A 132,440-nucleotide genomic window follows, 5' to 3' on the forward strand; every position below is an offset into this window, starting at 1 on the left:
GCCTAACAGCCTGACCTTAAAAGTACGTACTCCCTGCTGAGCTCCATGGGGCTTCCTTCCAGGTAAACGTGTGCAGAACTGCAGCCTTAAGCTCCTAGTCCTCTGTGTCGCGACTCCTACCATGTTTCATTGCACTTTCTTTATGAATCCCCCCCACCAGCCCTTTCACCAGCAGCCAGTCGCTGAGCCTGACTGCCTTCCCCCAACCAACAACGTCTCTTCTAATACCTATGGGACCTTTCCCCCTCTCCTTTTCTCCCCACCTCCAAGCCAATAAATGCCTTTCCTCGGAAAGACGCGAGAGGGACCGCGGAGGAGGACCCGACGCGTCAATAGGCCGCCGGAACCTTGGTGCCCGGGGAGCCGCTTTCCGCACGGGCGGCTTTTAGAGACGGACCCGCGCGCATGCTCAGAGTTGACCTGTGGGGGAAAATGGACGGGGGAGCGCGAAGGGGCCTGAGTGATGTTTGGGGCTAGCTCAGTTCTCTCGTTCTCCGTTTCCCTCGAGTAAGCCCAGGCTGTGGGGAGTGGGGCAGTGGCAGGATGTACACTGCGGGGACGGAAAGCTTCCTGCGCCAGGCCAGGTAGGAGGAAGAGGATAAATACAAATATAAGATTTGCTTCCCATCTCCTTTTTGACAGGCGCTAAGCAGAGAGGCGGGTGGGAAGGAAGTGCCCTGGAGCCGATGCGTGCCAAGTAAAAAGGCCATGAGCTAGTTGCAGGCTAGCGTTTATTTTTAAAACTCGGGCTGCGATTCTGTATCCATTGATGGATTGATAACATTTCTATCCCACCCAATAGCCGATGGTCTCTGGGAGGTTCACAGCAATTAAAACTGCGAAATACAACACGATAACGTATAATGTAGGAGCTTAAAGCGACGGTATAAAATAAAAATAATATAAAACATAATATAAAACAAAATGCAACACGATAATATACAACAGAAAAGTTTAAACTACAGCATAACATAAAAATAATATGAAACGTAATAGAAAATATAAAGCTGCAAAATACAACTCGATAACGTATAATGTAGGAGCTTAAAGCGACGGTATAAAATAAAAATAATATAAAGCATAATATAAAACAAAATGCAACACGATAATATACAACAGAAAAGTTTAAACTACAGCATAACATAAAAATAATATGAAACGTAATAGAAAATATAAAACTGCAAAATACAACACGATAACGTATAATGTAGAAGTTTAAAGGGAAGGTATAAAATAAAAATATAAAACATAATATAAAACAAAATGCAACACGATAATATACAACAGAAAAGTTTAAACTACAGCATAACATAAAAATAATATGAAATGTAATAGAAAATATAAAACTGCAAAACACAACTCGATAACGTATACTGTAGAAGTTTAAAGCGAAGGTATAAAATAAAAATATAAAACATAATATAAAACAAAATGCAACACGATAATATACAACAGAAAAGTTTAAACTACAGCATAACAAAAATAATATGAAACGTAATAGAAAATATAAAACTGCAAAATACAACACGATAATGTATAATGTAGAAGTTTAAGGCGACGGTATAAAATAAAAATAATATAAAACATAATATAACAATTTAACACAAAAAGTACAACATGATAACATACAATAGAAAAGTTTAAAGCTGCAGAATAAAACAAAAATAATATAAAACATAATATAAAACATAAAATACAACAAGATAACTTAAGAGAGAAAAGTTTAAAGTTACAGTATAAAATAAAAATAATAACCAAGTAAAACCTAGCAATTGCAAAGATTTAAAATACAGTAATGGATTTAAAAGAATAGAAATTGACAGACAAAGGGCTGGGAAAATAAGAAAGTTTCCACCTGAAGCTGATAAGAGCACAGCGTAGGTGCCAAGAGCTCTAGGAAGCTCATTCCACAACTGGGGTCCCATAACAAGAAAGGTCCTCTCCGTAATAGCCGCCCACCTCACTTCCTTTGGCAGGGGCTCGCAGAGAAGGATTGCTCCTCCAGGAGTAAGCTCCAGTGAACTCAATGGGATTTACTTTTGAATAGGCGTCCATAGGATTGCACTGTTGATTTCCAAAGGGTTAACTTACTATGCAGTAATAATGTCAAAGCATTCAACGTGGTCACAACCCCACCTCGACCTCTGGCATTTCATAGCATTTTGGTCCCATTGTGTGTTTGTTTAGACCCCATCCTGTCCTCCAAGGAGACCAAGGCAATCTACATGGTTCTCTCCATACACACCCTCCTCATTTTATCCTTGTTAGGTCATTTAGGTTGAGAGATAGTGACTTGCCCAAGATCACTGATAAAGGTGACTACAGAGAGTCATCCCTGGTCACCCAAACAACTTCAGCTCCAAGTGGAGTTGTGACCCTGTTTTTTCCCAGTTCTGGTTTACAATCTTTGTGTTAGTGAAGATTGATGGAGACTCGATTCACACGTAATGGTGGCAATTTGTGGGTTAAATAAACCAAGTTTTGCCAGGGCTGTGCACTCCCACCATTTTGAATATGCAACCTCCAATTGGCCCAGTCAGAGGTTATTTCATGATGTGTGAACCCAGGCACTATGGGTTAATCATGGGTTAAATAACCCACAGTAAACATATGATCCAGTTCTTAATTAACTTACAATTTGCTGCTGTTATGTGCGAACAGGCTCAGTGTGCATATGTGTACATACGCGCACACAGAGCCAACTGAGGATAACAAAAGCTTAAACCACAATATCTATTACTAACCTTTAAAATGCCACAAGACACTCTTGTGTTTGCCAGGCTAACATGGCTATACCTCCGGAATCAGAGGTCTTATGTTTCACCTGATATTGGAAAAATCCTAGTTTTAAAATAATTTCCATTATTGTATTTTTGCTATTATATTTCTCAACATATGACTTCCAATATCTGTTCTTTCCCTCCTTTCTTTTCTTTTTTGTGCTGTGTTGCTGGAAACACTGATAATTTCAGGCAGCTAATTTTGTGTTGGGGTGTGTTGTGTATCAAATTTGCATTGAAGGACCTTTTAAAATAAGTTGGTGCTTTTCCCCCCCTACTACTAATCTTCTCACTGAGAAATTTGGAGACGTCCCCTTTACCCATGTACCTTCAAAAGTAGGATGTGATAGGCCATTCTTTATTGCCCCTCGCTCATGAGACCAGCTGTTTTGTCCTGAATCATACTATTGATCTGTCTAGCCCAGCGCTACCTGTTCTGATTGACAGTGTATCTTTGGAGCTGCTGTCACATTCTTTCCTAAACCTGCTCTTAAAATCCACTCAATGGAACTGCCAGGGATTGAACCTGGAGCCTTATATATGCAAACCATGTACTTTGCCATGGAGCCTATGACAAAAGAACTCAGTTGTGGTTGGCAAAGATCCGACTTGGAATTCTGCACAAATCTGGGATTTCTTAAGTATTCTTCTTTCCTTTTAGGGAGATCCAGGATGAAGAATTGAAAAAATTCACTTCTAGAATCACAGGCTTCCTCCAAAATCAAGATTTCGGGAACGAAACTATTGCTTGCTTGCAAAGGCTCTTCCTTATTGTCTCAGCCACCAAATATGGTCGGAAGTAAGTGAAAGCAACAATGCTGATCTTGTCAGGTCCAAGCCGATTCTGGTGGTATTTTTATAGCTCAGTTAACAAAATGGCATGGGTGACACTACAAGTATGCAACATGTAATGGGCTAGTTTCCTTTTAGGTTATAGATACTGGATTTCTTGCCTTTAGAAAGAAATCTTCCATCTTTTTTTAAGCAGAAGGCTCTTATGGCCAACTTATGTTAACGTGAATGCTTCTGCAGCTAGATGGGCAAAAAGCCCATCTAGCCAAAATGCAGAGCAGAAGGAGCGTGGAAGCGAAGATCACCTCTACCGCTCTTCCCAGTCTGCATTAGATGGCCGTAAACCTCCATGTTTGGGGGCTTCCAGCCATCCTAATAGGACTGCAATCCTCTCCACACTCACCTGGGAGTAAGTCCCACTGAGCAGAATGGAAGTTATTTTGTTAAAGCCAGGCATCCATCAATTTTAGGACACTGGGAAAAAAATTCTGGAAAGCCCACATCACTGATAGGATTACAGCCTTAGTTAGAGGAATCCTGTCCACACTTACCTGGGAGTAAGGCTCATTGGACTCAATGGAACTTTTGAATAGACATGCACAGGATTGTGCTGTTAGTTTTTTTTCATTTTATGTTTGCTGCTTAGCATGATGACTTCTTTGCAGGTTGGACGGCAAATTTGTGGAACTTCTCCAGACAGTGCTGCATCTACCAAAGTCCCCTGAGCAGGTCCAGATCCTTTGTGCTGCCATCCTGAGAGAGATGTCGCCTTCCAGCAATTTATCTCTGTCTTGGGATAGGATCCAGGACACCAAGCTCTTGAGTCTAGCATTTTCCATCGTGCTAGCCCAAGTAAGTGAGTTGTATTTTTGGAAAGCCTATAGTTCGGTTCTTTGTTTTTGGAGTTTCCTTTTTGTTATGGCCCATTACGCATCTGGAATTTGTACACAAAGTCACTGCTGAATGACTTTCCTTTTTGGCAGTTTTTTTTAAAGGCTTTCCCCATGAGGTGAGATCTGATATTTACCAGATTCTGGACATCCACTGAAAACTAAAGGGCCCTTCACACATTAACCTGGTTTGCATGTCATGACCAATTCCTGGGTTGTTCAACTCAGAAATTGGTGGGTCCATGTGTCCGCAAACAGATGTGTTGCCTCCTGCATGCTTATCACTTCTGCTTTCAATCAGCCATAATCAACAACCTACAAACGCCCCCATTCCTGGCTTGTTATCGTGATACCTGAACCTGGAAACTCTGGGCTGTCTGTGATTAAGTATCCCAGAGTTAACTCAACAATCGCCCATGGTTTCTCGTTGGGTTAACTCTGGGTTGTTTAACCCCTAAACAACTCAGAGTTCCAAGTTCGGATGTCATAATAACAAGCCAGGAATGGGGTGCTCCTGGGTTGTGGATAGAAAGTGGAAGGGATGAGCATGCAGGAGACAGCTTGCTTGATCCCACTTGACCACAGCAATTCCTGGGTTAAGCAACCCAGGAATTCCCATGATGTGTAAACCGGCTCATTAGGTATTTCTTAGGTGTACGCTCAGGCTGTAAAATACATTGCCAGAATGCAAATGCCTTTCTGGTAAGCTTAGTCTAGCTCTGATCTTGGGCGTTCACATGTTTGCTTTATCCCAAGGGCAATAAAAAGACGGACATAGAAACTGTGGGGCAGCGTGTGGTGAAAGTCCTTGAAGGCAGGCTTCCCGAAGGTCAGAATGCGCGGCACCTTCTCCCCCTCCTGTCAAAGGCCATCAGCTTTGCACCAGCGAGCCTCAATGAAGGTAACTGCAGGAAGCCTACAGGCCAGTAGAAAGCGGCGTGAGGGGATGCTTAAGAGGCCCTGAGGGCTCTCAACGTCTCAGACTGTGCCGTGGGAAACAGGAAATCTGCCAATATATAAAAGAGGAACAGGGAAGTCTGAGGGGGGCAGCAGATGATGTCAGCATCCCTGATAATAAAAAGTGCCAGTGTTGCACCCCTGCGAGCCCTGGCTCAACTACACCTCTGCTCACACACCTTCTCAAACGATCCACACACCACTCACGCTTGCCCCAGCCACAACATTGGTTCTGTGTCATAGCATCAAGGTGCTGAACCCTGCTCCAGCCACACTAACCTGATCACCAAATAGAGGGAAAACATGCTCTAGAAATGGACTCTATGGTTCCTATCATAGAAGCCTTGTTCCTGAGTCTGCTAGGAAGCAGGCAGGAACCTTCAAACACTGTTTCCTAGGATGCTTCAGGAACACTAAGAATGAGGATTCTATGGCAGGGACCATAGATCCTGTTCCTAGAGCATGCTTTCCTCCCCCGTTTTTGGTGGCAGCGAATACTGGGGGGCTGCCAGACAAGGCTGGGGGGGGCGTGTTTGGAAGCCATGGGCTCTCTTTGCGCCCCCAATAAACATGTGGCTGCTTTGCTTTGTTTATGTCTGTGAAGACCTGGCAGACAGTTTTGCCACACTGGTAACATTTGTTACGAAGATGAGCTTTTAGAGGCCCAGAGGTTATCTAGAAGAGCACAAGAAGGCCTATGGAGGTGCCATGCAAGAAAAGGCACAGGTGGTGAAGTGCACAGCAATTATACTCCAATCTTGGGTGAAGTCTGGGATCTCTTTTACCCAGCAAGACATTGGAGTAAGAGTTAAATGCTTCAGCCCAGCCTTAGGTAAGGCTTGGAACTCTGGGTTTCAGCTTTGCTTTGTTTGTTTTTACATTTATACCCTATCCTACAGAATTCATCATAACGTACAATGGGTTGATAAAAAAATAAAACAGAACTTGTTGTTGCATGTGCAGAGGGGTGGGCAGTGCGAGTGGGAGAAACATGTCCTCCACTCCTCAGTCCTCACAGAGTTTTAAAAGATTCTGCCAGAAATTTCGGAATGTATCTTCCCTTCCTCTTCTTCTGGAAATGATTCGTTCATGAGCTGCGAGCGCCAAGAGATCTTTTACCCATTGATTCACCTCAGGGGGCCTGGTGGCTTTCCACCTCTGCAGTACGATCTGTGTGGCAACGAGTGTGGCCCTAGAGAAGCAGGCTCTCTGTTCTTCTGACATGGAGCTGAGCACACGTTGATGACCCGAAGGGAAGGGTGGAGGGAAGGGAGGAACATGCAAAATGGAGGCTTAGGGCACAGTCGTAAGGCTTGTGTCCTCACTGCTTGAAAGTCCCCCAACTTGGAGGCTTCCAAGATTGCTATGCCTTGCCGGGCTGACACCAGCAGTGCAGGAGAAGCGGCCGAGGCAATCTTTGCCTCCCTGTCCTCGGGCCTTTGGATTTTCGCTGGATGGGCTTTTCAGCCCATCTAGTGAGGGCACTTCGGAGGGGGAGGGAAGGAGGCTGTAGGAGGCTCAGGATAACTCATACCCTGGCCTCTCTGGTCTAGGAGGGAAGGCTACAGCAGCTGGGATTGTTTAGCTTGGAAGAAAGGGGGAATAAGAGGAGACATGATGGAGGTGTAGAAAATGATGCCTGGTGTGGAGAAAGTGGATAGGGAGACATTTTTCTCCCTCTCTCATAATACTAGAACCCAATGGGGTCCTCCCATGAAGCTGATTGGTGGGAGATTCAGGACAAATCAAAGGAAGGAGTTCTTCGCACAGCACATAGTTAAACTACCACAAGATGTAGTGATGGCTACTAATTTGTATAACTTTAAAAGGGGGTTAGACAAATTCCTGCAGAAGAAGGCTGTCAAAGGCTACTAGTCCTGATGGCTCTATGCTGCCTCTGGTATCAGAGGCAGTCTGCCTATGTACACCAGTTGCTGGGGAACATGGGCAGAAGGTGCTGTTGCACTCATGCCCTGACTGTGTGTTTCCCGTGGGCAGCTGGTTGGCCACTGTGTGAACAGAATGCTGAACGAGATGGGCTTTGGGTCTGATCCAGCAAGGCTCTTCTTATGTTATTATGAACAGGGCCCAGGTCTTGCAGGACTCACAGTTGGATGTTCTCTTTGTTGTTTTTCTTATTGCTTTGGATCCATAGATCAGATCAATCTGCTCAGCAAGAGGATGGTAGACTGGCTGAGGTATGCCAGTGTCCAGCAAGGAGTTCCCCAGTCTTCAGGAGGTTTCTTCAACCCCAGAGCAAGACAGGTGCAGAATGGCAGTCGCTGGGGCTGAGTCCCTGGCTGGTTTTAAGAGGGGATATATCGAAAAGTCATTTAGTAGGTGTTGTATGTGGGGCATTTGGGGGGGGGGGGAGATAAAAATTTGGGTGGGTGTATGTGACTCTGACATACCCAGAGGGAAGGTTGGCTCGAGGTGACTGAGGAAGCAGGTCTTCCATCTCTTGGTGACCATGTGTCCATTTCTCTTTTCCCCTGGGAAAAGGCTGTTCACGTTTTGGCACTTCCTTTGCCAAAACAGTCCACATTCCAAGTGGGAAAATAAAGCGCCAGGATTGAATGATGCAGTCCTTTAAAAAAAATAATTATTTATTGTACATTTCAAGAGAACAAATCAAAACAAAGCCATAAAAGCTCACTGGGTGACTTTGGGCCAGTCACAGACTCTCAGCCCAACCTACCTCACAGGGTTGTTGTTGTGAGGATACAACGGTGAGGAGGAGGATAATGTAAGCCGCCTTGAGTTCCTTGCGAGAGGGAGAAAGGCGGGGTATAAATGCAATAAATAAATAAATAAAAGGAAAGGAAAAAAGTATGTCAACATGACTGAATGTATCAGTTTCAGTTAATACATGTGACGTACGTGTGTGTGTGTGTGTGTGTATATATATATATATATATATGAAAAAACAGCTTTCTGAAAAGTAAAAGAGATACATTAAATTCAACAAGGGCAGACCAAATATCCATGTATGTGTCCATTCACGAGTGGTGCCTATATACTACCCTTTCAAATGCTGAAAGCATTATTCAGCCCTCAATCCATTGCATCACAGGAGTTGGAGATTTATCTTTCCAGTGTTGTCATATCAGTCTTTTAGCTGTTAAAAGGGTGAGGAGAATCCATTTATACTGACTATGCATTAACTTCCAGGAAGCAGGTAGATAATTTAAAAAAAACATGTACGTCAGTAAATATGAAAAACTGCCCCCATCCAAAGTTTATCCGTATAATAACCTCCTCCTGAAATGATGCAGTCCATTTCCCCCCATCGATGGCTTGAATTCCCCAAAGAGAGGCATTCTTTCCCCTGCTTGTGGCCTTCTTACAGGCATCTGGTGGCCACTGTGTGAATTAGGCTGCTGGACTGGATGGCGCTTCAGTCTGATCCAGCGGGTCTCTCCTTACATTCTTGTGCCTGAAGCTGTCTGCTGACATCAAGCCATCGTGGGGATCCCATAGTAACAGACGCCCTGCACGACCAGGTGATGCTGCTTCTTGGCTTTCAGAGAAGCAAGCTGCGGCTTGTGTTGTTCTGCAGCTTAACCTGCCTTTCCCCCTCCCTGCAGCCCGGTCCCATCACAGAGGTGGACGGCACGGTCGCCACAGACTTCTTCACCGTGCTCTCCGTTGGCCAGTATTACACAGAGGACCAGTGGCTCAACATGCAGGCTTTCTCCATGCTGCAGAAATGGCTTCTGTGTTACGGGAGCGATGGGGCAACCAGTCCAAATTCAGGTGAGGGTTGGGGCGGGGGGACGACTCTTAAGTGGCAGAACTGTGACTTTTCAATCGCTTTGGCTGAGTGAGGATTTGAACCTCTGTGCGCTCTGTGGCAAGATGGGGAATTATTTATTTTTGTATCTGTTATTTATCACATTTATAAATAAATTGGTGACGGCATGCCTTGTGGGCCTCCTTTCAATATACAGCTGCAATTTGTGGGGCCCCAATAAAACACGTGATCCTCGCGCTCCATAATCTCCATAATTCTGGTAGTTTTCCAAACCGGGCACCAGAAGTGACCTGCAAGTGAAACAAGTGTGACTCCCGTGAGACAAAAGAGGCGGGTGACTGTTGCCTCTCTGCATGATTGACTGTTCTGGCCTTACCCTTTTCCATCAGCCTCTCCTGGGCGCAGCAAACGTCTGCCATATCCCTGTGTTCAGTGTGATTGGATCGATCAGTCGCTCTCAGGACAGGGAAGCAGTAGAGTTGCCTCCCAAGAACATACCAAGAACAGTGACTCATGCAGAAATATGGCTTGGGCAGGTGGTGGTGGTGGTGGTGGATCAGCTCCTCTGAAGCCGGATATTTTTAAATCATCTCATGGTCTTAAAAGTAAACTGGGGGGGGGGGGGGGCAAACTCTGCTTTCAATTTGAACTCGGAAAGAATGAGTCTCTCGTCCATCAGATGTTTGGGAAACGTGGCTCATTCTGCCTGCCCCATCTTGTCTCTCCCTCCTTGCAGATGACAAGTCGGAGGTGGACGGCTCTATTGTGTCCATGGTCTCCGTCACCTCCACCTCCAGCCGTCTTCTTCCTCCAAAGGAGCGCTTGAGGGAGAAGGCCTTCGAGTACTGCCAACGACTTATAGAGCAGAGTAACCGCCGTGAGTCTTCAGTAATTTATTTGGGGTCCGCAGGATTGGCGTGCCTTCTGGAGAGGATGGTAGGAATTTGGGTTTCTGCATACTCTTTTACTCCTTCTCTTTCCGATATTATATCCTTTCCCACATTGCAACTTGCATGGCCAAATGTCAGCATTCCTGACCATTGGCCATGCTTGCTAGGTCTGATGGGAGTTGAAGTCCAGAACATCTGGAGGACACCAGGTTGGGGAAGTCTGGCTTAAAGTGACATGTGAATGTAGCCATTTTTAGTAGTCGTTTGTGCTTGAGAAAATCTTGGTCAGCCTTCCCCAACCTGGTGCCATCCAGATGTGGATGGTGCCATCCTGGTGCTGGATGGCACCAGGATGGTGCCTGGTGCCATCCAGATGTGCCATCCATTGTTGTTGGACTACAACTCCCAGTTTCAGATGTGCAAACGGACAGCACAACAGTGCACGTCACTTGTTGAAAGTTACACTGGGATCATAGGGAGCTGAGTCAGACCATGGGTCCAACTAGCCCAGTATTGTCGACACTGACTGGTAGCATTGTCTCTCCAGGGCTTCAGGCAGGATTCTTTCCTAGCCCTATCTGGAGATGCCAAGGATCAAACCTGCATGCAAAGCAGGGGCTCTACCATTGAGCTATGGCTCCTCCCCTCATCGATTATCCTTGGGGGTAATCTAAGGGGGGTGCATGCTGGCAGACGATGGATCGGAGCCCAAAGTGGGCATCATTTGTAACATTGCAGTTTAGATCTCTCTCTGCCATCCCATCTCTGTGGGCTACATGAAACTAGGCAGAGGGCCAGATGTGGCCTTTAGGCCGAAGGTTCCCCACCCCAGTTGTAAAGAGTCTGAGTTCCATTTGTTTTGTCTTCCAGGGGCTCTGAAGAAAGCAGATGGGGAGCTGCAAAAAGCTGTAAGTATGCCAGAGGAGAGAGGGTCTCGGGATTTGGCAGGAGTATGGAACTGTTCTGGGAGTTCTTGACAGGGAGTTCTCTTCCTTTCCTATGCAGTGCCTCGTCGAAGCGATCACAGTCATGGATATCATTTGTAGGCAGGACTCCTCCTACGTCTACCGCTCGCTCTCCTGCCTGAAGAACTTGCACAGCCGGATCAGCGGGGATCTTTCTTATGCCAGGGTGCTGCTGCCCATTGCCCAGTTCTTCTTGAATCACAGTAAGTAGAGATGGTTGGCGTTCCACTTTCCCAGGACAGTGCCTTCTCCTCTTTCTAGCTCAGGCGTAGGGGATGTCTTTACGGGGTGTGTGGGGGGGGTATTGCCCCCTACTGGGCCCTCCTTAAGCCCCACTCCCTGTTGGGGAGGCTCTTCGGGCCAGATGGGGAACCTCCGCAGGCCAGATCAGGCCCGTGGGCCAGAGGTTCCCCATCTCTGATCACAGCCTTGATGAATGCTATGCGACCTGTCAGCTAATGGTCCAACTTCTTGCCCATGAGCTGATGGACCTGAAGCTGTGTGTGCCTTTTAATTTTTTTTGTTCCATTTATTTCGTGCTCTGTCCCGCCACCCAGGTGAGACAGCGGCTGTGGACTCCGAAGCGGTTTACAAGCACCTGTTCACCAAAGTTCCCGCTCAGCTTTTCCACAGCCCAATGCTGGCCTATGAGTTCATCCAGTTCTGTCGGCGTAACGTTCTGTTTTTCACCGAGAACCTCGGCATCTTCCGGCAGAACACCCCAAACCTGTTCAAGGTACTGTGCACCAGGGCTGTGCTGGGCCTGGCCACGAGTCTGTGTGAGTTCTGGGGGGAGCATCTGGCCCCAAAGGCTAACTGGGCGGCCGCTGATAGTAGGTGAGCCCCAGCGTTCTCTGCCCAGCGTTCTCTGCCTCTGTCCCAAATGCGCTTTGGTTCTCGAAAGGGCGCGTAAGAACAGCCAGGCTGGATCAAATCAAAGGTCCATCTAGTCCAGCATTCTGTTCTCACAGTGGCCAACCAGCTGCCTGTGGGAAGCCCACAAGGAGGACAGGAGCACAACAGCACCCTTCTGCCCGTGTCCCCTAGCAACTGGCATGCAGAGGCAGATTGCCTCTGATACTGGAGGTAGCATGTTGCCATTGTGACTAGTAGCCATTATCCGCCATGAAAATAATAGAGGAAACTGCCTGATACTGAGTCAGACCCTTGGATATCTAGCCCAGTATTGTATTGTCAACACTGACTGGCAGTGGCTCTCCAGGGTTTGAGGCAGGATTCTTTCCTCGCCCTACCTGGAGACGCCGGGGATCGAACCTGGGACCTCCTGCAGGCAAAGCAGATACAGTTTAGCATGGGCTTCCTACCTTTTTACCTTCAGGGAAACCTTTCCACATCAGTTTTAGTCCAGGCGCCCCTGCACACTGCACTCTGGCGGGCCTTTTCTATGGCACATGACTCGGGTGGGGAGTGTGTGTGTGGGGGTTAACGAAACCTGTTGGGCCTCACTCTGGCTCTGCTTGCAATGAAACTGCCCCCTAGAACAAACCGAGTGCTCCGCTGGGACTGTGTACAGCAGCGGAAGACCTGTACTGGTGGGCAAGTGGCCTTTTGGGGAATATTACCAGCCTTCCCCAACCTGACGCTCTCCAGATGTGGGAAAGACCTCTGCTTGCAGCCAGGGAAGGGTGAGGTGGTTGTTTAGGTTGGGCTCCTTTTTAAAAAATAAGAACTTACCAAATTTGCAAATTTCTTCATAAACTAGATGAAAAGAACTTGAGGTTGTGAAAAGGGTCAAAGGTGGTAGAAACCAAAACCAACAAATCCATCCATTTAAGCCAGGCCTTTTGAGTGCTCAGCTCTTGAGAGTCTGGGTCTTCATTCCTGCAGATTCAGCCATAGGTGTGGTGCTTCCCACCTCTTTTTTCCTGACAAGTTCCTTGTCTCGAATAGCTTCACAGCAGGCAGGTACTCTCCGTGCTGGGAACAGCTGGACCTGTTGCATTTGGCCAGTACAGATGGCTGAGAAGAATGGAGCAGTGGCTCATTCTGAATGAGAATTTGCAAATGTCTTCATACAGGGGACAGAATGAACCTGGGATTTAAAGAATTCGACTGCAGGAGGAAGTGAAACTGACACAAGGGCCTATCCCTGCTTGTGGCCTTGGAGAACGGCTGCTGTTTGGCCACCCTGGCTGGGGATAGTGGGAACTGTCCAACACATCTTGTAGTCTAGCCTATCTGGAGGTGTAGACAATACTGGTATAGACAGACCAATTGCCTGACTCAGTATAAGGTGGCGTCTTATGGGGAAGAGCTGAGCGCCTGGAGTTTCTCCCCGATGCCGCCCTTGGATCAGCTCTGCTTTCTGCCCACAGTGTGAGACTCTTCTTGGGACATGCAGGGAGGGCTGCCCCAGTCATTACAGTTCATCTTGCTTCCCCTTGCAGTTTCTGGCATGGAACAGCCCAGCCCTGATCGCGGAGTATATGGACCTTTTACCAGCCCTGCTTGGGAAAGACACCGCCATGGAAATCTTTCACTTGCTGCTTGACCTGCCTTGCTTAGCAGCTGCATTGGATGTCCACCTGAGGTAACAGCATCCTTCCCCACAACTTCTTCCTAGGTAGCGCAAAGCAGATTCTCTTCACCGCCCGGTGGGTGGCGCCACATGCTTTGGATGATACAACCTGCAGCTGCAGCACTGTGGATTGGGAGGCAGAGTCAGAAGTGTGAAGGGCCAAGGAAAAAACACCACGCGTTTCTTTTCTGGGCCTTCGGATCTCTAGGCAGGGTAGTCCATTAGTTGTCAAAATAATAACACTTTCTTTTGAGATCTAGACCAGGGATTAGCGCAGGGGTGTTGAACCTCTTCCAGCCCATTTTGGAGGAGCTGTCAGGGGCCGCACTGCAGGGGTGGGTGGGGCTGAAGGACAGCTGCCTCTCTTGGACTAAATTTAGTCACCATTTGCTATTACTAAGGGCAGATTCCCACACTGCACCTTTATATGTACCATCCCACCCTCGAGTGCCAGGAAACATATATTATGGGATGGGAGGACAACTGTGCCAATGTTTTTCTCCCCCCACCCAAATATTCCTGAACATCTCTTTTAGCCCAAGGGCTGCGTTCCATTTCAGCGAAGCTCTCAGGGGCCGCATTCCAGGGGTGGGTGTGGCCAAAGGCAAAAGGGGCAGAGCCAAGAATGCCAGCCTGTTTTAGCTTAAAGCTTCTACTTCCAGTAACTCAGCCGTAGGAGAGGCATTTCATCCTTTTAGAATGAGGGGGAAAATCCTGCACGAACACTGGCAAACCACCCAGGGTTGGGAGAAAGGGGCTGGGGCCAGGAGAAGGGGGTGTGGCCATCTGGGGAATCCCGATGAGCCAGATTTGGTCCCCAGGCCTGAGGGTCTGCAACTTTAGATCTGTGGATTTCATAGGGGCAAAGATTTACATTAGACGGGGCGAGCAAATGTGCGTTGGCAGGCTTTTAGTTTGGGAAGAAGGAGGCCGCCTGTGCCAAACCACTCTCCGCGTTGTTGTTTTTATGGGCAGTGCAGCTAAATGAGGCTTCTGTCTGTGTGTGTCTCCAATCTGTCACTAGGTCTGCCCAGACTCCCATGTCTGAGCGGACTGCCTTGGACCCTGCTCTGAAGCCGTCCACCTGCCTGGAAGCCTTCCGCCACCCAGAGTACAGGGCCCTCTTCCAGTACCTCCTCCGCGTCGAGTCTGCTCCTGGAGAACCTGGCAGGTAGGAGAGTATCGCCGAGATGAAGTCCTCTCTTCCCTTATTGGCTTGGTTTTTATTTGGAGGATTCATGCCCACCTGCTAATTGATGTTTTCGAAAATGTGTTGTTTTATTTATTGTTAACGTTTCTACGCCACCTTATTTGCTTAAAAGCCATTGAGGCAGTGCACAGGAATTTAAACAAGAAAGCCTTAAAACAATAAAAATAAGAACATCAAAACCAGTAAAGCATTATGACGTTAAGGGTGCAATCCTATGCATGTTTAGATGTTGTGCTAGCAGAAACTAGGTTCCGAATTATGCGCAAGAGGAGAATTCAACTACAGGTATGTTTGCACAAGTGCGGTTGCACATTCTGCTTGCCCATTGCTCTTGGACAACCTGTTGTGCAACCGGTCGAGCGTTACAGTTGCACGATCTGTCGCCTAGCGTAATGCACAACTGCTTGTGCAATGGAAACATTTGGCGGAGCTCCGCTAGCGCGATTGGTTTGCGGAATGACGCTGCTGGATACTGCCCAAAGTTCGCTGAACTGCAAAGAGGCTTCTCAAAATCTCAGTAATAACATGTCGTGGTTAAAGCCCTTCACTTTATCTTGGCAACCTTCACAACAACCCTGTAAGGCAGGCTGAAATTATTATTCCCATGCTATGGAGGAGAGGCTGAGAGTGGCTCAGCCACCCTGTGAGTTCAAAGCAGGGATGAGATTTGAACAGGGCAATTCCAGCTCTTGTAGCATTCATTCCAGCTCTGCTACCTGGAGCCATCCACCTTAATTTATCCAGCGAGTGAGTAGTATTTCCCAAAACCTTCCTGGACAGGAAGTTTTGGGAGTAGCAAGGGTGCCTCAAAAGCTTTTCTGGGTGTATTGCCAACAGGTTGACTCCCGTCCGTCAGCTCCTGGGATCCATGGCCAACTCCCCTCGTGTTCTGCAGTGTGCTGAGAGCGCCCCTGTCCTACTGCAGCTCTTCTTTGGGGTGGTATCCGAGGTAGGTCTACAGGAATCTGCTTCTTTGTGCTTCCACTGTGCTATTCGCTAGCGTTCCCCAACCTGGTGCCCTCCAGATATGTTGGACTGCTGGGAATGATGGGAGTTGCAGTCAAACACATCTGGAGGGCATCAGTCTGGAGAAAGTGGTCCTAGAATGTGCTTGTATCAGTGCATGCCTTAAACTAGGACGATAAGATTCCCAATTTATTAGGCAACAGCATCCAACATTTAAGGTGCCTGGGATTTTTCATACTCTGGATTAAGCTCCTGTTTTAGATTCTCAGGTGTAGGCTGAGGGAGGGATTTGCTTTGGGCAGCGTGGTGGAACTGAGTCTTCTACAAGGCTGTTAGTCAATTTTATCGCAATAACAACCTGAAGTAGTTCAGTTGAGAGAGAATGACCTAGGTGGCCATCCTACACACACCTACCTGTGAGTAAGCCCCTTGAACAACAGTGGGACTTAGTATATAGTATTGCTGTGTTACCCAATTTGCTTCATGGCTTCATCAGGATTTGAACTTGGTTCCCCCTGGGCTAAGTCCAACACTCCAACAACAAAACTATTTAAATATATATGTAGATGGTTTGTTCACTTCTGTATTCTGGACAGAATCTATAGCACCATTGGTGTTAATTAAACATTAATCCCTAATTAAATGTTATGTAGACATTACTCTTAACCATTACTTTAGCATTGGTGAAGGATTAGCTGCCAACTACGATATGACACTATATATGATTTAATACCAGATGGTATTCCTCCTAGAGTTCTCAGCTCAAATGTGAAATTACTGATCTTCTAGCAAAAATATGTAACATGTCCCTAAGGTCAGCCTCTCTGTACATGAGGACTGGAGAATGTCCAATGTAACACCAATTTTTGAAAAGGGATCCAGGGGGAATCTGGGAAATTACATGCCGGTTAGCATAACATCTGTTCTGGATAAATTGGTTGAAAGCATTTTTAAAAATAAAATTACGAAGCATATAGAAGGACAAGCCCTGCTGAAAAAGCATCAACATGGCTTCCTGAAAGGTAAGCCCTGTCTCACTAACCATTTAGAGTTCTTTGAGAGTAGCAGTAAACATGTGAACAGGGGTGATCCGGTAGACATTGTTTACTTGGACTTCCAACGGCTTTTAAAACAAGGCCTTGCCAAAGACTCCTGAGCAGATTTAGTAGTCATGGAATAAGAGGAGAGGTCCTGTTATGGATCAGTAACTGGTTAAAGAACAGAAAGCAAGGAATGGGAATAAAAGTGGTAAATTCTCCTAATGGAGGGATGTAAACAGTGCAGTCCCACATGGAACTGTGTTGGGACCAATGCTTTTCAACTTGTTCATAAATAATCTCGAATTAGGAGTGAGCAATGAGATGGCCAATTTGCAGATGACACCGAATTATTTAGGGTGCTTAAAACAAAAAGGGATTGTGAGAAGCTCCAAAAGGATCTCTCCGAACTGGGAGAATGGGTATCAACATGGCAAATGGGGTTCAGCATAAGCAAGTGAAAAGTGATGCACGTTGGGGCAAAAAATCCCAACTTCATATATAAATTGATGGGATCTGAGCTAGTGACCAAGAAAGAGATCTTGGTAGAGAGCTCAATAAAAATGTTGACGCTGTGTGTGGCTGTTGTGAAAAAGGCAAATTCCATGTTAGGCATAATTAGGAATGAAATGGAAAATAAAACTGCCAATATCCTACCACCATTATACAAATCTGTGGTGTGACTACTCTTGGAGTACTATGTACAGTTCTGGTCACCGCACCTAAAAACGGATATTCATCGAATCATAGAAGAGTAGGATTGGAAGGGGCCTATAAGACCATCGAGTCCAAGCCCCTCTCCATGCAGGAATCTAAGTCAGAGCATCCCTGGCAGATGGCTGTCCAGCTTCATCTTGAATGCCTCCAAGCATGGGAGACCCCACCACCTCCCTAGGGAATTGGTTCCATTGTCGCATTGCTCTAACAGTCAAGACATTTTTCCTGATGTTCAGCCGGAATCTGGTTTTCTGTCACTTGGGCCCATTGCAGGGCTCTACATTATTATAGAGTTGGAAAAGGTTGTCGGGGAATATGAGCAGGAGAGTGCTATTGCACTTATGTCCAGCTTGTAGGTTTCCCAGAGCCAGCTGGCTGGCCACTATGCGAACAGAATGCTGGACTGGGTGGACCTTGGTCTGATCTAGCATGGCTCTTCTTAAGTTTGCAAACCATGGTTTGTGGTATATGTGCCCAAAGGAAACTTTGGTTAAAGCAGTTTCTGTGCTTCTCCAGCTTTGCTGCTTGCAAGATAACAGACAGCTTTCGCAGGTACCGCCCTGTGACAAGCTTCCAGATACAACGGTTAACACCGCAAGCTAGGCCAACATTTCAGTGTACATTTGGGTTCTTAGATAAGGTTACAGCAGTAAACCAGGGTTAGCGCCAACCACATCTAAGTGCTTTGTGTGCCACTAAGCCAAAATGGTGGTAAAGCTGCCCTGTAGAACTTCGTTTTAGTAGTTAACAGGATGAATGCAGTGTTTGAGACTCCAGAAGAGCAAACTCTCCCTTCTCCTCCAGTTTGCAGATGGGACCCTTGCGAACAAGCTGGTCTTGGCAGTGCTGGAGAGGAGCGACCAACTTTATGAGCTCCCAGCTTTCAAGGCAGAGGTATATAGGTGAGTGTAGGCCCACCTGAGGTGGGGAAGGACAGAGAATGTGACAGCAGAAAACGTCACCTCCAGAGCGGGGAAAGCTATGGAGTCTTCAGCCCTGGTACTGACAGAAGCGCCTGGATGAAGCAGTTCCATAGTATCAGCTCTTGATCCCATTTACTTATTGATGTGTAAAGCTGTTGCTGAACGTAGCCTCTTTTGTACAACTATGGTTCCCCCTGCTGTAAGGATAGGTGCTCTGACCTATTTGTTGTTAACAACTCTACCCTAAGTGTGGCAGAATGTGATGCGGACACGGCTGCGACAGAACTACAGTTGCCATTCTAACTAATCAAGTGCCCGTTGCTGTGCCGCCCCCCCTCCACCACCACCCCTGAATCTCTTAGAACAAAACCAGAGCTGTTGAGAACCAATCCCTCTCCCATATACATCACCTCCTCCCTTCTCATCTGCATAGGCCTGCCCCCAATTCAGTTTCTTGGTTACGCCAGTGTGTGACTGAGAGAGAGAAGCCAGCCTTCTCTGCGGTGGCACCCCGGTTGTGGAATGCCCTCCCCTTGGAGGCCCAATTGGCACAGTCATTGGTCTCATTTTGGCGCCAAGTACAAACATGGCTTTTTACCAAAGCCTCTGAGCGCTAAATGCATCCCCTAGCATGTTGTTTTAACCATTTTATTGTTTTAGATTTTAACTGGTATTTGCTTGTTTAATGGTTCCATGTTTTTAGGTGTTTACATTATTTATTTTTATACTATTTAAATTGATTTTATCTGTATTTATTTATTAAATTTATTAATCGCTCATCTGGCTGGTCGCCCAGCCACTCTGGGTGGTGTACAATAATAGAACAGTTTAAAACAATAACATTCTACATTAAAAACATCATATTTCTAAAAATACCCTAACCCACCCCAAACGCCTGCCTGAACACCCATGTTTTTAATGCATGGTGGAAGCTCATTAAAGAGGGGGCATGGCGGAGTTCCCTAGGGAGGGAGTTCTGTACACCGCCCTGAGATCTTAATGACATATGGTGGGATAGAAATGTTTTAAATAATAAATAAATATAATTATGCAATATTCTATCTCCTCTAAAACTGCCAAAGTCCAGTCGAAAATGCATGTTCCTCCTCACTTCTATGAGGAGACACTATTCCTCTTTCTTTCCACCCAGGGCTGGAACCCTGAACAAAGACATTCTGTGGATTGGTCGTACTCGTTTGCTTTGACTCATATGCAGATGTATTTTATTAATCGTTCTGAAGCAAGAAGCATCCTTTCATCTGTTTTCAAATGCGGCGCACGTTTTGTGGCAAGCTCAGGCGAGGCAATTCCCTGCTGTGTACGCAAGAGAAGTCCGCTGCACTTTTCATTACCGTTTTTATTTTAAACAATTGTTTAAAATTCTGCTCTGCCCAGTCTGGTTGATCAATCTTTTCAGTTGATCGGAGGCATTTTCAAGCGATTGATACATTGATCAGTTAAGCACTGCAGCCCTAGTAAATGCCTCCGAACAGTGTAATCAAAACCGTGGTCGTCGTATTTCTAGTCATCTGGACGGTAGAAGTTAGAGTAGCACACAGGGAAGCAAAAGGATCTCCAAGGTTTAGAGCAAAAGCTCTGAGCGTTGACACGAGAGCCTTGCGTGGATCTTCTCGAGACCTCTTCTTCTGAGTGGGTATTCAAAAACAGAAGCCTGATCCTAGAGCTGTTTTAGAAGCTCTGTGCTGTGCCTTGCACGACACAACCATGTGTCCTCTTTGTCTGGCAGAGTGATGAGCGCCGAGCTGCCGGTTCTGTGCAAGCTGCACCCTTCGTTGGTTGTGGAGCTGTCCAAGCAGCTTTTGGAGTTTTCGGGAACCGTCACTAACATTCAGAGCAAAGAGGACATCTTCACCCATGTGGTAAGGAGAAACCCGCACGCCTCAGAGGGTGAGATGCTTCCCCTCCCCACAGTCCCATGGGGGATGCTGGGAATATTCCCTAAGGGTGCAATCCTGTGCATCTTTAGCTTCAGCTATTGGGCGCTATAGAAATTTAATTTATGTACGTACATACATATGTACGTACATTTAGACAGAAAAAAGTCCTACAATTCACAGCATGTCCCAGCCAGCCATGCTGGGAGTTGTAGTACTTTTTTTTTTGTCTAAACATGCATAGAGTTGCGCCCTAAATTATTTTTTTTTTCCTATTCTGCTTAGATGAAGTCTAGTGAGCTCACAAATACACACATACAAAAGTTTGTAAAAAAAATACATTTTTGAATTGTTTTAAAGTTTTAATCATAAGTCGCCTTACATCAGTTGCCTTTGGGCTGAAAGGTGACTCATTAAAAAATAAATCATAAACTTGCACTTGTGCATATATATATTCTCTCTCTCTCTCTCTCACTCTCACTCTCTCACACACACATACACACACACACACACACACACACAGAGTTTTAAATTATTTTTTTTAAGTATTTGAATTGTTTTAAAGTTTAATTTTTAAGTCGCCTTGGGGGGGCCCTGTTTAGGCTGAATGGCATTGCATAAATGTATTAAATTTAAAAAAACATAACCAGTCATGTGCACACACATGTACGTGAGGGCACGCACGCACGCACTCAAGAGTCTCTCTAATCTTGGGAGTTGACTCCTTGTATCCCCTATGGCACATTTGAAAGATCCCTGCTTGAGACCCCACAGACTTGCTGCCAGTCAGAGCGCATCCTCTCTTTCCCCACGGACTGCAGATTTTTCTAATGTCCAGGGGCACAGACATCGGTGCCAGCTTTAGCAGACGGACCTGAGATGACAGTTGAGTTGCTCAGAGTTTGCAGCCGCAGAGCAGAGAAAACCCGTTAACCGCTCCCTTATCCAGTTTCTAGCCGCCAGGGCTGTGAAGATTGGTGTGGAAATGCACGTTCCCCTCCCCGAATGTCCTCCTACAGGTGTGGGCCATTGGCGAATACGTGTCGGTGTTGCACGACAAAAGGTGCACAGTGGAGCAGATCAACAAGTTCTTCGAGGTCCTGGAAGCCATGCTCTTCGAGATCACCCAGCTGCGGCCCTCGGCCAGCGTCCCCAAGTACTCGCCCCGCGTCGTTGCTGTCCTCATGACCGCACTGACCAAACTAGCCTCGCGCAGCCAGGACTTGATCCCAAGGTTTGGAATGGGGAACTGGGAGAGAGGGCCGCGGTTGAATCATCAGTCTGGCTTGTGTGTGCATGACTTGACTTTTCATCCTTCGAGGTGGAGGTGCTGTAGCTTTGTGGCAGAGCGCGTGCTTTGCATGTAGAGCAGGAGCGGGCATGTAGAGCAGGAGTGGGACACACAAGGGACACATTTAGCTTGAAAACGAGCTGCGTTTTGCGCTTTTGACTCTCTGTAGCAGCTTGCCGCTGAATTTCAGCAACAAACCCAGTCGTTTTTCCTCTGCACCTCCGAATTTCGGCAGAGCAGGGGTGGCAGCGGGGGGTGGGGTAGAATCATAGTATCCTAGAAGAGCAGGGCTGGGAGGGGCCTACAAGGCCATCGAGTCCAAGCCCCTGCTCAGTGCGGGAGTCCAAGTCGGAGCATCCCCGACAGATGGCTGTCCGGAAGCATAAGAAAGAATGTAAGCACATAGACAGGCTCTTGTTTTTATTATAAAATATAATAGAGCTAGAATCATAGTATCCTAGAAGAGCAGGGCTGGAAGGGCCTACAAGGCCATCGAGTCCAAGCCCCTGCTCAGTGCAGGAGTCCAAGCCAGATAGCTGCACTCAAGGCCGCGGGGGGCCACATGTTGCCCACTCCTGTTGTAGAAGGTCCCAGCTTCACACCCCAGGATCTCGGGTAACAGGGCCTGGGAAAGCCCCGTGACATTTGCAGATCCACTGGCAGTCATGTCGCCCACACTACGCTAGCTCAGGGATGAGGCATGTGTGGCCCTCCTGTTGTTGTTGGATTCCAACTCCTATCACCTCTGACCATTGGCCACGCTGGGGATGACGGTAGTGGAACAACAACTCGGCTGTGCAACTTGGGACCTGGATATTTGAGAGCACGCTTTCCCCCTCTTCAACCACCCACTCCCAGCGCTCACCTGATGAGGCACTCCCGTGGTTCTGCGTGGGCCTGAAGAAGAGGCCACTCGGAGTGGAGTTTTCCATGCGTTTGCTCCCTCTCTGTTGAATTCCTTTCCAACTGGCGTTTGGTATGTGCCAACGTTGCTCTGTTTTCAGCGTCTGCTAAAGACATTCTTATTTAAACCAACTTTCCCTGATTGGAAGCCCAACCATCGTTTTTATGGGTATGACTGTAATATTTCAAATATTTTTTACCTTTTGTATTTTGATATTTTTTATTCACTGCTCAGGAATTTTTTAGATGCAGAGCTATTTATAAATACTGTAAATAAACAAACAAACAGCAATATCTGGTTCTCTGCCCCTAGGCTAGATGGACCAATGACCTGATTTAGTATGCGGAAGCTCCTTACTACGCCGGTTTGCTCAGATCCTTGCCCGGCCACCACCTGCTCATTCACTGCAACCCTTTTGTGCCTCTGCCTAGGGTCTTGCTGTTCCTGTCCAAGATGAGGACCTTCGCCCAAAGCCCAGCCGTTTCCTCCACCTACAGTGCCGAGGACACGGAAGCAATCCTGACGCGGGCCACCGAGCTAATGAACTTGCTGAAGATGCCCAGCGTGGCTCAGTTTGTGCTGACACCTTCGGCTGAGGTCTCCAGCCCCCGGTTTCACCGCGACACGCACTCTTCCCTACCACTTGCCATGAAGGCAACCAGACGACTATTGGAAGGAGACGCTGGGTCTGTTCCTGGCTGAGGTGAAGGTGCCTGAGACCTCTGGACAGAGCTGTGACGGGAAGTGTGGGTATGTCTTAGCGGCTTCCATTTTGGACGTGGGGATCAGGCAGGCTTGGGAAGGGGATCAGGCAGGTTACCCACCATGTGGGAGACGCCTTAGGAGGAGAACAAATGAAGCGTGGCTGATGCAGAGAAGTAAAATCAACCAAGCTTGACAACCCCCCTTTTCCAACCTGGATTGATTTGTGCCTTCTCTGTGGTTTTGGATGACTCCACCACCACCCGCCCCGACTTCCCAGGTTCTTCCCTGCCTTACAGACTTCTTCCCCCATCACCGTAGATTGCCTCCTAGCACAGTGAAGGCATGGGGTGTGTTGGATCCGAACTCTCCTATGAATAAAACCTTGCTTCGGCATGGTCAGGCAAAATAAACATTCCTCCTCGATCCATTGTCTCTGAAAGGAAACTGCCAAAGGTCGGAGGCTCCCAGCAGCATCTCTGGGACCGGAGGAGCTAAAATGCCTTGGAGGAGTCTGTCCCTGTGGTCCGTAGGAGGAAGGGGAGGAGTTTCTACACTCCAAATAACCACGCTGGTAGCATTGCACGGCTCCCCCTTCCCTCCTCCTCCTCCTTAGCGGGAGCTGGAATAAAAGGCAGGGGCCCCAATCCAGCTAAAGTTAATCATGACTAACTGAAACCAATGGGACAGATTAGTCCCAGCTAGCAATTCCAACTAGTTGGGATTAACATTTCCCATTGTTTTCAGTGGGACTGTCGGTAACTAAGCTTCCATTGTATTGGGGCCAGGGGTTTCTTCTCAATGAATTTGAGTTGATTTTTTAGGAATATAGGAAACTACCTTATAACGAGTCCATTTGTCCATCTAGCTCCATACAGCCGACACTGACTGGCTGTGACTCTCCAGGGTTTCAGGCAGGAATCTTTCTTAGCCATACCCGGAGACGCTGGGGATTGAACCTGGGTCCTTCCGCAAAGCATGTGCTCTACCACTGAGTCACAGCCTCTCCCCTTTTCTCCCCCCATAATTTTGGGGCTGTACAGACAGATTTTTCCCCCCAACTAGAAAAGGCGGGCAAGGCGGTAGAAATTGCTCTTCTCCCCCATGCCTCGCTGAAAGTAACCCCAGCCCAGCCCTCAATGAGAGATCAAATGCTTCACATGCAGAAGGCCCCAAGCCAGTCACCGGCACCCTGGGAGCAAGGCCCTGCCTGGAGGGCGGCTGCCAGTCAGAGTAGACCGTACTGAGCTAGGTGGACTGACGGTCCGACTCCGTATAAGGCAGCTGCGTATGGAACGCAATGGGGAACAAAAAACTTCCAACGGAGCAAGAAGTTCTCCCTGCCCCCCACCCCACCGCCCCAACACAGTTTCGGACTCTTCGCCTTGTACGGCCATCCCTCTGCAGCGATGGGACCCTAACACGCTGGCTGTATTTGCTGCGCCATTTATTCCAGCAGTTTTCAAGCCAGGCCAGGGGACCCAGGCCTTCCGCAGTGAGTATAAGACTGGCCATGATGACCCCCTGCAACATGTAGCCACAAGCTGTTCGGTGCGCCCGAGGCCGTCTTCTTGGTTTATGCAGAGCAGCAGTCGGGAGTCCCAGTTTACATATGGGAAGGTTACCAGCAGCACTTCAGGCTGCAGCGGCGGGGACGATGCTACCGTTCGAATGTTCCCACGTTGGAAACTTCCCCACGCATGTTGAAAACCACCTAGCACACTAGCACACGGCCATCTCCTTGCTGTGTTTTCTACTTGCGATGTACATTTTTGTGATATACAGCCTTCCCCAACTTGGTGCTGTCCAGATCTTTGGGAGTTGTGGTCCCAGACATCTGAGGGCACCAAGCTGGAGAAGGCTGATGTAGGGGAATGTTCAGAAATGCAGTTCCACAGCAGTAGCAGGAAAGTGTTACCTGTCTGTTATAAGTCCTCGGGCCTCTCCCGTCTCATTCTGCTGCAGTTGCAGAGCGGATCTGAACGTTGCCCCAGAACAGCTTTCGCCAGCCCCGTGCCCTCCGGAGGTTTTGCACTTCAACTCCCATCAGCCCCCGCCAGCATGGCCAGCGGTCAGGAATATTGGGAGTTGTCGTCTAAAACATCTGGGGGTCACCCGGTTGGGGAAGGCTGCTCCAGGTCCTGCCTTGCGTTGTGGTTCTGTGCAGGAGCTTCTTGGGAGAGGAGTCGTGGTGGAAACGGTTCCCGAAAGGGCGGAGGTTTGCAAACCGGTGGTTTGGTTGTGCCAGAAAAGTGAACAGGAAATATGCTGGGCTTGTAAGAAGGCTTAGAAAAGGGGTGAGCAACCTGTGGCCCTCCAGATGTTTTGGGCCACACCTCCCATCAGTCTTAGCTAGCCTAGCCAATGGTGAGGGCTGATGGGAGTTGGAGGCCAAAGCATCTGGAGACCCACAAGTTGCCCACCCCGGCTTAAAAAGTGCAGCCTTCACTGCGATCAAGAAAGGAGGCCGGCTGTTACAACGCCATTAACTCTTGGCTGCCACCCAAGGCCAGCATTGTACTGCCCTTCCCAACATTCCTCCACCCATCTTTTTTGCCTAAGTGGAACAAACATGTTGCTTAGAATGAGACGCAACGGTCACCTGTCATTTCAACAGCTGCTAAGTTTACTGCATCCAGTTTGTTCTTTTAACACCGAGGGCAGCAGCTTAAGTACACCTGCCCTGGCCGGATGGCCCTGTTATTTATACCATCATCTGCAATATTATAGCTATGTACATTTTTTTAGAAAACTGATGCACATTATTAACAAAACAAGTGGAAGGCCATTGCCTGCCTCGCCGCCGCCGCGCCCCCCCCCCCCCCCCCCAGCTGCTGAGAGCAAACAGGCACCCTTCGAGCTGACGATGCTCATTCTTTGGAGAAGGATTTGAAAATACTGGTCAGTGTTTCAGCTTTAGAGAAATGCCAGTCCAATACTGTTTTCCTAGAAAAAGGTAGCTTCTCCCATTCATGGGGAGGTTATTGGGGTGGGGTCTTTACAAATGAGTTGATAAACGGGTTCCCTGAATAGGATCGTGGAGGAGGAAGAAACGTTCTTATCACTGGTGTGTCCTGTCCTCTTCCTACTGCCTGGTAGACAGGGATTGGGGGCTGGAGGAGGGGGGCAAAGTGCTAACTATATACAGACTCGGGGGACTTAAGTTGAGCTGCCATAAGATGTGGATAGGAAGCAGCCTGAGTCAGACCCTGGGTCCATCTAGCCCAGTACTGTCGACACTGACCAGCAGAGGCTCTCCCTCCAGTTTCAGGATGGATTCTTTCCTAGCCCTACCTGCAGATGCCGGGGATCGAACCTGACACCTTCTGCATCCAAAGCAGGGGCTTTACCCCTAAGCCACGGCCCTATAGTGCTTTTGACAAAGGGGTTCAGCCAGCCCCAGCCAGCATGGCCAACGGTCAGGAGTGATGGGTGTCGTAGTCCAGCAACATCTGGAGGGACACAGGTTCCCCACCCCCGGATTAGACAAATTCAGGGAGGATCGGTCTGCCAATGGCTATTAGCCACAACTGCTAAACAGAACCTTCCTGTTCAGAGAGAGAAAAACAGCCGATGAGGGTAGTTGCCTTCGTGGCCTTTGGCTGGCCAGTGTTGGAGAACGGGCTGCTGGAGCTAGATGGAGCCTTGGTCTGATCCAGCAGGGCTCAGCACTCTCTACCTAGCAGAAAAGTAGGAATGGGCTGAAACAACCCAGCATGTTCGGTGGGGTTTTGACTGACTGGCTCCAGCTCCTGAAGTATCCAGTGTTGAGTTTTAGGTGGCTCATCAAAGATAGCCGTTCCAAGTGCACACAGCCAAATCGAAGAGGGTGGCTAGCAGCCGAAGTGTTTAGGGGTCTTTGAAACAGGCCTGTAAGCCCCTGTCTTCCCCTGCTGTGCCACGCACACATGTTCCCTCTCTCAGATCTTGTCAACGCAACTCCTTTCCCTTACTCCATGCCCTAGTCTTGGCCTGAACCGATAGTTCCCCCTGGGCCCACAGCGGGAGGATGCATGGGTGGGAGCTAATCATCTGAACCTCACGTCCCCCCCAGGCATTCATTTTGCAGCACTGCCACCACAAGGGAATATCGCCGTGAGGAAGTTGATTGTTCTTGGGTGAAGCCTGAGGAACAAATGCCCCATCCACCCCTTGGCTGGGCTGGCTATGCAAATAGCTGATCTGGAAACCCTCAAGGACCCCTCTCTGGCTTGTAATGAGAGGATGTAGCCACAAAGGGGCAGTGTTGCCCCTCTCAAACTGTTAGTGTTGGCGTCAGATAGCTGGAAGAGCTGAGCCATTCTTTTTGGCTCGGGGACCTCAGCAATTCAAACCATCTGACATTCCGAAGGGGAGAACTTTTTGAGGCCAGGCATATTTCAATGTCATCACCGGCCTCTGAGGTGGTGACATGCACTTCTGAGCGACTCTGGTGGAGCTTGGAGATGGGATATCCTTGTGATGTGGAACTCCAAGAGCTGTGTGCCCCTACTCACGGGACAACAATCTCCTAAAGTTCCCTTAGTTTTCAAGGAAAGAGGCTCTCTTCCTTTAAGAGCAGCCTAACAGGCAGAAATCGGCTGGTGAATTTCTCGCCCATCGCCTGCACCTCCATATTGAGCAATCGTAGTTAGAAGTACTTCAAACCTGTTGTTGGTTGATTGCGTTTCTACCTCCCACGGAGATCCGGATGGCAAAAATGGTGTCCCTAATGCCCCGCCCCTTACTTTAACCTCACAACAACCCTGTGAGTTAGGCTAGGCTGACTGTGTGTGACTGGCTTGAATATACTTCAATGGCTGGGGATTTGAACCCACATCTCTCATATCCTAATCTGACATTCTTACTCTGCAGACTTGTCAAGTTACTTCCAAAGGCTGCACCTGGTAGTTTCTGCCTGTTATGCTGTGGGCATAAAAGCACAGAGCCTCTCTTCATTTAAGAAAAAGAAAAGAAAAAGAAGAAGAGGCAGTGATCCTGGCAGCATTTTAAAGACCAACTTGCAAACAGGCTGTCGTAAGTTAATAGCCCACAGCCCTTTTTCTTGTTAGTAACCCAACTTCCCCCATGTAACGATATAATCCCTTGTGACTTAAAAGGGAGAGGGTGGGGGGATCATTCCTAATGGTTCCACTGGATGCAGCTCTGACTTGCCACAGCCGCCCAGATGAAGCGGTGGTTCCTCAAGCCTGTTTTTAAAAGGTGCTCATGTGGCTTCCGCACACCGCAGAGAGGGCAGCTACAGCCCTGTGCAAAGAGGACTTTTGAGCGGAGTGCAGAGGAGATAAGACCTCAGCAGTTATTAAATGCTCCAGCCTGCAATTGGGAGTGTCAGAAACTTGCCAACCAGACACGCACTTGAAGTCCACTTGCTTTAGCAGCAGGACCGCTGGCCCCTACAGCTCCAACAAATTTAGGGCAGTGCAGAGTGCAGGGAGCAAAGATAAGAGCAGCCTGTGCGGTCGGGCGCCTGCCCGAATTAGGAAGGATTTAAAGGGCTCTGCGTGGCACAGACGGCTTGCGCATTTGAGATGGAAGCTGGCTTGGTTCATTCCAAGCCCGTGTGCTTATGAAGAGTTGCCGGAAGGCACCGCTCGCTGTCCCCTTCTTGGAAAGTGCTTGATGATGTCCGCTGGAGCGCCTCTTGTTCCAGGACACAAGCAGCGACGCCCCTCCCCTCCCCCTGTTCTGATGAGGTGCAGCTCCGGGAAGCGTTCTGCATGTTCCAGGCACGTCGTCTGCGGCGTTCTCCTTGCCGCAGCATCGTTGATGGGGGAGAACACGAAAGGGCTCTTTCGGGTGGGTGTTTTTTATGGAGAAGGGGAGGAACTGTAGCTGATTTTCTTGGCGACTTCCAGATCAGACTTGGCCACCAGAAACCGCAGTTTCTTCCCCCCCGATCGGATGAGGTCAACAGCACTGAAGGGGAAGGAAGGGGGGGGGGAATAAAGTCCAGAAGCAGGTAAGAGAAACCTTGAGTTGATCCACACATGCATCTATGTTGCTTGATTTCTCAGGTGCTAACGAGGGGCAGCCGGATGTGTGAATAGACTCCGCTGAAAAGCATTGCAGTTAAGGCCGACAGGAAATTTCTCTGTGGCGGTAGAGCTGCAATGATCCGTTCACACATGCAGGACTTCCCCTGGTGCTGCGGTTATCAAGGGAACATGCATGTGTGAACCAGGCCCTGGACTCTTAGCTTGGCAGCATACATATCCAGTACCTTGACCTAATGTACTGGATGTCCTTTGAATTGCAACCTGGTATGGACAGAAGCGGTTGCCCCACCCTTCCAGCAGCTGCTGGATTCAGGCAACATAGATGTTCTCCACCCACCAAGCTGATAACAGGCAGGCCCCCGTGTTTGCCACGATGCCGCAGCAGCAGCACCACCAAAACATGTAGCTTAAGGTGCAGAATTGGGCTTCCTATAAACCCCAGCTTTCATTTTTCTTTTTAAAGAAAGTTTCTAGTCCATATGGATGCAGAAGTATGCTCAGAAATATGTGGCAGCGCCTGCTAAAATCTCATGGGCCAGAAGGAAGGCTGAAACAAGATTTCAGGAGTGGCACAGCAAAACCTTTTGCCCCTGCTCATGACTGGCAAAACCAGAATCAATTACACAAACTTTCCCTGTTTGCATAGTGTATAGAGCAGGGGGGCAGAAGCTCTTTCCGCCCAAGGGTGGAATTCCATTTTGGAGATGCGCTCTGGGGCTGCATTCCAGTGGTGGGCGGAGCTGAAGGCAAAGGGGGTGGGGCCAAAAATACCAAACATAGCAGCATATTTTCGCTTGAAGCTCTTACTGCCCAGTAACTAGCCTTTGGAGAGACATTTCAACCGTTTGGAAAGGGGATAAAACTGCACAAAAGCCGGGAAACCGCCCCACAAACTGGTGGTTGTGGGAAGGGGGTGTGGCCAGTGATGAGGGCGTAGCCACCCATGGAACACCAGAGAGCCACATTTGGCCCCTGGGCCTGAAGTTCCCCACCCGTGTTGTGCAATTCGTATTTTCTGGGTGCAGAATTTTAATTTTTGTCATATGGTGTATACGCAGCCCTGGGGGCAGGAAATGGTCTAAAATCAGAACACTTTCAGGAGCATTCGACACTCTGTGGCGGAGGGAGTCTAAAAGGGAACAAGCTGACCTCTTGCTCAGCAAGTGCAGGCCGGTGAGCCTGGAACGATCACAGGTGCTACAGTCAGTTGCACGCTGCCGTTGCACAAGTCCCGTGGCCACATCGAGACCTGCAGCCCGTGCTCTTTCCCTACCTCTGGTAATCGGAACCGATGAGGCTTGTGCCGTTGACGGCGAGGATGCGGTCGCCAATGGAGAGTCTCCCGTCATCAGCTGCTGGGCTGTCCTGGATCAGAGTCCGAATGTAGATCCCGGGAGAATTCAAGGGGGTGTGCTGGGGGGGGCAGCAAGACACGAGTCAGCAGAGGAGCAGGTGAAAGAGATCGCATTTTGGCATTGCAGAAGTAAAACAAGAGAGGAGGTTCCAGAGGAAAGGGGCTCGAGGTTTAGGGCAGGGAAGCCAGCACCAGGCGTCATGATTAAGGTGCACCCCATGACACTGTTAGAGCAGACTTCCCCAGCCTGGCGCCCTTTGGATACATTGCACTACAACTCCCATCATCCCCATCCAATGTGGCCAATGGCCATGTGGAGGGTACCGGGTTGGACACAGTTGCCCAATCCTAAGGGGACAGGATTAAGCAATCGGTGCTGGATTCAGTGAGCGCCGGTTCTTAAGAACTTCCCCAGGGAGACCATCTTAGCACATGGAATTTCTCCCCCTGCTTCTGGCTCTACATAATCTAATCTGTTGCACAAGAGACAGCCTTGGCCTGGTCTGAAGGCTCCGTACCTTCAGATAACATTTCTCTGGCACTTGTTTCCCGTTTGTGAGGGTTGCAAGACTACTGTCACGGCCATGCTGTCCCGTTCTGCAAAGTGAAGAGGCTTGACAGTCCAGGAACATTACAAAGAGCTGTGCTGGATCAGACCAAGGGCCCATCTAGTCCAGCACTCTGTTCCCGCAGCAGCCAACCAGATGCCCATAAGAAGGACCCGAGTGCAGGAGCGCCCTCCCACTCGTGTTCCCCAGCAGCTGGTCTCTGAAAGTTTTGTTGTATTGTTTTTCAGTTGTGGGCCGCCTTGAGAGAGGGTTTTGCACCCTAAAAGGCACCCTAAAAATATTTTAAATAAAACAAAATAGCTAAAGCTGCTTCCACTGATGATCCATCCATCCATCCAGGGACTGGCATGTATTTTCCTTTATTACATTTCTATACTGCCCCAAAGCCAAAGCTCTCTGGGCAGTGAACAAAAATAAAAACCTTAAAAATGCAATACAGTAATATAAACACCACATATATAAGCACATACGTACAATTTTAATAATCAAAAATAAGAAATCCCAGGACCTGTTAAAAAGCTTTATCACGTGTTGCCAAATGCCTGGAAATAGAGGAAGGGCTTAACCTGGCACCGGAAAAATGACAGTGTTGGTGCCAGGCGGACCTAAGCAGGGAGAGCATCCCAGAATTGGGGCCACCACAGAGAAGGCCCTCTCCCCTGTTGCCACCCTCCGAACCTCCCTCGGAGGAAGTAGTATGTAGGACATACTCTGCTGCCAAAGTAGAGGATAAAACTAGCATGGCAGGCATTGATATCCTGCCATGAGAGTCTGAAGTCCAAAGGAGACAAGACAGCCAGGAGATCTGTGATCAGGAGTTCCAGTGGCTTTTATTTTGGTAACTACCAGTCCCACAGAGTATCTGTATCCATTTCCTCCCTTTATGGCAAAACGTATAGCATTGCGGGGGCTTACAATGGGGAAAGGGTAAAACACCTCCTCCTAGACCACATCCCCAACTTCAAATCAGCCTGCTTGAGCTGTATGTGTGCAAAAGCCAAAACCATGAAAAAGCCAAATCACAGCTCTCCGGTGAGTTTCTGGCCATGGCCAGCAACAAATAGTTCTGGGGAGGAACAAACGTGCAGTTGCTTTTGCAGGGGACATGACCCTGTTTGATTAGCATTACTCTGCCTACTCCACATGTATATTTCTAAACATCATACAGTTATCGCAAGGCTCCTGCCCGTCAGCTCACAAAGAAACTGGGAAGCCGTCCTTGGGACATCATACCGTTCAGAGAAACGGGTAGTGTGAATCAGTGTGAACCTACAGAGGTGCTTCATGCCAAGTCTGACTACGGGGTCTGTGCAACTCAGTGCTGTCTCCTCCCAATTGGCAGCAGCCGTCCAGGATCTCAAGCAGAGCCCTTTGCCTGCCCTGCTGCCTGGTCTCCATTTAACTAAGGGTGTCGGGAGAAGCTCCAGCCTTCTGCATCTGCTCTATCACTGAGCTAGGGCTCCCCTCCTCCCCCAGGCCCCTAGAGCTATTTGCAGAGGACCTTGGCAGCCTGTGGGCATCCCTGATTTCGAGCTGGCATAATGACGACTGTGACGGAGGGCATCCTTCTCTCCTAGCCTTCTTCGGGTGCAGACGAGGCAATCAAAGCGGAGAGTTTGAAGGCCCTGCCGCTTACCAGGCCGTCAATCAGTCCCATCCCCAAGCCGATGGGTCCCTTTTCCAGCTCCACCACAAAGACATAGCAGAAATCGTCCGTGGCTGAGCTGCGGCTTGAAGAAGCAGGAGTAGGGAAGTCGTAGGGCATTGGCGAAGAGCCTAGGGCCAAGAAGAAAAGAAGAGGGACACATGAGCCTGTATGTTCACAGAACTGATGCCTTCTAGTGAAGCTTGCCCATTTTCTCCTAATGCAGGGGGCAGAACCTCATGCCTGGGGCTAAATTCAGCCTTCTGGCATTTCCTAGAAGCCCCCCCCCCTTCCCCTGCTGCCCCCCCCCCCCGATCATTTGATGGTTTCCTGGCTTCTATGGTTGAAACGCCTCTCCCAAGGCCAAGTTACTGGCAGGAAGACCTTTGAGCTAAAATAAGCTGGTCTTTATGGCCCTGCCCCTTTTTGCCTTTGGCCCCTCCCACCACTGGAATGCGGCCCCTGAGAGCTTCCCCAAAATGGAATGCGGCCCTCAGGCTGAAAGAGGTTCAACACCTCTGACCTAACGCTAGGGCATCCAAAGTAGAACAGAGGTCTTGGGTAACCTGAATTGGTCCTCCCTCCACAGGGCTGGCTCCATTTTTGAGGGTCCTTGGGCAAAGTGCCTTCCAGTAAGCCCCTCCTCTCTTTGTAGGCCCCGGTGGGCTTCCCTGATAGAGGTGGCAAGCAGGAGTATTGCTTGAAGCAGCACCGGGAGCTGAGGGCTACCATGTAAATTTCCCAGAACACCCCACAGTGATGCTACACTAGGGGCATGGTGGGACATTTAAGTGGCAGTTTTGATGCAGCCACCTAGTCATAAGAACATCAGAGGAGCCCTGCCGGATCAGGCCAAGGGTCCATCTAGTCCAGCATTCTGTTCAGACAGTGGCCAACCAGCTGTCGACCAGGAACCCACAAGCAGGGCATGAGCGCAACAGAACCCTCCCACCCATGTTCCCCAGCAAGTGGTGTACGTAGGCTCACTGCCTCTGGTTCTGGAGGTAGCACATAGCCATCAAGACTAGTAGCCATTGACTGCCTTTTCCTCCAGGAATTTGTCCAACCCCCTTTGGAAGCCATCCCAATGGGTGGCCATCACTACATCCTGTGGTAGCGAATTCCATAGTTTGTGCGCTGTGTGAAGAAGTCCTTCTTGGAGGGCTAGGGCTGGAAAAAATTAGCAAGGAGAGCAGAAAACTGGTGTCAGCGGTGGGCCCCACCAGGGCACTAGGGCCCGGGCAACTGCCCACGCATGCCCAGTGCCAACACCAGCCCTGCCTCCTCCCCACATGAAACTGGGGAAGTGGAACACCCTACGCAGCATGCAGACACCGGCATGGCTGGATGCACCCACAGGATCAAGCCATTAACTTGATGTGATGTCCCAGTTCAGGGCTGGGCCTGGCCTTGTGCAAACCCTCCTCATCCTCAAGTGGGAAGGAGGAGTGTCTGACGAGCCCACACCTCCAGCGCTGGGAGCTCAGTCAGGCCGGATGCGGTCGGTCAGCTGGAGCTCTGGCCACGGGCGGAGGAGGAGGAGCCGCGGCCGGCCTCCAAAGGAGCGCCGTACTCCATTTTCTACAAAACAGCATTTCAGAGGGCGGCTTGGAGGAGCGGCAAAAGCCACCGAGCCCAACCGGCGCTGTGAGGTGGGATTCACGCTGCTCCAAATGAACTTGGCAGGAGCTTTGTCCAGCTGCTTCCATCTGGTGACTCAGAGATGCAAATAAAACAGAGACGCTTTGCATTTCGCAGCGGTAGCTCTGAAGGCTCAGAGGGCTTTTGGCAATGCAGCTAGACCCCGTCAGCAGCTAATTCTTCACCAGGGCTGCATTTCCAGTCCAGGAAGGCCTGATGGGCTGGCAAGGTTGGGTCTCCCCACTGGCAAAGAGAAACCGGCGAAGGGAAGGCACCAAGAACGGCTCCCCGCCCCCCCACACACACACCCCTTTCCTGCCGACTGACGCCCTGCCTCGCAAGCCAAGGCTCAAGGCAAAGCCACTCCGTGCCAGGCAGCATTCCCCTGGATACGCGCCTCGGCCACTCAGCGCCACACCCGGACACAGGCAGCGAAATGGGAGAGTCCCAAGGTGGTAGAGCGGACTGGATCACCCCAGACTGCAAAGCGGGAATAGCATTTTTTAACGGTCCCCTGGGGGAAAACTAAACAAAAACCACACCGAAACAACAGTTCCCTGCAAGGAGAAAACCATCCCAGCAGCAGCCCAGACCTTCCTGCCTGCTCAGTTAGTTTTCTGCCTGCAAAGCTGTTTTGTGAGGGTTTTTGTTTTCTTTACTACTTGCACAGGGGAACCTTTAAAAAATAGCCCCATCAACAGATGTGGTACAGTCCCTTGACCACTTCACCACCTCATCTTGCTGCAGGTGGAGATCCAGCTCAAGATGCAGGAAACGGCTCTTTCAACCCTTTGTCTCGTAAACAGGAACGGAGGTTGTGCGGTGGTCTCCCTTTCGGCACCATCACGTGTCACGGTGGGCTAGCTCATGGGCTGGATGACCATCTGAGGAGACGTAATACAGGAACATCCCTGGGGTGGGGGCAGTTGATATTGGGGACTGATGGGGGCCTGTTAGGGAGCCCCAAGCTGCCAGCTGGGTATCCTTACCAGAGCCTCCCCCAACTTGGTGCCCTCCAGATGTGTTGGGCTTCAACTCCCATGAGCATCAGCCACTGGCCAATGCTCAGGAATGCTGGGAGTTGCAGTCCAAAACATCTGGAGGGCACCAGGTTAGGGAAGGCTGCTTTAACTGCTCAGTAAACCATAGTTAAGCCTAACCACAGTTTGTCTAGCTTCTGACATAACGCTAACCCATGATTAGTTAAAAAAAGAAGAAAAGCATTATTGATTTCAGTGGGTCTACTTCAAGTATGACTAAATCTGGATCCAACCCTATGTATCCATCTAACTCAGGACTCTCCACTCTGGCTAGCAGCACCTCTCCAAGGACTCCAGCAGAGAACAGTTTTCCCCATCACGTGGATCCTTTCAAACCAGGGGTGTTGAACCTCTTTCAGCCCAAGAGTGGAATTCTGTTTTGGAGATGCTCTCGGGGGCCACATTCCAGGCTGCCAGCTGGGTACCCCTTCCAGAGCCTTCCCCAACCTGGTGCCCTCCAAATGTGTGGGATTTCAACTCCCATAATCCCACAGCCAGCATAGCACATCTGGATGGCACCAGGTTGGGGAAAGCTGCCATACTATATAGATGTAGCAGAAATTGACTTTTCCTTCTGTGCAGAAGGCAAGGAGCCATTTAAACCAGGGTTGCAGAACCTCAGGTCCGGGGGCCAAACCCACTCCTCCCCCTGGGGTTCCCCCTGCCCCACCTCCTTCCCCCCCAACTGCCAATCATTCCCCCCCAACTGCCAATCACAAAAGCTGGGTGGCTTCCCAGCTTTTGTGCAGTTACATACAGTTTAGCTGGAAGGGGCCATAGCTGAATGTGACAGAGTCCCTGCTTGGCATGCAGAAGGCCCCAGCTCTGATCCCCGGCTTCTCCAGGTAGGGCTAGGAACGAATCCTGCCTGAAACCCTGGAGAGCTGCTGCTGCCAGCCAGTGTCGCCAATACTGGGCTAGATGGACCCAGGGTCGGACTCAGTAGAAGGCAGCTGCCTATGTTCCTACGTCTTTTTCCATGTTTATTCTAGAGTAGGCACAGGTGGGCCCTGATCTGGATCAGGACCCTAACATGGTGGGTAGGGGAACCCTCCCCTCCCCTGCGATGGGCCTGATCTGAATCGGAGGGGCCCGCACCTACCCTAGAGTAAAAAATAGAGGGGGGAAAAAAAGTAGCTGCTGGATATGGATTTAAATTAATGACTGTTTGGTCCCTGAGGCTGCACTGTCCTGTCCAAGACAGGAGCTCGGTAGCCGAGCTGATCCCAGTGGAGGCTGGTGGCTCTGATTTCAGTGGGGTATGAATCTATCCTGGGTTTCAGTCAGAACCAGCCAGCACTCTGAAGGAGCTATCCAAGGTGCTGGACCCTAGCCCCAAAAGTGGTTCCACACCTATTCTGGCTGGTTCCGACCAAATCACAAAGAAGAGAAACAGGTTCTCAGGATGCAAAAAAAAAAAAGTATTGTAGGGAACCCAATACATTTTGGCGTTTTATTTTTAGGCCTTCTTCAGGGGGCTGTAACATTAATGGTAATAAAAATTACACATAGGACAACAGACATAATTAAAACATTACTAAAATACAAAATGCCACAGGGGCTTATGCATGTGTAACAGTCTTATAAAAACCATATAAAACCTGCTTGTTTACTAAGAATAACGTATAAGTTCATACTTACTAGAGAAAAAAGCCTGCAGAATGTTTTCACAGAAGACTGTCTCCTGTGTCAGTCTACCGGTGACTGGAAAAGATGTTTCTCGAATCTTATCTTATACTCTTTTGTCCATTTTTGACTGACTGAAACCCAGGATGGATCCATAGCCCCACTGAAATGAGAGCCACCAGCCGCCACTGGCTGAACCACCAGGCCGGAGCCAAGAAGCCCTTTGAGCATTGCGCGCAACCTGAAGATCCGGTACCGACCCCAGGAAGAGCCTGTCTTACCGTCAGCAGCGGTGGGCTTGGCGCCATTGAGCCCGTTCCTCCGAGGGTCTGTGATGCCTTTCCCGGGGGCGGTGTCCAGGGTCAGCTCGAGACTCGGGTCCAGGGCCAGAGGCGTGTTCGGCGGGGTCATCAGGCAAGAGGGATCAGCCAAGACGGGGGCCGTCTTGGCGCTGCTCTGTCCCTGCAGCTGGAGCAGCTGGAGGGTGTCCGCAAGTTGTGTCTCGCAAGAATCCCGGGCGGATCCGTTGGCGCCCATGACAGGGGGAAGCCCCGCTTCCATCCTGGCTTCCGCACAGCTCACCGGCTGCCTGCAGTTCATCCGGCTAAAAGAGCTTCCGAACGTTGGCAACCCAGACGCCGTCTCTGGGTCTGCCTGGGGGGTGGTTTGGCAGCCGATTGCTTCTGCCTTTAAAGGGAGGGCATAAAAACGGGAGGAGTTACTGTCTGTCTCGTTCCCTGCAGTTGGTCACTTTCTCCCCCTGGCAATGACATTAGCCGTCTCCTGCCTTCCCGTCGCATAGTGGCTACAGGCACTCACAAACACACACACAGAGTCGAAGAGCTTGGCAGGTGCCCTCCCAACACGAAACCAGGCAATACCCCGGAGGTCTCTGCAGTGCAGTGCTTCCACCGAGGAGAGCGTAGCAGCCCAGGTCACTGGCTTATCAGGCCACTGGTTTCACCCAAGGCAGGTCTCCATTCTGAACCACAAGGAACAGGGCCGTAGCTCAGGGGCAGAACACCTGCTTTGCATGCAGGAAGTCCCCAGGTTCAATCCCTGGCACCTCCGGTGAACAGGGAGCAGTGATGGAAAAGTCGGTTCTCTGCCATGGGCCCTGGAGAGCCAGGGCCAATCAGAACAGGCAACGCTGGACTAGATGGACAAATAGCCTGAGCTGGTATAAAACAGCTTCCAGTGTTCACCACCCCCCGAAAGTGCCCAAGGGTTTTAGCACTGAAAAAGCCTGACTAAAAGAGCATGAACTTCTCCATACACTATGATCTTCATCTGTGACCTTCACCCAAGTGCCTTCTCCGAGGGAGGCTCAGAGGACGACAACAAGGGAGAGGGCCTTCTCTGCGGTGGCCCCGTGATTATGAAATGATCTCCCCAGTGAGGTCCGCCCAGGGCCAACATTGTCATCTGTCTAGCATCAGGTTAAGACTTTCTTCTACTCTTAGGCATTTGACAGCATATGATTAGAGTTTTAACAGGTCCTGGGGTTTTCATTGATTGTGCAAAATTGTTTTATATTTTTGTATGCAAATGGTTTTATATTGCGTTATTATATTGTATGTTTGGGGTTTTAATCTTTGTAAACTGCACAGAGAGCACTGGCTATTGGGCAGCACAGAAATGTAACATATGAAAACGAAATTTGCCTAGGGAGGTGGCGGGCTCTCCCACACTGGAGGCATTCAAGACGAGGCTGGACAGCACCTGTCAGGGATGCTTTGACTTAGATTCCTGCAATGAGCAGGGGCTTGGACTCGATGGTCTTACAGGCCCTTTACAACCCTACTATTCTATGATTCTATGAAATGAAACTCGGATGGTGAGAGCTGCAGGACACCTCTGGGTAACAGAAGGAAGACAGCTCCGAGGATATCAAAGAACGCTGCATCCCTCTTGATGGGAAGAAGAGGAAACAAATAAATCATATGACATGTTTGTTTCCTCTTCTTCCTGTCTGTCTGCCTGCCTGTTTTTATCCTTCCACCAAGGAGCTCAGTTTGACAGACATGGTGTGATCCCATTTTTGTTCTCCCTGCCAGCCATTTCAGAGAGAGAACTGATGTCTCGAGGGTCACCCCTTGAGAACTGAGGGTCACCCCTTGAGAACTGATGTCTCGAGGGTCACCCCTTGAGCTTCAGAGCTGAGCAGGGTCTCCCCATTCTGACAGCTGAGCTCTCCCGCCACTCTGGCTCTCGGTGCTACTAACTGAACTGGCCCACCCTCCCCTCCGCATCTTAGCCCAGTTAAGGAGATTGCTAGAGCCTCCCCTTTCCAGCCGCTCGCTTTCAGGCTCGGGATTAGCACAGTGCTAATCCCTCACCTTGGCTTTCTATCTTCTCCCGTATGAAGCTTCAAGCCCATGGAGGCATTTGGACACAGGCCAGGAGGAGCTGCAAATTATGATAGGGGAAAGCTAGCAGGTTGCTGCCCTTCATGGCTCCCAGCAGGTGCAAACAAGCCACCATTGCAGGACCACGGAGGAGACAAGCTGCACCGGAAATTGGAGAAAGGCGCTCCGCCTTTGGGGGCATACGCCTCTCCATAAGAAGTGCAGCACCGACTCTGCGCTAAAAAAAAAAGAAGTCAAAATTCCACAACGCTGAAATTCTAAGAGAAGAAGTTGTATACATTTTGCAAAGTGAGCAGATCTGCATGATAATGTCTTGCTTTTTGCAAAATTTATCCTGATTCCACCATTCATGGGGGAGGAGAAGCCATTCAGAAATCTTGTTCTGGCTTCTGAGGCAGGCACTGCTCATACATGTCCAAGCATATCTTTGCAATCATAAGTACTAGCAACTTCTTGTGATTGTTTTTTAAAATAAATAATTAATAATGATTATGATGATGAAAGCTGACATGTTCAGGCTACAAAACTGTGTGTGTGGGGGGAGTGTTAGTAGCACATCCTGCAACTTTGCTCTGCTCCCATGGATTCATGGCATACACAAAAACAGAAAGCATGGTGCATTGATGCGGGAAGTCTCCAACTGCAACCTGCAACCACAAAATGATTATTTATGTGTCAATTTCCAACACAAAAAGTAGTCTTAAAGCAGCTTATGCACATGAAGTATTTCAGGACTCAAGCTCTAGAAACTAAGCCCTACGAGGAAAGATTGAAGGAAGTAGGTATTTTGCGAAAGTGTGATTAAATAGATGAAAACGCCCCTCTGTGCCTCTGTAACTGCGCAGCTGTGAAGGGATGGGGGGAGTAAAGGGCCGTCACAGGCACTACGCACACCTACAACACGCCCACTGCAAAATGCGAAGTCGGTCTGGGCTCACAAGCACAGGGAGATCAGGAGCATACGAAAAACATCTCAGCAAAACGACTCCTTGGAACTCCGCATTTTCCAGGCGAAAACTACGGATGGCTGCGAAGTCGCAACTACGTCATCTATCATGAGAGACCTTGACTTGCACCCGCCCCGGAATAAAAGCCAGGTGTAGATGGGGCCCAGACTATAGGACTCGAAATAACAGGCTTAAGTTACAGCAAGGCAGTTTTCAGTTAAACATCAGGAAAAACTTCCTAATGGTCGGAGCAGTCAGACAGTGGGACCAAGTGCCTTGGGAGGTGATGAGCTCTCTGTCGCTGGAAGCATCAAGCAGAGACTGGGCAGCCATCTGTCAGGGATGCTTTAAACTGGATTCCTGCACTGGGCAGGGGGTTGGACTCGATGGCCTAAATGGCCCCTTCCAACTCCATGATTTCTGAGAATCTTACAGTGTAAAGTACAACATATCCCGGGACTCACTGAGTCTTGAGAACAGTACTAAAATATCGCCACTGGCTTTCTGTTCGTTTCCAGGTGCAATTCCAAAAGCTAGTCTTAACCTTGTACAGCCCTGGGTCCTGAGGGATCATTTGCTCACACATGAACCTGTCTGGTCATTAAGATTTTCTCGAGAGGCCCTTCTCTGAGGGCCATCTGGGTGGCAGCCACAGGGCCTTCTCTGTGGTGGCGCCAGAGTTTTGCGACTCCCCAAAGATGTTCGCCTGGCTTCTCCTTTGTTAAACTTCAGGCTCCAGTCGTAAGGTGCCTTTATGGAATCTCACCGATCGGTGCTTTTTATTGTTTACCGGAACTGAATTTGAGGCTGATCTTGCTGTTTTGCGCATCACTTTGTTTTGGTTCGTTTTGATAAAGTGTTTTGCACCGCTTCAGATTCTGTTTTAATTTGGCAGCTGCCTTGGCAATCTTCTTGAAAGGTTGAAAGATGGCGGGGGTGGGGGAGGGCAGTAAAGAAATACCGTGAAATAAATAAAATCAAGCAAACCGCAGCTAACCCCCACAAAACATCTTAGGATAATCGATCAGAGGGAGAACAAAAAGCACACAGCAGTGTGAACTGCTACAGCAAAATAAACCAGAGGGAAAGACTGAGTAGCTTGGCATATCCTCTTGGCTCAGCAACAGCACGGTGTGGCGGGGCTTAGAAAATGAAAAGTGCGCATCCGTCAGTAAAGGCCCAGCAAACGAGATGGGATTGCAGCAATCCGGTGCAATCCGGGAGGGAAACCAGCGGGTCCGGTTTCCAAGGCCTGTGAGATGCGAGCTGTTCCTGAAAGTTAGTTTGGCTGGCTCCCCCGTGTATGTGTGTGATTTTTATATATGTATCACTCCTAATGGGGCCGGCATGAAAGGCAGGCATGGTTGGGCACCTGCCAAGGGCCCACAAACCAGCACGGGCCCACTCACAAGAGAACTGCTCCTGCTATCAAGCAAGGAAGCAGCAGCATTGATGACTAAGAGGCTAAGGAACAAGAGCAGCTGGTGACACTGGTGCTGAGAAAGTAGACCCACCAAGGGCCCTCCAAAAGCTGGCGCCGGCACTGTGTGCATTCTCTGCTTTTCTCATCACTTTGCATCAGGGGTCGGTTGGATGCAGGGCCGGCGTCAAGGGCCGGCCTGGTCGGGCACCTGCCAGGGGCCCACCCCCCAGCAGGGGCCCACTGACAAGAGCCCCCTGGACCTGCTCCTCCTCTGCACCATGGCTACCTCCTTGCTCCCCTGCCTCTCGCTCTGGCCCGGACGACGGTGGGGGTGAGGAGGAGGAGCAGGAGATGCCGCGGCCTCCTGGCTCCCTGGATCTCTGCCTGCCAAGCAAGCTAGCGGGAGCAATGCTGAGGAACAGGAGAAGGAGCAAGAGCAGCTGGTGATAACAACGGTACGAAGGTCGACTCACCGAAGGAGGGGGACCACTGAGGGTGTGTTGCCCAAAGGGCCCCCCAAAACCTGGGCTCCTAATAGTGAACTCAGCAGGTGAGCGCAGGTAAGATTGGAACCCAAACAGGGCCACTGGGAAACGGCAGCAAGGGACCGGCAGGCATGGAGGAACCCCAAGGTTTGAAGAAGGACAACAAATCTTTAAGGGGGGCCCCAAAGCCCCCCAGACAGCCCAACGATGACAGCAGGATCGGTGGGCATGGAACGCTGAGTGCCTGACTGGGGGGGATGGGGATGGACTGTTGTATCCGAAAAGAGGGCATGGCTGGCACCCTGAACAGGATTAATAGAACGCAGCTGGCTGGGGAACGCTGGGATTTGCCGGACTTTTTTCTGTCTAAACATGCCTAGGATTGCGCCCTGAAACTTTGTTGCAGTAGACTAACGCAGCTACCCCCTCTGGAGTTTTGTTTTGTTTTGAACGTCCTGCTGCTGCTGCTGTACGCCCTCCCAACTGTGCTTTCAGACGCCCTCCCAGGGGGAAAGTGGGTGACAGCTCCGCTCTTTTCCACTCTGCGCCTATGCAGGTTCCTTAGCAGGAGCTCGGCAGAAAGGGGTGGCGCCAAGAGGGAAGACAACATGCGTGTCTGTGTGGGTGGGGGGAACAAGGGCACCCAGCCCTCCTGGAACTGGGCTGTGGTTTCAAATAAACACTGGTGTATTTCAAGCACGGTTGCAGCTGCATCCGGTTTACTCATTAGGTGTGAGCCCTGGTAGGATGGGAGAGGCAGGGGTCACAATACTGAAAACCAAGGCAGATGTGTAGATGGGGCAGCCCACAGTGGTGAACATCCCTGCCTGGAGCTGCGGTGTGGGCCGCGCAGGCAGCCTGATGCATCCGCCCTCACCAATGTTGGCATGTGGGATGGATTGTTCCTCCTCCCCTGCACCACTTTGCCCCCTCTTTGCCTCCCCAATTATGCATTCTCCCTCTGCTCAGGGGCTGCCACCTGGTCTGCAAAATCCTTTTGTGCCAAGGCAGAATGGGTTTATGGGAGCCCTGGGGGACGGGGTGGCGATTACGGAGCTCGCTCAGAGAGTGACGAAGGTCAGGTCCATCAGCCAGACAAGCAACAGCCACTGGGAGGCTGCACACCACCCCCACGCCTCCCTGGAGACCAACAAGGGGGATATGGCAAGGGGGAGGCAAGCACCACGGCAAGGGGGAGACCAACCTGGCCCCATCCATCAGCCACAGAAGGTGCAGCGGCAGGGAGCTTGTTTCGTGCTTCCCTGCCAGAAAGAAACACCCATAAGAATTTTGAAACTAAGAATTCTGGAACTAAGAATTTTGAAACTAAGAACAGGAAAAAGAAACCAAATGCACAGTTACAAGATGGGGGATACGTGGCTCAACCACACTACAAGCGAGAAGGATCTTGGAATTGTTGTCGATCACAAGCTGAATATGAGCCAAAAATGTGATGTGGCTGCAAAAAAGGCAAATGCTATTTTGGGCTGCATTAATAGAAGCATAGCTTCCAAATCCCGGGAAGTACTAGTTCCCCTCTACTCAGCACTGGGTAGGCCTCATCTGGAGTACTGTGTCCAGTTCTGGGCACCACACTTCAAGAAGGATGCAGACAAACTGGAGAGTGTTCAGAGGAGGGCAACAAAGATGATCAGGGGACTGGAAACAAAGCCCTATGAGGAGAGACTGAAAGGACTGGGCATGTTTAGCCTTGAGAAGAGAAGACTGAGGGGAGATAGGATAGCACTCTTCAAGTACTTGAAAGGTTGTCCCAGAGAGGAAGGCCAGCATCTCTTCTCGATCATCCCAGAGTGCAGGACACAGAATAATGGGCTCAAGTTACAGGAAGCCAGATTCCGGCTGAACATCAGGAAAAACTTCCTGACTGTTAGAGCAATACGACAATGGAATCAATGACCTAGGAAGGTGGCGGGCTCTCCCACACTGGAGGCATTCAAGACAAGCCTGGACAGCCATCTGCCAGGGATGCTCTGACTTAGATTCCTGCATTGAGCAGGGGGTTGGATTCGATGGCCTTGTAGGCCCCTTCCAACCCTACTATTCTATGATTATATGATTCTATAACATGATGAGTTTTAATCGGTCCTGGATGTGTCTTTAGTTATGACTGACTGTTCCAAGTTGTTCTTAATTATATGTTGTTTCTGTATCTTGTCTGTGTGCTTTTACGTAAATGGCTTTTAAACTCTGTATGTTGTAATTTAATGTTTTAAGTTCTGTAAACTGCCCAGAGAGCTTCGCCTATGGGGCGGCACAGAAATGTAATTAATCATTTTCATCATCATCTGGTGCCCGAGTTTTGCATTTTTCTCCTCCTTTCCAACCCCGCTTCCTTTTGTGTCATGTCTTTTAGACTGGAAGCCTGAGGGCAGGAACTCCCTCATTACTTATCTTTGTAAGCTGCTCTGGGCGTCTTTTTTGGCTGAAAAGCGAGTGTTACCTTTGGGGGTTCTTCTCTGGGCGAGTCGCCGGGGTGGGGGCTTTTGCTGTGCAGGCTCCACAGGAAGTGACGGATGTAGAGGAGGTGTCGGTAGATATTGTCATCCAGGTGTTCCACTTCCAGGTCCACCTTGAACCCTCCACTGGGCAGCATGATAGGGGGGTGGTTGTCGAACGACTCCAGGATGTCATCTGCAGGACAGAGAAATTAAACTGGGTAGTTTTATAGAGCAAAGTGCTGCCCTCCCGGGCTGTCTGTATTTGAGTTCAACAGAGCAGGTTTGTGTTTGGGGGGACTCAGACCCTGGGCATTTCTACACCAGCCTAAAATCCTGCATTTAAAACAGGGCTTTCTGCTTCTCTTTTGAATGCAAGATCACGACTCCCTTTTTCACATGCTTCCTTTCCCACCACCCCTTCCCCCTCCTCCCCCGTAGCTGAGTCTTCCATTATCTTTCATTGATCTCGCTCCCCTTCTCGCCGCTTTTCCTCTTTTCCAGAGGAAACTGAAGCGGAACACAACGGGGTAATCTGATAGCTCATTATCTGCGATCTATTTAAAAACAGAACAAAGGGCATTTAGTGCAGGAGGGTCACGGCAGGGTCACGGCATCATGTAAAGAGCCCGCAAACTTCCGTGAAGGAGCAATCTCAACGGCAGGATAAAAGCCCGGTTTGAAGGAGCCCCCTATCTCTGCAAGGTTCTTGGGCAGGTTACTTTTCTTTGAGCCTCCCCAGTTTGCCTTCTGGGAAATGAGTGCTTTGCGAACAGCCATGCCCACCGTGACAGCCGTTTTATGAGTGCGTAAGCCCCCTATGGCAGCCATTTTGTGAGAGCACCCACAACTGTCTCAATATTCCAGATGTGCCATTGTGCTGGAAGCAATGTATGAGTTTGCATTGTCATGCTAAGTCCAGCAAGCAGAGCTCTCCACAATAACTCAGAATATGCCCTGGAATCCTCTGTGATGTTAGGAACAACACTGGAACATAGGAAGCTGCCTTATACGGTGTCAGACTCTTGGTCCATCTAGTCCAGTATTGTCAGCACTGCCTGGCAGGAAGGGCTCTCCAGGGTTTCAGGCAGGAGTTTTGGCAGCCCTTCCTGGAGAAGCTGGGGATCGAACCTGGGACCTTGTGCATGAAAAGCAGGTGCTCTACCCTCTCTAAAGAGGAACACAGGAAACTGTCATATACTCCATCAGACCATGGGTCCATCTAGCCCAGTACTGTCGACACTGACTGCAAGCGGCTCTCCAAAGTTTCAGGCAGGAGTTTTTGCAGCCCTACCTGGAGATGCTGCGGATTGAACCAGGGACCTTCTGCTTGCAGAGCAGGAGCTCTACCATTGAGCCACAGCAAGGGGTTCTCTGGCACATGCTCAGCGCCTGCATGGTCTGCCCCCGCCAGGGTTGTTTTTGAGCACAGGGAGTGGGACAGCAATTCAGATTATGAAGGAGAACCGCCAGACATGGGGGAGGTTTTTTCCCAGTCTAGTCCAGACATAACTGGGCCGGCTTCTCAGGTTACAAACACCCAGCTGGCTGAGGATGAGGGTTCCTCTTCACATACCCCTGTGAGAGACAGCGAACAGAAGGGGGGGCTGGAGAGTCTGATCTAACAGATGCCAGGCGCAGACACAGAGCGAAGAGAGAGAAGGCAGGGGCGGAACTTAGACGGTCTACCCGATTGGCCTTGCGTGAGAAGCTGTGCTCAGAAGCCTCATGAGAGAGAGGGTCCTCCCCTCCCTTACGTCAGGCTAGCGAGACCACCTTCCTCTTCAAACAGCGGGCAACTCTCTTAACTTCCTTTGGAATTCCCCTGAAGGCATTCCTTTGTAGACTGAGTGTCACTGAGAATTTGCATCTGTATGATCCTGTGAAGTAATGGATTAAAAGCTGTAGACTGAAGCCTCTCGTCTGTGTTTGTCTTCAGCGTTGAAATAAAGTGGGGGCTAAAGGAATCCTGACAGCCCCCTCCCCTCTCTAGAGCAGCAAAACCCCCAATTCTCTCTGTATTTTGGTATAATCAGCTTGACCATGTTTGGGCTCTGTGTTTTCTCCTCTGTGCACTGGCTTAGGGATTTGAAACAAAATCATTCCTAGGAAATGTTTTTCCTACTGGGAGATGCTTTTTCCATAACACTGGTATTTCGGCAGCCTCCCATGTTCACTCTTCCCACTGCCTAAGAGCTCCGTGGGGAACAATTGGCATTCGTACTCGGAGACTGTAAACGCACAAGACTGCGGCTGTTACTGTTTCCCTTAGGTGGAATTCATGTGGAATTTCATACATCACACGCCTCTGGCTTCCAGTGCGCCCCCAAACGCCTCACTTTAAATCACCATGTGAGCAGTGTGGGGGAGGGACAACATCTAGTGGACTGGCCAGTGAGAGTCCAGAAAGACCCTCTCACTGCTGTGCAGCAGAAATAAGTTTTCACCTACAAAATATGAAAATATAAGTGGGACTTGAAAGAAAACATTGTTGTATGGTATACTCCTGTTAAGGCTTCCAGTTAGCCAGCCATGCCCTTTCCCAGGATATTCCATTCTGGTTTTCCATTCCCACCCCCACCACCATTTCAACAGTCACTCAATATTCCATGCTTCTGAATATGCTCAGAGCCATATTCTGCAGAGCCAGGGCCTGCAGGAGAAGCCACCACCACCGGGGAAGAGGCGTGCTTGCTGCTGCTGGGCCTGCTGCTGCCGCCGCTGGGCCTGCTGCTGCCGCCGCTGGGCCTGCTGCTGCCGCCGCTGCCATCACCACCAGGCCTTCCCTGTGGACTTCTGCCTGGCAGACCGCCAGTCCCTGCAGGACCAGGCCCCCAGGTACCAAGCCAGCTGTGCTGCTCCACCTGCCCCTCCCTGGAGGGGCTACATAAGCTGGCTGGCTGAGGTGGCCTGGGAGAGCCCGGGCCTGCAGGAGAAGCCGCCACCACCACCACCACCACCACCGGGGAAGAGGTGTGCTTGCTGCTGCTGCTGCTGCCGCCGCCGCCGCCACCAGGCCTTCCCTGTGGACTCCTGCCTGGCATTTTTAAGGGGATTTTAATTGTTTTGTTTGTTTGTTTTATTTTGTTGGGGGGGATTTTGTTGTGTTTTTAGGGGTGGGTAGCCTGCCTGATAGGCGGGAGCGAGGGGGCATGTGTCCACCTGATGGAGGCAGTGGGGGGAGTGTTGGGGGCCAGAACATACCGAGGCTGGGCAGCAGGCACTGGCGGAGCGCTAGGGGCAGGCCATGCCAGCTAAGGGGAACAAGGGAGAGATGTGTAGTATCTGTCCCCTGCTCCGGGCCTGTCCAGAGCCAAAGGATGGCTGGGGGAGGCGTGACCCCATCTTCTGGCCTTCGTTTGCTGCTCTGCAATGCCAGGTCTGTTACCCAGAAAACCTCCCTCATCCATGACATGATCCTGGATGAGGGTGCAGACCTGGCATGTATTACGGAGACCTGGCTGGCCGAGGCTGCTGCTCCAACCCTTGCGGCCATGTGTCCAGCTGGATTTTCATATGCACAGCAGCCGAGGGCTGGGGATCGGGGAGGGGGAGTGGCTGTTATCTACCGAGAGTCCTTGGTCTTCACCAGACCCCCTCTCCGGGAGACCAAGGTCGCTGAGTGCATGTACTGGAGGTTGGGCCCGACGGGCAGTCTGGGGATTCTGCTCGTGTACCGTCCACCCCGCTGCACGACTGACTCCCTGGCCGAGGTGCTTGAGGTGGTCTCTGATGTGCGTGTACAGTCCTCTAACTTACTGGTGTTGGGGGACTTCAACGTACATTCGGAGGCCATCCTCACAGGAGCACCTCGGGACTTCATGGAGACCATGGCCTCCTGGGAGCTGCACCATATTCTAACTGGGCCCACCCACGTAGCCGGTCATGCACTAGACCTTGTGTTTGTTTCTGGAGAAGCGGGGAGTGATCTGGAAGTCGGGGGTATATCCACCACCCCCTTGTCATGGTCAGATCACTATCTGGTGATGTTGGACTTTTCGGTTTCACAACCCCTCCGCAGGGGTGGAGGACCCATTAAAATGGTCCGCCCCAGGCGTCTTATGGATCCAAATGGATTCCTGAACGCGCTTGGGGATTCTCTGGGGCACGCCAACAGCCACTCGGTCGAGACCCTGGTGGGTGGCTGGAATGCTGCAATCACTGGGGCATTAGATCGGGTGGCTCCAAAACGCCCTCTCCCCCTGAACAGGGCTCGGACTGCACCATGGTTCAATCCGCGGTTACGAGCTCTGAAACAGGAGGTGAGACGGCTAGAGCGCCGGTGGCGGAAGTCTCGCTCCAAAGACGATCAGACACGGGCTAGAGCTGTATCTTCAGCCTATCACGTGGCGGTGAAGGAAGCAAAAAAGGAATATTATGCTGCCTCCATCGCATCTGCAGAGTGCTGCCCCAGGAGGCTGTTCCAAGTGGTCCGGAGCCTGGTCGGTCCTGTGGCTCCGGAACCACTGGAGCATTCTAAGGCCTCCTGTGAAGCTTTGGCAAGGCACTTTGCAGATAAAATTGATCAGATTAGGTGTGTTACTCTGCACACTGTGGATACAGTTAGTGAGCAAGAGGCAGCCTGTGGCAAACCAGTTTTGTGGGATCGGTTCCAGCTTCTTCCTCCTGATGAAGTGGACAAGGTGCTTTCATCTGTAAGGCCGACCACCTGCTTACTTGATTCTTGCCCATCTTGGCTCATTATGAGCTGCAGAGAGAGACTGGGTGAGGGGATCAAGGCAGTGGTGAACGCCTCCCTTGAGGAGGGAGTGATGCCATCAGCCCTCAAGGAGGCAGCGATAAGACCGCTCTTAAAGAAGCCCTCCTTGGATCCTCAAGTTCTGAACAACTTTCGCCCAGTCTCAAATCTGCCATTTTTGGGCAAGGTGATTGAGCGGGTGGTGGCGGTGCAGTTGAAGGCACACTTGGAAGAAACTGATTATCTAGACCCATTTCAGTCGGGCTTCAGGCCTGGGCATGGGACAGAAACGGCCTTGGTCACCTTGGTGGATGATATGAGGAGGGCTCTGGATAGGGGTGAATGCTCCTTCCTTGTTCTCCTCGACCTCTCAGCGGCTTTTGATACCGTTGACCACGGTATCCTCCTGGACTGCCTGGAGGGGTTGGGCATTGGAGACACTGTATTGCGGTGGTTCCGGTCCTTCCTCTCCGGCAGGTACCAGAGGGTAGCTCTGGGAGAGGAGGTTTCGGACCCGTGGCCACTTACTTGTGGGGTGCCACAGGGTTCCATCCTCTCCCCGATTCTATTTAACATCTATGTGAAGCCACTGGGGGCTATCATCAGGAGGTTTGGGGTGCGGTGTCATCAATATGCGGATGACACGCAGCTCTACCTCTTGCTCAAATCTTCACCAAGGTTGGCCGTAGAATCCCTGTCCAAATGTCTGGAGACGGTGAGTGGCTGGATGGGGAGGAATAAGCTGAAGCTGAACCCTGACAAGACCGAGGTACTTTTGGTGGGAGACAAGAGGAGGCTGGGGGATGTTGACCTGGTGTTGAATGGGGTATGGCTACCCTTGAAAGACCAGGTCCGCAGCCTGGGGGTCATTTTGGACTCCCAGCTGTCCATGGAGGCTCAGGTGTCAGCTGTGAGCCGGACAGCGCTGTATCAACTCCATCTGATACGGCGGCTGCGCCCCTTCCTTCCCGACCATCTGCTCCCATCGGTAGTACATGCCCTGGTCTCCTCTCGTTTAGACTACTGTAATGCGCTCTACGTGGGGTTACCCTTGAAGACGGTTCGGAAGCTGCAGCTGGTACAGAACGCGGCAGCTCGCCTGATTAAAGGCAGCCGCCGGCGAGATCACATCACTCCAGTGCTGAAGGAGTTGCACTGGTTACCAGTTGTTTTTCGGGCCAAATTCAAGGTGTTGGTTTTGACCTTTAAAACCCTATATGGTTCCAGCCCAGCCTATCTTAAGGAGCGCCTCCAGCAACATCAGACAGGCCGCTTAACACGATCAGCCTCGGATGGCCTTCTCTCTGTCCCATCAGCCAGGACAGCTAGACTGGTGGGGACGAGGGAGAGGGCCTTTTCTGTGGTGGCCCCCACTCTGTGGAACTCCCTCCCTAGGGAACTCCACCATGCCCCCTCTTTAATGAGCTTCCGTCGTGCATTAAAAACGTGGTTGTTCAGGCAGGCATTTGGGGTGGGTTAGGGTATTTTAAAAAAACAAATTATGGTAAATTTTTATTGTTTTAAATTGTTTTATGGTGGGTTGTACATCGCCCAGAGTGGCTGGGTGGCCAGTCAGATGGGCGATTAATAAATTTAATAAATAAATAAATGCTCAGTCCTCATTGGACCGGTTTGAGGTATATTTCCCCTCCCTAAAAAAAAAAATTCTGAAGACTTTTTGTACTTCTGTAAACTCTGGGGTTTCCCCCAACGTCCTCCTCTTGTGTGTAGATGGTACAATTTTGGCTATATAAGAATTCACACTCAGAGAAGGAGTTCACAAAAAGTACAGAGGATAACTTTATATCTATTATTGGTCCTGTTCTTTGGCATTCAAATCTGCACACTTCCAAGTTAAACAGAACTCTTTGCCGGACGGAAAAGCTTACATGACCCCAACAGAAGCTGGAGCATTGCCCACCCCTCGTCTAAATTCCCCCATTCTTGGGACCAATATAGCATTTTCAATTTTTTTTATTTATTTACTACATTTATAATACCACTCCACATGAAGACAAATTCTGGAACAGTGAATGATAAAAGATACAAAAATAAGATAAAATAATAAAAATCCATGTTAAACATTATCATTATTATGATCATTATCATCACCATTATTATTCATATTATTTTAAACAGAATTCTGATTAAAGCTGTGGCTGGTCTGTCAAGGAAGGCTTCCTGGAATAAAGATGTTTTCAGGAGGTGCCAGAAACAAGTGTTTGGGCCTGCCTGACCTCCAGAGGCAGGGAGTTCCATAGAAAGGAGGCCACACTGAAGTCTCTTCTCCGGGTCAACTCCAATCAGGCCATAGGTCCATGTGGAACCACCAGGAGCAGGCTCTCCGATAACCTCAGTGACCGGGCAGGTTGATAATGGAGAAGGCGCTCTCTCAGGTATCCTGGTCCCGAGTTGTTTAGGGCTTTGTACCCTGGTACCAAAATCTTAACTCTGGCCTAGTAGTGAATAGGCAGCCACCAATGGCCTGCCTCAGATATGGCAAACCTTTACATCAGGTATAGCAAATGTCTGCATTCTCAGGATGGCAGAGGAAGGCACCCCCTCCTCCCAGGCAGTTTGGGGTGGAAGGATATTTTGCTGCACAAACAACTCTTGGGGTCCCTTGGTAGTTAGTAGGCTTTGGGGGTGGGATGAGGACCAAAGAAATGGAATCACAACAGAAATTCCTGCAAGATTCTTGACGGGGCCTATGCCAGGGCAACCCAGCCATGCTATGATTTCGTGCCTTACCTGTCCTGAAGGCAGCAAGACTGTCTTCCTTGCTAGGCTGCCAGACAGGTATGCACCCCACGTCAGGCGAGGTCTGGTACTGGGCTAGGATGTGATGCAGCTGGGCAGCAGCCAGGGCTGGAAATTCCGCTCTCAGCATGGGCCACGTCATCTGAGCAAACCAAGGAAGGGCTGGATGAAGCTTCATTTATCATCGTTTTCAGGATTTATAAAAAGAGCAGCTTCGAATGGCCGTGGGCTTCTCCCTGAGACCATTTCTGCGTGGCGACTGACATTTAGCAGGTGCAGAAATGGACCGGGCAACTGGACTGGCACACACAGAAAACAGATTTCAGCCAACGCTGCCCTCAGACCGATCAGCGGCACGCCACGCTTAGCCGGTTTGTGGGACTTGGTCCTGAAAAACCCGCGCAAGGGCTCAAATTGTAATGTGGGCTGGGACGGTCCTCCTGGGTGAGAGAGACAACAGGAGAGAGCATTGCCTCTTGGCCTTCACATTCGGTCCCATTGCATTCTGGGACAGCAGGAGGGTTCCAACCATTACCCTCCCGCTAAGCCTGTCTGGGATGAAGATAAGAAGAGGGCAAGTTCTGGACTTGCAAAGCAGGTTCATATAACCACACGCCCAACGCTGTCCAATGTGAAAGGCAAGCTGATGTTTTACCAGGCCACAGAAATGGTGGCATGCTGGCCCTCATCCCTCTTACCCTAAAACATCTGGTCATGTGACACAACCCACAGATATTCTATGTGGCCAGCATCATGTGAGCCCAAAGCTGATTGGTGGCCTTGACTGTGCGGCCCACAAGATGGTGGCTGCATACGTAAAGCTCATCCCCCGCCCCCCCAGCTTCACTGCGGTTGGCACTCCCACTGCTTCGGGACAAGAAGCTTCTTCCTCAGGGCTGGCCCCATCATTAGGCAGAGTGAGGCAGTTGCCCTAGGTGGCAGAGGCTGGGAGGTGGCAGCACGGTGTTAGAGGAAAGAGCTGTGTGCCAAGCAGCCTGTCCTGTGCCCCCTAAGCTATTCTGCTGCCTTGAGGATAACATCCCATTGCTAGTGCTGAAGAAAGATTCAGCTACCAGTCCAGCCAACTTTTACACATGGAATGAGAAGGGGATGCCATCTTGTTCTTTGCCTCTGGCAGCAAAATGTCTTGGGCCGGCCCTGTCCTTCCTACCCGGGCACAGGCAGCCCTCACCTGCACCAGCTGGGAATTCGGCATGGCCAACAGGCTTGCCACGCTGGAGAGCTTGCCGAAGAACTGGTCCGCCAGCTGCCTGAAGCCCACGCTCTGGGCCCATTCCAGGAGAATCCGCAGGGTGGCTCGGACCTTCACTCCTCTCGACCAATGGAAGCAACCCAGGGAGGAGCCTGGGGACGAGAGGAACGGCATGGAAGGATCGCCACAGCGTCTTATTGGCATCGTGATGAATACGGCGCCTCGCCATCGGCGTACACAGCGCTCAATGGAGCGCAAGAAGCACAAGACAGATCCCCATCTCCAAAAGCCTATGGGCCAGAGGTGGGCAACTTCCAGGGGTCCAGAGGCCAATCCCTACCCCCACCCCAAACCCACCATGGGGTCACACCTCACCACTGTGTTGTTGCATTTGCTGCAAAACGGCTGATTTCCCTTCAAAGCAAAGTGCATTGGGAGTGCGCACCTTGTTTGAAAGTAAAATTGCACTCCCTGGATGATCCCTGTGCACCTTTTCTAAAAGGGAATCCGGAGGGTTTTTCCTGCCATCATTGAACGAAAACCGTGCTCCCTGTATGCCTGATTCTAAATGGAATTCAGAGCGGTTTTCCTGCCATCCTTGAACCAAAATTGCGCTCCCTGTGCGCCTGATTTTAAATGGAATTTGGGGGGGTTTTCTGCCGCTGTCAAACTGCTGAATTTCAGCAGCAAATCTGGCAGCTCAATGGTGGGGCAGTGGGGGGCCCAAAACTGGCCAGCGGACCACATTTTGGCCACCCCTGTTATCAGCTAAATGTAGGCTAGCAAGGAAGGGAAGGGCAAGAGTTAGCAACGTACTGCACACTTTCCCCACTCCCACAAAGCGAGAAGCTCCAAGGACATCTGATTTCAGTGGGAGGGTTAAACACATCCATAATTCTTTCACATTCAAATCAGTAGGTCTTGAATAATATTAGGGCCTCAGGGCCTCACATATGCAAAGCAAGCATGATTTCTATGAGAAATCTGTGGCTTCTTCCAAAACACTGGGGAGTCCTAGGTGGGGGAAACAGATGCCTCCCTTTCTCCAACACACTTTAGCTCTCAGCTAGGTATGAGGGAGAAATGTGTTCCATTCACACTGTAATGCAAATTTAACTAATTTGCACTTCCCCAACCAATTCACAACTAAAAGACAGTTATACTTTGATATTCGCACTTTCCCAAATTTTGAAACACAGTTCTCCAATTTTTAAAAAAATGCACGCTAGGGAATCGTGCGCACAAAAATGTGTATATGAATAAAAATAATGTTCAAAACCAGGGGAAATTGCTTGCAAAAATGAATCATTGGGGAAAAACTGTGTACAAAAATGAATGAATTAGAAGAAATGTGCACAGAAAAGTGTGCAAATTTTTGTGTGGACAATTCAACAAGTATTGCAGACTGAGGCAGAAATGGGAAGAAACAAATTTTAAGGCTGCAAAAATGGGCAGTTTAGCAAAACCAACATTGACAGATTCATCCACCCCGACTCTCAGCTGCATCCATCTAGCAGCTGCCCTAGTTCAGTGGTAGAGCCCCTCCTTTGCATGCCAAAGGTCCCAGGTTCAATCCTTGGCATCTCCAGGTAGAGCTGAAAAAACTCTTTCCTGAAACCCTGGAGAGCCGCTGCCAGTCAGTGTCAACAATACTGGGCTAGATGGACCCATGGTCTGACTCAGTATAAGGCCGCTTCCTATGTTGCTATGGGTGCTCCCATGATCCCAACATTGGTTTAATGCTCCCCCATCTCTTGCTCCCATAACATCCTTTGGCACTATCCACAAGAACTCCTCTTTGAGTAATGAATTCCCATAGCCATGTAAGTTGGAAACACAGAGGTCATCAGGAATGATTAATGAACAAATATTTCTTCTCAATTAAGCTGCAGACAGCAGTATTTTGCTATTTGCTGTTTCGAAGCAGAGCTCGGCAGCAAATTCTGCTGCCAGACAATACTGAGCTGGTGGGTGTGCCCAATGACGATTCCGTGAGGGAGGCTGTGAAGTGTGTGTCGGGGGGGGGGGGGAGGCACAGAAGGTCTACTAAGTTTGAAAGAGGCCTGAACTGGATATAGTTTGAGCGACGTCACACCGCTCCAAGATATGCCCCGATAGAAAAAAGCTGGCAAAATTTGCACCAGATCCCAGATGGAGCCTTCAATCCCTTCCGCTCTCCATGAAAGGGGATCTGTTTGTTGAGCAGGATGGGGGGGGGGCAGGTCAAGGAGCAGGCTGAACAGAGGAACCTGCCTTATGCTGCCAGACCGGGCTGGGAAACCTCTTTCAGCCTGTGGGCTGGATTCAATTTCAGAGGACTTCTGGGGAGGAGGGAGCTTTCCAGTGGCGGGCAGAGACAAAAGCAAAGGAGGTATGGCCAAAAGCAAAGGAGGTAGAGCCAAAAATACCACCATATTTTACTGCCAGTAATTAATCAATGTCGTAGTGGTGCTAAAAGCTCTAATGTGGAAAGAACTGATATGAGAGAGCTTTGGCTATTGGGCGGTATAGAAATTAATTAATTAAATAAATAAATAAATAAATAAATAAAATGATACAACATATTAATAAATAACCCGTTACTGGGTCCTCTACTGTGTTGTTGCCAAGAAGTGTATCAGTTCTATCTGGATGTTGAGTTGATCTAGCTGATAACTGCATGGTACTTAATTAAATGATCAATCATTAACACACTTCTGAATGCTGAGTAGGTCTCTTAAGTTGGATCACACTCACATTAAGAGTACTGTGTAAATCTGAACACTCAAGCACTGTATCGTTCTTCAGAAACAGACTCATAACTAGCGGGAATATTTGTGGTGGTTATAAAGATGGCTGAATTCCCTTTCGGAGAAGCTCTCAGGGGATGCATTCCAGGGGGTGTGGCCAAAGACAAAAGGGGCAGGGCCAAAAAGACAAGCATATTTTAGCTCAAAGCTCTTCCTGACAGTCACTAAGCCCTAGGAGAAGCATTTCAACCTCCTAGAATGGTGGGAAAACTGCACAAAAGCTGGAAACCACCAAACCAGTGACTGGGGGAAAGGGGGTGGGGCCCAGAGAAGGAGGCGTGGCCACCTGGGGAGAGCCAGATGAGGAACTGAGGGCCGGATTTGGTCTCCAGGCCTGAGCTTTCCCATCCCTGCATCAGACCATTGGCTCAGGGCTGTCTAGCACCAACTGGAAGCTCTCCAAGAACTCAAGGGAAATGTAGGTGTGATCATTAACCACATCTTTGGGTCCTGTGCTTGGGACTCTCCCCCAGTGTTTCTCAACCAGCCTTCCCCAACCTGGTGCCCTCCAGACGGGTTGAACTGCAACCCTTGGCTGAAAATGCTGGGAGTTGCACTGTAAACTAACTGATGTGGCATTACAGCTTCTGATCCAGATAGGGGCAAGGGGTTAACCCTTCCTAGCCGCCTGTTTTCCTGCCGAAAATCCCCCTCCGCCAAAGCTGCTTTCTGATGCTCAACCAGCCAACCAGATCTCTGCAGAGCTGGCTTCCTCCTTGATTCAGGAGGCTGAGTTCACTTTGAAACTCCCCGTCTCTTCAGAAAGGAGCACCTGCAGATCCTCAGAGAACTTCCGCTCCCAGATGACAGTCTCCACTCCTCTCAGCTGGAGCCGTCAGGAAGCAGCACTCAAGGAATGAGCCAAGCGCATCGGCTGACTCACCTTTCTCCATGAGCTGGTTGAAGAGCAGGGTGTTGGAGAAGAAGAACAGGTAGGCGAACATCTGGGAGGCGATTTCCAGGTGCACGTCATACTGGTGGAGGAGGTCCAGGGTGGCCTGGTAGACCAGCACCACTTTGCGGATTTCCTCGGGCAGTGGGGGAGACGTGAGCCAGCCGTCACGCCCTTCGCTTTGGAATGGGTTGCATTCCAGCAGCGGGGGCAAAGACACATAGAGAGACTGAACATGGAAGGGATAAAAAGAGGAAAAGCAGATTTTTACTTATTCCTAAACACATTTGCGCTCCAGCCTTCCTCCAAGGAGCTCTGAGAAGCTAAGAGTAGTTTTCAGGTGGAGGGGGGGATATTCTGGTTTTATCTTCACAACAACCCTGTGAGGTAAGTTAAGCTGAGAAGAAGAGCACCTTTCCCAAGGCCATCCCATCAGCTTCTTGCCTGAGTGGGAACTTGAACCTTGAGAGCCTCCATCCCAAAAATCTTATCCACCATACAGAGTTCAACAACACCAGAGAGGTTTCAGGGCTACAGCTTGGCCAAAGCAGCAGTGTTGCAAAACTAGGCTTTGGGCTATGGAAACTGGAACTGCAAAAAGGCAGAAATGCATCATCCCAAGAATCTCAGCTTGCAAGTATGTGGGCGATTTCTGATGAAATCTCTGAAGTCTGGGGGAGAGACAGAGGAATGGGAAGGACTAAACAGAATTTACAGCCTCCCCCAACCTGATACCCTCCAGATATATCAAACTACAACTCCCATAATCCCCAGCAAGTGGGTAGTATGGGAGCTGTAGCCTGGTTGGGGAAAGCCGGTAGGACTTCAGTCCTCAATCGCTCTTTCCCATGGCTATTAGTGAGGAAATCATGCAAAGCAGTCAAAGCTATAAAACCGCGCACACTAGATACAGGTCGTAGGATATTAAGAATACAGAAAGAATCATGCTGGATCAGACCAAAGGCTGTCGTATCTTGTCCGGCCTTCTGTTCCCAAAGTGGCCAACCAGTTGCCTGAGGGAGACCCACAAGTTGAACATGAATGCAATAGCACCCTCCTGCCCATGTTCCCCAGCAACTGGTGTATACAGACACATTGCCTCTGATACTGGAGGCAGCATATAATCACCAGGACTCATAGCCATTGACTGCCTTCTCCTCCATGAATTTGTCCAATCCGCTTTTAAAACCATCCAAATTGGTGGCCATCACTACATCTTGTGGTAGCGAATTCCATAGTTTAACTCTGCGCTGTGTGAAGATGTCCTTCCTTTCATTTGTCCTGAATCTCCCACCAATCAGCTTCGTGGGAGGACCCCACTGGGTTCTAGTATTACGAGAGAGGGAGAAAAGTGTCTCTCTATTCACATTCTCCACACCAGGCATAATTTTGTACGCCTCTATCCTGTCTACTGCACTTACTTGCCCTTTTTTCGAAGCTAAACAGCCTCAAACGTTGTGACCTTTGCTAACAGGGAGAGCCAGCGTGGTGTAGTGGCGAGAGTGTTGGACTGGGAGTCGGGAGATCTGGGTTCTAGTCCCCACTCGGCCACGGAAGCTCGCTGGGTGACTTTGGGCCAGTCACAGACTCTCAGCCCAAAATACCTCACAAGGTTGTTGCTGTGAGGCTAAAATGGAGAGGAGGAGGATTACGTACGCCGCCTCGGGTTCCTTCAGGAGGAAAAAAAGGCAGGGTATAAATGTAATAAGCAAACAAACAGGGGAATTGCTCCAGCCCCTCGATCATTTTGTTTGCCCTTTCTTGCACCTTGTCCAGCTCTGAAATATCCTTTTTGAGGTGCTGTGCCCAGAACTGCACACAGTGTTCCACGTGAAGGGCTAAAGGCGTCCAGTCATAGTTCCTGCCCAGCAAGAGGTCTAGCCACCACATGGCAGCAGGCCGAGATGATGGAGAGGGCTGAGGTGATAGAATGGACCACACCACTTCTGGGGGATACCATTTATTTAAAGGTTCCCCTATGTTAAAAACAACCATCACGGCAAATAGAAACCTAGCACAAGAGGCAATAAGCTACTCCAGACCCTCTTTCTCCAAGATGCAGGTTTTTGCTGTTGGGAACTGTTTATTTGTTTACATGGGGGAGCATCCCCCCTACCGGTGGTCTAAAACGGTACAGCCCATAACACCACTCTGGGATGCTCACCGCTTCATCCCGCTGCGTGCGTAGACCAGGTCCTGAAATGACCCACACAGAAAGTGGGGGAAAGGGTGTCGGAATGGGGGAACAATCTTTCCACAAAGAGGGAAGGCGGAGGCCAGGTGGGGTGGGGTGGAGGAGAACCAGGAACAGCTGAGGGGCGGCGGAGGGAGACAGGCTGCTTCCCAACCAGGAGTCCCAAGTCCCTCCATATGCCAGAGCTGGCAACGGGCTCTGGGCAAAAGGCAGAGTGTCTGTGCCAGTTACAGCTCTCTCTCCGGTGGAAAGTGGTCCCCACCCTTTGAACACAAATGCCCTTTCTTTCCACTTGCACACTGCGTGCTCTGTCTGGCTTTGCGGAAACGGCAGCAAGAGGTTCCTTTTCCTCGTGCCGGGGACTCAAGAGGCCATTGTTACCCACGTGGCATCTCTGTACCAGCAGCGTGGCCAGGGGTCCTTTTTTTACATTGGAAGGGCGGCCAGAGGATGGTTTAAAGACAAAGGACCCTAGGACCTATGTTTGCCCTTCTGCGGTTGGCACCTGGACAGCAGACTGAGCAGGCAGGCACAGTAGGGTGAGGTGTACTGTATTTCTATTTAAATTCTGACTTATTATAATTTAAGGGTACAATTCTATGCACATTTAGAAAGAAAAAAAGTCCTACAATTCCCAGCATGCCCCAGCCAGCCATGGCTGGCTGGGGCATGCCGGGAGTTGTAGGATTTTTTTTTTTTTGTCTAAACCTGCATAGGATGGCACCCTTAATTATTTTAACTGAGTCACACACGAGCTGGAGGCTGATGTGGTGAAAGAATGAGCTAGCTGGTTCTTTCTTCTTTGCCAGGGATGGTATGTTTCTCCCTCCTCCTTTTCTTTTCTCATCCCCTCAAAGTGCCCTTCCAGAAACATGCGGAGGCCTTCGCAGGAAGACCACCATGGATCCTAAGGAACCAGTCCATTGCCCTCAGGCAAAATAGGGTCCATCATGGGCAGTGGTTATCTTTCTGCTCCTGGTGGGGGAATCATTTAGCACCTTGTCTGAGTGCAAAGTGTTGCGCTGTGCCTTTGAATAAAGTGAAGGCCAGGCGGAAGGGACAGCATGCCCTTCTCATTGAATATGGCTATTTGTCATGTGTTCGCCAGCAGAGAAATAGTCTAACCTGATCATGTCTAGCTTCATCATGGCCAGTCCTTTTATCTTCACAACAACCCTGCGAAATAGGTTAGGCTGAGAGGCAGCACCTGGCCCAAGATCACTTACAGTCAGCTTTGTGGTCAAGTGGGGATTTGATCCCCACAAGGCAGTGATCCCCTTCATGGATCACTGCCTTGTTGTGGCGAAGGGGCTTGCGTAACTCAGTGAAGCCATAAGCTATGCCGTGCAGGGCCACCCAAGACGGACAGGTCATGGCAGAGAGTTCTGACAAAATGTGGTCCACTGGAGAAGGAAATGGCAACCCACTCCAGTATTCTTGCCAAGAAAACCCCATGGAACGTATCACAAGGCTAAAAGATATGACGCCGGAAGATGAGCCCCTCAGGTCGGAAGGTGTCCAATATGCTACTGGGGAAGAGCAGAGGGTATTTCCAAGTAGCACCAGAAAGAGTGAAGCGGCTGGGCCAAACCCGAAAGGACACTCAGCTGTGGATGTGTCTGGTGGTGAAAAGAAAATCCGATGCTGTAAAGAACAATATTGTTTAGGAACCTGGAATGTCAGATCAATGAATCAAGGTAAGCTGGAGGTGGTCAAACATGAGATGGCAAGATTGAACATCGACATCTTGGGAATCAGCGAACTAAAATGGACAGGCATGGGCGAATTTAATTCAGGTGACCATCATATCTACTACTGTGGACAAGAATCCCTTAGAAGAAATGGAGTAGCACTCATAGTCAACAAAAGGGTGGGAAAAGCAGTACTGGGGTACAATCTTAAAAATGATAGAATGATCTCAGTACGAATCCAAGGCAAACCATTCAACATCACAGTAATTCAAGTCTATGCCCCAACCACTGAGGCCGAAGAAGCTGAGGTTGATCGGTTCTATGAAGACCTACAACACCTTCTAGAACTAACACCAAAAAAAGATGTCCTCTTCATCATAGGGGATTGGAATGCTAAAGTAGGAAGTCAAGAAATCACCGGGATAACAGGCAGGCATGGCCTTGGTGTACAAAATGAAGCAGGACAAAAGCTAATAGAATTTTGCCAAGAGAACATGCTGATCATAGCAAACACTCTTTTCCAACAGCACAAGAGGCGACTCTACACATGGACGTCACCAGATGGTCAATATCGAAATCAGATTGATTATGTCCTTTGCAGCCAAAGATGGAGAAGCTCCATACAGTCAGTAAAAACAAGACCTGGAGCTGACTGTGGCTCAGATCATGAGCTGCTTCTTGCAAAATTTCAGCTTAAATTGAAGAACGTCGGGAAAACCACTAAACCGTTCAGGTATGACCTAAATCATATCCCTGATGAATATACAGTGGAGGTGAGGAATAGATTTCAGGGATTAGACCTGATAGACAGAGTGCCTGAGGAACTATGGACGGAGGTCCGTAACATTGTTCAGGAGGCAGCAACGAAATCCATCCCAAAGAAAAAGAAATGCAAGAAAGCAAAGTGGCTGTCTGATGAGGCTTTACAAGTAGCTCACGAAAGAAGGGCAGCGAAAAGCAAGGGAGAAAGGGGAAGATATACCCAACTGAATGCAGAGTTCCAGAGAATAGCAAGGAGAGACAAGAAGGCCTTCTTAAATGAACAATGCAAAGAAATCGAGGAAAACAACAGAATGGGAAAGACTAGAGATCTCTTCAAGAAAATTGGAGATCTCAAGGGAACGTTTTGTGCAAAGACGGGCATGATAAAGGACAAAGAAGGCAGGGACCTAACAGAAGCAGATGAGATTAAGAAGAGGTGGCAAGAATACACAGAAGAACTATACAGGAAAGATCTGAATGTCCCTGATAGCCATGATAGTGCGCTCACTGAACTTGAGCCGGACATCCTAGAGAGTGAAGTCAAGTGGGCCTTAGGAAGCATTAGTAACAACAAAGCTAGCGGAGATGACAGTATTCCAGCCGAGCTATTTAAAATCCTAAAAGATGATGCTGTTAAAGTGCTGCATTCAATATGCCAACAAATCTGGAACACTCAACAGTGGCCACAAGACTGGAAAAGGTCAGTTTACATTCCAATTCCAAAGAAGGGCAACGCCAAAGAGTGTTCAAACTACCGCACAATTGCGCTCATTTCACATGCCAGCAAGGTGATGCTCAAAATCCTACAAGCTAGGCTTCAGCAGTATGCGAACCGAGAACTACCGGAAGTACAAGCTGGGTTTAGAAGAGGCAGAGGAACTAGAGATCAAATCGCCAACATTCGCTGCATCATGGAGAAAGCAAGAGAATTCCAGAAAAACGTCTATTTCTGCTTCATTGACTATGCTAAAGCCTTTGATTGTGTGGATCACAACAAACTGTGGCAAATTCTTAAAGTGATGGGAGTACCAGACCACCTTACCTGTCTCCTGAGAAACCTGTACGAGGGTCAAGAAGCAACAGTAAGAACCAGACATGGAACAACCGATTGGTTCAAAATTGGGAAAGGAGTACGACAAGGCTGCATATTGTCACCCTGCTTATTTAACTTATATGCAGAGTACATCATGAGAAATGCCGGGTTGGATGAATCACAGGTCGGAATTAAGATTGCTGGGAGAATTATCAACAACCTCCGATATGCAGACGATACCACCCTAATGGCAGAAAGCGAAGAGGATCTAAAGAGCCTCTTGTTAAGGGTGAAAGAGGAGAGTGCAAAAGCTGGTTTGAAACTCAACATTAAAAAAACTAAGATCATGGCATCTGGCCCCATCACTTCCTGGCATATAGAAGGGGAAGAAATGGAAGCAGTGACAGATTTTACTTTCTTGGGCTCCAAGATCACCGCAGACAGTGACTGTAGCCATGAAATTAAAAGACGCTTGCTCCTTGGGAGGAAAGCTATGGCCAACCTAGACAGCATAGTAAGAAGCAGAGACATCACCTTGCCGACAAAGGTCCGTCTAATCAAAGCTATGGTTTTCCCAGTAGTAATGTATGGCTGTGAGAGCTGGACTATAAGGAAGGCTGAGCGCCGAAGAATTGATGCTTTTGAACTGTGGTGCTGGAGAAGACTCTTACGAGTCCCCTGGACTGCAAGGAGGTCAAATCAGTCCATCCTAAAGGAAATCAACCCTGACTGCTCATTGGAAGGACAGATAATGAAGCTGAAGCTCCAATATTTTGGCCACCTAATGCGAAGAGAAAACTCCCTGGAAAAGACCCTGATGCTGGGAAAGACTGAAGGCAAAAGGAGAAGGGGACGGCAGAGGATGAGATGGCTAGATAGCATCACGGATGCAATGAATATGAACTTGAGCACGCTCCGGGAGAGAGCGCAGGACAGGAAGGCCTGGCGTGCTATGGTCCATGGGGTCACGAAGAGTCGGACATGACTGAACAACAACAACGGGGATTTGAACTTGGGTATCTCCAGTCTAAGTCCAACACCCTAACCACTACACCACAAAGGCAGCAAGAGTGAGTGACTGTGACAGAAGCAGTTTTTCCTTGACTTGCAACCTTGGCTATAACATTGCCAACATGCGCCCATGACACAAGAAATGCATCAGCCTCTGAAGTGACACAGAAATTTTTGCTAATTTGGGGGGCGGGGCGAGGGAGGTTAAGAAAAAGAAGAAAGGAAAGTGACCCGAATTGTTTGTAAATAAAACCTGGAGATTGAAACAACCGCCTTTCTGATGCTAAACTTCTCCTGTCTAACTGAAACGTTTGTTGTTCGTAAAATATAACCTAGTAGCTGGTTCTCCACGTCCCGGAAAATGTCTAAGGGTTGGAAGGAGTTTCTTTCCCCTTCTCCCTCTCGCTCTGTCATCACTCTCCGTGACAGTCACTGCAGCCATGCACAGCTCGATGCGCCCATGGCGCAGTGCAGGACGCAGAGAGCTGCAGCAGCAGTGACTCTTGCAAAGAATTGCTTTCTCTCGCATGGCGCAGCCATCTGTGCAATCAAGTTCAAGTCTATCGACGCAGCCATTTCCCTTCTCCGCCCCGGTCTGCCTCTGTCTTCGCAGGCAGGCAGCGCCTGGTGTCGTCAAGCCGGTCAGAGCTATTCTACATATTATGGAAAACGAACTGGAAGGATTCTAGACTGCACCGCTTCGGATAGAGAACGTATTTCTATATGCTACCCAATATGTTCTAGTTTACCACATGCAGGATGTTAGGCAACACAGAGAAATATACCTCCCTTCCACCACCTTCTGCCTCCTCAAAAAGGGTTGGTGAAAAATCAAGGGTAAGACTGGTTCTACACATGCAGCAGACGGAGGCGGTAGAGAGGGCTGGGCGCCATTGCAGAACACAGGTCAGGGATACCATTTTTTACAGGTTTCCCTACATTAAAAAAAAAAATCCTGCAAGTAGAAAGCTAGCATAGCTGGGAGAAATCTTTCTCCCTGGTATGCTTGTTTTCTACCTGCAGTCGAAGGAGGGCTGTCCTTGCTGTTGTTTTGCACTGGGGGAGCATTGAAGCAGGTAACCCGCACATGCAGGTTTGCCAGCCTTTGGGCTTCGGCGAACACCCAACCTCCTCATTGTCCGAAACTGGCCCTGCTACCGGGTGTACCTTGGAGATGTAGTAGACGCACTGCTGAAAGGTATACATGATGACTTCCTCGAGAACCGTCATGGCTTCCTCACTGGCAGTGATCGTCAGGGAAAAGAGAGACTCCTTGGAACCTAAAAGGAGGGGAGAGAAAGCATTAGGACAGAGCCCCAGATTTGAAGCTACAGCTGAACACCGGTTTCTCAATAAGTGGCGTGCCTGGAGCTCAACTCAAAGTGGCTCTCTCCTCAAACTTGACTAGAGAAAGACAGTATTTTTTTTCCCTCAGAGTTAGCGAGATTTTCTACACAAGGCTGCTAATCCGTTGTATTTGCTCTCAGTTTCACAGCAGAATTGAGATTCGAGCACTACACGAAGAGTGTTTCCTTTCCTGCTTTTCCATTATATACACTCTAGGCGGCACTGTGGTATAGCAGAATAGCTCAATTACACAGCTGGAAGAAGTGTTTTCTTTCCCTTTCACAAATAACACTGCATTTTCCCTGCTCAAAAGTAATAACTTGCCGAAAGTGCTGTTTAAAAACAGAAGTGAAACTGGAGGGTCACAACATCGTGTAAAGATCCTGTAAACAACTGTAAGTAGAGAATGACGAGCACGATGTAAATGCCTCATGTGGAAAAGCTCGAAGACAGTTTGAAATAGGGGATTGCCCAGGGCAGACATTTTTAGCTAATTTAGGTTCTTTTAGGTTGTTAGAATAGCAGCGACACGATGCAATCATACCTCTTTGCGATGCAATCATACCTCTTTGCTCTGCTCAGTTTTAAAATGGAAGGCAAGCATCAAGATGGAATGTTTCTGCTCAGAGATAAAGTTCCAGACATTCAAAATGCTCCCAGCTAAAGGTCAGGATGTGGTTTAAGGGGTGGACTCCCCGTAAGAGGTACTTGGGAGGGACCAGATATGAGTCAAGTAAAAGTTACAGTTATGGACTGACAAAGACATGATGTCATCAAGCTAATATCAGGACTAAATAATCTTTGAAGGGAACTCTTATCTGGAGTCATCTTGATGTTTCTGAGAAAAGAGGCAATTTTGGGGATTAATTTTAGTCAAACTGGCATTTTAACATTCTAATTTGTCAATTTACCCTAGTCTAACCTTCTCCCTGACATACTAGTTTTCTATATGCAGGAAAATTTTGTATGAATTTTGTATTCAGTCATGCAAGCCCCCCACTGGGGTCTCATGTGGTACAGCCAGGACAGACATTCAACACTATATTCAATAATAATAATAACAACAACAACAACAACGATGATCTGTGAGAAGTTAAAGAACAAGACAGTTTTTGCCCACAGGCTCCCAATCTATGATGTCAAAGAAAAAAAAAAGAGCAGGAGGGAAGACGAAAATGAGCCAATTTAGGTACCAATTCTTGAAGTTAGACTACCTCAGCAATATCATCAGATCTGGGCAGGCCGACCTCCCTGCCTTTAAGTACCCATGCATACACAACCCAACAGTCCTTAATCCTTTGGCCTGTGGCAAAATCCTCTGGGAGAATTGAGTATGACTTTCCTGGAGTCTGTCAGTTCACTTTTCAACCGGCTTCACACATGCCTGTCCCTTTGCCAGGACAGCCATCCAGAACGAGAGAGAAAGCACGCGAGTGCTGATTGGAAACGTAGCAGAATATGAATTTTCCTGCCACCCCCATCCCGTTTTATTTATTTATTTATTTATTTATTTATTTATTTAATTTATTGCATTTATATCCTGCCTTTTTTCCTCCTTAAGGAACCCAAGGTGGCATAGATACTCCTCCTCCTCTCCATTTTAGCATCACAACAACAACCCTGCGAGGTAGGTTGGGCTGAGAGCCTGTGACTGGCCCAAAGTCACCCAGGGAGCTTCCATGGCCGAGTGGGGACTAGAACTTGGATCTCCTGACTCCCAGTCTAACACTCTAGCCACTACACCATGCTGGCTCTCTAGTTTTGACCTTCCTATTGGGCTACAGCATGAGAACCGAGATAGGCAGGAACAGGGAGAGCATCCAGAACTCAGCTTGGTTCGCTCCCTCTGTTTTCCCAGAAGGGATGCTGGAAGAGGGCAGGGAAGATGAAGGGAGGCTGCGTGAGTGAGGTATTAGCCAGGCTTCACCCACTGGGCTCGCCTCCCTTGTGCTGGCAGCTGTCTCTGTTCATTTGAGAAGGGGGATTCCTTCTCTTTGCAAGGGCAGTGGGAGGCAAGGGCCTGTTTTCTGGCGGGCAGGGGTTAAAGAAGCCGGCGATATTGAGCCCGGGAATTAAGGGGGAATGGTGCAACCGTTTCACGTGGGCAGTCATAGCGTGGTCTGGCTGATGTGAGTGACTGGACAGCAGGTTGTACCGGAGGAAATTCAAGTCTTGGGCCGTGCTGTCAATGGAAAACATCGACGTGCAGGCGTGGGAGGCTGGCGGCGCCGGTTTCGGTGGGGCTGTGAATCCATTCTGGGTTTTCGTCAGAACCAGCCAGAACTCTAAAGTAGCTATCCAAGCTGCTGCACCCATTTTGGGCCTAGGATTCAGCACCTTGGATAGTTCCGTTGGAGTTCTGGCTGGTTCTGACTGAAACCCAGAAGGGAATCACAGCCCCACTGAAATCGGAGCCACCAGCCTCCATTGAGTCAAGGCACTCATTATGGCAGGCACAGTAGCCAGGAGAGTGCAAAAATGCAGGCAGCTTTGTTGATGTGTGTGTGTGTGTGCGCGTGCGTTTACACACACACACACACACACACACACACACGTATGTATATGTATATTTGTGGCTGGGAAAATCCATTTCTCCCCTAGCTACTGTGAAGACTGTAGCTAAGCTCAGAGGAACAGGGAATCTTGAGTGGGGGGTGGCATCGTCCCTGCTAATCAAAAGGCCCCGGGGCTTTCACCTTGCAGGCCCTGCCTCCACAACACCACTGGGTTTATCCAGCACAATACATTCTACGACACCTTCAAGGAAGCCATTGGTAACACGACTGCAGTGCAGTTCAAATCTCCCACCGACCCAACGGATAGTCCGGCCGAGGAGAGAGTGCAGGCCTTACCTTTGATATCCAGTTCCTCTTCCATGTTCTGGATGTAAACTGGGGATTTCTGCTGGACGAAGTACAGGATCTCGATGGAGTTAGACATCCAGAAGAGGACATGCTGCAAATCCGGCAGCAGGTCTGTGACGGTGAAACGGGAGAGGGACATGGGATCCTGGCTGACGAGACAGGCGAAGAGTTAAAAGACATCCAGCATGGAGAAAGATGTTTGCATTCTTGCAGCTGACCCTGCCCCCCCCCCCGCCTCCAAATGGGATCTTTGCCCCTAAGCCTGCATAGCAGCAAAAGATAGCCTCTCTGGGGATATTTTGATCACTGAGCTAATGGATATACCATCTGAAGCTCACATGCAAAACAAAACTGTATTTGTGTGACTGATCCCCAAACCTCTCCCTCCCTCCCACACACACACACACACACACACACCACCCATTCCCAAATCCAGATATACCAAGATTCACACTGAAGGCCGAATCAGACATTACTTTAAATCCATATCTAGCAACTATGTCTCCCCCCCCCCCTCATTTTTACTCTAGAGGTCCCAGGAGCCCAATTGAGACGCTAGCATAGGGGGTAGGGAGGACTTTTATGATCCGAATTGTAACCTTCTAAAAAGCTTATGTTTATCTATTTTATTTGCTACATTTTTATACTGTCCAGTAGCCGAAGCTGTATGGGCGGTTCACAAAAACTAAAACCCTAAAAATAAAACATGATAAAACATAATATAAAACCCTTCAAAGTTTAAAACAGAATAAAATCAGAGTAAAGAACAGAGTAAAAGCCAGTAGCAGTGCAAAGACGCAAAAACACGGTGATGGATTTAAAAACAAAGCCAATGGACTAAAAAAACTGGGAAGATAAAAAGGTCTTCACCTGGTGCTGAAAAGACTACAGCGCGGGCGTCAGGTGAGCTTCTCTGGGGAGGGCACTCCACAACTGAGGTGCCAACACTGAAAAGGCCTTCTCCTTCATAGCCACCCACCTCACCTCATTTGGTGGGGGCACCCGGAAGAGGGGCTAAGGGGGCTGTTGAGAAAGTTGGGGGGCAGGGAGGTCCCTCTGCAAATCAAGCGCTACAGTCTCGGGCAGAGAAGGTGTGTTTTCCATCACCTGCTGCCTGGCCCTTTTCACTAGGGATGACAGAGATGGAACCTGGGACCCAAAGCCAGTGCTCCAACTGAGCTATGGTCCCTCTCCAAATCATCTTCAACCAATCCCTCTTTCTTTCCTCTTCACTCCATCTCCTAGGCTGCCTGCTGCTTCACAGGAGGCAATTTCCACTCGCCCCAGGCGAGCAGCGGACTGCAAATTTGCCATCCAGTACCGGATGGCCAAAGGAAGATGCAGAGCTTTTGCTCGGCGTCATCCAATTCAAACAATATTGTTTTTCCCCTCATGAACACAGACATACAAATCAAGTCTAACTCAATCCCGGCTGCAACTTCTGTGCTCACTTTTCATCTGCTTTGTGCAGCCTCGTCTGCGTGTAGGACTTAAGTTTGGCATTTTTGTCCTTTTGATGCCAAATTCTTGGGACTTCTGAATTTTTTTTAAAGATTTGTTTTTTAAATGACCACCCAAGCTGTCTCATTCCATTGCGCCTCTGTTGCTGACAGTATTTTCATTTCTCTTTTTGTCTGTTTTTGAGCATGTCCCAAAAATCATCTCCACTAACTGGGCCACGGCAGCCTTTTGCCTGAGACTCCAGACAGCCGCTGCCGCTCCGAGCCAAGAGTACTGGGCCAGATGGTGCAAGGCCCTGGACCTGCAGAGCAGAAGGGACGCAAATTCCAGCACCAGGGGTCCAACTGCCACTGGGAGGCTGGATCCCCTGTCTTCCATGAAAAATATCATAGCAAGGGAAAGATCAGCATGGGCTGCTGGGCTATGTGTATGTGTGGCCTCATCCATTGGCTGCAGAGAGCTTGCTCCCCCGCTCTCTCCAGAAAGACTATTCTGCTCCAATTGCCAGCCGCAGATCCACAGGGAAACCCGTCCATCGGCCAGAGAACTATGGGCTGCTGGGCTGTGTGTATGTGTGAGCGGTGGTGTTCCTCTGCTAAGAGGAGGGTCCGCAGCTCACTGGCAGAACATACGCCATGCATGCTGAAGACCCCAGGTTCGATTCCTGGCATCTTCAAGTAGGGCTTTAAAAAAGCCCTGCCTGAAACCCTAGAGAGCCTTTGCTGCCAGTCTGTGTCAACAGTACTGGGCTGGATGGACCATAGAATCATAGAGTTGGAAGGGACCTCAGAGATCTTCTAGTCCAACCCCCTGTTCAATGCAGGCTCTGTGCTGCAGGGTGCAGCTACAGCATCCTTGACAGGTGGCCATCCAGTCTCTGTTTAAATACCTTCAGTAAAGGAGAACCCACCACCTCAATAGCCGTCCCCTCAAAAGCCAGTCTATTCTACTGCCCAACAGCCTTCACTGTCAGGAAATGTCTCCGAACGCAGAGCTGAAAGGTGCTTCTTTGCAACTTCCAACCATTGGTTTTACTCCTGCCCTGTGGAGCAGAACAACTCTGCTCTGTCTTCTGCATGGCAGCCTTTCAGATGCATGATGGGAGTTGTAGTCCAACACATCAGGAGGGCACCAGGTTGGGGAGGGCTGCTCTAACCACAACATCAGGCTGGCTCTACCTGCTCCTTGCTTTCTAAGAAACTTCCTTTGGAATATGCGCTTTCCTCACCCCCAGCCAGCGGAAGCTGGTGGCTCCGATGTCGGTGGGGCGGGGAATCCGCTCCGGGTTTCAGTCAGAGCCAGTCAGAACTCTAAAGCAGCTATCCAAGGTGTGAAGCTCCTTTAGAGTTCTGACTGGCTCTGACTGAAACCCGGAGCGGATTCCCCGCCCCACTGACATCAGAGCCACCAGCTTCCGCTGCCCTCAGGCCTACGCTGAGGAGCTGGTCTCCTCCATCGACGGCCACCAGCAGAGTGTTTGTTGAAACGAATAAATAAAAGCACATGGACACATTTCTCCGTTTCGGCGACGTTTGCCAGAACGACAGGCCCCACGGTCCCTCCTGCACTCTTCACTAAGATTGTTCCAATTATTAAAGAGGACAAGAATAAAAAAAAAAATCTGGATTTGGTTCCCCGCGTCCCCGCTGGGACTGAAGCCTGCTGCAATAATAATTCAAGCCTTCGTGAATGGATTGCCTTAATCGAATCTCTCTGATCTTGCACAAAAGACCTCTGTGTGCCGCCGTGTATTTCTGGGCTCTGCCGTCAAATATTTAAAGGAGGGGGGGGGGGAGCCACAAGCTAATCACAGCGCTGATCATGGACGTACAGCCACGGCTCAGACCGGATAAGGCAGCAATATGCACAGGGGAAAGCGGACTGATACGGCTGCACTTAGGAGGCAGATACACTGGTCCTTTTCGCGCTTCACCCGTCGGAGCCGTGGCAGTCGGTCCTCGGAGGTAAACAAAACAAAACAAAACAACAACTCAAGCAAAATTCCATCCCAAATTCTGTGCCGACGCCAGCAGCATTCTGCAATCTACACAAATTATGCAAACGAAGCAAATCGGCGCATCAGGCATCACACGGACACCAGGTTTGTCCTCGGGAGCCTCAAGCCGGGGGAAGTGGAGCTGGAGCCTAGTAAGCTACGGCCTGAACCTGTATCTCACCTGCAGCCTGTGCATGACCACGTCACAAGCCTCAGGCCCATTTGGCCATCATCCACCTGTGTCAGACCCATTGCAAAGCTAAGCCCCAGACCGACATGCTCATAATGGCTTGTTCGGCCTGCTGAATTTACTGCGCTTCTGCTACTCATGGTAGCATAGTAAAGAGCTACCGCAAGACACTCAAAACCTGCCCTCGTGACCTCCCAAAAACTTACATCAGGCACACACACTTCCCCCCAATGTGGCAGAATTTGGCCGCTGCCCATGCATAAGATGCATGCCGGACTCCCTTCAGGGATGCCCTGTGGAGGCCTCTCTGGCCAAGGTTTTCAGCAGATCAGACTGCGCAAATTGCTTTGCTGGATCAAATTATTGTCCATCTCATCTGGCATTCTTGTTGCCTCTGGAAAATTAGGGCATGAACGCAATAGCCATTCCCTGTTATTTATCCCTGTAATGTGGTACTCAAAGTGACTCTGTCGTTCCTTGAGGCTTGAAGGGGAAGCTGGTAGCATCTGCTGGCAGTCAGATCAAGGCAGGAAGAAAACAGGACCTTGGATAGCTCCACGTGGGTCCTGCTGGCTGGAACTCTCTCATACTATAATAATAGGAGGATGTTGTCTCAGCAGGGCGCTAAAGCCAACTGAAGCCTTATGGGGGCTGCCAAGACCTGTAGTGTGGACAGCTTCACCCCTCCAGGAGCAGCTGACTGGATTGTTAAAGTGCCCTCACCTGATTTTGTAGCCTGAGTCTTCTGCAAAGCAAGGGAGATGGAGTTTGTGCTGGGGATTTATCCTCTGAGTCAGAGGATGATGGCAGGGTTGTGTCCTCTGTTCAGGAGGGCCCTGAATGTCCTACCCCAAGGAAGTAGCCTGTGCCTCATCCTCATCAAATTCTGCAGCACACTGGAAGGATGAAGGGAGTCATGACACCCTCAAACCGAACATGGAGGTTACCTGTTGCTGTTTTAATTTATATCCTTTTTGCAATTTTTACTTCTGCTTTTAAAAAAAGGCATACAAAAGATGACCAGCATAGTTACATCAAACCAAGAAAAACAAAAGGACAGCCAACGCCATGTTTCTATGTCAAACATATCAGTTCTGCAGCCAGCTTAGTTGAGAGGTGTGTTGTGTTTACCCTTGCAAGCAAATCATTCTAATTATCAAAACACCACCCTTCACCTAACCTGAACTATCCAACCATCCACAACAGTTCATCTGAGTTAAACAAGAAGCAGACACAACTTGATAAGCGGCCACCATCCAGCTCCCAGTGGTGGCCGATCTGTCCCACAACTGCCACCATAAGGGCTTCTGAGAAAACATCGTGCCCTGATGGGACTGGATGAAGAAACAGACTAAGCCTGAATTCAAATGAGAGACTGCAGATGATAAGAAAGAAAAGAGGAACAGGCCACTCCAGAAGGGCAATAGATGCAGGTCAAACCTGAGTACACTTGGTTCCAGCATAATTATATTCCCATCCATCTGGGCAATTGAATCAAGCATCGTTTATCATTTTTTTCATTCCTCCCTTCCAATCCCTTTTCTTGTGCCTCATGTCTTTTTAGATTGTAAGCCTAAGGACAGGGAATATCTGATTATTGATTCTTATAAGCCACTTTGACTGAAGAGTGGGATAAAAATTCTTCAAATTAATAATCACAACAACAACAGTAATAGTTCTCCCTTTTTCTTTTTAGTCTTTCAGTTTTAAAAATGTGTTGGTGCTTTTTAAGTCCTTGCACTGCTGCTGTTGGGTTTCCTTTGGTGGTTTTAATTTGGTGGCGGTTTTAATTTGTTTTGGATTTGACATTGTGTCATTATATTTATGTATCTGATGGGTTTAACCTATGTTTTCTTTAAAACGGCTGCAATAAATCTCACCATTCTGAATGTGACAAATTTGTCTCTATCCTCCAACAATTTTATTATTTTGTCTTGGTCAGATTTTCCAGCTCTTCTCAGGAGAATAGACCCGAGAAATCTCTCACGCTCTGCTTCAAATCTCGGGCACCAAGTACCACATGGGCCAGATTTTCAATGGACCTACAATTGCAGGAACAGACCCCTTCATTATATGGAATCCCCTTATATCTTCCCTCTAATGCCACTAATGATATTCAGCCGAGCTTTAGTGAAAGCCTTCCTGAGTTCAAAACTTATTAAATCTGTGAAATAAGTCGGACGTTTCAGGGGCAGTGAGGAAAGACGCTTATAAATTAGGGATGGCAGAGAATTCCACCACGGACTCCAATGAGGCCGGATTCTAAGAATCCGCCCCCCCCCGGAGTCCGCAGCAGAATGACTCACCTCCACCACCCGGAGGAATCCACGCCGGCTGGATCCTACCTGCCACCATCCATCCGCTGCCGTCCGCTGCTGCCTGTCTGCGGCTGCAAATGGCGTCCAGCATAGCAGACACCATTTGCGTCCCTGCCTTTTGCCATGATAGGCTATGTAAAGATTTACGTAGCCTATCACAGCAAAGAGCAGGGACGCAAACAGCATCCGCTATGCCATTTGAGTCCCTGCTCTTTGCCTACGTAAAGGACCGGCTCACCTCCCCGCACCTCCACGGACCCACGGGCAGACGAGGGTGAGTACAATCCGTAAACCCCTATTATAAATGGGCGCTGATTTTAAAATACCCAACAGTCCATTATCTACTTGAACACTCATATTGAATATTCTTTGCTTCACTGAAGTCTTGGCAGCAAGGAAAGCAAGTCTCCTCAAATATCCTTCTGAGAATCCCAATTTGGCCACTCAACTCAAACCTAAACTTAACCTATGTTTTATGAACTGTGGTTGGGTGTTATAGAAATCAGTAAAAGAAAGAAACCAAGGGACAATCAGAGCAATTTCAGGAACAAGAGGAGGGGGAAAATGGTGCAGAAATCAAATCAGAGGGATTGGAACATCAGTTCACTAAGGCTGCAAACCCATACCCATTTACCTGGGAGTAAGTCCGATTGAGGTCAACAGGGCTTACTTCTTAGTAGACAGGCACAGGATTATGCCATGAATGCAGCTTTTTTGAAGCTGGAGGAGGGGAGGAAACAAACATACAAAAGAACAACAAAATAGACTCTTTTGTAGTGGAGGTTGATGCAAAACAAATCACTGAAAAGAGACTGCTAATCCATACGGAGTGATGGCGTACAGTACAGAAAAACTCGAGACCTAAGGCCATAAAGAGGGAGAAAGATGCCTCGTTCCACTCTAAAGGCTGACATGAAAATGGTCCCTGCATACTCTATTTATACTCTGTTGGCTTCAGCATGGACAGCTGCCTCGCTTGGACTAAATTTGGGAACTGTTTGTTATTGCTAAGGACAGATTCCCACCCTGTATCTTCATATGTACCGGCCCACCCTCAAGTGCCAGGACTCATGTATTATGGGTTGGGCAACTGTGCCAATGTTTTTCTCTCTCCTTCACTCCCCCCACCCCGCAACGTTCCTGTACGCTGGGGCAGGGGAATGGATGTCAAGAGAAATCCGCAACGGAACCAAATGAGTTCGGATTTTCATTAATCCGACCAGCGGATTCCACATTGGACCAGCTGTTCCCGTTGGGTGGATTCTGTGGACTTGCTGACCGTTTTTCTAACCTTCAGGTATTTTGCGCAAATTTCATCATAGAAAAATACACATTAACCACCACCCCCCGCCCAAAATGCACATTTCTCCCACAGGCTAATGTGTGAAAATGTGCATTTGGGCAAGAATTTGCACAGGTGTGAATTGGTGCAGATGTGAAGTTTTGCAGATGCAAATTCGTGCAAATGTGCATTTTTGCAAATCTGAATTTGCGCAAATTTGGGAACAAAAAAATCCGATTCTGTCAATTGGCAGATGATGGAATGAAAGGCAATCCACAAAATACAAATGGAACATAAATCCCTAGGCACGCGGGGGCAGGAACCTCCTTCAGCCCAATGGCCAAATTCCATTTCAGACCTCAGTTTAGGTGATGTGCAGCACAATCCTATAGATGTTTACTCAGAAGTAAGTCCCACTGTACTCAATGGGGCTTATTCCCAGGTAACCTGGCACAGAATTTTATTTATTGATTTATTTATTTATGAAGATTCTATACAGCCTTTTGGTCTGGCAACTTATAAAGGAAGGCCACTTATAAAGCAAAATATCACGCTAATTTAATTTAACAACAGGATTAAAACAGAGCATTAAAACCGAGAAGTGTGCAGACTTAAACCTTGGAACTCAAATTAGAAACCATTAAAAGCCAGGCTGCCTGCCTAAAAGTCATTAGGGATGTGGCTAGTCTAGCCTAGATGGGAAAGGAATTCCATATCCAGGGGGCTGCCACAGAGAAGGCCCTGTCCTGCATTCCCACCAACCAAACCTCTTTTGGTGGTGGGACATACAACAGAGCATCCACAGATTATCACAACCCAGGGACAGTTTCATATAGGAGGAGGTGGACTTTCAGATATCCTGACCCTAAGTCGATTAAGGCATTATAGGTAGGCACCAGCCCCTTGATTTGGGCCTGGAAACAAATAGGAAGCCCATGCAGTTACTATAAGACCGGTGTAATATGGTGAAAAATGTACACCAGAAAGCAATCTGGCTGCCACATTTTGCACTAGCTGCAGTGTCCGAATACTCTTCAAGGGCAGTCCCACACAGAACATGTTTCAGTAATCTAGATGACCACTTATGAGCGTCAAAAGAAGAGCTTCGGCTATTGGGCGGTATAGAAATTTAATAAAGAAATAAAATAATAAAATAATAAAAAATAAAAGCAGGATGAAGTCTAGATGTGAAAGACTTACTGTTGGGACTGCTTCTCAGCAAGCTCATTGGTTTTTTCCTAGAATCAGGAAAAAACAGAGAAACAAAGAAACAAACAAGCAATTAAAGTGAATATATGCCACAGACACAGGGAGAGAAAGAGAAAGCGCACACATCTACACCATCAGTCCTAACATTACTAGCCACATTTCCCAGATTATTTAGGAACTGAAGCAGACTGAACACAGGCTGACCTGTCTGTCCCTAGTCAATGGGCAGTCACAGTTACCCACCTTTGAATCCCAGCTGGCTCATCCATAACCCCCCATCTTCCCCCCACCCCACCCCCAAACCTCTACTGACCCACACGGCCCTCTGGATCATCTTGGCTGACTTGAGAAGCAGCTGCCCGAAGTCTCCCGGCCTGAAGTGGCTGGCGGAGTGCTGGATGCAGAGACACAGGAGGAAGGCAGGGGTCAGCTTGTGGTCGTCGCCCGTGGGCTCCAGGAGCGTCACGATTCTCCGCAGCAGCAGGTCTTCACTGGCCTTGTCGAACTCCAGCTGGAGTTTCCTCCGGCTCCCTCTCCGGCCAGAGGGCAGCTGCACCCCCTGCTTCCTGGACGCGGCGGCCTTGTCTTTGGTGTGGCTGCCACACACCTTGCAGGCCGAAGACAGCTCTGGCTCCGAGGCCCGGCGCACGGCCTGGAGCCGCATCAGGGTCTGAGCCGGCAGCGGCTGGGTTCTCGACGGGTCCTTGTAGAGGAACAAGTAGTAGAGGCCGAGGGAGACGAGGTCACCGTGGTGGAGCGTCACTGTCCTCCCCACCTCGGAGAAGTTGATGGAGATGCTGGCCCCCGGGATGGGCTCCAGGGCAAGCCTCTCTTCCGAGCGATGGCGGGATCGGCCGGACACCCTGACTCGCCGAATGGTGCAGTGGAGGGGGAGGATGTCGGGAGCGGAAAGGCTAATGCTGGGTTTGCTGGCTCGGGTCCTTTGGCCGACAGTGTGCTGTTCGCGGTCCAGCAAGTACGCCAAACTGTCCTGCATTGTAAAACACACAGACACACACACACACAGGCAGATGCATCGCAGTGCACGAGAGGCGCAATGCAGCGGATGAAATGTCAGGGAGGTGGGGACACTGAATCCCGGACCCATCAAAATCCTCTCCTAGCAGCCATTCTGGCTGGACTGAGCAAGGTGAAAAGCGAAGCGGGGCTATTCTACCAGCCCTGCTCAAAGACTTAATTGTTTTCTTTTTTTTTTCCTTCTTCCCTCCCCATTCCTTTTTCCTTGTGTGTCGTGTCTTTTTAGATCGCAGGGACTGTCGTGTTTTACCATTATATGTGAGCTGCATCTTTCTGGCTAAGGGGGATAAAATTACTTTCAGTAAATAAATAAACAAACAGACAGACAGAGTGCACCCACACAAAGTGAAAGACCATGTCAAAGAAAAGCACTGCCCACAAATGCATTTGGCCAAATCTGTTAGAGTTTTTAGATATTTTTTAGCTGTGGTCTTTTATTGAGTTATTATATTTGTTATTGTTACATTTTGTATTAAAGAATCCTGCAGAGAATATCCCTCCATCCATCTCTCTACTCCCCTTAACTGTGGTCTTCTGTGGCTGGTAAAAGAGAGACCAAGACAATCAAAGGTTCCCTTGCTTACATGCTGCTGGCTGTAGCCTTGCAAGAGCAGGAGGTGTGGAGACTGGTAAAGCGAGTGTCGCATGCTGTTGCAATTCTGCTCCTCTGCGGGAACCGCCCCCCCGTCGTGCGTGCTCTCCAGGCATCGGAGGGTCTCGGGCAACGTGGAGTAGTGCCTTTTCACGAGTTCCTCCTCTCCTTCATCCTGTGTGCCCACCTGGCTGAGGCTGGTCTCGCTGACAGTACGCCGGAGGGTGGGCGGCGTGGAATGGCCCTTGCATGCCGTCAAGAGGGTCATGGTGCCTTTGGCCCGGTTCCGCTGGAGTTTTCGGGCCTGGGCATTTATACCTGGAGACAAACGAGAGGCATTCAATGCCAGCCATCAAAACAACACTCCTGCTTAATGAAGAACAGAAAAAAGCTGAGCACCATCAGTGGGAGATATACACTCTGCATTTGCAAAGGAGAGGGCTTTCTCGATGGTGGCACCGCAATTTTTGATTGCCTTCCCAAAGGATTGGCGCCAACTTTGTTTTCTTTTCTCAGTGCCCAGTTAAAATGTTCCTTTTTGCCCAGGCATGTTAATGTTTTAACACGTTAATATTTTTAACATTTTAAATTGAAGTTATTTTTTAACTGAATTACTTGTGTTTTTCTGAAGAAAAATTGTGTTTTTCTTTTGCTTGCTGGTTGAAGAGTGGTGGTTGTTCTTTACTTTGCTTTTTAATGTAAAATGTTATGTTTCCTAGATTGGATTTGTCGCTCATTTTTAATGTTGCGTATGTACACCGCCCTGGGATCCAGTGGATAAAGGGCGGTTTATACACTTAAGATGCAATCCTATGCATGTTTAGGCAGAAAAAAGTCCTCTAACGTCCTATGCATGTTTAGATGGAAAAAAGTCCTACACCACAAAAAGTCCTACAATTCTCAGTATTCCCAGGCCAGCATGGCTGGCTGGGGAATGCTGGGAGTTGTAGGACTTTTTTCTGTCTAACAAGCATGGGATTGCATCCTTAATTAACAAGCAAGGCAGGGTGGAGAACCTCTTTTGGCTCAAGGGCAGAATTCCATTTCAGAGAAGGTCTCAGTGCCTACATTATTTATTACTATTTATTTTTAAAATTTCTTGGCCACCTTTCAGGGCAAAAGCCCTCCCAAGGCAGTTCACAGCAATAAAATACATAAAAACAGTTAAAATATTAAAAGTGATAAAAACATAATCACAATAAAATAGCAACAACAACAGCAGCAGTCATATCAAGAGAAGGCCACAGTAAAATAATATGTTTTCAAGGCCTTCTTAGATGCCTGCAATGACAGAGTATGGCGGACCACCAATGGCAACTTATTCCAAAGGTGTGGGGCCACTGCAGAGCAGGCTCTGCAGGCTCAGAGAAGGCTCTCTCACGTGAGGCCACCCACCAGACTGCTCTCATGGGTGGGCAGATGAGAAGGGCCTCTCTTTTTGATCTTAAAGTGCAGGCAGGCTGATATGGGTGAGGGCGGTCCTTCAAGTAACTTGGTCCCAAACCGTTTTAAGGCTTTAAAGGTCAAAACCAGCACTTTAAATTGGGCTCAGAAACACACCAGTAGCCAGTGCAACTGGCACAGTATAGGTATTATGTGATCAAATTGCCTCACTCCCACCAGCACTCAGGCGGCTACATTCTGCACCAGCTGAAGTTTCCGAACAGTCTTCAAAGGCAGCCCCATGAACAGCGCATTACAGTAGTCCGCCCACCACAACATTCCAGTGATAGGTGGAGCTGAAGGTAAAGGGTTGGGGCAACCCCCCCATATATCCCTGCATATTTTAACTCAGAGCTCTGACTGCCAGCAATTAAGCCTTAGGAGATGCATTTTAACTTCTAGAATTGTGAAAAAAATGCACAAAAATCCAGGAAACCACCACACCCCTTTTCCCCCAACTGTGTGGTGGGTTCCTGGATTTTTGTGCATTTTTTCACCATACTCAGAGGTTGAAATGCCTCTCCTAAGGCTTAGTGACCGGCAGGCAGAGCTTTTCAGTAAAATATGGTGGTCTTTTTGGCCCTGCCCCTTTTGCCATTGGCCATGCCCACCACTGGAATGCAGCCCTGAGAGCTTCTCCAAAAGGGAATTTGGCCATCTTTATAACCACCACAAATATACCTATTAGTGATGCATCTGTGTCTGAAGAAACATATACCACTTGTGTGTTCAAATGTACACAATACTCTTAACATGAGTGTGATCCAACTCAGAAGTGTATTAATGACTGATCACTTATCGATCACCATACAATTATCAGCTACATCAACTCAACATCCAGATATAACCTCTTGGCAACGACACAGGAGAGGACCCAGTAAAGGTTAATTTATTAATATGCCATATCATATCAGTTCCACATTAGAGCTTTTAGCACCACTAAGGCATTGCTTTCTCACAATCAGCTGGACAAGGAATTAAAACAGGTTCCACCAGAACTTAATACAGCAGCCTTTCCCCACGGCCAAGATATGTCTGTGATATTAAAGTCCAGTTCAATGAAGGTCCTCTGCAATATTAATTAGCAGCTTCCTACTTGCATGTTCTGCCCCTTTTTTGTTTCCTGTTCAGCATGGCTAGGGGGTTAATGGTGAATTGCCCCCTAACTGCCCATTATTAATCAACTTCTGTTTCCTGTGGTGTGGTGGCGATGTTATTTTAATTACCAGTTTCCTTCTTTCTGCTTACTTTCATTCATAGTGAAATAGCACTGTTCATCGCAAAGGAATCACCACAAATCAGGTCTGGGGAAAAACAGGATGACAACATAAAAAACGCTAGAACACAACAATGGGTGTTTCCAGATTAGCACTACCAATCTAAAGGCGTTCATTGGTAGTACCACATTTGATGGTAGATCATGGACTGTTTAATGCATCAGTCAAATTGTTTATGGTTCTCACTGATGTTTTTATTATTTTATTGGGTGGTTGTATTTTAAAGGATAATTGTTGTAGCTGTTTTAAATTTTGTATGTTTTAATTCTCTTGTAAGTTGCCTTGAGTCATCTTTTTGCACAAAGGCATCTAAGAAATTAATCATCTCCATGATGATGATGACGACGATGACAACGATGACAACGATGATGATCATCTTAGACATAAAGTCAAACCAATTTCAATAGGAGCATTCTTAGGACTTTTGCACCTTTTCTGTCCCCCTGGTTTCAAGTCAACAGTGGCATCTTGTTCCTTAGGATTGCAAAAATCCAGTGAAATATATGTTTAAACCTCTGGAAATGTACATGAAAAGTTCAGGGATGGTTGGAGTGGAAAGGGAGGGGAATAACTGATTTCTATCCATATCAAACAGCACCTGCATTCGCATGAACACACACATGCTGGTCCCGGTTCCACTCTCCTTCCCAAGCCATGCAGCAAAACAATACAGAGCAAAAAGTCTATTCAAAGCCAGGCATCCAGGATGCAAAAAGACAAAACCGTTTTCACCCAAGTTCAGCCATCAAAATGTGTTATTTCACCCTTCCCTGACATCAGCTTTCTCCAGCTGCCGCACTCTCCTTCTCCTTAGCACCCAAAACAATCCATCTCGGATCTTGTGCAGCCACCCTTCACCCGCTGGCTCACGTCGTGCTGAACGCGAAGAAGTGCATTTTCCAGAAATATCATCAAAATGATAAGCCAAAGCCAGAATGCAGAGGATGACAAACACATTGGCCGAGAGGGACAGACAGGCTCAGGTCCTTACCGTGAGGCAGGGGTCATCTACAGAGGGTCCCAGACCCTCTGACATGTGCTAAGGGTACCTGCCAGTGAGCTGGCTGGCGGGACCTGCAGACTGCAGTGAGAGCTCTGCTTGCTTGCTGCAGAGGCAAGAAATAATTAACTTCTCCACTCTGTCTCTTCCAAGAGAGAGAGAGGGAGAGACTGCCAGGAAAACAAATGTGGATCTCTGAACAGCTTGGGAACACAGGCACAAAAGCCCAAATTGTATCCCTGTCCTGAAGCCAAGTGGTAGAGTCTCCTCCCCTCCCCGAAGTGGAATGATCCTCTGTATTTAAATCCTTCCCCTTATGCTGCAGACCTGTCAAGCTGGATGTAAAGTTGAGGCAAAGTTAGGGATGCTATTGGCAATCGAAGAAAAGTCCAAGATAGCTTTGCTGCCAGAGGCATAGAATCCAAATTTACCATCCCCCTCAAATATAATAATAAATAAAATAATTAACATTTTGTTCACAAGCCTGCTTGCCACACCCTGGCCAACAGTAGAGCCAGCCCTGTTGGGCAATTCACATACCTTTGATCCACTGTTTTCTCTAGGGGAAAAGCCACTTATGTAGCATGAACCTTCGCTTGATGCATGCCACGATTTTCCTTTCCCATTGTTAAAAAAAAAAAAAAAAAGTATTTTTCTTGGCTTCTTCCTGCAATTTCCCACTGGGTGATAAAAACTGCAGTCTGGACATATGCAGAAACAGAATCTAGGAACGGAGATCTCTTCCTCTGCAGAATTTGTAGGGAGAAAGAAGGAACCCAGCAGTTCCTATTTGCGAAACAGCAGCACAGACTAAACCCTTGAAGTCAGCTGCGTAGAAGGTCTTAGCTTAGGTCCCATCATGCAACCTACCTTATTTGGTGTGGAACTGCCTCTGGTTCTGAAATACTTTTTTGGTTGTTTGTTTTAAAATCTATCCTTCCTTTGCTGGGAAAATTAAAGAGGTGGCCAGAGAAGGGCAAGGGAGGGGGACTTGTTCCTACTGTTTACATGCCACAAGATTTGGACAAGAGATGGACAAACAGAGCAGAGTGTTCTAATGCAATGGGCTGCAGCCATTTCGAGCCACGCTGGAGTCCTGCAGGCTGATATATGGCCGCAAACCTCTATAGGCTAGGCTGGCATACACAAGAGGAATTCAGTTGCCACAGGTACTGTGCTATACTACAGATCACGCACAAGAGTTACAGTCATGGAAAATGGCCAGAACACAGGGATTTGGGTTCCCTTTGCTTAGGAATCCATATCAAACAGCATTTGATGCTTCTGCGGGGGCCACCTGAGGAGTAAAGTCTAGCCTAGTCACAGAGGCTCCATTGGCATCATCTGGACTTCTGTACAAAGGGAAAAAAAGAAAAAGGCCAACCTAGAGCCCCTTCAGAAAGAGAACAAATGCCTAGAACAGCCTCTCCCCACATGGTGCCCTTCATATGTGTTCTACAATGCCAAACAGCTTTGCCTAGCTATGGTGGAGGGGCTTGATGGAAGTTTATTTATTATTTGTTACTTTTGTATTCTGCCTTTCTTCCAAGGGGCCCAAGGTGGGTGTACACTGGAAACAAAGCCCTATGGGGAGAAACTGAAAGAACTGGGTATGTTTAGCCTTGAGAAGGGAAGACTGAGGGGAGATAGGACAGTGCTCTTCAAGTACTTGAAAGGTTGTCACAGAGAGGAAGACCAGCATCTCTTCTCCATCATCCCAGAGTGCAGGACACGGGATAATGGGCTGAAGCCACAGGAAGCCAGATTCCGGCTGAACATCAGGAAAAACTTCCTGACTGTTAGAGCAATATGACAATGGAACCAATGACCTGGGGTGGTGGCGGGCTCTCCCACACTGGAGGCATTCAAGACAAGGCTGGACAGCCATCTGTCAGGGATGCTCCGACGTGGATTCCTGCACTGAGCAGGGGGTTGGACTCAATGGTCTTGTAGGCCCCTTCCAACCCTACTCTTCTATGATTCTATTATCCTCCTCCTCTCCATTTTATCCTCCCAGCAACCCTGTGTGGTAGGTTAAGCTGAGAGTCAGTGACTGGCCCAAAGTCACCCAGTGAGCTCCATGGCCGAGTGGAGACTAAAACCCAGGCCTCCCCATGTCTCCAGCACTCTAACCAGTACACCACACAGGCTCTTGGAGTTGCAGTCCAACACATCTGGAGAGCACCACGTTGGCAGAGACCAGCCTACAGCATTAATGTAGCCCGATGGGCAGAGTGTGAGGGCATTTCCAGCCCACTTGAGAGGAGGAGCTGCACAATGACTGCACAGCTGTTGCTCAAAGGTCACACAGGATTGTCAAGACAGGTCCTGTTGTGCCCCCAAACCCTACATGTGTCTTTCCACGTCTGTGGCTCAACATGTCCCGAAATTTAGGAGCCTGACAAGGCCCTGGGCAAGCTCTGCTCCTCCTCCATTTATAGCATCAGGAGCCAAACAGACAACAGAGAGCTCTGTCCAATCGGCAAATTAGAAGGAGTAACCACACCTCCTCTGTCTCCTCAGAAGCCTCAGTCCCACACAGGCTTCGGTATAATACAATACTGAATGCTCCATTCCGCTTAATCTGCAAGGCTGCTTAGGTCACACGAGACCCATCTTTTTAGAGAACTGCCTGGCAAAGCCAGCATCAGCCCCCAGCATCCTCTGGGGCAGATGCTGGCGCCTTGATGCCTCAGCAGGGCTCGCTCCTTATGCTCACCCTGGGCCCCACTTTAAAAATTATTTCTGGCCTGGTTCTCCAAATAGTTCCAGGCAGCTGGGTCTAACCACCATTTTAATTTCCCACAATATCGCTGCTGCAGCATTATTCTGGGGCATTCTGGGAAATTAAAATGGCACCTAAACCAGCCTCTCAGAATGCTGCCACTGCTGCCACACCACCAATAAAGGGCCAGGGACCCCTCAAACCAGCCCTGCTGTCCAGAGGTCCATGTGGCCAAACTACAAATTAGGGCAGGGGAAGGCAAATGATGGCCCTCCAGGTTTTTGGCCTACAACTCCCATCCAACCTAGCCAGCACGGTCAGTGGTGAGGGATTATGGGAATTGTATGCCAAAACATCTAGAGGGCCACCAATTGCCTATCTCTGCATTACAGAGAGGTGTAGGGGTGCTGTTGACCAATGTCTCTCCTCCCCCAATATTTTCCTGGTGACAAATAGTTGGAAATCATACCAGAACCCAATGGGGTCATTCCATGAAGCTGATTGGTGGGAGATTCAGGACAAATAAAGGGAAGGCCTTCTTCACACGGCGCAGAGTTAAACTATGGAATTTGCTACCACAAGATGTAGTGATAGCCACCATTTTGGATGGCTTTAAAAGGGAATTGGAGAAATTAATGGAAGAGAGAGCTACCAATGGCTACTAATGTGTTGTTAGCCCCTCTAACAAACCATGGTTTGTTAACCACAAACAACCTATGAAGAGAACCCATGGTTTGTCGTTGGGTTGTGAACTGTGGGTTTTGTGGTTGACAAACCATGATTTGTTAGCGCAGCTGAGTTGAAACAACACGATAACCTACATTTCAACAACAACCCACAGTTCAACGACAACCCACAGTCAACCCTTGAGTGTGGGTCATCGTGCTGTGTATAAACCCAGTTAATCTCACCACAGTGGGCGGGGGCTGTGACCAGGTGATCTGTTTGCCTGCCTCTTCTTTAGTCTGCTGTCCAGGTGCTGGCTGGTGACGGACAACCATTACCTTTAAACTGGAATTTGAATGAACAGCACTTCAAATAGAGGCCTGTCCTCTCTAAAAGAGACCTGCCCTCTCTAGAAGAGGCCACCTTGCCACTCACCACATGTCACAACTTAAAAAACAACAAAAGATTATCACAGCCGGGGTGTTGTGTGCATGGAGAGATGCTCCCATTTTGACTGGAGGAGTGGCTTTGTAGAGGGGGTGTTTTATCTTTTTCTCCTGCAGCATTTCACAAATCTAAATTGCCCACCTCCCCAAACCCTACTATTAGCCCCGGGTGTAGGGGAGGGATCTAGGCCCAATACAATGACCTGTATTTTTCCCCAAGGGGAAATAATAGCAAGTGGAGGCGATTTTGAATGTGAAAATTGCACAGAAGCCTAGACGTTAAACACCTCCTCTTTCAGAGGCCCCCTCACAGACACACACAGGGCATCTCTACACCAGCCTAAAATCCTGCATTTAAAATGGGGCTTTCTGCTTCTGTTTTAAATGCAGGATCACAACGGACTCCCTTTTTCACCCGCTTCCTTTCCCCCCTGCCCTCACCTTCTCCTCCCCGTATCTGCGATCTATTTCAAAACGGAACAAAGGGCATTTAGTGCAAGAGGGTCACGGCAGGGTCATGGTGTCATGTAAAGAGCCCACAAACGTCCGTGAGGGAGCAATCTCAATCGCAGGATAAAAGCTAGGTGTGAAGAAAACCACAGGTGCACACACAACTGTTTCAACCTAAAATTTAAAAACCCTGGGAGCTCCTATCACGGGTTTCCTGCACCACATTTGACCATTAGCTCTGAACATGAGTAAAGCACAAGCAAAAGAGAGACGTGTCTTGAAAATGGTTATGTGAAGACAGCATCTCAAACTGCTAACGTGGGATTGGAATGGGAACAAGCGTTGCGCTGAGGGAACAATCCGCCATTGCTGTTGTTATTGTTCTCTCCAGTTCTCCAGAAAGGCTCAGACTGGCAGCTTGTCAAACAGCAAGGTAGAAAGTGCTGAGCAGGGTGAGGGACGCAGAACCTACATGAATGGACAGCGCAGCTGCCAAGTTATTTCTGGCAAGAAGGAGGAATGAGGCCTGCCACAAGGGGGAATGGGCTGCAAAGCAACGGACTTGGAGGCTGGTGAAATAGGAAACAGATACGGCCAAAGGACCTGCATCGTTGTTTGCATCACCCCTTCTCAGGGCCAGTGTCAAAGGCAGGCAGGGCCAGGCACCTGCCAAGGGCCCACACCGCAGCAGGGACCCACTGACAAAAGCCCCCTGGACTTGCTCCTCTTCTTCATAGAATAGAGTAGTATAGTCGGGTTGGAAGGGGCCTATAAGACCATCCAGTCCAGCCCTTCGCCTGCCTCTTTCTCTGGCCCAGACAACAGTGGTGGTGGGGAGGGGGAGGAGGAGTAGCACCCACAGCCTGCTTGCTCCCTGGCTCTCTGCCTGTCAAGCAAGCAAGCGGCAACAACGAGGGGAAGAGGATGAGGAGTAAGGGCAGCTGGTGACCATGGCGGTGAGAAGGTCGACTCCCTGAGGGAGGGGCCCATGGAGGGTGCCTTGCCCAAGGGCCCTCCAAATCCTGGAGCCTGCACTGCCCCTTCTTCTCAAGCCAAGCTCTCTTCATGGTTTCCACCCAACACGTTGCAACAGCAGATTGCAAACAGAAGGCCATCAAAACCGTTACGAGTAATATGTGAACGAATCTGCACACTTCCTCCGGGCTAAAAATCAGCTCCGAACGATCCCAGCGGAGGGATATTTCAGAGCTGATGTTATGTTGCTCTCGTAGTCCCAGTGAATAGGGATTCCAGAACTGAATTCGTTTCTTTGTTTACACATTTCTTCCTCACTTTCTAAATAAATTCAAAGTGGCTTACAGACAAATTTAGAACAATCCCATTTAAAAAAAAACAAAAAACGCAATACATATGGAAAAGAGAAGCACAGCTGCAATAAATATGAACCAATGGGGAAAGAGAAGATCGAATCCATACTTGCCCGGATTGAAGGCAGCCTGGCCCCCAGCCCCCCATCCACCACTTTGCTGGTGAAAGGGGCCCAATGATGACTTATAATCCAGGTCACCACCCCCCAAAATCTTGAAAACAGCTCTGCCTGCCCTATGAAAATAGACAGAGGAAAGGAAATGCTAAAGTGACGGTTAAAAGACCAGTTTCAGTGTACGCTCTCACGTTTTCCCCACTAGAGAAACCTTGAACATTTGGGTTTCCTTATCTGTGAGAAAGGAAGCGTCTGTATTTACTTTGCATAGCAAAAACCAAGTAGGGGAAAGAAAAAGAAAAACGACGCAGAGCTTTTTACGCTAGATAGAGCTCCAGTTTCAGAAACCATTAGAACTCCCCTTGCCACACTGGAAAAACAAACACAGAACTTTTCCGGAATGCAACAAACTCCTTCTGTACCTCTTTTTGACAAAGCCCTTTGGTAGAGATTTCCCATCCACCCTCCTGCAAATTTGAAGTTTTGCACATTTGTGTGTGCATAACACACCTCCTATCATACCAAAGATCACTGTCTGAGCTGCATTGAATATTCTTCTCAGTCTGTTGTACGCTGTATTTATTTACATTGTCACAGCCAATTCTCTGCAGATTTAAAAGCCTAGACGGGCTTTGTTTGCGTTTTGGTTAAAGATATATTAGGAAATATCAGGAACATGTAATAGACTGACAACATGCTGCCACCGTTCATAGTAGACTGCGGCATAAGCAGCGTGCGAAATCGCAGATTGGGGCAGTGGTTAGAGTGTCAGAATAAGACCAAGAAGATCTGGAACCTCCAGTACCAGAGGCAGTGAGCCTACGTACACCAGCTGCTGTGGAACATGGGCAGGAGGGTGCTGTTGCGCTCATGCCCTGCTTGTGGGTTCCTGGTGGACAGCTGGCTGGCCACTGTGTGAGCAGAATGCTGGACTAGATGGACCCTGGGTCTGATCCAGCAGGGCTCTTCTTACGTTCTTATCTGGGTTCAAATCCCTACTCACCTGTGAAGCTCAGTGGGTAACCTTAAGACAGCCTGCCTCTCTCTCTCTCTCTCTCTCTCTCTCTCACACACACACACACACACACACATACACACACACACAGAAACTCTCTCTCTTTGCTTACTCTACCTCACAGGGTTGTTGTGAGGATAAAATAGAAGGGAAACCTATGCATGCCCCCTTGAACTCCTTGAAAGAAAGGTGGGATAGAAATAAATTAATAAATATAAATAAATAAATGGTGCCGTACTTCTCATGTGCATCCATTTACACCAGGGGTGGGCAACCTGCAGCCCAATTCCAAAGCCCTCTGAAAGTTCCCTTCAGAACTCTGGAAAGAGCAAGAGGTTTTTTCCCTAGCAGGGGGTTGGGTGGGGAGGGGGAGAAAAAAGGTGGCCCCACCTACCTTTGGATCCAGCCCCACCCACGGCTGGCTTTGTCCCCGCCCACTCTGTCTACATGCAGATAATCCCCTCAACAGAAGAAAAGCTTCCCCATCCCTGCTATACAGCAGGGTGGGCAGAAAATAGATCTCCAGATGTTTTGGACTTCAGCTCCCAGCATGCCTGACTATTGGCCATAGTGGAAAGGGCTTCTGGGAGTCCAAGTTCAAAATATCTGGAGATCTATACAGGGTTCCATTCATACGATGCATGACAGATAGATTGCAGCTGCAAACCTGAACACGCTTATTAGGGAGGGACCCCCCCATCAAGCACAGTGGGGCTTACTTTTGAGTTAGCATGCGTAAAACTGCAGTGTTAGGGCAATGATGGTGAAATTGCAGCTTGCAAACCAGATTTGGTTCATGAGAGATCACGCCTCTTCTAGCACTGCTCAATGGAGGGAGACCCATCTCACGCTTTCTGATTCATGGATACAGACAAATGAAAGTTTTATTTGTGTACATGGAGAGAGAGAGAGAGGGAGGGTGGATGGACAGACAGACGGACAGACAGAGGCTGCTAATAACTACCATATTTGAGTGGCAGTCATATTAAAATATGATGGTCTTTAGCATACACCCCACCCTTCCTACTGCCCACAGCACCGCTTTCAGCCTAGATCGCCAAGTCAGCCCTTTGACGATACAACCTTACCTTGTGATTTCTCAGATCTGGGAAAGCAGCTGTTCTTAGAAATTCAGCAGGAGTCCGTCAGAAATACAACGCCTTCTGCAAGCTCCATACACACACACACCCTATTTCTGCCCACGGATCCCATTCGCACAGTTTGGGGGAGTACCGCTTGACATTTCAAGTTCGCGTGATGAATCAGGCAATTTGGGGGAAGGGGGATAGCTGGCTTACAAAAGAAGCAGAACCCTGTAAAAATAACTTGACTGATGCAATCCTTTTTCAGTCTTTGTAAAGGGAACATTTTAGCTCAGCAGTAAGGGTTCACTCCCCAGATTCATATATCTCAGCCTTTCCAGTTTAAAGGTTCTGAGGTAGCTTCTTCTGGAGATCTCGATGAGCAACCACCTGTCCATGGTCAAGGGATGGTTTATTGGTCTGACTGCATGGCATACAGGGCTACTGTTTAGTTGGGATTCTCTCCATCTTAAGGACCAGCTGCTGCTCCCATATGAACCTACCTCTACCTCTCAATCTTCCTCTAAAGGCCTGGTCCAGATCCCTCCAATGTCAGTAGGACAGCGGACGCTTACCCAGGATGGGGCCTTTTTGATAGTGGCACCACAACTGAAGAAGGTTGCTCCACCCGCTCTCTCTTGGTGCTGAGGCAGCAAGCAGAGGCTGTATTTTTGCAGAGGGCCTTTGGAGGACCTCCAAATTTGAGGGGCTCCTCAGCTTGTGTTCTTTTGTGTTTTTTTCTTTCTGCTGCTCGACAAATGAATTCTCGGTTTCTGCTTCTGATTTACCATTTTGCTTGGGTTTTTTTTTTTCTCCTTCCAGAATCACTGCCTCTTTCCACCTGAACCTACCAGAGAACTTTGCTCTTCTCCTGATGTACTTCTCTCTGTCTTCCTGCTCCACCAGCAGTTTGGCAAAGAGGTATACATGAAACGTGGGGATGGGGGAGCTTTTTGGTTGTGGCACCCAGTTTGTGACACCTTCATTTTCCATTTCAGAAAGAACACTAACAATGCTGCTTCAACTGCCATTCTAAACATGCTGCACCCTATAACTGCTTGTACTACTGCTTTAAAACAATAATTTCTGATGCTTTATTTTATTTTAATTTGCTATTGATAAGCCACTTTGAGTAAATGTTAATGTAGCAAAGCAGCATCAAAATTATATCATCATCATATCTAGGTGAGCCTTCTTAGATGTATCTAGTTTAAAAGGCAGGATATAGATGTTTGGAGGGGGAGGAGAAGGATCATAGAAGAGTAGGATTGGAAGGGGCCTATAAGACCATCAAGTCCAACTCCCTGCTCAATGCAGGAATCCAAGTCAGAGCATCCCTAACAGATGGCTGTCCAGCTTCTTCTTGAATGCCTCCAGTGTGGGAGAGCCCACCACCTCCCTAGGTCATTGGTTCCATTGCTGTATTGCTCTAACAGTCAGGAAGTTATTCCTGGTGCTCAGACGGAATCTGGCTTCCTGTACCTTGAGCCCATTATCCCGTGTCCTGCACTCTGGGATGATGGAGAAGAGATGCTGGCCTTCCTCTCTGTGACAACCTTTCAAATACTTGAAGAGTGCTTCATATCTCCCCTCAGTCTTCTCTTCTCAAGGCTAAACATGCCCAGTTCCTTCAGTCTCTCTTCACAGGGCTTTGTTTCCAGTCCCCTGACCATCTTTGTTGCCCTCCTCTGAACCCTCTCCAGCTTGTCTGCATCCTTCTTCAAGTGTGGTGTCCAGAACTGGACACAGTACTCAAGATGAGGCCTAACCAGTGCTGAGTAGAGGGGAACTAGTACTTTAAAGAGGAGGAGGAGGAGGAGGAGGAGGAGGAGGAGATTCTCTATACAAAACCCAGCAAAACCACATATAGTAGTCCTTCATGGTCTATATAACTTTGAAAGCAGAATAACTCACAGGTAGGCCAAAAGTACTTCTCCAGATGTTTTGGAGTTCAACTACCAGCATTCCTGACTACTGGCCATGCTCGCAGGGGCTTCTGGGTGTTGAAGTCCAAAACATCTGGAGATCTGCTTTCTGCCTACTCCTGGAATAAACTATATCAAACAGTAGAGGTTGCGAAAAAAGTGCCAACTACAGAGAAACTGTGCAACTTTTGCTTATTCTGCATTCAAGAATTCCACTCTTCTTGTTGCAGAACTGGGGCAACCTTTATGCAGAATTTTCTTTAGCACAAGAGGACACAAAGACCTGAGCATTCTGTGATGTCAGATGGAGATCATGACGTGCCAAGGGATGACGGACATCGTGCTGCTGAGCCAGAGACTGTCCCCAGCATTAGAAACTTGGCAACTTCGTACAATGACTAGGTCTTCCCCAGTTTGGGTGGTTGGTAGCATAAGCGCAAGGACTACGCCCAACCTTTTTCAGCTGAGACATGGTTCTGAGCTGGTGGCTGTCAGGGTGTTGTCACTAAAGAACACCAGATGGCTGGCTGACATCTGTTTCTTGCTCGAATAACTATCCCGCCCCCGGTTCTCAGCTCCTGTGATGCACCAGTGAAATTAGATTTGGAACATCTGCTGGTTGCTGCTCTCCTTTCTGTGCCAGAGGGAGTCAAGAAGAACATGCGAGCAAAGGGCACATTCAACAAACGAAAGCCCTTGAATCCTTCACCACTACATCCCGAATGCTCCGCCGTCAAGGATTCGTTAGCGACAGTCTTGCAGCAGGCCTTGAGAGGCCTCCAAAGCACTTGCAGGCTTCAATATTACTGGAATAGGTTTTACTTTGACTCAGCTGTTATCTCTGGGTATGTTGCCTCTTCTATGTAAGCCTGCCCACGCGTTAAGGTCAGCGCCGGAGGCGCTAGTCTCTGCCCCACCAATGAGAGATGTTAGGCTGGCAGATACCAATATCAGACGCTTCCCAGGAGTGGCCCCACACCTCCAGAATTCCCTTCCCAGGGAGATACATATAGAAGCAAATCATAGAGTTGGCAGGTACCTTCGAGATGATCTAGTCCAACCCCCTGCTCAATGCAGGCACTGCAATGGAGGATACAGATACAGCATCTCTGACAGATGACCATCCAGCCTCAGCTTAAATATTTCCAGCAAAGGAGAACCCACCACCTCCCAAGGCAGTCTCTGTTCCACTGCTGAACAGCCCTCACTGTTAGGAACCTTAACGTTGAGCCAAAATCTGCTTCTTTGCAACATCCAACCACTGGTTTTAGTCCTCCCCTCTGGAGCAACAGAGAATGAATCTGCTCCATCTTCTGCCTGATGGCCTTTCAGATCTTTGAAGACCGCTGTCAAATCTGCCCTTAATCTTCTCTTCTCCAGGCTAAACGCACCCAGCTCTTTCAACCATTCCTCATAGGACTTCATTGCCAGACCCCTCACCATTCTGGTAGCTCTTTTCTGGACATGGCCCGGTCTGTTAAGGTCCTTCTTAAAATATAGTTCCCAGAACCGGACGCAGTACTCCAACACAGTACAATAAAACAGAACTGTTATCTCCCATGACCTGGACACTATGCTTCTGTTAACGCAACCTAAGATTGCATTTGCTCTTTTAGCCACCGCATCACACTGCTGGCTCATATTCAGCTTCTGATAGACGAAGGGCACAACCCTATGGCGATGCCAATAAGCCTCTGAACTTTACCCCATGCTCCTCCCACTCTGCATTTGGGCTACATGGGCTTTTTCACCCATTTAGCTGGTTTGGATTGGAGCAGGAGGGGAGGAGGCTGGGGAGGCCTTGGGATACTTTGTACCCCGGCTTCCCCAGTCCCCTGCCCACTGGCACACCCTTTTTACACCCTCTCTGAGGCCGCATTTGCAACCTTGGAGAGGCAGCTGGCACGGTTCTCTCCACACCAGCTGGAAGGGGGCAGGGGGAGGGGAGCGCAGATTCCTGGATCCATGGTCAGAGCGCCGTCTCCAACCTCGGATCCAGGAACCCAAATTATCCTATTCCCCCACCCCTGACTCTGTGTAGGGGCCACAGGATTGCTCCCTAAGACATCTAGGTCCTTTTCACATGTACTGCTGCCAGGCTAGCTTTAAAAAAGAAAAAAACAAAACACCTTCCAAAGAGAATTTTATTCTAGTCTTCATTTGGTACTTGGGGGAAAAAAACAAAAAAACCTTTCACTGCTGCTGCTGCTATGTTTTAAAAACTGTGATTGTATTTTCATGGGTCAGCCACCTTGTGTGGACGGTGCGCCCTGAAAGGAGGGTTTAAAATGCCCTTTTAAATAAAATTTAAAAATGCATCTTCTCCAGGCTAAACCTAATAATTGGGTCTCTCTCTGGAGACTGCTCCCGTCTTCAGCATTATTAAAACATGGCTGAGCGACCCATCCCCATCTGTGACCTTTCAGCAAGCACCTCCTAGCCCTTGTGATCCTACTCAGTTGATTAGCTGCCATTCTTCCTACCACTGCCCCCCCAGCTCCCTTCTGCCACCCTCCACCCACCTGCTTGCAGAGCCCAGAGAAAGGATGAGATCAAGTCATTCAGCCTTCAAAGGAACTATTAGCCCCCTAGGGTGGAATCGCCTCTGTGTGGCTGTGCACGTGTGCGAAAGTCTTATTCTCCTTCACTACTGGCACCGTTTGCTGAAATGGTTCCTTTGATATGTCAGCTACCGAGTTGCCGCCGGTGCTGTGATCCTAGAACGCAGTATGACCCACGCATGATTGGCTATTAGTCATGATGGCTACTAGTCATGATGGCTGTATCTTACTTCCTGCATCGGAAGCAGTATGCCTCCTCAGAGCAGGTGCTGGGGAACATGAGCAGGAACAGGTAGTCGTCTTAGTCTGTTGCAACAGCAGCAACAAAGAGTCACGTGGCTCCTTAAAGAGTCACCAGTTTATTCTGGCCTAAGGTGCTTGTGGGTCCTGCTTGTGGGTTTCCCACAGGCTGGCCGCTGTGTGACCGGAACGCTGCACAGGATGGGCCCTTGATCTGATCCAGCACGGATCTTCTGAGGTTCTAACTTTGTGTGGACACTGTCCAGTTCATCAGATGCCAGAAGCACATCGTCATGCAGTGGATGATGTGGACCATACCCACGAAAGCTTATGCCAGAAGAAATTGGCTAGTCCTTAAAGTGCCACGAGACTCTTTGCTTTCATGTCAGTGGAACTGCAAGGGTGTCATTCTCAGGTCATAACTGAGCTGTATGCCAGTTGCTGGGGAACATGGGCAGGAGAGTGCTATTTCACTCATAACCTACTCGTGGGTTCCCACAAGCAGCTGGTTGTCCACTGTGGGGACAGAACGCTGGACTAAACAGGCCTCTGGTCTGATTCAGCAGGGTTCCTCTTATGGTTTGATGTTCTTATTGCATTTCACACATGCGCACGGGACCGCCCAAGTCCCTCCCTGGAGCATCTCCTGCCTTGCAGGCATTCCATTTAGCTCCAGCGATACTCTGCTTGTAGAATTCTCCAGCGCTCCATCAACCAAAGGAAACTGAACCCAATAGCAGCGGTGCCCCTGGAACATTTTGCAGGGGAGGGGGGTTGCTGTGTTAGCCTGCAGCTGCGAAAACAAGAAACTGCCTTTGTGGCACCTTAAAGACCAGCACATTTATTACGGCATACCTGTTTGCAGAACAGGGTCCCCTGGAGCTACTGGGGGTAAAAGAGCGGAGAATGTAATGCTATGCACACATAGCACATCATACATTTGCTTTTCTTGGTGTGAATGGAGTCACGTTGGATCCAGAGGTCTCGACATTCCTCAGCTCTTTGCGATGAACCTGCAACATTGTTGCCTCTCTGCCTGGCCTCCCATGCGTACAGAAAGGCCATGTTGCCCCCGCATACGGGCCTTCCCCACCACCCATTCAGGCCACCCCAGCAATCAATCCTGCCTTTTATCTCAGCGGTGGGAACGCCAAGCACAGCCCTCTCAGCATGCCAATGTTTACCACCCAGCAAGACATGGAACCAGCCCCCGGTTCCCTGCCGCCAAGACACCTCCCCCATGAGGGAGGAAGGGAGCAACGGAACCGGAGGAAAGGGGAGGATCTGGTTTCCACAGAATGGCAACAGCATTAGGAACAAAACAGCAGGCTGTGCGATGTGTTCCTCAGCTTTGAAAGGGCTGCTTCCGCAAGGGATCTAATTTATTGCCTGTCACATTTGTATCCATCCCTTCCTCCCAGGGACTTGGAGTGGTGTACATAGTAGGGGTGCAGAACCAAGGGCCAAATCCAGCCCATCTGGGGGCCAGATTCGGCCCCACCAAAGTTCCCCAGATAGCCACCCCCTTTTTTCCCCTGGCTCCACCCATTTTCCCCAAACCACTGATTGTTCAGTGGTTTCCCAGCTATCATGCAGTTTCTTTCCCATTCTAAAAGGTCGAGACGCCTCTCCTAAGGCTTCGTTTCTGGCAGTAAGAGCTTTAAGCAAAGATGTGCTGGTGTGTTTGGCCCTTATCCCTTTGTCCCTCCCCCTTTTGAATTCAGCCCCGCCCATCACTGGAATGTGGCCCTCATAATGGAATTTGGCCCTTGAGCTGAAAGAGGTGCTGCACCCCTGGTATTTAGGGTTCTGCAAGTTTTCTCTTTACACCGAATGAGAGATAGTGGGTGGACAAGGCAACTCATGGTTGAGCAGGGATTCAGACCCAGGTCTCCTCAGTTCCAGGCCATGACACTTGACACTTGATCCACTAGCTTCTATTTGGGCCCTAAAAGTTAAAGAAACCTGGTATTTTTGGCTAAGGGTTTCTTCTTCTTGGGACAGATTCTCTTGAGCTTTAGGGCAGTGGCTAGCAGAGCAATCCTATACATGTCTACTCAGAAGTAAGACACTGTCCCCTTCACTTGTGTATGTGGGGGGGGGGTCTCTCCAGCCCCCTGACCTAAGGGAGCGTGCAACTCCCAAACCTCCCTGACCTCCAGCATGTCTCTTCTTAGAACCCAAGAATTATCCAACTCCCTCGTTCACTTAACATGGAACAGACTTTCTTATTTCTGTGCATTGTACATTAAAGCCAGAGCCAATAGGGCCGCAGTTTCCGCTATAGCAGAAACAAAATTCATGTTGCGGAAAGAGAATTTGACCACATGGACAAAACCTGCTGAAGAAATAAAAACAGACAGGAGTCACGTTCACTCAGGCTTGTTTCCTGAAAATATGTTGATAGTCTTTATGACCTAAGCAGTGACTGGGAGGGGGGCTCTTAGCGGAAAAAATGAACAGGTGATGTTTTCATTCTGGGTATGGAAAGTGATCAAGGTTTATTTGGAAACTGTCCCTTTGTCCTCATTGGGGTATACAATAGTTGGCAGGGAGGGAATGCTTGAAAATGTGCAATCTGCCAGGGACTAACGAATGACCAGAGTCTACTACAGAATAGGGATGCTTGATAAATTAGATTTGGGTGAATTCAAATTAACCTGATCCACACGTCCCCAACCAACGTGCAGCTCGGAAATTACATATCCACCAGCTTTCCTGCATCCTGAAAGTCCTGACAAAGTTCTTGGCTCAAAAATGTATCAATGCATGTTTTAAAGAAGCATACTTGGAGAGAAAATATGTTTAGAACTGCGTATTTAGAAAGAAAATATCTTCAGAAACACACCGTTGGAGAGAAAATGCATTTTATAATATATATTTCTGTACAGGGTTTTTCTTTTAATTTGCAGGTGAATGTGGAAATCGGACAAAACTAGAGTTGTGTGCAGATGGCCTCTCAGAATTCTCCAGCCCATTTGTGGGCAGAGAAATTGGGGGGACAATTTCTCTGAATTTCTTCTAGGGGAGGAGAAATTCTCCAGCCGTTTCTCACAGACAGGGTGCACTACTGGCAGGGGTTGTAGCACAGGCTCTTTCTTTCCTCCTAAGGAAGCTCCTAAGGGCTTCTGGTTTATTGCACTGCTCCTGCAGGTGGCAACAGCATCAACTGTGTTGAGGCGTCCACTTTTCTGAGGCAGAATTTTGACTTTCTTTTGGTGGCATTTTTGAGCTTAACTAATGAGTGTGAGGTGGCCAAGGGTGCTGTGTGTGTTTTCTCTCTCTGTTACACATCTTTTCATTGCTCTGCAGCCTCCCAGGCCACCTGCATTTCCTGAACTGGAAAAGCCCCCTGGGAGGAACGGCCTCATGACGTCTTCCTCACGATGGCTTTAACTGAAGTGCAGGAAGCCAAGGAGGCGACAGGCTGCCCCAGAGATGACTGTACGATGACAGACAGGACACTCATGCCACCCCATAAGTAAAGTAAGCACAAGAACCTCAAACCCAACCCATGATGATTTCTCCAAAATTTCTCCTCCTTTGAATTCCTTTTTGAAAGCAATTTCTCGTCTATCAAATTGAATGAGAATGGTAAAAAAAAAATGCGGGAGAAATTTTCAGCACAGCAGTAGACAGAACGAACCTACAAGCAAACATATGCGAAAGTGACAGGGACTGAAAATAAAGCAATCCGCCCAGTCCTCTTGCAGTCTTCCATTGCACAGCTGGGATGGAAGCCTGCAAGCTGAGGGCTGAATCCCACTTTGGAGAATCTCTTGGGAGCCGCATTTCAGTGGTGGGTGGAGTCAAAAGGCAAAGGGGGCGGGGCCAAAAATACCAGCATATTTTAGCTTAATATTCTTCTTGCCAGTAACTGAGCCTTAGGAGAGACACTTCAACCTTTTAGAATGGGGGAAAGCCTGCCCAAACACCGGGATACCATGAAACAATCCGTGGCTGGTGGAAAGGGTGTGGGACCAGTAGAATCAAGCATGGCCATCTGGGGGACCAAGGAGGGCTGGATTCAGCCCCTGGGCCTGAGGTTCTCCATCCCTGCTTTATAGACTTCTCTGACTGAAAGCTGAACTCATTTTCCACTCTAATTTCCAATCCTGATAGGGCTTTCGCCATCGAGACACCAAAGTCTTGAGCGATGCCAGTCAGCACCAGTTGAGAACAGCAGTCAACGGTGCCTTTCCATTTTTGCCAGAACTTCAGGCTGCCACTCTCGTCATGTTTTCTGTACCGCTGATCATCTTTATTGTCTTTCACTGCAGAGAATTTTCAGCTTGAATTTCATGGGGAGGGGAAGACGGCCTGAACCACCACCACCACCACCACCCCAGCAAATATGGTGCAGGTGGAAAGTTGAAAATCACCTCCCTCCAAAATAGTTACCGGTGACCTTTTTTCTCCCTCTCTCATAATACTAGAACCCAGTGGGGTCCTCCCATGAAGCTGATTGGTGGGAGATTCAGGACAGATAAAATGAAGGGCTTCTTCACACAGCACATAGTTAAACTATGGAATTCACTTCCAGAAGATGTAGTGATGGCCGCCAATTTGGATGGCTCTAAAAAGGGGTTTGACAAATTCATGGAGGAGGAGAAGGCTATCAGTGGCTACTAGTCCGGCTGGCTATGTGCTATCTCCAGTATCAGGGGCAGTGTGCCTATGTACACCAGTTGCTGGGGAACATGGGTGGGAGGGTGCTGTTGCACTCACGTCCTCCTTGGGGGTTTCCCGTGGGCAGCTGGTCGGCCACTGTGGGAACAGAATGCTGGACTAGATGGACTCTTGGTCCGATCCAGCAGGGCTCTTATGTTTTTATGTCTGTCTCCTCACAAAGCCCCTATGAGTGACACTACATCAACCTTTCTCAGCCTAGTGCCCTACAGATTATGTTGGCCTACAACTACTTTGGGAAGGACCACCCTGTGTGATGTCACAGCTCTGATGGGGACTTCTGGGGGTGGAGGAGGGACAACAGCCTCCATTTTCCCCCCAGAAGCCCCCATCAGACTGTCACAACATCATTATGTAGCATCACTCTGAGGGCTTTCAGAAGGACAGCACAGCCACCAAATAGCAGGTGCTGGGAGGAGCTCCAGCTGGGGCCATACATGTCCCCCCCAAAAAAAATAAAATTCAGCAAAAATGCCCTTCCCATTTACCATCTGTGAACAGAACACCAAAACAGGAGGGGGGTGTTTTGGCTCAGCCCTAGTCTTCATGCCACGGAGAGTTGAGGTCTCCTGACCAAACAGCAAATAAATATCTCTGACAATTAGGAAGTATCACTCACTGAGCTCCGAAGAGCCTTCCTTTCTTTCTTTTATTTAACCAACGAATGGGGTCAGTTGGTTTTCTGACACCACTTCCACAAGAAGTGAAATTAGAAAGCAGGAGGAGGAGAGGAAAAGAGAGAGCTGGAGAAAAAGCGGCCCTCGGTGGCAACTTCTTGAACTGTGAAATACTCAGTTCTTTGTCAAGAGCCAAGGTGGAGAGTTTCAGTTTACGCACACCACTGGAAATGAGAACAACTTACCTACTTGAAAACTAGGTATTCCTGCAAGCCCCTCAAGTGCCGAGGAAGAAATCCACTATTCCTTGGCTATTATTTCATCTCAGCTCTGGGACCCTGAAAGCAGACACAGCTCTGCCATGAGGAAATGTGAGACGTCCATCAAGGGTGCCAGATTCTGGGTGCTGTTGGGAGCATGGTCAAGTGTCTTGGGGCATCCCTGTGGATCAGGCACCAGCTTGCTGCTCTCCGGCACCCTCTTGGGCTCTGGGTCACTGCTATAACAGCCCAAATCCTCCTGGCCAGAAATGTCAGGTGACACTAGAGGGCCAACCAGGTGCCATTGTTGGCTATAAATCTCCTACGTATGCTGCACTCTGTCAGTTTAAGCAACTTCTCATTGAGGGAGGCAGTGAGGGCAACTTCTCAGTGGGGGAGGCAGTCCATCTCACCTGCTAGACAAGTGGGCCTTGTCCTGCCTATTACCTGAGAAACATCTACTTCCCTCCTGTAGGGCTTTCTGCAGGTACATCCCTACCCCTTGGCCTGAGGACCTGGTAGTGGGAGACAGATCTGATTCACTGGGAAGTTCTCTTGTACAAGAACAATAAAACGAATTGGAGTTCTGTTACACCAAGGCTAGACAACCTGATGCCCTCCAGGTGTTTTGCATTATGACTCCCATAATTCCTGACCATCGGCCATGCTGGCTGGGGCTTATTTATTTCACTTATTTACTGCATTTGCATCCTGTTTTTCAGATAAAGTGGCTGACATCGATCAAAAAAGAGAAACCGCTGCGGTCCAATACATCTGGATGGAACCAGCTTGGGGAAGGCTGCTTTACTGAGTACAACAGGGCAGGTCCCTGCCCCAAGGATCTTACACTCTGTTAACATTCAGCACAGAAGATACATCAGAGGAAGGGGAAGGAAGCGAAGGCAGGAATAAATGGGAGAAGAAGGTGTGCCTACACCAGGGGAGGACCTCTTGTGACCCCTGAAATAGCCTCTGGCTTCTCACCTGCTGTGATGGTGTCTTTGTCCTTGGCGGCCAGCTCCTCCACTTCGGATCGCTTCCGGAGCTCGAACCTCCTGGAGAAGCCTTCCCGAGGCTTCCAAAGGTCCTGGATCAGAAGAGGTTTCTCATTGTCCCGGAGAACGCGCAGCCCTTCCATCTGCCACTGCTTCTCTGAACCCGTGAACTTCCCGACGACGTCGCAGAGGACGTAGCGGCCGGCATTCACCTTGCTGAGCCCGTAGCGCTCGAGCGCTTCTTTCACCAGCTCCTGGGCGCTGGAGCTGGCTGTCGCCAAGACGCTCTTGTAGTGGGTGCCGGTGCATATGTGGCACCCGAATATCTTGAGCACGCCAGGAGCTGAGATCTCAGTGGAGAGCTCCGAGGGGTCATCCTTGCCCTCTGCTGGGTGGGCAGCCACCGAGCTGCGGTCCTTGTAGCTCAGCGTCCGGTACAGGGCCTGAGAGAAGATCCGGCTCTGCCGCTTGAACCTGTTTTTCGACGGCGGGGACATGGCCGAGGGCGACCTGAAGAACATCATGCCGGAGGCTGTCATGGGTGGCGGCTGGAGAGGAGGGAGGAAGAAGAGAGGGCGGGAGTCAGGTTGCGTGGAAGGCCAAAAGAATGGACGCGCGGCAAGCAGGCGGCGCGTGGTTACAAACATCGGAAAAAGGAGGGCGGGGGAAGACTGGAGCACAGATGGCTTCAAAACCCCAAATCTGGCCAGTGTCCCGGCAAACGTTGCTGACGTTTTTGGAACTGTGTGAGGAGGACCAGAGGAAGTGCTGTGGGATCACAGCTGGCAGCCAAATGTATTGTGCTGAGTTCCCCCTTTCCTCGGAAGCACGAAGTCTCTTCTTCCACAAGAATAGCGAGAGGTCAACACAATTACCTGGTTGTTTTTATGGTTTTAAGTTTCCTGACCCACCCAGAGGGTTTTGGCTATTAGGTGATATAGAAATCTAATCTATCATTTTTTTCACTTCTCGTGCCTGCTGGGGTATTTGTATTGTCTCTGTTTGTTGACAACAGGGTTGTTAAACCTCAGGCCTGTGGGCCAAATGTGGCCTTCCAGGTTTGCCCAGATGGCCACACCCCCTTCCCTGGCCACACCCCTTCCCTGGCCACACCCTCTTTCCCCCAACTGTTTGGTGGCTTCCAGTTTTTGTGCAGTTCCCCCCTCTCCCCAGTTTAAAAGATTGACTGCCCTCTAACGTTGATGTTACTATGTTTTTATTAATATTGTTATTATTTGTTCTTTTTATTATTATTGTAAATTCTTTTGGATTACTTCAGAGGGAAGCAAGATGTCTAAAACTAAACAAGCAAGTACACAACCATGCCGTCAGCTTAGAAGGATTGGTGGACATGTTTGCTGCTTTTCCCTTTAAAATTCACAGAAACAGGACTGGCGGGGCCATCTTTTGCGAGAACGAATTCAGCAAAGGGGTAAATGCCCTGCAAACATCAGAAGAGCCCTGCTGGATCAGACCCAGGGTCCATCTGCTCCAGCATTCTGTTCACACAGTGGCCAGCCAGCTGTTGACCAGGAACCGACAAGCAGGGCATAAGTGCAACAGCACCTTCCTGCCCATGTTCCCCAGCAACTGGTGCACAAAATTTGACATGGTGCAGATAATATTTTGTAACTGGATGTTTCTACTTGAGTACACATTTTTGCATAAGAAACCATCTTGAGATGGTTGAGCATTGAGTGTTCTGATATTGTAACACACATGCACATGCAAATCAGCCTTAACGTTGTGCAGAAGAGAACACGAAGAAGAGTCACACTAGACGGGTGGTAGAATGAGATGTCCAGAAGATATGATCTGGCATACATATACAGGGCTGCGTGTAATGTATGTTGCAGTTCCATTCAAGTGAAAACTGTGGCACTGGGCAGGATTCAGCATCCTGAGAATCTCTGCTTTCTTTGGTTTGATTTTTAAAAGCAAGTTTCTAGTCCCTATGGATGCAAAGATTTGCTTCAAAGGGTGTGAGAAATTCCTAGTGATATCTCAGAAACCAGAGGGGCTACAGATAGACATCTGAAGCTGCCAAGTCAGGCCACTGGCCCTGCTGGCTGGGGATAATGGGATGTGTAGTCTAACATCTGGAAGGCATCAGGTTGGAGAAGACTGCTTTAATAGTGAGGCCAGGGACTGAACTTGAGATCTTCTGCCTGCAATCAGATGCTCTTCTACTGAGTTACGCACCTCCCCTTACTATCTTCTCTTATTCAGGGAAGGATGTTCCCTGAATTTGATTTGATATGATTTCCAGCAATCAGGAGGTGACGTTTCAGCGTCCTACAGAGTTTCTTGCCACACTCCACTGCAAAAGTTGCCAAATCCTGCACCAAGAGAAGATGGATTCTGCAACCTGGAAAAATTACAAGAGTGAAGAAAAACTGCATAATATATTTGCATAATTTATGCAGGTTGCAGAACCCAGCTTTCCCTTGGTCCAGCATTCATTTGGACTGCCCAGGTGCAGCATGTTTAACTTCTCGGAGCGCATCATAACATGTCCCAAGCATAAGATTACCATGCCATTTGATCTGGTACTCTGAGCCAGGCAGGGGCCATTGAGCGCAAACAGAGTTTTCCTAGCCCTTTCTAAATAATATGTGCTTTTGTCCTCCATCAAATCAATCACCTTTCTAAAAAATACGTGCTTTTGTCCTCCGTCAAATCAATCATTTTTCAGCCTCGGCACACCAAGGATGTTCCAGAAAGGCATAATCTGTGGACGTAATGGACATCCTCTCCCTAGACGCAATCGGGAGGTTAATGAAATCTGTGGTGTGTCCACTGCCTGCCAACACTTGCCGCTTTATCATGACTCTGCCTTACTCAAAGCTACAGCCTGCGGCGACCTGCAGTTCCACCAAAAACCTCTGTTTCTATTTTTATAAAAAGAGAGACGCCCATTTCTGTCCCTTGCGGTTGCCGAGACAAATCTGAAATGAGGATCCTAAAGCCTTCAAACACAAAAGGAATAAAACTCGAGGGGAAGTGTGTGTGGGAGGCTGCGTGTGTCACGATTCTGCTTGCTCTCCTCTCACTTGGTACAATCTTTTGGCCAGTTCATACACACAGTTCAATGTTATCCAGAAAAGAAACACTTTGATATTTGCTTTGGATCGTTTTTGAAAACCTGACTGGTGATTTTGATGACTCCAAAGATCGTTCTGAAGAAGCTGCATACGAAACAGGCAGATCCCCGAACGCCTGTCAGAACTGTAATTTATTACGCGCAGTTTGCGTGATCACAAGGCTCCATACAATCTCATCTCTAACATGCACGTGGTGCGTTTTCGTGTGCTTTCCACACAGTCTTACGGGTTGAGAATGCCTTGCGTTTTTTTCACATAGACTTTTATTATGCACCGTTCGTGTAAACACGGTGTGTTGGTCACTGGTTTTGGTTTTCAACATAGACTGTCAACATAGACTCTGCAGAGCTGGCTGGGGGATTCTGGGAACTATAGCCCAACTTATCTGGAGGGTTCCACGTTGGGGAAGGGGGTGGGACTGAAACTCACTGTCTTTCAGCTGATGCAAGATGATACACAACTTCAACTTGTGGGCTTCTGATTTCTGAAACCACGCAATTTGCTACATGATAGGGCCAGGCCTTCTGAAATTAAGGGGTTCAGACAACACCTCTGAGGTCATCAGAGGGCATGTTCCTGGCGGTTCCACATGGACCCACGGCCCAGGAAAAGAGCCTTCAGCGTGGCGGCCCCCTTCGTGTGGAACTCCCTGCCTTTGGACAATGTTGTATTGCTTCCCGCACCTCATGAAGACATCGCTTTTTCGAGAGGCCTTCCCTGAGTGACCAGCCACGGTTTATTTAAATTTATTAAAATGTTTTAATTGTTTTAACATGGCGTTTTATTCATTTATCTTTGCTGCTCACGCAGTATATGAATATTGTAAATAAATAAACAGATAAATAAACCCCATGTGCTCAAAAAACACTTGAAGGAGGCGGGGGAGCCCCCCAACGGGCACAGCGGCCACCCCAACGGGCACAGCGGCTCACCATTCACACATCTGACTGTGCAGACAGGGTCTCTGCTCTACGCATATACCCGTATGTCCCTTCTCAAGCGTGCTGAACGTACAGGTGGGGCTGTGTGTGCGGCCTGGTGAACCTCCTGACGTGTCCTTCGAACATGTGAGGCAGAGGTGCTGCACCTCTTCCAGCCAAATTCAGGGCCAGATTCAGTTCTGGAGAAGCTCTTGGCAGCTGCATTCCAGCGGTGGGCAGGGCCAGAGGCAAAAGGGAGGGACCAAATACTAACAAATACCAGCATAGTTCAGCTTAAAGATCTTACCGTCAGTACCTAAACCAGGGGTAGGTAACTTAGTTCCCACGGGCACCGATGCACCCCTGGAAAGCTTACTTAGCACCCAAAAAGGTGCCCTACCTCTCCCACTTTACCTTTTTTAAATAACCTTTTCTTTTTACCAGCAGCTGGGATTGCTATGAAATAGGTTTCAGTTGTTGCTGAAAATTGTGGGTTCAAAAGAGTCTTTTTTCTTTATTTTATTTCTATACTGCGCAATAGCCAAAGCTCTCTGGGTGGTTCACAAAAATTAAAACCACAAACATAAAACAATATAAAATATAAAAGCTTAAAACTACAATATAAACAGCACAGCCAAAATAAAACCTAGCAGCAAGGCAGAGATTTAAGATACAGATTTTAAACACCACAGCTCAAAGATTAGGAAGCTAAAATGCTAAAATACTGGGAGAATAAAAAGGTCTTCACCTGGCACTGGAAGGAGTCCAACGCAGGTGCTAGGCGAACCTCTCTAGGGAGCTCATTCTGCAGCCCGGGTGCCACAACAGAAAAGGCCCTCTTCCTGGTAGCCACCCGCCTCACTTCCTTTGGCAGGGGCTCACGGAGAAGGACCTCTGAGGATGATCTTAGGGTCCACACAGGAACATATGGGAGGAGGTGATCCTTTTAGCCCAAAAAGGTTGCCTACCCCTGAACAAAGCCTCAGGAGAAGCATTTCAATGTTTTGGAATGCACAGAGCAACTGTGCAAAAGCCAGGAAACCACCAAACAATTGGGGGGGGTGGCCAGGGGAGGGGGTGTAGTCATCCAAGGAACCAAGGGGGAGCAAACTGGGACTCTAAGCGAGCCAGATTTGATCCGCAGTCCTGAGGTTGAATACCCCTAGTGTGAGAGGTATCATATGAACCCCCTTATAGTTTGAAATTAAAATACAGAATTGTGTCCTAAACACACACACACACACACACTGACATTCATTCTGATTTCTCCCTTCTGGGCAGAGCTATCACACTGCAGAGTGTGTGTGTGTGTGTGTGGGGGGGGGGGGTTGCATCTTTCCTGGGCCAGCCCTAAAACTCACATTCTCCGTGTAACTTTGGAAGAATAAGTCCTGTGTGCTAGATAGACTTGGCGCTGAAACCAAGGGCAGCATCTCCAGCAGCTATTTCAGAGCCAAGGGCAGTGGGGCGGGATCGGCATTTCTTGACAGTTTTATGAATCAACCTACAGTACGCAGTCCAACCTTTCTGAAATTATTTCCCCATGTTAGGAATGCTTTGCCCAGCAGCCAAGCAGAATATTACCGGGGCAGTTGGGATAGAAACAGCTATTTTCGACAACCAGTGGGGGGAGCCCTTTTTGCCCCCTCGTATATGACTGGATGCACGCTAGGACATTACTCTCCGAGACCTAACAAAGGAGAATAGGAACACTGTTTTACAGCAAGACTAAAACCCGTTCATAGCACAGGACTGAGCAAGCCAAATGAATTGACTGTTTTCATGTAGTCTAGCTACACGCTAGATGCTGTACATTAAAAATAAAACAACACAGACCTTGCTTGTAGACTTAGAAAGGCAAGACACATTAGGGAGGAAGGAAAAGGACCATCTCAATAATCTTCACAACAAGCCTATAAGGTACTTCATTCCTATATCGCAGGTTCGAGGAGCTGAGGCTGAGACACTCCGGCTTGCTTAAGGCTGCTCAATGAGCTCACAGGAAAGGCAAGATTTGAACTAAAATACTAATCTGTAATAAACGGGTGCCTTCCTGGCTCACAGATCAGCCTCTGAGTCCCGATGCTGTCAATAGGGGCATGACATTTGCACTACTGAATTATCAGTTTAGCTACAAGCTGATTTATGTCTCACACCTTTGGAGACATGAGATGCCTTTATGCCACACAGGGCTAATGAGATACCTGCAGGGTCCACACAGGGTGTGTAGTCTGCAGAACAGCCGGGCCGTAGCTCAGTGGCAGAGCACCTACTTTGCCTGCAGAAGGTCGCAGATTCAATCTCCAGCACTTCCAGGTAGGGATGGAAGAACTCCTGCCTGAAGCCCAGGAGAGCCACTGCTGGTCAGGGTTGGCAAGACTGGGCTTGGCGGTCCAACTCGCTTCCTATATTCCTCACAGCCCGCCTGCTTTCTATCCATCTAAAATTATTTCTAGGCCACCTTTAAGGGTGGAACCCTCACAAGGAGGCATGCAAGACAGAAATCACACCAAGTGGATGCAATTAAAAATCCATAAAAACCTGTTTCAATAAAATCCATAAGATCCAAGATTCCCACTTAAAATAACTAAAAACTAAACTTACCAATAAAAACCAATGGCCCTGACTTAAGAGAAAACCAGCGGAAGCAGGTGGGTCTTCAGAGCTTTCTTGAAGACCTGCAAAAAACGGGTCTGATGAATCCCCCATGGAGGTTAGATTGCAGAGGTGTGGGGCCACCGCTGAGAAGGCCCTCTCCCTTGTACTCACCAGCCTAACGGCCCCTGGTGACAGGCAGGTGAGAGGGCCCTCTGTTGATGACCTCAGAGCATGGAAGGCTGGATCATGGGTGTTCTAGGGAATGTGCACATGCCTTTTGCAGACATGGTCCCTGGACTTCTGGTTGCACACTGCACAGTGCCAAAACAGGGAGCGTGGCCAGCTGCCCTTCAAACACACTTTCAAACACACCCTCTCTGCTCAAGATGGCAGGTCCACATCCCACTTTCCCAGTAGCCCAAAGCAAAAGGCCAATGGGGGACCCAGCTTGTGGGCCAAGCAGTAGGCCTCTCCCCTAGAGAGCACACACCGCCCTTGATTTCCACCACTTCCGTGACCCTCATCCACTGGTCCTGCATGCATTGCTGGAAGAGCAGCCAGGAAAGCAAGTCAGAGATTACACCAAATCCAGGGTTAGTCTGAAGAGCCCTTCAAGTGCTAGGGCTCTTGACTTATGAATTGGCGGGGGGGGGGGGAGGAAATGGTTCACACACACACACACCCAAACAGAGGACACAAATTTGCATAGGATTTACATATGCTAATTTATGTTACTAGATGCAAATTTAGGAATCATTATTGGACTGTATTTTATTTGTGTTATTATATCCAACCTTTCTTCCATCATGGAACTCAAGGTGGCTACATGGGATTCCCAGGTGGTCACCCCTCAGAGCACAAGACCCAGACCTGCTTAGCTTCAGCAAGGTGGCTGCCTCATGTGCCTTCAGACCAGGCCCTTCTGTTTACATAGAAATACAGTCCATCTCACCATCGTGCAGAAGGGTGTGACCAGGTGAGGTGACCTGTGCATCTGCTTCTTCAGTCTGCTGTTCCAGGTGCTCACTGCGGATGGGCAGCCATTCGTAAGGTTCTTTACCTTTAAACGGGAGTTGGACTGTGCCGTCTTTCAAACAAAGGACAGTCCTCTATAAAAGAGGACACATGGCTGTCGAGCGCCTACTGGCCTGAATGCAGGCAGCCTGGGTCAGAGCAGAACACGGGGCACAGAATCACTCTTTATCGAGTCAATGCCTCCCATTGGACCTGAGTTATTTCTGGGTCAGCCGGACACAACACAGAGCCGCCCAGACGACACCTCCAGGGTCACTCTGCCTGCTGCTCAAAGGACTCCGCCACAGCACTGGGGACCTCCTCCTCCTCCCTTAATGCTATTAGGAGCTTTCCTACCTCAAGGCTGGAAAAGCTCCAAGCGGCTCCCTGGAGTGCCTGTGCAGCTAACAGACAAGGTCACCTTCTAACCTGGAAAGAAAAACCTTAATGCTTTTTCCGTTCCAAGCCCTGGAACAGAACGTCGTCCATATATAGCCTGACTGGCTTCCATCCCACTCCCAGCTTCCCAAGTACACGTGTATTCTGCGCACAGCCATCACCTCCTCTTCCCTCATACCCTCATGAGGTTTGTTCACACAAGGGGTCTTCTACATTTCAAGCAGGACAAGCAACAGGGCCATAGCGCCCTACTCGCGGCGGTGCGAAGACGATGGAGCCCCGGGAAATTCCTCAGGGTCAGTTCCACAGGCAAGGTCAGGAGGCAGTGCAAACTCAGGGAGCTCCAGAGAAGAGCAAGGGGATCAGGGAAATTCAAGACAGGAGCCCGAGAGATGACGCGCAGATGTTGTTTCAGCACTTTTAAGGGTGCAATCCTACGTATGTTTAGACCACACACAAAAAGTCCTACAACTCCCAGCATGCCTGGCTGGGGCTTGCTGGGAACTGCAGGACTTTTTCCTAGGATTGTGCCCTAAGTCTGTTACTTCAAAGCGCCACCCAGAGCACAGCTGCAGACTATCAGCGCCACCTGAAAACTGGCCTACTCGTGAGCAGAGCCTTGCTCACAAGTATACCTTTACTCACGAGGAGTCCTTATTCCTCAGGCGGGCTCCTCTCCATCTGGCAGCCAGCTGAGCCGCCACCTTTAGGAACTTATGCGCCCTGGGGCTAGTTGGCCACTCGGCCTCCGAGAAGCAGCTAGCTCTGTCCTTAGGGGGAGGGCTAACTGTCATCTCCCCCAAGGGCCCTGAATCCCCACGATCTACCTCAAGGTCCCATAATACAGGCAGCTAGCTCCTCCACGACATTTGGCTCAGGGGCTCCACATCATCCTCCAAAGAGGAGTCCCCCAAAGGAGGCATGACTCATAGCCACGCAGGAGACCTAACACATACTCCTTGGCAATTCCAGGCCCCTTCCTTGAAGTTTCGGCTGTTATTATTATTTTACTAAGTCTCTAGCCATTTATTTGCATGATCCTGCATCCAACCCAATGGTTCACTAAGGCTGCAATCCTATACACACTTACCCGGGAATCAGTCCCATTGAACTCAAAGGGATTTACTTCTGAGCAGGCATCTCACTATAAATAATCAATGTGCTCCCACCTTCCAGTGTTCGAGCCAACCAGCATAAAGGCATTGGGATAACTGACAAGTGTTAGGATCCTCTATTTAACTTGTATGACATTAATTGCAGTAATTAATAATTGCAGTAATTAATAATTACAGTAATTATAACAGTAATGCTATTATTTAAACACAATGAATTACATGAAACGTTTCAGGCTTTCTGTATTTAGGTTCTGGCTGGTCTGCGCCGATTCTACCTGCTTACACACGCTCAGCTCATGCACATGCGGCACACCTTTCAGCCACCCCCCACAAAAGGGGATGGCTCCGTGGGAAAGCACGTGCTCTGCAAGCAGAAGGACCAGGTTAAGGGCTGGAAAAGTTCCCTGCCTGGAACCCTGGGGAGCTGCTGCCAGCAAGAGGGCCCAGTCATCTGACTTCCTCTGTTCTGGGTAGTCAGAGCCATGCCAGAGAGTCGGCATTGCTGGGCACTTGCAAAGGCTCACCTCCCAGCTGGGGGGCCGCTGCCAATTCCAGAGCCCTATGGCCTGAGTTATTCCTACTATTCACTGTCACTTAGAGTGGCCTTGTGTCCTCTTTGACAGCAGACAGACTGCTATTTGAAGGGCTGCCAGAGGACTGTCCTCGATTTCGATTTCAAATCCTCTGTTTGAAAGACTGTTCTGTCCAATTCCAGCTTAAAGCTAAAGAATCATAAGAATGATTGTCCATCCACAGTTAGTTAGCCCCCAAACAGCAGGCTGAACATGCAGCCATACAGGTCACCCACACCACAGTGAGATTTCATGTATTTCTATTTTAATTTGTTTTGTTTTATTACATTCCTGTTTGGTTCCTGCAAGGAACTCAAGGCAGCTTACACGATCCTCCTCCTCTCCATTTTATCCTCACAACAACCCTGGGAGGGAGGTTTGGCTGAGAGTCAGTGACTGGCTCGAAGTCCCCCAGTGAGTTTCATGGCCGAGTGGGGACTAGAACCTGGATCTCCCGAGCCCCAGTCCAGCGTTCTAACCACTACACCACACACAGCCTCTAAATTAGTTCTATATTTGCATCTATGCATATAAATCAGCATACGCACATTTGTGTCTTCCTTTGCCTTCTGCTTTGGTGATGCATTTCCTCTTCTTTGACAATTTGTAAGTGGCCACTCGACGTGCTGCTGTCTGGGAGGTTGTACAAATTGGGCCCAGAAGCAGAGACCAAGTGAACAGACTACGGTGACAGCAGTAAGCAGGAAGTGGGCCCATTCAGAGAGGAGAAGGAGGGCATCATTCCCGCCCCCCATGCCAGGACTGGCTACCATCCCAAGGAATGATATCAATTAGGAGCAGCTACACATTATAAATATGGCAGCTTTTAATTCAGTAGTAGAGTTCAATCTTGTGTTTCACTGTAAACTTTTTCTTCTTTTTGTAATCTTGGTCTGGGTTACACATTGACCTGGTTTGCACGTAATGCCAACCCAGAGTACGGGCTGAGTATGGGTTGTCATTGAACTGTGGCTTGTTGTTGAACTGTGGATTGTCGTTATGTGCGAGCCCTGTGCTATGGCTTAACTATGGGTTTAACCAGGAAGGGAACCCATGGTTTGTTGTTAGGTTGTGAACTCTAGGTTGTTCGTGGTTAAACCATAGTTAAACCATAGTGCAGGGTTCCCACATAACAACAAGCCATGAGTCAATGACAACCCATGATTCAATGACAACACATACTCAACCTGTACTCTGAGTTGTCGTTACGTGCGAACCCTGCACTATGGTTTAACTATGGGTTGTTAACCACGAACAACCCAGAGTTCACAACCCATCAACAAACCATAAGTTCTCTTCTTGAGTTGTTTGTGGTTAAAAATCCATAGTTAAACCACAGTGCAGGGTTTGCACGTAACAACAAGCCACAATTCAATAGCAATCCACGATTCAACAGCAACCCGTATTCTGAGTTATCAATACATGCGAACCAGGCGACTGTTAGAAAAAGAAGGCAAAGCAAACATATGGCATGCATGGTTTCTTTAAGCTGTTTTTAGCCACCCTGAAATTATTCACTTGCTCTCTTATTTATTTGTGTGTGTGTTTTCTCTTGCTGCCGTTAATTCTGTTGCTTTACTGATTTTTACCGCTGATTGTATGATTTGTATCGTGGGCGTGATTGTGTTCTGATGGTGTGAGCTATACAAATGAATACATTGCAGTGGGGCGGGGAGGTTACATCTGGAATTGCTGGATATGTGGTTCATATCCCCTTGCCCCCTCAGATCGTTATTTAAAGATTTATTTTATTCATTTATTTTTAGGCGCCTAAATTTCCCCCTGTATACAGAAAACAATTAAACCTCCCTTCTCACTTGCCCGCCACCAAGCACAGTTAGGTTGGTGAGTATAAGGGAGAAGGCCTTTTCTGTGTTAGCCCCGCACCTCTGGAATCAGCTTCCATCAGGGGTTCATCAGGCCCCTTTTTTGCAGGTCTTCAAGAAGGCTCTGAAGACTCAATTGTTTTAGGGCACAATCCTATGCATGTTTAGACAGAGAAAAGGCCTACAACTCCCAGCATTCCCCAGGCAGCCTTTTCTCTGTCTAAACATGCATACGATTGTACCCTTAGCTGACCTTTGTATAAACTGTGGGCTGCAGGTTTTAGCGGTATTATCTGTTTTTATAGTGCATTTATAGTATTTTATTGTATATTTATGTATTGCTTATTTCTATTGGTATATTTTTCTATTTTTGTTATCTTGCATGCCAATTTGAGAGGGTTGTACTGTTAAAGGCAGCCTAAAAATCATTTAAAATAAATAAATAAATACAAGAAAACTTTTAAATCTAACAGAAAGGAAGACAGAGAAGACGATGAGGGGAAGGAGACTAGTCATTCCAATACCACAATGTGGAAAAGATTATAATTCCAGAACAGCAAAGGAAATTAAAAAAAAAAAAAAAACAATTTGTGAATCTAAAGCAAAGCTTTAGTTCAGTTTAAATGCCCTGCTCTTCTCTCTAACCAAGTCGTCCTTTCACAGCAGCGTGACCGAGCGTAAATATTTTGGTCTGGTAAAACGGCCACTGAAAATTTTCCTGTCTCCCATCTGCCTTCTTTCCCCACCCTCATCATCACGCAAGGCTGGATATATGTGGCAAACTGTACAATGGAAAGGCCTCCGTTGTAAAGGGAGGATGTGATTAGCTTCCTGCAGGCTGGTGCAATTTCAAGCCGAGGGTGGTACAAATGGAAAGTTGAGCGAGACGAGGAAGGCTACGATTCATCTGCTGGTTTGGCAATGAGGTTTTTGATGGAAATTTCTTGGGCCTCGTTCACCGACTTGCTCCTGTTTAACTGCGAACTGAGCATCCAGTGCTGAACGCCTCGAATGAAGAGTTAATTCGGTGATAAGAACATTCAAAGAGTAATCATCAACAGCCTGTGAAAGCCCCAGCAACTTGGAAAATGTGAATTAGGGCTGTTTTCTATTGGGAATGCAAGGTTTGACTGACAGATTAATCAACAGACGTCTGAGTTGACTAACTGGTGGGGTCAGGTTTAATTGGCAATGGCAGGTTTTAAAACAGTAAATTAAGCATACTGTGGGATATTCTGGTTCTGACGTGTTACTGTAAAAATGAATGAGAAAGAAAATGCTAGAAAATCTTATCTTCTAACTATAGTGGTAGCCTAGGCCACAGAAATTGAGCTGAGGAAGTTTTTCCTGCATGGAGATAAAGTAATGGAAAACACATTGCCTGCTTCATTTCTCCAACTCAGGCTACTGCAAAGAGCGCAGGAGCAGCGCCAGTAATTTTTTTTTTTAAGTTGGTAATTCTAGGTCATCTATGGCAGGAATTACATCCAATCCAATGTAGCTAATAAATCAGGCCAGAAAAATCCAGTCAGTGACCTGTGTGCCTTAAAACCGGATGTGGGCATCTAGGAATTTGAAAATATTTTTTTTCCATACAGGGCTGATGCCTGAAATACAAAGTTGGCTCCTAAAAATGTGTGCTGGTGCGCAGGAATTTTAAACGCTTTCCCAGCCCAGGCGCAAACTATGTTGTTTTGCTCTCAGCTGACACGTGCGAAAACAAATAAAATCACGTGTGTCGTTTGCTTGCCTTCCAAAGCACAGAGGTCTCCAAAGGCCACCTAATGAAGGTTTTATTATAGCAATAATGTCTTTGTAGTAATTAGCTGATCACACAGAGCTCTGGAAATGGATACTCCCGCAGCAACAAAGTACCCGCCGCTTCTACGGGATTTACCAAAGAGACATCACTTGCTAGGAGAAATAAAACTACAGCAGCCAAACATCTTGCGAACAATGCCCTGAGAAATTCAGACATTCTCAGAAGGGCGAAAATCCTGAAGTAAGTTAAACGAAGTATCAGGTAAAGGCAGGTCCCACCTTTCCTCTGCTCTCACTTCACTCAAATGACCAATTTCACCTGTTGGGCAGTATAGAAATGTAGTTAATAATTTAAAGAAAAACTTTACACCTGGAAGGCCTCAGAAAGTACAAAAAAGTCATTTTGCAGGGGGGGGGGGCAGAGTTGGCCTTTGGTGCTGTCAAGGCTTCTGCGCCTAAGCTAGGCAGAAATTCAGCAGGTGAAGCGAGCACCATGATGGATGAGCTGTTGAATTTCTGACCAGTTGTGGCCCAAATGTCCTTACCACCTTTCTTAAAAGGTGGCAATTCCACGTTTTGTATATGAAGGGCACGCACGGAGCTTTACTTCCTCTCCCCGCTTCATTTGTCTTTTTGATCTGTTCTAGGCTCTTCAGAGGCTGTAAAAAAGTACCTTGGGAGGCCAAATCCAGTTTGCAACTGTCCACTGCTGGGCACAGTTTAGATCCCATGCATGGTAGAAAAAGGCTCTCATGAACTATACAGTCCACTTGGGAACAGAGCCTGCCTACCGCAGCTAGGCCGGGTTTGGTCACCCATGGCAACCAGACAAGCCTGAACGCAGCCGCTCGCTCGCTCTTTTTGGCCACACTTTCCGAGGGCATGAAAAATAAATACTGCAGCTTGGCTGCAGCTCCTGTGTCGCTTCTTGCGTTGTGCGTGTGCTTCTGTGTACTGCACGGGGGTGGGAAAAATGGGGAAAGAAATGCACTCTGTGTCGCTGTTTTTCCCTCGTATGCCCTCAAGGGAATTTTCTCTCCGGGTTTTGTCTCGTTCTCTGTTTTTATATGTGCAGTGATGCTCCGCTTCCTAGAAGCTACCACTGTTCATTTGTGCATCTCTGTGTGTGTGTTGTCTGCTTTCTTTAGTCGGTCGGTATTCCATTTGTTCTGCCTCGATTTCAGAGTCTCAGCATCAGCTTGGCTCCTCATCTCCACGCTGGATCTTGTAGGCCGTCTCTCTTGGCCTGTCGGGACCCCGCTGCACGCTTTCCCTGGCAGTCTGACTCGGTGTCAACCTGTCTCAAAGCGTGTCTCAAAATGAGTCGGTTCCAGTGTCACAGTTCTTGTATACCCATCAGCCAGCATTCCTGGGCCCCTTTGTCCCATTTGGGATGCCTCTCTCACAGGTCCGTGGGACACATGTGTCTGGCTGCTTCAGTCCCTCTGTTGCTTTCATGTGCTTTTTATTTTAGTATGCGTGTGGCAGTATTGGATGGCTTCAGACAACCATTTTCCCCAACACACTGAGACTTTTAGGGCCTGATCTTAAATTACCCAGATGTGTTTCTGACTTCTGCACGGCACCATCCCACGTTTTAGCAGCTATAGAAACCATATGGAACAGGCATGTGGGAAGCTGCCTTGCACAAAGTCGGAATACTTGGACATCTTTTTTTTGTGAACTGCCCAGAGAGCTTCAGCTATTGCGCAGTACAGAAATATAATAAATGACATGAATTAAATGAAATCTAGCCTGCTATTGTCTAGTGAAGCCTTCCCCAAACTCAGGATGCATTTGACTACAACTCCCACCACCCCCAGCATGGCTGTTGGCTGGTCATGAGGGGAGTTGTAGCCAGGGCACCATGTTGGGGACAGCTGGTCTACTGACTGGCAGTGAGCCAATGTGTATGGCATGACAACCCACTGTGGGTTGTTTAACCCTTGGTAAGGCTGTGGCATCCTGAGGGCTGCCCGCCATCTTGCATGTTCAACCCCCAACTGGGGATTGTCGTGTAGCACAAACCCAGCCTCCACAGGTTATGTGGGGGTTAAATGACCTTCCAATAACCCTGGTCTGTTGTAGGTGACAACAATTGGTGACCGGCAATTAATTGTGTGACCCGAGTCAGCGGCTCTGCATGCTCTCGGGCAGAGAGGTCTTTCCCCATCACTTGCTACCAAATCCTTCTGACTGGAGAGACCTGGCCTGAATGTGGGCCCTTCCGCATATAGAACATGTGCTTTACCCCTATGCCACGGCCATTCCCCAGAGGCGAACGATGCGTTGCTCCACACAGGAGCACCGCCCCTCTCTGGGGTTGGGAGGCCTTGGCGCGAGAATAACCACAGCACAGGCTCACCCCCATGCGATGTCCTCCATGCAAGCCTTAGCAGGGTGACAAAGGACGAAGACATGGTGAAGCGGCAACCCCCAGTGATGTAAGAAAGGGTCTTTAATCACTGCACAGCAGGGCTCGCGTGGAAGGAACTGGAAGCGCCAAAGGGTTCCAAGGCCTATGGCCCCTTCCGGACAACACGGTTCCACACAGATCCCCTTGAGAAGTGTCTGCAAAGCTAAACACAAAACAGGGGGAAATACCAGTCCTTTGAACACCGGGGCGTAAGCAATGTACACCTCCATTGGTGCTGAGCACAGGCCCATACAGAGCACCAGGAAAACAGGACTGAGCTCCAGAAAAGCAATGTCACTCGCGTACAAAATGGGTCCACTTAAGAGTCTTGATGCAGCGTTATGGGGGCTTCCTCAAGGCAAGTCACCAACATTCAACCCAGGCCGGGGCACCTGTACCCATCTCAGGACTCTTTCCATTAGGGTGGCCCTCAGATGCGCGTTTGCCACGTCCGGATGCGTGAATCCATCCCACGTGGGCTTCGCTCACAGCCTGCCCACCTGAGCGTCTCCCTCCGATGTCTTTAGCCACTTAATTCATCCAGAATAATAACCACCAGCTTCCAACACCATACACAGGATCAAGCCTCACGTGTGCAACGAAACCTTCAATTTATGGAAAGGGGGATCTATTCCTTTGCCGCTCTTCGGCGCGCGCAGACCTTACGCGCAAAAAGTGTGTTGCAGAGGAGCTAATCGGTTTTAAATCGGCGTTAAGCGACCTCAAGGGAGCAGTGGAAGTCATTATCCGTCCCAGTTTCGCTCTGGCATCTCAGTATCTGTTGCGCGCCGTCCTGTTAGCTCTGTGTGGTTTTAAGGCCCAGTTTTGCTTGCTGAATCTTGGCGCAATCTGCGTGTGTGTTTGCAGGTGCTACCTCGGTCTCCGTGTCAACCTGTCCCAGTTTTAGGCCCGTCCGTGCGCCGGATGGCACCTTTTCACTGCTCATCCGCGTGCCCTAAATGTCTTTGCATCCATACATCATGCCAACCGAAAAGAGGGGGGCTTTGAACCCCCCGCGCCTTTCTCGCTCCCTCTCTCCAAATCGCGTTCAGACAAGCGAGCGAGCAACAAGCCCCCCACTTGGAAAGCGGTGGGAAGGGGCTTTGCGCACTTTGCTGGCGCCACTCCGATTCCACCTGCGAATCCGGATCGCGTTCCAAAGTGTGACAAGTTCCCACTCACCTTTCCCGAGGTCTTTCCGGCGGCACCTGGGGCATCGTCGGCGTCTTGCGCCCTCGCAGCTCCTCTCCTCCAGGACTCTCCAGGCGAGCTGAGGTCGGAGCCAAGCCGAGCCTCTCTTCCCTCCTCCGGCACGTCCCGGCAGCTGGGGCGGAGGAGACGTTCCCGGAGCGGAGGCGGGAGCCGGGGAGCTCCCGGGGCGCCACCTGGTGGCGACGCAGCGCCACAACCCGCACAAGGGATGCCCGTCTTTGGGGGCCGCTTCCAGACGTCATGCAGCGGAGGATGCGCGTTTGCTGCCATGTGCACACACAGGAAAGCAGGGGGCTTGCCCGTACTGTGGGTCACCCAAGTCTGGTTCGCTCAGGTATGAGCATCACTTGATCATGACCTTTAAGGCCTGGCCGCAGGATGTGTGAACAGGCCTGTGTGGGGGGGGGGAGGCTGCCCCCCTAAATTTTCTCTGTCACCCTAGTTTGTTTTTGTTTGTTTTACAAACAATTAAAAAACAGCTTACAATTTTGTCTTTAAAAGGCTTGCAAACCAGATGAACTGTCCCCCGACATTTTTAGTTGTTGTTGTTGTTCAGTCGTTCAGTCGTGTCCGACTCTTCGTGACCCCGTGGACCATAGCACGCCAGGCCTTCCAGTCCTGCGCTCTCTCCCCCGTCCCCCCAAAAAACTTTGAGGTTGACTCCAGCAGGAGGAAAAAGACTATGTTTACGGTAATACAAAACAACATTGTTTAAAAAATTGTTTTTAGATATCTGTTGTCTGTGGGCGTGCTGTCTGTTGATGTGTTTTTTATGTAAATGGTTTTACACTTTGTATAATGTATTTTGAATGGAACTTTTTAATCTTTGTGAACCACCCAGAGAGCTTTGGCTATTGGGCCGTATAGAAATGAAACAAACAAACAAACAGTGAAAAACGGCTGTTGCCCGTCTTGCAGGTTTCTTGAAAGCATCCGACTAGCCATTGGTGGAAACAGGACGCTAGGCTACATGGGCTGTTAGTCTGATCCAGCAGACGACATTTTTGGAGCGGCACCAAACTGGGAGCTGGTTCAGACATGCATGCTCATCATGCGATGCCTGCAACATCAAAGTGATGGCTCAGATGTGTGAATGGGGCAGACAGGACTTTCATATCCACCATTTTTGAAACCTCTTGCCTGATGTATTTACTTATTTACAGTATTTTATGTTGTTGTTCAGTCGTTCAGTCATGTCCGACTCTTGGTGACCCCATGGACCAGAGCACGCCAGGCCTTCCTGTCCTGCACTCTCTCCCGGAGCGGGCTCAAGGCCATATTCATTCCATTGGTGATGCTATCCAGCCATCTCATCCTCTGCCGTCCCCTTCTCCTTTTGCCTTCAGTCTTTCTCAGCATCAGGGTCTATTCCAGGGAGTTTTCTCTTCGCATTGTTGTTGTTCAGTCGTTCAGTCGTGTCCGACTCTTCGTGACCCCATCGACCATAGCACGCCAGGCCTTCCTGTCCTGCGCTCTCTCCCAGAGTGTGCTCAAGTTCATATTCATTGCATCGGTGATGCTATCCAGCCATCTCATCCTCTGCCATCCCCTTTCCTTTTGCCTTCAATCTATCCCAGCATCGGGGTCTTTTCCAGGGAGTTTTCTCTTCGCATTAAGTGGCCAAAATATTGGAGCTTCAGCTTCAGGATCTGTCCTTCCAATGAGCACTCAGGGTTGATTTCCTTTAGGATGGACTGATTTGACCTCCTTGCAGTCCAGGGGACTCGTAAGAGTCGCTCCATATTTAAAACAGCTTTCAGAGCGGTGAACACAAAAGATAAAACAGTAAAAGGATAAAAAGATTAAAACGCCACCTTAAAGTCATGATGAAGAGATATGGGGATCTTGAAAGCTTGCACATTTGAGGGGATGCTCTTTGAATTGGCCTAATAAAGGTATATATGGATTTTTGATTTTTTTTCCCTTATGGCCAACACAGCTGCCTTTGTTTTTTCATTCATTCATTTTCATTTATTGATTACATTTCTATACCACCCCATAGTTGAAGCTCTCTGGGTGGTTCACAAAGATTAAAAAGTTCCATTCAAAATACATTATACAAAGTGTAAAACCATTTACATAAAAAACACATCAACAGACAGCACATACACCAACAGATATCTAAAAACAATTTTTAAAGTAATGTTTTGTATTACCATATACATAGTCTTTTTCCTCCTGCTGGAGTCAACCTCCGGAACATCTCCTGTTCTCCCCTACCCTCTCCCACCAAATGGTATTCAGTGGCATACTGCCTCTGAGCATGGCGGTTCCATTAAGTTATGGTAGCTAGTTGGTGCTGGTAGCCCTCTCCTCCTCCGTTCATTTGCCTAAGCCCCTTTTAAACCCATCTAAGCCAGTGGCCAGTAGCCCCTCTTGCAGCACTGAATTCTATCGCGCGGGGGTGTTGAGCCTCAGACCCTGGGCCAAATCTGGCCCGTTTGGGGGTCCCAATCCAGCCCACCAGGGTTCTCCAGATGGCCATGCTCCCTTTGCCGCACCCACTTTTCCCCAACTGCCAATCATTTGGTGGTTTCCCAGCTTTTGCACTAGAAATGCCTCTTCTAGGGCGGAATTATTGCAGGAAGAGCTTTAAGCTAAAACAGGCTGGTATTTTAGATTTTTTTAAGCCCACCCCTTTTGCCGTCACCACGTCCAGCACTGGAATGCACACCCCCAAGTTGGGAGCTTTTCCAAACTCGAATTTGTCTCTCAGGCTGAAAGAGGTTCAACAACCCGACAGAGTCCCTGGGTGTGACAAAGACCGATGTTTGTTATCCAGCCATGAAGATTGGCCATCACTGGAAGCTGCTTTATACTCAGTTCAACTAACTCAGTAATGTCTACACCAGCATCCCCCAACCTGACACGCTCTGGATGTGGTGGGACTACAAATCCCATAATCCCCAGCCAGCATGATGGGATGTGTAACCCAACACATCCGGAGGGCACTGGGTTGGAGAAGTCTGATCTTTACTGACTGGCAGTGGTACTCTGGGATTTTCAAACAGGGGGTCTTTCCCCCCAGTTCTACCTGGAGATGTTGGGGCTAGAACCCGGGACCTTCTGCATGTGAACCATATGCCCTACCACGGAGCCACGCCGCTTCCCCTGTTGCTTCCTGTTAAGCGTGTACTTGGTGGCAAATCTGGATTGATCGCCATGTGAAGTGACCCTTGCAATGATATCACACTTTACACAGCAATTGGATGATTTGCTGTATGGCACCTTACAGCAGGGGTGGGCAGAAGGTAGATCTCTAGATATTTTGGACTGGCGGCACTGCCAATGGTTAGGAATGCTGGGAGTCGAAGTCCAAATCATCTGGAGAACTTCTTTCTGCCCACCCTACCCTACAACACACGGGCACTCATGGAGAGAGATTTACACAGCAATTGTACTATTTGCTGCAGGTGTCCTACGGCACACAGGAACCTGTGTACATCTGTCCAGGAGTCCAGTCCTCCCGGACACATGGACATAGTCATTTAAGGCAGTGGTGAAAGTGAGTGCATGCAGTCATGCAGAGGGTACCAGTGCAAAGGATGTATTCTATTTTACTTATTATGACATATTTATCCCACCCTGGCTCCAGAGAGCTTAGGGTGGCTTACATGAATTGCCCACATCTCCATTTTATCCTCTCAGCAGCCAAGGGTGGCTAGATGGCCTCTTTTACAAAGGACAGTCCTCTATTTGAAGGGCTGCCAGAGGACTGCTTGAAGGTGTCCTCTATTGGTGTCTTCTGTTGGAAGGGCTTCCAGTTCTGTGAGCCATCTACAATGAGCACCTGGACAACAGACTGAACACGCAGGCACACAGGTCACCTGGTCACAGCCTCCCACACTATGCTGAGAGTAGCGCATCTCTATTAAATTGTAACAATCATTTCTAAACTTGCATTTATACATAAAATGAGCCTTTGCAAGTGTTATGCACATTTGTGTCCTCTGTTGTCCTCTTCTTTGCTGATTCATAGGTGGCCACTTTACAACAACCTTCTGAGGTAGGTTAGACTGAGAGAGAGAGAGAGAGAGAGAGAGAGGGGAGACTGGCTCAGGTTCACCCAGTGAGCTTCATGGCTAAGGGGGATTTGAACCCAGGTCTCCCAACTCCTAGTCCAACAGACTTCCCCAACCTGATGCCCCGCAGATGTCTTGGATTCCAACTCATCATTCCCAGCCAGATGGAAGTGGTAGGATGCAACCATTTTTTGAGATGGGGGGAAATCATTCAAAAATGTTATTTCTCCCTGCAGTGTGAAGTGGTCCAGTCCAGTCCGCCTCATCAAGACTCTACCACCTTGTTGTGGTGTGTGTACTGTTAAGCTTTCTTTTTATCTGTCACAGGCCTAATTCCACCAGCTGGCCTTCCCAACTCTAGAAAGTGCCAGGAAAACCCAAGACGCCCCCCCCCCCCCGCTCCACATGTCATGATGAAGATGCAAACACAAAGAAGGCATCTTTTTAATTATTATTTAAATCTTATTCCACAAGAAACAATGTTCACTCACATGGTTTTGTATTACAATTTGTATTAAATAATACTGTGTTAAATATAAAATACTTCTTTTTTAACAAGGGACACATGGTTTAAAATACAAGACATTTTGTTTTTCTATGTAGTTTTTTTAATCACTCAAAGTTTCATTCACAGACATTCTTCTAAAGTTACAAATTCAAGAAAAGTTAGTAGAAAACAATAGGACGATCATAATGAACCCTCCTCGCCCCTGATTACATGATACAAAGGTATTACAAAGCATACAAATATCCAGAAATAGCCAAAAAATCAAGACTTCAGGAAATCCAAGGTTTTCTGGATGCGATATAATATAAGGGGAAGTTTTTCAGGGGTGAGAAATACGTAAACAGTGCACCCGGATTTCAACTGGCTCATATTATCATTAACTCCTATGGATATAAAAGCTACAATCCTCCCTCCTCCTTCTATTTCTGATGGTCAGACATGAGTGCCGATCCTGTTGTTGCCAAAATGATTCCAAGCATACCCAGGAAGGCAGCCCCAGGGAACCGCTAGGTGTGCAGAAGTAGAAAAACATCTTTTAGGAAAAGCTTTCCGAATGATGGAAACCCCAAAACCAGCCCAGTGAGGAATGAGCATGCTCAATGTCCATGGAAACCTGACTGGGAAGTGTGGGAAGGAAAACCAGTGGGGAGGGGGAATGGAATGAAGTGCCTGGGATCCTGGATAGCTGCAACATTCCACGCTGCAACATTTTGTTTCAGGTCCCACTAGTCCTGAGCATATTTGCCAGTCCCATTGAACTTGTCAGGACTTACTTTTGAAGGAATGGATCAAAATGGCTTTGAAGCAATTTCTGCCATTTCTCTGGTTCACAGATTGCCTTGAGCTGGCCAACACGAGCAGCAGAATCACAAGACATGAGAGTGGTCTTTACCACTTTAGACTACAGCTGGTGGGAATACCACTTTCTGAAAGCACCCCAATGTTAAGAAGCAAAAAAAAACACAAATCCCTACAGGTGGAAAGTGAGCACATCAGGGAGCACATCCCTGCTGTGCTAGTTTTCTAACTGCAAGGGATCGTTCAAAAATGGGGGGGGGGACCCTGCACGCTGAAGTAGTACAGAACATTCCGCCACCTCAGGACTCTGCTGCATGTGTACAGCCAACTTCACTTAAAGCCGGTTCACACAATAAGGTCCCCCTGCCCCACATGAGAAGACTCAAGCACCCTCAGGTATGCCCATCACATGGACCAGTGCAACATGCAAACTGGACAACTGTAGATCACATCCATCAGCATTTCCCATGATGGCAAGCACTGGAAAAGTGATAGGGAAATCTACACAGGACACTCTGGTGGTGATGGCTGCGGAGGTAATAACTGTGGGGTGTCAGTTTTCCAGTGGAGATGCCCACCCCACTCCACCCAACCATGCCACCAGGACAAGCAGAAAACACAAAGATTTGGGAATTCCCTAAACTTTGAAGACATAAGCCCTATTCAGGTGTTTTTGTTATCAGACTAAATAAACACACCAAGACAAACACGGTAGCTTCGCCCCCCTCCGTCACTGTTTTTGTCACCCTCCTCATATTGAGTGTGAACATCTGCAGCAAGGAGTCTTTTCTGTCCATATAAGCCCCATGTGTGATGTAGGACCATGGAAAAATCAGGATTCTACATCAAAATTTGCCTTCCAGATTGTGGAGAGCAATGGGGATGGCTGGGGGCGGGGTGGCAGGGGGGATACAGACCTATCAAGCTTCCCTTGTTCTCACCCCCAGACACCCACACGTTGTTTGAAACTAGAAGAACACCTGAGCAGGGTTACAGAAAAAGCGTTTCGCGGCAAATAGAAACAGTTGTTGGCTTGAGACTATAATGTGCATTACGTGTTAAATATACCTGTTCTAATGTATAGGAATTGCCTACATTCCAAACGTCTTTCATTTTAAAAAGAGATTTGCATGAGCGGTCAAGACTAAAAAAAAGAAGTGTTGTGACAGTATAAGGGGCAGAGGTAAATTCTGTCTATGCAGCTGGACTGAGTGATGGGAAAGTAGATTCAGATTACTCCCAGGGAGTAATCTTGAGATGACGGCCAAATGCCTCTGCAATACAGAGAATGTGGAAACCTAGAAGCATGTACTCATTCCCTAAGGATGCATTCCCTTCCTTTCACATCCAGTACATCAGCCTCAGAATGCAGAAGAAGATGAGTTTTAGGCCTAGCCTACGCATGCAGCAGAATGTGGCAGTATTGTGTGCTGTACCATTTCAGACTACGGAGAGAGGCACCAGTTTTAGTCTTTCCTCCATGGAAAAACAAGGGGGTAAAAACAATTAAAATACATATCAGAGAGAGAGAAAATTTCTAATCCTAACTTGTGCTAGTTTTCTATATACGGGGATTTTTTCACATAGGGGAGCATTCAGAACTGTGTTCCTGCTTAAGTGCATTTATCATAAGGGTGATAACAGGTGCTGGAGATGTAAAATGCCTAATGCAGATATGGCCCACTTTTTTGGGTTTTGCCCAATCATTAAGGACTATTGGCTAAAGATAATAGATGACACTGATATTATATCAGGATATAGACTACCTTTGCATCCAATAGTTATTCTTTTTAGTTATGTCAAGGAAGTTGTTCTATCTGATGAGATAGAGATGATAGTGCGTTTATTAACAGCCGCCAGAATGCCGATATCGGCAAACTGGAAAAAACCGAAAGCCCCTACCGTTGATGACTGGATTATTAAAGTATGGGAAGTAATATATATGGTTAAGTTAACTAATATAGTAAGGGTTGGAGAGGGAAGACAGCAAAATAATAGATTTATAGAAAAGTGGCCATTATTTGTAATGTATTGGTGTAACAAGAATCAAGAGAATGTACAGCCTTTTGTGTTATTGGGAACTTTGTGATATTTGCTGGTTTTGTTGATAAATTTGATTATATTCTATATTGTTTAGATTGTTGATAATATTTGGTATTATTTTTGTTGTATATTTTATATACTATTGTCGGCACTGTAAAAATAAAAATGGAAAAGAAAATTTAAAAAGAAACAGATAAAAAGAGCTGGGTTCCCTCACCCGCAGTCTGGAATTCCACCACTTCAGAGCTCTTGCCGCCTCATTTTGCTAGATGTATAAGTCCAGACATCAGCTATCACAGTTTGATCTCAGCATTTTCCTGTATTTGGGGGAGGGGGGTGTCATGGTTTCAGGGGCCGCCTGAAAGAGCATCCCAGACCTTGAGTAGTCCATGACCACCAGCTGAAGAAACGGCAAGGGACTAGGTCAAAAGCAGCACTGAGAAAACAGTCCTTGGATTTCTGACCAACCTGGGTAAAGGCAGATGGCATTTAAGGGCCAGAAGTAGAAAAATAAGCAAACACCATATATAACACATATTTTAAAAAATCAGAGTCTTTTGCTCAGTTATGACATCCCAGCTGTGAGTTGCCCTATTGTTCATTTGCTCCCCAAATTTAAGTTGCTTGGAATATTATTTCCCAGCCTTTATTAGTAGGGGAAATTTGTCCAGCAAAGAAAGTCGCCTTTGAATCCTGATATTTCATTATGACACTTCTGTCAAGTTAACTAAATAGGGTGGCCGCTTATGAATCACCCCAAAAGAGGAAAACACCTCAGCAAAAAAGAGGACAAAAGAGGATATACATTTGCATTAAATTTGCATATGTTAATTTATAAGCATAGTTATTATAGTTTAAATAGTACAGTAAATCTCACCATAGCATGCATGCCTGTTCAGTCTGCTGTCTAGGTGTTAACTGGTGATGGGCAACAGTTCTTAAGGTTCTTTAACTTTAAACTGGATTTGCACAGGACAAGCCTTCAAAGAGAGGATGCACTTGATCTCGTCTGATCTCGGAAACTAAGCAGGGTCAGCCCTGGTTAGTACTTGGATGGGAGACTGTGCGGGAATCAGGCTTCCTGCACTGAGCAGGGGGCTGGACTCGAAGGTCTTGTAGGCCCCTTCCGACCCTATGATTCTATGAGATCTATGAGACAGAGGGCTGACCTCTAGCAGCCCATCAAATAGAGAACTGTTCTTTGTGAAAGAGGACACATGGCCACCCTGCGTAGAGGGTACAATTTGACTTGGACTCCTGCACTGAGCAGGGGGTTGGACTCGATGGTCTTATAGGCCCCTTCCAGCCCTGCTATTCTATGATTCCATGATTCTAATCTGATTCCACAGGTCCCATAATCCCCAACACAAGCCAAATACTGGTTGGCCCAGAGAGGCCTGGTAATCAAAATGGTGGCTGCATGGTGGTAAAAATATGAACAAGCTCAATATTTACCCATTTGCAGCACTTTTATGGGAAGTTGGCTGCCTCAACCTGCCTAATGGTAGGGCCACTACCAAGCAGGCCCTCATCGTGGGGTCTTTCAGGGAAGGAACCTACTATATTAACATCAGAAGCTTGCTTTATACTCACACAGACCACTGGACAGGGTGGCCCAGTATTGGCTGCTCTGGGTTGGGATTTCCAGGTCTTGACAGGAAGGGATCTCTTACTAGGGGTCTTTCTCAGACCTACCACCATTGGGCTGGAGAGAGGAGGGATCAAATCTGGGATCTTTTGCCTGCAAATCATGGATGCTACCACAGAGCTACAGGCCTCCTCCTGTGACACTTCAAAGCAACCCCGCAGAAGACTTGCATGACTGAGCAATGCAGCTCTTTAGGGCAGGCAAATGTCTTAAGCTCGTCCGCTGATGCCTTGACCACATGCAATTGATTTTACTTGTAGTCCTTTGTCCACCATAATGTCAGAGCCTTATTCAAAGTTTTCAGGGTTTTAACACAAGATGTAGCGATGGCCACCAACTTGGATGGCTTCAAAAGGGATTAGACAAATTCCTGGAGGGGAAGACCATCAGTGGCTACTAGTCCTGATGGCTCTGTGCTACCTCCAGGATCAGAAGCAGTAAACCTCTGTACACCAGTTGCTGTGGAACATGGGCGGGAGGGTGCTGTTGCACTCCTGTCCTGCTTGTGGGTTTTCCATTGGCAGCTGGTTGGCCACTGTGTGAACAGAATGCTGGACTAGATGGACCCTTGGTCTGATCCAGCAGTCTCATCTTATGTTCTTGAGGCTGGCCAGGTGTCCTACTTTACAGAGGACAATCCTCTATTTGAAGAGCTGTCAGAGGACAGTCCTCAGTTTGACAGCATCCCCTATTTGAAGGGCTGGTCCAGTCCAAGTCCGGCTTAAAGATAAAGAAACCCAAGAACAGGACCTGGATAGCAGACTCAGCAAGCACACAGCTCACCTGGTCACAGTCTTCCTCACAATGGCGATATGGATTATTTTGATTTATATTTAAATTATAGTAAGTATTTCTACATGGTCATTCATGTGTATACATTAGCATATGCAAATGCTATGCAAATTGGTGCCCTCTTTTTTGGTGACGCGTTTCCTCTTGGGGGGGTGAAGCGTAAGTGACCCCTTTCCTAATTCCGATAGGGAAGAGGATTCACACTTTCCCCTTCGCTAGAGAGAGAGAGACAAGAGGCAAACTCTTGGGACTAAGCAGGGGGCCTCCTTTCGGAACTCCAGCTGGGACGGAGCATAGAAAAAAAAGACTGAAATGCACCATTAGTTGGAAAACATCAGTGGTGGGGCTTCAAGTGCCCCTCTACAAAGAATGTACAGAATTGTCTATGGAACACCAGCTTACAGACAGACAGACAGAGACAGAGAGAGAGGTTTCCCAGTGTACTCAAACTCAGGAGAGTCCTGGGAAAGATTCAAGTTTCCGTAATGAGTAAGGCGTGGTGACACCGGAGTCCCCAATTGTCAGGGTGGACACTGAGCCCATAGAATCCCAGAGTAGTTCTGATTCTGAGGAAGAGCAGTCGCTCCTGGGAGGGGAGCGTGCTCCTCTTTCCCAGGGCCAACAGCGGACGGAGATTCCTCCCACCGGCATTCCTAGCTTAGATAGCAGTCCTGGGAGTGACAGAGCGCGGGAAGCAGACTTGATGGACGCGCGACGCCGACACAGAGAGCGGCGCCAAATGGGGGGCGCAGAAAGGAGGCGTAGTGCCCGGTTGGCGTGCAAACAACGGCTGCGCCCAGAGGATCCAAGGGGAAAGGGGAGGGACTCTCCCTAGTCCTTAAGTTCAGGGGTCTGCCAGTGATTCCCTTTCAAACGGGGACCAACTGTTCCAACTTAGGGCATAGGGATGCTGCTGCTCATATCTAGTTGCTAACAGTAGAGCTGTTAAGTTGTAAAAGAGGAATAAAGCTTTGAAAAGAATTCCTTTGTCTGTGTCTGGACTTGGCTTCTGGATTAGACTGAGAGAGGCCTCCAAGGAGCCCTCGACACCAATCCATTCACACGTGGACCCTACCCTAGTAAGTTTCTGTGGTTCTTCCCTCATCCACATGTGGTTTCTTAAGGTAGTGTCATTGTACTGACCCCAGATGTTAGTGATGTTTTAAGCCCCATGGAGCTCAGTGGGTCTTACTTCCGAGTAAGCATGCCGTTAGGGTGTATCTGCTACTACCTCGGAAATCAGGGCTCATTTAAGACAACCAGAGGCTGTTGCGTGACTGGTTATACTCTCCCCACTGTCATGTGCTTGGCATCTGGGGCTTTGTGGTTGGTTCTCTGTGTTCACCTGATTTCTGGGCTCAGAAATCGGAGGGGGGGGCAATCAGGGGTTCCTGTTAGCTGGCAGGAAGGGCCTGTTATTTCCTCTCTTGACCTATCCTCAAAGCGGTGCAGTGAGTAGGGAACCCATGTAGTTTCCTTAAAGCAAGGGTGAGGAACCTCTTCCAGCTTGAGGGCCAAATTCCTTTTTTGGAGAAGCTCTCGGGGCCGTGTTCCAGGGGTGGGTGTGGCCAAAGGCAAAAAAGGTGGGGACAAAAATACCAGCATATTTTAGCTTCAAGGTCTTACTGCTGGTAACTAAGGGCTTCTCCACATGGGGCTTTTATCCTGCAATTGAGATTGGTTACTCACGGAAGTTTGCAGGTCCTTTACATGATGTCGTCAACCTCCAGCGCCTCTCCCGTGCTTTCCGACCATTTCCGTGGCTTTATTTGAAACAGAAATAATGAGGTAATAAAGAGAAGCGGTTTGAAGCGGTTTGAATTTCAGCATGTAAAAAGGAAGTGGTGCTATAACAACAGTGCCATCTAGTGGCTGTATAATGCAACATATAGAGCTTGCAGATAAAGCCAACCCTCCGAAAAACACCACGAAGTGTGTGCATGTGTGCGTGCGTGCGAAGGAGCCAATCTTAATTCGGCAAAGAATCTGGAACCAGAAGCCCCGGTAAAGTTGTGGGATAAAAAACCTGATGTGGAGAAGCCTTAAGGGAGTGGCATTTCAGTCTTTTAGAACAGGGGAAAGAAACTGCACAAAAGCCAGGAAATCACGCAGTGATTGGCTGTCAGGCAAAAGGAGGTGGGGCCTGGGGAAGGAGACCGGTATTGGGGAACCTTGAACTGCCGGATTGGGATCCCAGAGCCTCAAATTGGAACCCTGAGCCTCGAAACCACACAGGGTAGTACCCAATGTTAGTCCTTCTTAGAGTAAATGCATCAAAATGGATGGAACTTAAGGTAGCCATGACTAATCTATGTCTCATTCATTTCAGTAGGTCTACTCTAGGTAGGACTAACATTGGATACTACCCATGGGGGCCACACCCACGTGGGCATCATTGATCATGTGCTGGCTACTGCCAACTTTACCAAGTCCAGCCTCTCCACATGGCATTAAGGGCACAGTAAATTGACCTTCATCACCATGTGGCTGGTTTGTACAGTTGTTTCCCCCATGTGGAAGAAGCGCCAACTGGCGAGAGCATAAGCAGTCAGCACTTAGTGCTTGGTCCTCTGAAACTAAAACAGAGACAGACGTTTTCGAGCAATTTGAGCTCAAATTTGGTTTTAAAAAAACAAAACTCAGTCTCTACTCCACCCTTCTCCCTACATATCCCAATTATGTAGGAAATTTTGGGGTTGGGGGGCAGGAGGGGGGAATGGTCTAAAAGTTTTGAATGTCGCATGTTGACACCATACATTACTACCTTCCATTTAATCAGAAAGAGTTGAGATTTAAGGTTGTCGACGTTGTTTTTAATGGTATCCCTCAAAGTCATATTTCAAAAAGGAAATTTTAAAATGTTTGAAATTCAAGAACACTGAAAATGGCCATTTTGCTTAATTTCATTGCTATCCAATTAAGATCGGGAGTAGGACAATAACAATTGGCCGGGACAACCATGGGACAATCACCCTGCTTTTTGCAGTTAATACAGGGCACAGGTCCCTTATGGACTCCGTAGCTTTTAACACGTTACCCAAAAAGAATACATGGCTTAATTCAAAGTGCATTCCAGTTAAGTGAACAGCACCAAAGTGCATTGGAGTGCACAATATCCTGTCTTGTCAATTTTCTTATCTCTTCCACAAGGAATGCTCCAGTGAATGGAATGTCAATATTCTAACGAAAGTGTGGTGCATTGGTGCCTTTCCACTGGTGAAGAGGGATGCCGCTAGTGGGAAGGGAGGGTTCTGCGGCAGCAGAGGGTCCTGCTGTGCAAAGGTGGGCAGAAAGCTACTGCCGCCAGTTCTCCCACCAGCAGTAGCTGGCATAAAGACCTGGCACGGGAGAATCTGTGGGCAGAGTTGGCTTTGGAGCTAGTGGATCCAAAGCCGCTCTGTTCCACCAGACAGGCCCGCTGCGTAGTGGTGTCATGGAACCAGGGCTCGCAGGGACGCAGCCCTGGCACTTTTTTATTAGCACAGACACTGAGGTCATGTGCCGCGCGTAGCTGCAATTCTCACAGTAGCTGGGGGCGGGAATGAACTTTCCCAACAAGAATATGTTGTTCCCAGTTATAATGCAAAGCTTTGCCATGGCTTGGTGCTGAAAGGATAATTAAGGCCCATTGGGTTTACAAACGACCTGCTCCTGGCGGAGATAAAAGTGCATTACTACCAATATGAGTCCTTCAGCTTTGCCAGCCCTGGAGATGACACAGCTAATTGCAGATACATGGATTGATAGATGCACCTCATCGCTTCCCATCCGCTGCTAAGAACTAACGATACACAACTGGTGCTTTCGACAGCTACTGAACCAAGCCCTACAATGCACCCGTCTTGTTCTATTTCTAAGCCTTCTGTAGAACCTGTTCAGAAGAAGCTGTCAGACTATTTTTCCAAGCTAGGCCAGTATAGTCTATTATGACTGGCAGCAGTTCTCCAGGGTCACGGGCAAAATTTTTCCCATCCTCTGCTAATATAATCCTTTTCCTAACTGGGAATGCCGGGGCTTGAACCTGAGACCTTCTGCATGCACGGCAGCTGCTGTACTGCGGAGCTTTGGCCCTGCCTCAGGTTTTGCATTGTAAACAATCATGGTAAAATCCAATGCAAGTCCTGCTTAGAGTAGACCCATTGAAATGAATGGGACTTAACTTAAATCCATTCATTTCAATGGGTCTACTTCAAGTAGGACTTACATTGGATTTTACCCAAAGATTATAGCTGCAAGGGTGTGGATTTTAATGAAAACTAAGACCCAGTTCTCACCGAGGTGGTAAACTTGCATCTGGGCTGTACCACTTCAGACAACAGGTGGGGGCTCATGTGATAGAATGTCCCTCCATGTCCCTGCATGCAGATAGCAAGCATATGAGTCAGAAACCTAAGCTGGACAACTTTCCTTCTAGCAAACAGAAGAAGAGTCCTGCTGGATCAGACCAAAGCCCTCTTTGGTCCAGCATTTTGTTCCCACGGTAGCTAACCAGGTGCCCCAATGGGAAGCCCACAGGCAGGACATGAGGACAATAGCACCTTCCTGCTCGTGTTTCTAACAACTGGAACATCCTGCTTCTGACCCAGGAGGTACTAAGTAGCCATAAAGACTAGTAGCCATTGATAGCTGTATCCTCCATTATTTTTGTCTAATCCCCTTTAAAGCTGTCCAAGTTGCTGGTAGTGAATTCCATAGTCTATGTCTTGTGTGGAGAAGCCCGGCCTTTTATCTGCCCTGACTTTCCCACCAT

At 48.5% G+C, this 132,440-nt stretch overlaps 2 protein-coding genes across 2 annotated transcripts; one reads left to right on the forward strand and one right to left on the reverse strand.

The window, feature by feature from the left end:
- Positions 1 to 414: 414 nt before the first annotated feature.
- On the forward strand, positions 415 to 23,640 carry AP5Z1 (adaptor related protein complex 5 subunit zeta 1). Its single transcript, XM_084818290.1, has 17 exons — positions 415 to 584; positions 3,442 to 3,579; positions 4,238 to 4,424; positions 5,219 to 5,363; positions 7,575 to 7,684; positions 9,007 to 9,175; positions 9,910 to 10,050; positions 10,934 to 10,971; positions 11,069 to 11,231; positions 11,586 to 11,764; positions 13,437 to 13,579; positions 14,592 to 14,738; positions 15,615 to 15,726; positions 18,302 to 18,399; positions 20,168 to 20,300; positions 21,335 to 21,549; positions 22,942 to 23,640. The coding sequence occupies exons 1-17, from the start codon at positions 544 to 546 to the stop codon at positions 23,210 to 23,212; spliced, it is 2,430 nt and encodes an 809-aa protein (XP_084674416.1). The 5' UTR covers positions 415 to 543; the 3' UTR covers positions 23,213 to 23,640.
- A 3,358-nt stretch (positions 23,641 to 26,998) lies between these two features.
- RADIL (Rap associating with DIL domain) lies at positions 26,999 to 117,951 on the reverse strand. The gene is made up of 15 exons (XM_084818289.1): positions 117,850 to 117,951; positions 100,932 to 101,490; positions 78,100 to 78,425; positions 76,791 to 77,468; positions 76,469 to 76,506; positions 68,010 to 68,170; positions 64,978 to 65,090; positions 57,111 to 57,348; positions 53,418 to 53,590; positions 52,217 to 52,367; positions 44,772 to 44,962; positions 37,368 to 37,773; positions 32,771 to 32,910; positions 30,485 to 30,624; positions 26,999 to 29,131 (listed from the first exon to the last, which is right to left on the reverse strand). The coding sequence occupies exons 2-15, from the start codon at positions 101,479 to 101,481 to the stop codon at positions 29,023 to 29,025; spliced, it is 3,414 nt and encodes a 1,137-aa protein (XP_084674415.1). The 5' UTR covers positions 101,482 to 101,490; positions 117,850 to 117,951; the 3' UTR covers positions 26,999 to 29,022.
- Positions 117,952 to 132,440: the final 14,489 nt, after the last annotated feature.

The sequence above is a fragment of the Heloderma suspectum genome, chromosome 12 (genome assembly GCF_057233095.1).
Source record: "Heloderma suspectum isolate Gila_16-S chromosome 12, 16-S_ref, whole genome shotgun sequence".
Taxonomy (NCBI): domain Eukaryota; kingdom Metazoa; phylum Chordata; class Lepidosauria; order Squamata; family Helodermatidae; genus Heloderma; species Heloderma suspectum.

Coding starts and splice junctions, on each gene's coding strand:
- AP5Z1 (XM_084818290.1), top strand. CDS start 544: ATGTACACTGCGGGGACGGAAAGCTTCCTGCGCCAGGCCAG. Junction 4,425..5,218: donor TTTCCATCGTGCTAGCCCAA/GTAAGTGAGTTG, acceptor CTTTATCCCAAG/GGCAATAAAAAGACGGACAT. Junction 15,727..18,301: donor TCTTTGGGGTGGTATCCGAG/GTAGGTCTACAG, acceptor CTTCTCCTCCAG/TTTGCAGATGGGACCCTTGC.
- RADIL (XM_084818289.1), bottom strand. CDS start 101,481: ATGACAGCCTCCGGCATGATGTTCTTCAGGTCGCCCTCGGCCATGTCC. Junction 65,091..68,009: donor AGAGGAACTGGATATCAAAG/GTAAGGCCTGCA, acceptor CCCTCCTTTTAG/GTTCCAAGGAGTCTCTCTTT. Junction 44,963..52,216: donor TCTTGCTGCCTTCAGGACAG/GTAAGGCACGAA, acceptor TCTGTCCTGCAG/ATGACATCCTGGAGTCGTTC.